A 144,179-nucleotide genomic window follows, 5' to 3' on the forward strand; every position below is an offset into this window, starting at 1 on the left:
GCATATCCATATGCATAAAATATATTTTTTTACGCGCAACTCAAGCCTTAAAGAGATAAAAATGATGATCATAACTACTCTAACTAGTAGATGGATTACCATGGTGGTTGTAGAATGAAAACTACACTTATTAGGCATTGAGAACACCAAAAGGTGGTTGTAGCTGATCAAAGGATTTGTTCACCACCAAAGAGTTGCTTGATAGTGTTCACAACAATGTAGGTCAGCTATGTCATCATTCAATAGGATTTAATAGTCAATCTCACCATGTGGCCTCACATCTTTGAAGCACTCTACCATGTCATATATCTTTTCTAACTGCCATGTCAAGCCTATGCTTGTTCTAATTTTTTGCTTCTTCTTGCTCTTGTTCTTCACTTCACAACTTTAGTCCATTGACTGCATAGCCTCGTGAAACTACGACCTCCTTAATACGAGCCTTATCACTACTTAACAATTGTCTATCACTTTAGTTCACTAATCGCTACAACTTGATGATGACCATTAAACTGACTGTTCACACCCTTGCAACAATCTAGAACCTAGCATTTTCCTTACCTTTGATGTTGTGATGCCTTTATCTTTACCTTTTTCACCCCTTTGCTATGGCCAAATACAAAACATGCTTTAATCATACGATGTTGCGAACACTATCCTGGCTGACTGACATCATTGTTTCACGGCTTCGCAACCAATAACTTTAACTATAGATGAAACCTTGCAAAGATGCGATTAGCCTTTAACTAAACGGTTTCATCTCTTTGTTCACATTCTCGTAGTCTCAAAGTGTTTCGCCACTTTGCAGCCTTGATCACAGGTTAGCCCTAACTCGTAGTGAAGCTCTTATCAACACATACTTTAATTGTCCTGATTACTCTTTTGCATATTCACAACATAAGTTTTACTTCAATAAAAAAACCCTTGTGACGATGTGACTATTATTTCTTTTAACTGCTAGATGCTTTTTGTAGTTTCACAACTTAAAATCATTTTTCCTAACTTAACCGTGTGATGTTGTGATGACCATCATCCTAACTATTTTCTCATTTTTTGTAGCCTCGCAACCTTGAAAATATTCAATACCTTTTTACCTATGACATTACGACAACCATTTAAAGTTAACTATTTCCCTTCATTGCAACCTGATAGATTGAATTTAACTCATAGTCAAACGTTGCGAACATGTGAGCTAAGCATTTGGCCACTTCATTGTCCTAACCTTGGGTTACCTTTAAACACCTATGAAGCTGCAATGGTCCAAACATTGACTGCATGGTGAATAGGACATGTGTCACCTTGTTTCTTTCTCAGTTTGTCTATCCTTCATGTAACTTTAGAAAGTGAGAATACAACAAGCATTGATCATCTTCCAGATCAATGAAAATGATTGATCGTGGGCCTTTGAAGCTTTTCTTCTTTTGATCCATCAAGAATTTCTAGAATTTTGAAACCTATTAAATGCTACATCACCACCACCGAGCCCCATTGAAAATAGACTTAGGAAAAATAGAAAGGTAGACACATGATATAATTTAAAAGAAAGGGGCACAGGACAACACTTAAAGTGAACAGACCAAGCAAGGGGAGGCCCAACTTAAGTTGTGCATGGGTAACTCAACCCATCAAAAACGTAATACAAAATTATATCATTGAAGGGGATAACTGGGGTTTTAGTTAGGTTTTAGCCACATTCCTTGCACACTATGCAACCTTGACACCATGAATAGATATCTCTAATTAGATTTTAATGATGGTGACAAGGGAAAAAGGTGGGGGGGGGGGGGGGGGGGGGGCGCTAAAATGACTAACAATCATCAAATAGCTCCTAGATTAATACAAAACAAAAGACAACAAGTTCTTAACTTATAAAGAACTAGTTGACACCCTAAATCAACACTTCATTAAATGTCATCTCACACAAGTACCAAGGTTGCAAAATAAAGCTACAGATGTAATGGCCACTATCGACTCACTCTTGGAAATCCCTCGGGAAGTTACACAATATGATTTCTTAGTCAAGAAACTATATGGGCCAACATATGAGAATGATCACTCAACATGAGTATGTGTCATGGTTGGTCTGCAATCTCCATGGTACCATGAAATTCATGCTTACCTTAAAGATGGTATCATATTCCCCACCTCACACAAAGCCAATTCCAAAACCTTATTCATAGACCATCGTGCTACACTACTGTAGCCAATACCCTATATTGTCAAGGCCATCATGATACTCTCTCTAGGTGTCTAGACCAAAGTGAGGTCACAATGACATTAAAAGAGGTACATTCTAGACTTGGTGGTGTTCACACGAGTGATATATTCCTAGCATGAAAGATCCTGAGTACTATTGAACATGATTCTTGTGACTTTTTCAAAAGGTGTCTACCTTGTTAGCAACATGCAAACTTGATACAGGCCCAAGCTGAAGATCTCCAATCCATTGCACCACCATGGTCATTTGCATGTTGTAGATTTGACATTGTTGGGGTTATTACACCACTATCTTTAGAAGATCACAAATGGATCATCATGACCACATATTGCTTCACTAAGTGGGTTGAGGTAGTCCCACTTACTAATGCCATGGGAGTTCAAGTGTCCAAATTCATTCTCTATCACATTGTCTATCACTTTGGTATCCCTGCCACCATTTTTACAAACTATAGAGGTAACTTTAAAAAACTAAACATGGAAGAGTTGTGCACCTCCCTCCACATTCACCATCGCTTCTCCAACCCATATTTTCTACAAGGTAATTGTCAAGATGAGCTAACTAATAAAACCCTACTCAAAATCCTCAAGAAAGTTGTCAATGATTCCAGCCGTGATTGGCATCTACAATCAACCCATCTCTCTAGGCTTCTCGTACTTCATTCCATACATCCAAAAGCAAAAATTTACACTTCCGTGTCTATGGTGCCAAAGTGGTCCTAGCTATTGAGGTTGAACACCCATCCTTGCACATATCATTGTGAGGACAAGTATTAGATGAAGACCACGAAAATGCTAAATTCATGCAGTTGGATTTACTAGATGAAAAGAGGCAACATGCCTATGACAACCTTACAGTCTATCAAAACTAACTCAAATGCAATTTCATCAAAAAGGTTCACTCATGGTAATTTCAAGTAGGTGACATGGTCCTCCAAGGAAACATGAAAGTTCAAGCAAACTGTGACAAGAAGGGAAAGTTTGAGCCCACATGGCTTGGTCCATATGTGGTTACAACATCTTTTGGCTCAGGAGAATATCAAATATCAACACTAGAGGGTGAACCTCTTAATGATCCCATCAAAATCATTCACCTCAAGAAGTTCTATGCTTGAGCTCCTTAGTGTATCCTGCTAATCTTGAAAAAAGAAAAATCATTCTAAAAATATCCTAAAAAAATCTTCATCATGGTGAAAACCTCGCAATTCTAACACTTGATGATGACAAAAATAAATAAATAAAGATTCAAAAAAGAAAAAAATAGTAAAGAAAAATAAGCGTCCAATGGTGAAAGCTTGGTAATTCAAGAACCTTGAATAGGTATCTTGATGAAAACCTAGCAACAGGCACCATGTGCACTTGGTCACCCTATTATCTATCAGCGATCCACACCCTCCCATCCTCTCACTACATCCAATCATCCATCCCCCATGTTCCCATTGTGTTCTAGCATCATATAGTAGAATTATATGTATCATATCACTATCCCAATTATTGAGCTTGGAAACATAATAGAAGTTGTGTACTATATCATGGCAATCCCACATGTATCATATCCTATGTGTATCATATCAATGTATCCTCTCACATATATCATATATATGTACCATATCCATGTATCATATCCATAGATCATATTTCATGTATCATATCACATGTATCATATCTATCTATCATATGTGTGTATCATACCCCTATATTATAATAAATGTACTATAGCTTGCCACTGTTATCACCTCATCCTAAGCATTATCCTAGTTGTATTATACTCAAATCAGGCAAAGTGTTGTCCTAAATTTTTTGATTTCCTATCTCATCATAGTCCTAGATACTATTGATAGGTCTTTTATATCATGGTGTGCTATGAATAAGGCAGTTTGAGCACAGGGTCTTGATTAGGTCTTTCATCATTCACTTTCTTGCTTGTGAGTCAGTCAGATGTGACCCTTGCATATTCAAAACATGTGATCACTTGTGGTTGCATGGTGAACTTGGGATATATTGTTTGCATGTGCATTACCCAATGTCATTTTCACTTTGATTCCTCTGGGATTCATGTTTGATGCTGGGGCAATCCTTGCATGTTTCTTTTGTCTTATTCCTATGCAAAGTTGGTGACAAGGCCTTGATGTTATTCATAACCTTGGCACATCCCCAACATCCTTATATCAAACTAAGTGCTCAACTACATGGCAATACACTATCTCAAGGTACCCCTTGCTCAAGCTTCAATGGATTCCACTCACCTCCCCCCCTCCCCCCAATTCATTCCATGGAAACACAAGCCATTTCTCACATCCTACAAGAATCAATTGATCCAAGTAATCCTATCCAACATTAGAAATCAAATCAATCCTATAATCTTGATATTGAAAATCCTATTGTCCCAAAGTAGCCAAAGTTTCCAACACACCATTCATCCCATAATCACTATCCTGGGGGTTCATTTTAAAAATCCAACCTCCCCCCCAACAAAACCTGACTTCTTAACCCATTTTTAAAATTGTACAAATGGTTCCTCCTTTGTCTCGTACTCTCACAGTACACCTATGATTAGTTTTTAGTTGCCTCTTAGCCAACCTAAATCTTCTAGCTTGACCCAATTTTTCATATTTTTCAAGAAGTTGTTGGACTTCATCTTCTCTCCCTACTATCTTCTTGAGGGGGAATCATATATTCCAATCTCTCCTCTTTCTTTTCAAGATTGGGGCAACCTTGATGCTTTACAAATCTTTTTTACGTCATCTATCTTCAAACTTCTTCAGAATAGTGTTGTCTTAACACTATGTCAAAGAGGGGCAAAATGTAGACACCTAAATCTGATTACATTATTTAAGTAATTATATTTAGTCATCTCCTAAGGCATCACTGATTAAGTATTTAATATTTAATTAATTTAATGTCATCCCCTAGTTAATTGTTTCATTTAATTGACTATAGTCCAATTGATAAATTTAAATAACAACCAAATGTCAAATCATCAATTAAATGCCTATTCTTCTATTAAATAAATGCATAATATCTATTTAATTTAATCCCAAATTCCTCTTTGATTAAATCATTCTTTTTAATCAAATTCTCAACCCCTAAGTAACCCTTAACCCAATCCTAAATCCGTAGTTCTAACTCAACCCAATACATTCACCCATAAAAATTCATTTAATTAAGTAATTAAACCTATTTAATTACCCAATCCACTTGTATTCCTCTAACATGGAATTTTCTTCTTAACCTTAATTTGAATCCTCATCCTAATCATGTGCACAACTTTAATTATGGATTAAGAATGCCTAAGATAAACCAAAGTCAAGTCCCCTCTTACACTCCCATCCACATGCATTAGATGCTCTTATAGATACTTAATGGCTCCTTATACATCCCTTTCACTCCATTACATTCCTCTTACACACTCCATCCCCCTAATAACTTCTTTGTGCCCCCATTTTCCCTCCATTTTTCTCATCCTCTAACATCCTTGCTCCTTAACACTTGTGATAGTTGTCATAAGGCTACAAATTTTAGAAAGAACAATCCATGTGCTTCCCTCTCCTTGCAACCTAGCCCTCCCTCATCCTTCCTCAATATTTGCATCTTGACCCTCCATCTTCATCTCTCTTGGCCTATAAATGAATCCCTCTCCCTTCACAATCCATATCCTTTCTTTATACTAATGCTATAATGCTCTTATAAAGAACAAAACATCTAATACACCCTTACCATGCTCAAATTTACACCCATCTCACACTTCCATCTCCCATCCATTGAGGGCTTGAGGCACACTTGAGCACACAATTCCATCACTTGGACAAACCCTCTTCAACTTGGAGCTACTTGGAGTGAGGTTTGCACTCTTTTTATTTGTTCTTGGTTTCATGTTGAAGATCTTCTCATAGGTGTTAACCTTATTATTTTGTTGAATTCTTTGTCTAATCTTGGTATTTTGTTGGCAATAACAATCATAGGTGATACAACCATAACACAAGCAATAGTCCCAACCATCATACAAACCCTAACTATAACCATAATTTCAATATCAACCTTAAATGCTAACCATAATTATACTCTAATTTTACACATAAAGAAAACTCTAATCCAAACCATCAACATTATGTAAACCCTAACATTGACCATAATTCTAACCCTAACCAAAGCTATAATCCTAAAACTAATCCTAAAACCATAACCTAAGCCCTAATTCTTACACTTATGTTAAACGTAATCCTAGAATTAACTATTACTCTAACCTAAGAGCAATGCTAAACTTGACTATATCACTAACCCAAAAACTAACATAAACCCTAACTATGGTATAAACTATGACCTTAAACCTAAACCCTTACCCTAATTCTAAGTCCCAATCAATCCTCAATGATTATATAAACCCTATATTTAACCATAATCTCAATCTTAACCCATATCCTAACTATGATGTGAACCATGACCTCAACACTAAACCCTAATCCTAACTCGCACCATGGGAATACCCCAAACTCTAGCCCTATCCATTATGTAAAGTTTAGCTATAACAATAATTTTGACCCTACCTAGGTAAACCCTAAACACAATCCCATTATTAGCTAAAAAATCCAAAGACTAATGCTAAGACTAAATATTAAACTCTACTAGCTACTATAATTCTCATGATGACCAAAACCCTAACCCAAAAATTTATGTAAACCTTAACATTGACCATAATTTAAACCACAATTCTAAACCATAACCCTAACTATAATCCTAACTATAACTCTAACCATAACCGTTATCTAAATCCTAATCCTAACAATAATCCTAATTGTTTTTGTAACCTATGAGTGATGCTAGACCGAACTATACCACTAACCTAAAACCTGAGTCAAACCCTAACCATGACCTTGATGCAAAATCTTAAACCTAATCCTAAGCTTGGACCTAGCCATACTACAAACCCAAGCCTTAACCATCATATAAACCCTAAATACAAAACTAATTTAAATCTTAACCCAAACCCTAAAAATTATGTAAATCATTACCCTAACCCTAAATCCTAACCCTAATCTTAATCATAAGACTTACCATAGGCATACACAAAACCCTAGATCTAACCATTATACACAAATAATAAGTATATCTATAATGGGTAAGTGCACAAAGATGGTGTGCAAAAGTGGTAGTATAAGTAGCCACTTTATTTCTAAAATTAGGTAGACCTAAACTTGAAAGAGAAATTCAAGGGTCTTGCACTTAAAATTAGAAGATGTATAAAGAAAAATAATTGTATTACTAAGAATCTACTTTTAAAACTAATAATAATTATTTTTTAAATGATAATATTAAGAGGGTCAAGCCCTCCATGTACAAAAAAATGTTTTTGATTTTTAAGAAAAATATAACATAGCTATTTTTGTGAGCTCAACAAAAGATATAGTTATATTTAGTATTTTGAAAAACTATTTAATAGATTTGTAGATTAGAGTAAGATCTAGAAGTTGTGTAATTTTTTATATTTTTTTTGTTGAGTACTTTTTAAAATGATTTTTTAAAGTGACCATATCCAAAAAATTTGGTACTTTTTATTGCATTGGGCATAACTTGTATCAAAATAATCGAAAATGCAATCTTGTTAAATAGTGTATCGATTCAAGTGTAGAATAGCGATATGTAATTTTTTTTTGTAATTGGTCAAGTAGATCAAAATTTATTAAACAAATGTTAGACATATGTGTATGAGGCATGTCAAGTCATTGGTAGAGAAAATTAAATTTTAATATGCTAATGTTGTTCAAAAATTGAAAAAACTATATGGTTAAAAAGATGAGAAGATGTGATATTATGGTGGTATTTTAGAGATACACACTTTATCATTTGTAAATTTGACTGGGTAGAAGTTGTCAAACCTGTTTTGAAGAAAAAAATACATGAAAAAGGAGAGAAATGAGGTAAATTGTTAGAATTCTTTAGAATAACTGTGAGCGGGGAGGGGGGGAATTAGTTATCCAAGGTCCAGATGTACAAATAAAACTTTTCAACACTTAGTAGAACCATATCCATAAAACCTTATCATGCATGCGTCCATTAGATCATACAATACATAAAATTTGTAGGTTACTGTTCTAGGTCAAAATAACTTTGCAGAAATGTAAACATGAAGCATAACAGATTCAATAACGCATTTGACACCAGGATTTGATGTGGAAAACCAATTTGGGAAAAACCACCAGTAACATGCTACTAATTCTCACTCTTTTGAAGTGATGCCTTGTGAAAGGCCAACCTTGTTAAAGGTTATAATACACACTTTTAAATGTAGCCTGGTTAAAGGATTTCAATCACCCTATTAGGAGTGAGCCTTGTTATAGAAGTTTAGACCATTCCATTAGAATGCCATCCATTTAATGAATTTATAAATGACTGTTAGATCAACCTTAATCCAAAGGATTTACCATAGATTGATACAATGATTAGAAATTAATAGTAAGGATTGATCTGATAACAAATAACAACTCACTTGCAAATTATAGATCTCTATTTGAATCCTCCATTCTACTTGGCATTTACACACTTCAACTGAATCAACTTTGATAGCTTGTTCACCCTTCAAGCATTCATACTCTTAAGCCTTCTTGCTTTGCATGCCAACTACAATCACTTCTGTTCGGCCACTAAATGAAGCAATGCCCTAGACTCCTTGACTTCCTTATGTTAGAGTACATGATAATGTTTTCTTGTAACTACCTATCTCTATAAATAGAGGATTAAGATCTTTTTTTGCTTAACTAAAATTGTCCATTTTAGGGTTAGGTTGGATTAGGTAGGAGACAATAAATCTACCCACTTTTCCATTTGGTTCCTCTAGAAACTTCTTCTACAATCTTCCTTGAATTCACCTCAAAATGGTTTACCTTGAATTCTATACCACCAGTTGATCATAGTTATCTTCCACATGCTTCACACAATTAAAGAAAACAAAATAGTCAGCTCAGATTTGTCAAATCTTTGATTTAACACATTTACTAGCACTCGACATCTATATTGTTGTATCACTCGACAAACACTAAAGTTTACTGATGCTTGGCACTAACTAAACTTTACTTGGCATATGCTAACAATCATCTTTGCTCGACATCTCTTGATATTCACTTGGCTTCCACTGATTTCTACTTGGCTTCCATTGACTTCCCAGCAAAACTTGGTAGACACTTTTCATACTTGATGTTCTTCCAGTCTGAACTTGAGTAATCTTTCATTTCAAAATTTAAGTAGATAAACAATACACTATAGTATCAATGTCTTACTTGGTCTTAATGCTTCTTTTACAAACCAAATAACTCAACCTTTCTCTAGGTGTTATTTTTATCTCCTCTTCTCAAATCATCTTCATCAATCAATTAAATTATAGCTGTCATACCAAAAAGAAATTGTCTCACCAACTGGTAGTAGGTTTGATATCATTGAAAAAATAATGATTTTTCCATTATAGGTTCTTCATTTCAAAAAAATCTTATATCAACAATCTCCTTCTTTGGCATTGATGGCCAAACAATACCAACAACAATACCTAAAAGAAAATAAATCTTTGAAATTTCTCCCTCTATCAGTGTAGTATATGGTCTTCCTCTATGTAGGGTAATGCGAGCTTTGTCAAGTTCTTTTACTACTTCTTCTCCCTTCCCTCTTTTGTCTATCTTTTTCTTCTATGTTCTTATATCTCCCCCAATACTTTCTCCCTTTTACTAGGTAGATATATATTTATTTTCCCTTAGGCTTATATCTCCCTCTTTGACAATAATGCCAAAGACTTGTCATTTCTATATGCAGTTATAATCAATTCCATATTCTCCCTCTATCACCTTTCATGTGACTATAAATTTTGTAGTTCAGCTCCTTCATTACTTTAGGCAACTCCTAAAGTAATATCCACTGCATCAAGTTGTAAGATTAAATATTCAACTAAGTTGATGCAGGGCACTACTCATGCTTCTTAAGTAGCTTTGGATAGGGGTATCACCCCTAGTTTACCTCTTAGATATTCATGAGCATCCTTAGGTAGAGATTTTGTGAAGATATCAACTATTTGTTTTTTTGTATTCACATATTCCATCCTCACTTCTTTGTCTTGAACTAACTCTCTCAAGTAATGATACTTGATTGCAATGTGCTTAGTCTTTGTGTGCATCATAGGGTTCTTTGATATATTTATAGCAATTGTATTATCACAATAAAGTACCATAAGTTCAGTGATTTCCTCCTTCATACCTTTGAGTAGTTGTTTGTTTCATACCACATTTGTACAATGTAATGCAGTTATTTAGCTTCATCAATAGATTGAGATATGCAATTTTGTTTCTTGTTGGTCCAAGTGACCAAGTTCTTTCCTAAGAAAATTGTTCCACTACTTGTGCTCTTTCTGTCATCGATGTTGCCAGCCCAATCAACATTTGTGTAGGTCCTCAACTCCATTTTAAAATTTTTTTCTTGTAGTATAGACCATAGTGTTGTGTTCCAGATATCTCATAATTCTCTTAACAACCATCAAATGATTCTCCTTAGGAGTTGCAGAGAATCTTGTGACAATCCCAACATATAATATGTCAGGTATATTATGCACTACATATTGAAATTTTCCAATCATAGACTAGTACAATGTTTGATTCACATTAGCTGAATCATCATTCTTTGACAACTTGTGTCCTATAACCATAGGTGTGCTAACTGGTTTTGAATTTTCTAATCTAAAAGTTTTCAATATTACCTTTGTATGCTTAGATTGAGTGATGTATATATCATACTTCATCTGATATACTTGTAAAATAGAAAATAACTTGATCTCTCCAAACATAGACATCTCAATTTTCTCTTCATTTCATTTGAAAATATTTTACATAATGTATCTTGACCTAACTATGGTGTCATCCACAAAAAATTCAGCTAGTAAAATACCTTTACCTTCTGTCTTCAACTGTAAATTGTTGTTATCATCAGTCCTTTTAAATCTAGTCTTCACAAGATAATCATGAAGCCTTTCATACAATGCTCTTGTGGCTTGCTTTAAACCATATAAACCTTTTTGTAGACTACATACCATGTTCTTGTTGTTCGAATCAACAAATCCTTCTGGTTGTTCTATACAAAGCTCTTCTTCTAATATGTCATTCATAAATACTAACTTCACATCCATTTGATAAATTTTGAAACCTTTGTATGTAGAGTAAGCAAGCAAAGTTGTTACTCCTTCCAATCTTGCAACAAGGGAAAATGTTTCTCAATAGTCTATTTCTTCTTCATGTGCATACCGTTTTTAACTAATCTTGCCTTATTCCTTGTGACTTCACCATTTTCATCTGACTTGTTTCTGTACACCCACTTGGTTCCAATCACATTCTTTCCTCTAGTCTAGGAACAAGAGTCCATGTCTTGTTCTTCTCAATCTCTTCTTTCATGGCTTTACTCTAGTCCTCATTTTCTAAGGCATATTTCTCTATCTTAGGCTCATGCATGTTCAACAAACACGTATTACTTCTTAGCTCATTTCTTGTCATTGGTCTAGCATCTTTATCTCCAATAATTTGTGTAGTAGGGTGATGTCTTTTGACATACTTTGACAATCTTTGTTTTGTTGTTCTTTTTTATATAGGTCTATCAACTTTAGAATCACTATGTACTTCTCTAACAAGTAATTTTAACATCTCTTTTATGTACACTTATCTCAGAATCAGAATGTGTCTCAGCCTTTGTCTGCAACTTGGTTCCTAATTGTAACTCAGTTCTTGAATGTAACTCAGTTTCTAAATGCAACTTGACATTCATTATATGTGACTTGATAGTCACTAAAACTCATTATTGATTTGTAGCTTGATTTATAACTTCTTCATCAGCAAGCATACCTTCAAAAAAGTATACAAATGATTTGTACTGTTCAAGTTCCTTCATAGGTTCAGCTTCATGTACCTCTGTATATTCATTAAACTTCACATTTGCACTTTCCACAACTTTGTTAGTCTTAGTATTTAAACACATATAATCTTTACTTCTTGTGGAATAGCCAAGGAATATACCTTCTTCACTTTTAGCATCTAACTTACCATTCCTAAAATCCTTAAGAATGTAGCACTTTCTTCCAAATTCCTTAAAATATATTACATTAGGTGAGTATCCATACTATAGCTCAAAAGGTGTTGAATGAGTACCTTTCTTGAATTGCACATGGTTCAAGGTATAGACAATTGTACTTACAACCTCTCTCCAATATTTCAAAGCAACATTCTTCTCCATCATGAGTGTCCTAGCACAGTCTATTACAGATCTGTTCCTCCTTTCAACAATCCCATTTTGTGGAGGGATCCTAGGTGCAATTGTATGTCTTTTGATTCCTCTATCATTACAAAACATACCAAACTCATTTGACGTAAATTCTCCATGTCTATCAAATCTCAAACATTTCAAGCTTTTGCATGTCTCCTTTTCAAATCTAGCTAAGTACCACTTAAACACTTGGAAAGCATCATATTTTTGTTTCAGAAACATAACTATCATCATCCTAGAATAATCATCAACATTTATAGGATAATGTACTTGTCACCTTTGTAGCTTTTCACATTAATTGGTCCACAAAAGTCAATATGAACAATCTCTAGAATTTCTTTAGAGGTGTGAGTCTTACTCTTAAAACTAGATTTTGTCATTTTTCCTAACTAATGTTATTTGCAAATTATATTGTTAGGTTTCTTCAATTTAGGCAAACCTCTAACTCTTTTCATGTTACTAATATTGACTAAGTTATCAAAGTTAACATGACATAACATTTTGTGTCATAACCACACATCATCAAATTCTACAATAAGACGAGTAGCACTATTCATATCTAGATAAAATTGATTAACTCTAGTCCAATCACCTTTCCCAATTAGTTTCTCATTAGTGTCATGGATCTTTGCTATCTTGTTCTCAAACTCAACTTTGCAACCTAAACTATTCAGTTGTGACACACTCAACGAATTAAAGTTAAGTCCTTCAACATAATAAGCATTGTTACACATGATCTTTTTTATGAGTTTGATAGATCCTTTACCTTTTATCAAACTGGGTGCATCATTAACAAACCTTACAAAATTTTCATTATAATAATTTAAGGTAATGAACTTACTTTTATCTCCAATTACATGATGTGAACACCCATTATCAATGATCCATTTTCCATTCTTGTCCACATAAAACACTAGTGCATTTGCCTCGTCCTCATTGAAATCATCCTTCATTGCAACATACACTACTTCATCATCATGGTTGTCAGATCCATCTTTGGTTTCCTCTTGTGTGATGTAGCAAGACTTCTTGCCTTTATCTTTGTAATCATTAGCGTCCTCATCTCTTTTGATTCTATATTTGTCTCCACTTCTATTGTTCTTCCTTTTTGGACATCTAGCAACAATATGACCAACCTCATTGCAATTAAAACACATGATAGGTAGCTTACATTTGAATTTGCCTTTGCCTCTATGAAATCTCCTTGATAGCAATGCTTCAAGTTGTTCTACATCATCCTCATCCATATCACTTTCACTAGAAATATATTTTACCTTTTTCTTCTTATTTTTAGGTTCCTTTAATGATGGTTTAGCTTTGAAAGCAGATTCAACATTCTTAGATTTGAATTTATCATAATTAGAGAGTTCAAAGATAGTGATCTTACCTACTAAAACTTCAAGAGATAGATTAGAACCTGGTATACATCTTATTTCTTGTATGGCAAAAAATCTAATAGCACAGATGGGCATCAATGTTCTCAATACTTTTCTTAGTATAGTATCATCATCACTAATACCATTAGCTCCTCTTATAGCATTAACATCTTTTATTCTAGAGAAATATTGAACAATGTTCTCACCTCCTTCCATCCTCATGTCATTGAACTTATCTCTAAGACTTTTATATTAGGCTCTTAAGAGATTTGTGTCTCCTATAAATAGTGTTAAGAGCATGCGACATCTTCTTTTCACTGACACAACCCTTGATGTCGTCAAAATCAAAATAAATTAGGGCAGAGGCAATCTCCAACATTGTTTGATTATGTTCTTTCTTCTTTTTTAGATCATCAGGAGTTAGGGCTCCAATAGGGTTACTATGGTCAGTGGTGATGGTAGATTGTGTGTGGTCTCCAAGATTTCCTAGGTGTAGCTTCATCAAACTTTTCCATGTAGGGAAGTTCTCCTTGTTGAGCTTCAATACCTCTCTTTTGGACATCTTGATCTTTATCTTCTAGTACCTTCAAACTAGTCCTCTTAAGCACTATGGTGCTCTAATAGTGATTGTTAGAATTTTTTAGAATAACTGGGAGGGGGGGGGGGGGGAAGTGAATCAATTATCCAAGGTCCAGATGTACAAATAAAACTTTTCAAATGCTTAGTAGATCCATAACCATAAAACCTTATCATGCATGCATCCATCGTATCATAGAATACATAAACTTTGTAGGTTATTGTCCTAGGTCAAAACAACTTTGTAAAAATGTAAACATGAAGTATAATAGATTCAATAACACATTTGGCACAAGGATTTTATGCTTAAACCCAATTTGAGAAAAACTACCAGTAACATGTTACTAATTCTCACTCTTCTAAAGTGGTACCCTGTGAAAGGCTAACCCTGTTAAAGGTTGCAATACACACTATTAAATGTGACCTGGTTAAAGGATTTCAATCACCCTATTAGAAGTGAGCTTTGTTAGAGGACTTTAGATCATTTCATTAGAATGTCACTCGATTAAAGGATTTACAAATGGTTGTTAGGTCAACCTTAATCCAAATGATTTACCCTAGATTGATACAATTATTAGAATGTAATAGTAAGGCTTGATCTGATAAAAAATTACAACTCACTTGAAAATTATAGATCTTTGTTTCAATCCTCCATTCTGCTTGGCATTCACATACTTTAGCTTTAATAGCTTGTTCACCCTTCAAGCATTCATACTCTTAAGCCTTCTTGCTTTGCATGCCGACTATAGTCACTTATGTTCAACCACTAAATGAAGCAATACCTTAGACTCCTTGTCTTCCTTAGGTTCTCACACGTTACAACCTTTGCTTCTGACCAACTAGTTCTATAAATAAAGAATAAAGATATTTTTTTTCTTAACCACAATCATCCATTTTAGGGTTAGGTAGGATTAGGTAGGATACAATGTATCTACCAACTTTTCCATTTGGTTCCTCTAGAAATTTTTTCTACAATCTTCCTTGAATTTTGTGTCATCATCTCATCATAGTTATCTTCCACATGCTTCACACAATTTGAGAAAACAAAATAGTTAGCTTAGATTTATCAAATCTTCAATTAACACATTTACTGGTACTCGACATCAATATGTTGTCACTCAGCATCTATACTACTCTATTACTCAGCCAACACTAGTTCACTTGACAAACACTAAAGTTTACTGATGCTCGACACCAACTAAACTTTACTTGGCATATACTAACAATCATCTTTGCTCGGCATCTCTTGATTTTCACTTGGTTTCCACTAATTTTTACTCAGCTTGCATTGACTTCTCAGCAAGACTTGGCAGTTTCATACTTGATCTTCTTCCAGTCTTAACTTGAGTAATCTTTCATTTCAAACTTTAAGTAGATAAACAATACACTATAGTATCAATGTCTTACTTGGTCTTAATGCATCTTTTACATACCAAATAACTCAAACTTTCTCTAGGTGTTATTGTTATCTCCTCTTCATCAATCAACTAAATGATAACTTTCAGCCCAAAAAGCAATTGTCTCACCAGCAAGTAGCAAGTTTGACATCATTGACAAAATAATGATTGTTCCATTATAGTTTCTTCACTTCAAAAAAATCTTATCTCAACAAATGAAACTGCCAAGCCTCAACCTTGTTATTAAATCCTATTAACTATCCTTGTACTTGGTTTATCCATTTTAAAACTTAATTCTAATTGGTGTATCTTAATTTAAAGTATGTCAATCATGTAGGGGTATTTTTCTATGTTTTAGGTGAGTGGTCATTCTTTTGCACACCGTCTTGGTGCACTTACTCTAATCTTGAGTCAGACCCTAAACCCTAACTATAATCCTAACCAAAACTATAACCTTAACCCTAGTTTTAAAGAAAACCCTAATCTAAACACTAACCCTAGGCCTAAACAACATGTAAACACTAAAAATGACCATAATTCAAACCATAACTCTAAACCATAACCCTAGCCATTATTGTAACCCTAATCGTAATCCTTAAAACTACCCATGACCCAAACATTATCCCTAAATATTATGTAAACTGTAATTGTAACCATATTATCAATCCTAACTAAAACCCTAACCACAAATGATGTAAATAGTAAACTCAACCCTAAACCATAATTCTAATCCTAGCCCTTATCCCATATGTAACCAAAAATTTATCTCTAACCATTATGTTGTAACCATTTTTCAATCATATTAATTATAAACCCTAGTCATTATATAATCCAAGATTGTAGCCCCGACCCTTACCTAAACTCAAACCCTAACACAAGATCTAAACATTATGTAAACACTATCATTCACCTTTATTCAGATAACTATAATCTTAAACCATATCCCTTTCCTTTATTCTAACCCTGTCCCTCACAACTAGTCATATCCCAAACCCTTGGCCCAACTGTTATGTATGTTCTAATTATAATCATAATCCAAATTATCCTAACCATAATCCTAATTGTAATTAAAACCCGAATCCTAACCCAATCCATAACACTACACATTTTGTAAACCCTAACATTGACCATAATCCTAACCAAGACTCTAAAATATAACCCTAACTCTAACACTAACTCTAACTCTAACCCTAACCCTAACTATTTATGTAACCTAAGAACAATATTATACCTAGCTACATTAAAATCTCAAACCCTAACCATGATGTAAATTATAACGTTGACCCTAAGCACTAATCCTCACTTGGTGTATATGTTATATAATTGTATATTCAATGTCTTACATATGTTACAATAGCTACTACCATAGTTGAGGTGTATTGAGACATTAAATTTTTTATCCTTCAAATATATATATATATATATATATACATTTGTCTGTGTGCGTGCGTGTGTACACACAAACTCACGAGTGAATATGTTTTGTTTTGAGGGGATAATTTCATGTGCAAAAGAAGCGTGGGAGATAAATGAAAATTTTGTGCATCAGAACATGCAAGAGATCATTAGGTAAATGGGTTGTAGAGATCAGGTATCTAAGAAAGGGTTTCATGATTTGGCTTCTACTTCTAGTTTGAAGGACTTGCATGTAAGGTCAATCAAAAAGAGCATTATAGAAATATATAGGGTGAGGTAAACTTCTTAGAACTAGGTTGTCAATGATTTTTTTATAACCCCATAAATGGACTTTGTTTCAATTTAGAGTGATTGGGGGCTAAGGTGTTGTATAAGCATGAATTGAGACACCTAAATTTTGGATTTTATAGTTGGATTGGAGGATACCATTTGTTAGGCAATGAGCACAACCTAAAGTAGATATAGAGTTTTCAATTGACTAATAGATAACCTTCTTATGATGCTACTACTAAAATTTAACTGGATAGTTTTTTATGCAAACTTATTGACCCATAGTTCAAAAGTAGCCATTTACACAAATTCAGCTCTTATCATAATGAATGAATAGTACATTTGACACTCATTGCTTATATATACTCTTCATTTTCATATTAGATTAAACATCTTGAAATATGCATGCTCCATTCAAATTTCATTTGAGACACCTAAATTTGGGTTTTATAATTGGATTGGAGGATACAATTTGGAAGGTGGTGAGCACAACCTAAAGTAAATAGAGTTTCTCAGTATAGCAGCACTGGATTAAACATTGTGAAATATGCATGCTATATTCAAATTTCTATCACCAATGATATAAAACACGGAGTACATTTTTGACTGAAATGAAGGCTTTTTTTGGGTGTATAATTGTCAAACCCGCCTCTATTTCACTGAACCAAAAATGCCTCACCGCTTCTTCTGACAAGAAACAAAATGTACCAATGGGTATTCTTCAGAGCCCTAGTTATCCAACATGTTAGGCAGTCAAATACCCAACATATCCTCTATTTCCCATCCCCTCATATTAAAGACAATAGTGGGTATAATCTAGAAATAAGCATGGCACAAGTTTGGGACTAGATAGACGAATACGTTGCATGTACCACGAAAGGAAAATGACCTAGAATACAGGCGACGTTAACTGATAACGGGCATGTGCTTTTTGCAGAGACTCAGTGACAGACTTACACACCATTTAATTTCACAGAAGGCTGTTGCAGTCAATCAGTTACTGACTTTTCCAAGTTCATCTGCATTGAAGGCTCTTGCAAGTTCACGTAGACAATGTGTAGAAACAGCCACAAAGCAAGAAAACAAAACAAGGCAGAGAAAATGGGACACTTTTATTAAGAGAGTGGTGAAGGAGCAAGGTAATTAAGTTTGTAAGGACGGGAAAGAGTCATGGCAGGCGTAGGAGGGTACAATCTATGTACGTCAGGTGGACTTCAATGAGAAAAGAGAGAGTTTGCATGTGATGCTCTGTCCGTCCATTTGGGCAGCCCTTCCAACGGCAAGCCGCCAAGCTCAGACTTCACTTCTCTGCTCAGATCTGTTACTTGTAATAAATGGTGGCAGGTGTTCATTCCCAATGTAGTCACACATTCATTGTCTCTGCTGCCATGAGACTAGCCGTCTCTCTTGGGGGGTTTTTCTTGCTTTAGTTTATGTTTCTATCCTTTTCATAGCCCTAACTTAGGTCAGGACATTAGATCAAAACAAATAAATCAGGGTCAGCACATTAGATGAAAACAAATAATAGATGGGAATGGCCATTTAAGATAATTGAAAAGCACCACTTAAATAGTTGAAAATTGTATGGGGTGTCTAATGTGACTGCTATGCCAATTCTTTTTGGGATGCGAGAAGTTCATGTGCTTCATATTTGTGAGCATCACTAGATTCAATGAGTGTTAAGCGTTCCATTTATTCTCATAGAAATGGATTTCACTAAATCACTACTTATAGACGAGAGAGAGGCAACAAAAATTAAAGAAATTTGATGAGGAGTGCAGATTGTGAATGAGGAGTTCGAATCCCACTGAATACAACTTACAATTGTAATAGCTTTTTAAGGCACAGACTGTTGGACAATGTTGTGGGTCGCAATCACAAAACCACTGCTAGGGTTTTTGTTGTTGTTTGGGGTTGCATTTTCCTTTCCTCTGGGAAATGATAAAAACAAAGCTCGGGGAGGCGGCCATGCAAACGATGGGGATGCCTCAGTTGCTGTTGGTGTTGATTCCATGAGCTGCGGGGTTGTTGTTGATAAATCTGGATGTGTCAAGCCTAACGAATTTCAGTGTCATTGATGATTGCTAGCTTCCTAAGGTCCCATGAGAACATAGTGACAAAGAGCCTTCCTAAACTGAGGATCTTTCTGGTGTTGATCCAGGTAAAACCCTCAAGTTTTTCCTTCCAGATGATGTTATCGATAGCATTATTGATTGCCAGGATAGATTTGTTATTTTATTTTTCTTAAGGGGGGTTCCATCTGACGCTGACTTCTGTAAATGGGCCAAAATGAATTGGGAGAACAAGGGATGGGAGATTGAAGCTTTGAGGGGCTTGGGTAAGGGTTACGTCTCTTGTAAATTCAAACACACAGAACATGCTCAAGTCATTTTGCAATATGGGACATGGGTTATATGTGGACAAGTATGTTATTTGCAAGCCTGGACTTTGTACTTTCATCTAGAAGGGCCCTCTAGGTCACATTATCCAATGTGGGTGGAGCTTCCTTTCTTAAATCTTGCCTTCAAACCTTTCTTAAACAAAATTGTTGCCTAGCTTGGTAGGGTCATCTGGTGTAAGAATAGTATTGATAAATTTGCTAGCTTAAGGGTGCACCCAAAAGTATGCATTGAAATGGACTTAACTAATCCTTTGTCGAAGAACATTAAGCTCATTGGCCCAAGCTTTGAGTTTCTACAACCATTAGTTTACTTGAACAAGCCTAATGCATGCTTTTATTGCTATCAAGAAAGGCATCTAATCAGGGATTGTCCTACCAGAAGGCTTCGAATGAGCCATACCCAAGTTTCATCATAGCCTAGACAACCTCAAGTTATGAACCAATCATATGTTTCTTCCTTGCCTAAAGATACCAACCAAGATCAAGAACATACTAGAGATTCTTCTGTCACTGACATAGAGGAAGATGATTTTCTTACAATGTCCCCTTATAAAGATGTTATTATGGCAGATGGCTAAACAACAATTCAGAAAAGGAAAGAGCGGTTTGAACCTTCTAGTAGGAAGACAAGTCATCCCACACAAGGGGCTTAAAAATCCCATCATACCTCTAGTTCATATGTTCGCCCTTCTCTTGGTTCCCCTTCTCATAGGGAAAGATCTAAATCTCCTACTCCTAAGGACTCAATCATTCCTTTAGTGGGTCCTTTGGAGAGGCCTAGATCTAGGTCCCTGCCTAATGTCACAAGAAAATGTTCCTTCCATTGTAGCTTTAGCTAATTAGTTTGAGGCCTTGCCACAAGAAGATGTTCCTCCATTTTGTCATTGGCATGAATTTTTAAAAATAATCATGGTATGTCATAGTGATTTCACTCCCTCACTGCAAATATGGTGTCAAAGATGCTATAGTAACATGGAAACTAGAGATTTTTTTTCTCCAAGAGGTTAAAATTAGTAGTCCCTGTCTCTCTTCTTCCTTTTCTAATGTTTGGAGAGGTGCTTTCTTTTTTCAAACTTCTCACTATGAAGGTAGGGGTGGTGTTGTTATTGGTTTGGCTCCTTGGATCCATAAGTTTGTCATTAACCATGGTGAGGATCCTTCTCATAGTTATATGTGGGTTCTTACCTTCATTAATGGTCAGCCTATTGGGTTCTACTCTGTTTATGCTCCAAATTTCTCCAAAGATAGAGGTCAATTGTGGGACTAGATGGCTAGGAACCTCCCCCAGGCTGATTGGGTAATAGGCAGGGACTTTAACATGGTAGAATTCCAAAACTATCATAGTTGGCCCAGCCATTCTAAACTTAGTATTGAGGAATTTGATAAGTGGCTTCTATGTTGTAATTCCATTAGGGTGATAGATCCTATCCATGGCAAAAGTTCTACCCATGACAATAATTGGTTCACTTGGTCGAGTTGAAGATTCGGTGATGAGAGAAAACTCAGAAAGCTTGACTGATTTTATATTTCTTCCAATCTTCATATTATTTAGGATGGTGTTGGTCTATCAATTATAGTAGACTACACTCGCACTCTCTCCAATCATTTTCCCATTATTTTTCCTATCTTAGGTATTGCTATGGATATTGAGACTTCCAAGTTGCCTTACAAACTCAATATCTCTCACCTAAAGAATCCTTCCTGTGTTGCTGCTCTTATTGGATTATGGAAGACCATCCCTAAAGACAACAAGCAAGTTTCTCAACAAGATTGGTGGAATCAGGCTATTCTCAAGTGTGTTGAATTTCTTTGTGTTTTTGGTAGAAAGATGGCATGGCAACGCAAACACAAAGAAAAATCTCTGAAAGGAAAACTTGAACATGATAGAAAATTATTGAATGGTAGACCTAGTGACATAAACTTACAAAATTCTATAGCTGCATTAGAAGCCCAAATTCATAAAATGGACAATTATAGGGGCCAAGGTGCTAAAATCAGGGCAAGATTACATTGGGCCAAGGAGGGGAATAAGGGTTCTAAATACTTGTTTAATTTTCTTAAATATAAACATAGAAAGGAACACATTGGTGCTATTCGAGATGATAATGGCACTCTCCATTCGAGGCCTGAGGAGATTAAAAATCTGTTTCAACATTATTATGAGGCTCTTTTTAAAGATGATAATAATTAGCTAGATGTCCAACCAATATTAGAAGACAACATTAAAGATCACATTCCTATGAAAGTGGATAAGGACTATAGCCAATATTTGGATCGAAACCTTACCATAGAGGAATTGGAACATGTTGTCTTTTCTATGCTAGGCAATAAAAGACCAGGAGTTGATGGCCTCCCAATAGAATTCTACCAAACAATGTGGGAATATATCAAGGATGATTTTTATCATCTTTATTTAGACGTTGTGGAAGTTGTCTCATTAGGAGCTGATATCAATAAAGGCATTATTAAACTCATTCCTAAAGGGAAAAATGAGGATACTATATCCGAGTGGCGACCTATTTCCTTATTAAACATTTCTTATAAAATTATTGCCAAAGCCTTGGCTACTAGGATCAAACCAATGGCTCAAAACATTGTTAGACCAAAACAAACAGGCTTCCTTGGTGGGAGGTTTATTCTTCACAATCTAATTCTAGCATGGGAAACAATAGACTGGGCTCAACACTCAGGCCAAAATACTATCCTTGTGAAGTTGGATTTTGACAAAGCTTATGATAGAATGCGTTGGAGGTTTATTCTTAAAATGTTATAGTGGTTGGGGTTCGGTCCTAAGCTGTGCAAGCATGTTGAAATGCTCTTTACTGATGCCAATGCTCAAGTGATAATAAATAAGGAATTACTTAATCCCTTTCCTTTGCAGCACTTTATTAGACAAGGTTGTCCAAATAAAACATGGCCAAATCTCTCGTTATTTCGGTATTCCCTTTGGACCAAGCGTCCCTTTGTCTGATATGTGGAATTGGTTTCTTAACAAATTCAAATCCAAATTGTATTTGTGGGAAAATAAGTACTTATCTCTAGCTGGCAAGATTCAAGTGGTGAATCGTATTTTTTTGGCTTCTCATGTCTATTATTCCTCATGATGGATGCCATCTAAAAAATGTTATAATGATCTTACTAAACTTGTTTGATACTTTTTATGGTCCAAATGGAGTGGCAATGCTGGTTATACATATACTTTATGGTTGCATTGTATTCAACCTAAATCTAAGGGTGGCTTGGGCTTATTGGACCCCCAAACTCAAGGGGTTTGCTTAGCTACCAAGTGGATAATTAGAATTATTGATGGGGAGGAACCTTGGAAGAAGTTGGTTTGGTTCTGTATTTCTCATGCATCCTCTTATAAAAGATGGCAATCAGTTAGATGAGTGGGTAAAAAAATTATTGGCCCCTTCCTTTCAAATTAAAGCTTCCTTCCCTTTGTAGTCTATCTCAGAAAGCTTGGTAGTCAGTTTGGAAGTTTTTGAATTGGAGAAATCCTTCCTTGCAGCATGGTTTCAGTTTCAACGATTCTTCTATTTGGTGGAACAAATTGGTTCAATATCATGAACAACCTCTTGCTGTAGCTTTTCAAAAACATGCTCATTATCTTTTTTTAAAAGGAGTTCGTCAGTTCAAAGATTTGTGGGACTTTAATTATCTAGATTGGGTGTCTTGGACAACCATTAAACACAATTTTCTTTTGCATAGCAAGTTCAAGGATTTTATTATATTTTTTAAATCATTGGTCCCTATCGAGCTTGCTACAAAAATTTGCACTCTGTTGGAATGCAACTTTTCAAAGGACTAGTGTTGGTTGCCTACTCATTAATTTGGCCACTTCCCCTCAAAAAAATCTATTTAAATCTTGTGCCGCCAATGCCTCTAAATCCAATACTTAATAATAAATGGAATTGCAAATTCAATGAAAGCACTTGGTGTAATTTGAGTACCCAAATATGGCTTTCTAAAGTTGAGGCTAATGATCAACTTCTGGCTTGGAAATTTTTAAATCTCAAATTGCCAATAGGCACTAGGCTGAGATGTTTGCTGATCCAACCTGTTAAATGCCCAGTTTGTCTACGAGAGGAAGATCTTAAACATCTCTTTTGGGATTGTATATGGGCTAAGAAAAAGTGGACTGTTGTCTTCACTTTTCTTCCAGCTATCTTTGAACACTCTTTAAGTTGGAAGGAAGCTATTTTAGGAGTTAATCTTAAAAGTAATATTGTAGCTGATTCTTTATGGCAAATCATATTACTTAACATTTGGAAATGTAGATGCAAGGGTGTATTTTCTAATTCTAAGATGCATCTTGAAGGAGAAAGTTTTCAGTTTTACTCTGACATCATTTTCCAAACAATCTTTTTGTGTAACCTTTTGCAGGGAGGACCCAAGGCCCAGTTGAAGATTAGTAACCAACTTGATAGAATTAAATACTAGCTGCTACAGCTTTTCAAAAGAGATGTATTTTGCTCAAAGGAATTGCAACAAATGTTAAAATTCAGTCTGTAATGTTCTTTGTTTGGTTGTAGCTCTTTGGAGCCAGTTAGTTGTTGATCTTATTGTTCACTGTATGATCTTTTGGAGCAATTGATTGACTTTTTTGTATATTATTCTTTTCGCTTTATTCAATAAAAATAAATCACTACTTATGAAACATGGGTCAATGAATTGACTCAACTATTAGCAATATCCTGATATATATAAAATATTTATCACTCATCACTTACTCATGTTTTTTTTTTTATCAGTAAGAGGCTGAAGCCAAAGTTAATTATTATTATTTATTTTGATTAATTATTTCAATTAGTTGTTAAGCTTGAGTAGATTCGAACTAAAGACCTCCCAATTAAGAGGCTCACAATTTACCATTGTGTTGTAGGCTTTTGCCTTCATCACTTACTGATGTTACTATATATTTAATTAATATTTTGAAAATTAGTTTTCTAAAATAACACATTTACTTCTTAACCAAACTTAACTTAATTTTTATTAAAATATTAAGAATTCTTAAATTATTAATAAATATTTTGTAAATTTATAATTATATCATTGAAAAGTATATGAATATAAATATTAAAATATATTTTATAAATTTATTTGTCCATATATAATAATGTATATAAATTTATTTTTTTAATTATATATTCTTATGAAAAATCAAATCAATGATAATTTTTTTTTTTGTAAAAGTAAATTTTAAAATTAATTTCATTCTTTTTTATTTTATAATATTGTTTAACTATTTAAACATCTAAATTTTGCTAAAAAATTATTGGTTGAATGATGATTTATATTTAAGTAACATTTAAAAATCATTTAAATAATTTAATTATTTATATTATTTTAATTATATAAAAATCTATTTTAAAAGAATAAAATAAATTGATTGATGATTTATGTAACAGTAATCTTTAAAATTAATTTAAATATTTTAGCATTTTTAATATTATTTTAATTATGTTTTAGGCAAGAGCCTACAACACAATGGTAAATTGTGACCCTCTTATCTCGGAGTTGTTGGGTTCAAATATACTTTAATTAAATAGATAAATAATATAATTAATTGAAATACATAATACTTAATCTTGGCTCCAGCCTCTTGTCGATTAAAAAAAAATCTCCTTTATCTTAGCTTCAACCTCTTATGAATCAAAAAAATGTTTTATTTATTTTAAAAATCTAAATTTTATTACAAATTTATTCAACATTTATATTTTAAATATATTATAATAATTTTAAATAATAAATGTCCAATGATTCTAGTTATTTTAAATATATATTTTAATACATTTATATTATCTTCTCAAAATTCTTAGAAAAAAATCTAAAATAATTATAATTAAACTTAAACTTACAATAAAACAAATTTTTGAAAATCTTACAAATGTATAAATTTAAACAACCACAAATTCATATACAACTAGATCAAAGTAATAGATATTTAAATATTATAAAGATTAAAATTATTTTCATATTAAAAATTTGTATATATTTGTTGTTTTGATTTCTAATATTCTAAATAAAATATTAAAAATTAACTTCTCATGGATTTATATACACTAAACAACAAAACTGTATATTCTTATAAAACATCATAATTAAATAATTAAATAATAAATGTTAATTTATAATGCTTTAGATTAATTTAATTGTTTTAACTTTTTGTAATATTATTTTAACTAATTTTAAACATACTTGAAATAGGTATGAGTGACTTTGAAGGTTTTGCAAACTGGGTAGCAAGTTGAGTGAGCTTAGTCTTTGGGAAAACTTTTTGGTTAAGTGCACTTGAGTACGAGTAGTACAAAGAGAAGGTCTAATGCTTCACCTCTATGAGCATCACCTAAAGATGCAATAAGTGCCAAGTGTACTGATTTTTCCCTAATAAATGGGTTCTTTTGAAAAACTCACTACTAATAAAATATGAGTCATTGAGCTTGACTTAAAAACTACATGGTCATGTATCTTGATAGCAATATAAAGTTGATTCATATTAACAATATCCTAATTTGAATTGATGTATACATATCTTCTACTTATGAAATTTTGCATTTAAAAAAAGGTTTTATGTCTTTAGTTTTGTGAATAATGATTTAGATACATTTGATGTTATGTAGATTGTATTTACTTACTATTCAAGTTAGGCAATCACAATATTTAGAATTTTATGTAAAATCATAAAAAAAATTGGATCAATTTTGTAGGTCTAGATAAATATCATATTATGGATTTAATCTGTAATACACGTTCATCTTACATAGTGCATGATTTTAATTTTTTGATCAATTATATTATTTTTTGCTTGCTATTATTAAGGACCATTCATTTTTTAAATCATTTTTGTGAGATTATTAAAATGCAAAGTTCAAATCCTCCTAGGTCAACCCCTTGAAAAATCAACTTTATCGTCATGAAATAAAAAATATATTATACAAGTGTACAAGTAATGTAGATTATACAAGTGTACAAGTAATGTAGATGTTGATTTTGATATAAAATTTTGATTATATACTTAAAATCTCTAAATCAAAATGTTTCTAAATGCTATTTATACATGCAAGTTGTTATTCTATTATTAATAATGCTTAAGTTAAAGTTAATAAATTCAAGGATATAATATGGCTCACTTAGCACGTCACTATTTACCTTGATTGATTCAAACTATGAGTGCTTATTCACTACAATATGCTTTGTTTAATTATAAAATGATAAAAAATTAATAATTCAAAGTCTTAGAACACATAGATCAAGCCACTTTATAATATCAAATTTAATTCATAACGTACTCACAACACAATACACATTGCAATTAACCATTCCAAACACACACAAATCACACAACACTTCATTATGAACAACAAATTCAAACATGAATATATAAATATTGATGTAGGAGCATCTTGGGTGTCTTTGGCAATCTTGCATCAACCAAAAATATTTCATTTTAGTTATTTGAGTCTGTTGTTTGGAGGATGACACTTATTGTTCATGTTTTCTCTTTCTGCACAATTGACTACTTAGTGTGAACCTATCATGTATCCTTTATCTATGCATAAAGAAGTTAATTTTTTCATTTGGTTGAGTAATCCTTTTCTTTTTTTGAGGCATTCTTGTTTCTTGATAGCTCAACTAATGTGCAAGTTTTGTTTGACATCAAGGATTTCTACAACCTTGGGTATCTCTCGTTTGATTATGTGTGGACCTATCTTCGTCTCCACGAAAGTTATTTTTCTTAATTCTAAGGTCTTTGATTCTCCCTTTGGTCCAAGATCTATATTTTGTAATAATATGCCTGACAAGTCAACTTGTGGTCTTGCTGGCTATATATTTTGTAATCTTGAGCTAGGATAGGTAGAATGAAGTTAGATAGAAGGAAATTATAAATATTTGGCACTTCAAGCCTGAGCTCCTATGCTCGTAGATTGTATTTTAATTTCTTGTGACTGTAACCAAGTAAGGCTTATGCTTGCATATTAAGGGAAGATTCTCTCAACATCCCTAAATTGGATTCTCTATAATTTCATGTGGTTTCTCCTTTACATTGGCTTTCATGTGTAATTCTTAGCAAGGGTACCTTGGGAGTGGGTTTTATGCCCTCCTTCCTTGTGTGAAGTGCTTTGAGCATGATGTCTTTCCTATGAACTTTTGAATCATGGAGAACCTTGATGTGGATTGGTTTTAGGTGTAAGATTTAGTCTCTTACCTATAACTTGTAGTACATTATGATTATTTCAAAAACTATTTCCAAACTGGTTTGAGGTAGAGGAAATGCAGATAATGCTATGATGGATATGTTGAGATAGATTGCATCTAGACTTGAAGTTGTTGAACAACCCAAAGAACAAGAGTACATCTTGAAGATTTTTGTGGTGAAGAAGAAGCAATAGCCCCTAATCCTAAACTTGAGGTGGAACAAGATGAAGAGAGACTTATGAGAGTTCTGGTAGGATGAATTCAAGACTTATTTTTGAAATTTCTACTTACGGTGGAAAATTGAAGATGATACCTTATTGGACTGGATCTTAGAGATTGAGAAGTACTTTGATTATTAAATCACTTTTGATGAAAATAAGGTGGTGATAACAACTTCAAAGTTTAAAGGACATTCCTCTCTTTGGTGGGAACATTTGCAAGTTGATAGACAAAGAAGAGGAAAAGAAAATATCAAGACTTGGATGAAGATGGTTGGTAACTTGAAAAATAAATTCCTTCCTGTTGATTATCAAGTTAATTTATTGAGAAGTATGCAAAATTTGAGACAAAAAGATATGACTATGAAAGGTTATACTAAGGATTTCTATAAGTTGGATATTAGATCTCAACATGTCAATGATGAAGTTGAAAGGGTTGTTAGATACTTGAATGGGTTAAGTGTTTCTATAAAAGATGAAATAAGTTTTATAACAATGGAAAGTGTTGAAGAAGGATACTTATATGCCTGTAAGGCTGAAGAAAAATTGTCAAAGAGAAAAGAACATAGACAAAGAGCAAGGGGTGAAAGATTTTATAGGATCAAAGATAGATCTTATGGTGAAAGTAGTAGATATGACAATTTACCTAGTGAAAATGGAAAATCATAATGCAAAGAAGACAATGGGAGTGGAGGAAGAGGTAACTACACTAGAGGTAATTATTTTGGTTATTCTAGAAATAATTTAGTATTGGTAAAAGAGAAGATAGATGTTGGTTTAAAGGTATTTGTTTTAAGTTTGGTGAAGGACTTAGAGATTTTTAATGTAGCTTTCATGGTAACAAGACTTGAAGTAGCAGCAGGAATGCTTTGATTTAGGAAAAAGCTATTGATGCACCTAATGAACTTGAGAAGGGGAAAAATTTGATGATGAGAAAAACCTTGTGGAATGTGAAGTTGGATAATGAAGCTATTTTTAGGAAAAAGTCTTTTTGAGACCATATATAAGGTAGAATGAAAATGTCACAAAGTGATTATTGATCATGGTATTTTTGATAATTTGGCATCTAAGGAGTTGGTATCTAAGTTGCAGTTGTAGATATTGAATCACCCTAATCCTTGTCACATTTCTTGGATAAAAAATGAACATTAATTACTAATGTGTGAGAAATGCCTTGTGAAATTCAAAATTGGAAATTATTTTGATTAAGTTTTGTGTGATATTATGCCTATGGATTGTTGCCATATGCTTTTTGGAAGACTTTGGCAGTATAATAGAAAGGCTTTACATGATGGTAGATAAAATTAGTATACTATTTAGGTTAATAGAAAAAAGGAAGTATTGTTTCCTTTTATTGAGAAACCTGAGGAGAATCATTGTACTAATGTGAGAGTCTATTTGGTTGAATGAAATGAGTTTGTGAAAGATATGATGAGACAAAATGTTTGTTTTTCTTTGATTCCTAGAAAGACTAAGAAACAAGATGAACTTGAGCATGCACTAGAGGTAAGATCTTTGTTGGATGAATTTCAAAATATTGTTTTTGATAATGTACCTGATGGATTACCTCCTATGATAAGTAGAAGCCATTGTATGGATTTGATACCTAAAGCTAGTTTTTCTTAACAAAGAAGCACATAAAATTACACCTATAGAGAATGAAGAATTGAATAGACAAGTGAAAGAATTTCTTGAGAAAGGTTTGACTAGATAAATATTGAGTCCTTTTCTAGTGCCTATTGTATTGGCACCTAAGAAGAATGGGGAGTGAAGAATGTGCACTTATTCAAAAACTATAAACAAAATAATAGTGAAGTAGATGTTTGCTTTGCGCATAATGGATGACATTATGGATATAGATTGAATGGAGAAAAATATTTTACAAAGATTGATTTTAAAAGTAGATATCATCAAATTAGGATTGGAGAAGGAGATGAATGGAAAACTACTTTCAAGACTAATGAAGGTTTATATGAGTGGTTGATTATGCCTTTTGGTTTGACTAATGCACCTAGTACTTTTAAGAGATTGATAAATGAGGTTTTGAAGAGGTTATTGGATATGTTTATGATTTTATATCTTGATGATATACTTATCTATAATAAGACTAAGGAGGAATGCCTTGAACATATCATACAAGTACTGGATAGGTTGAAAGAGGAGAAGTTGTTGATATATTTGAAGAAATGTTCTTTTATGAAGGAAGGGATTGTGTACCTTGGTTTTGTGATTTCTGTTGATGGATTGGAAATGGATTTTAAAAAGGTAAAAGCTATTCTTGATTGGGATACATCGGAGAATGTTGGAGAAGTTAGATCATTTCATGGATTGGCAATTTCCTAGAGGAAGTTTATTAGAAAATTAAATTTCAAAAAGTTTATAACTTAGACTATGAAAGGTGATAAAAAGGAATTCAAATGGATATGTGGAGAAAATAAAATATTTGAAACATTGAAGGAGGAGGTGACAAAATTACCTATGCTTGCTTTACATGATTTTAGCAAGGTTTTTCAAGTTGATTGTGCTAGTGGGAGTGCCATTGGCATTTCTTTTAGTCAAGAATGTAAGCCTATAGCTTTTTACAGTGAGAAGTTGAATGGTGCTACAAGGAAATATTTAGTCTATGATCAAGAATTTCATGCAATTATTCAAGCCTTGAAGAAGTAGAGATATCATTTTATGCCTAGAGAAATTGTTTTGTACACTCATCATTAAGCCTTACACTATTTGGGAAGTCAAAGCAAGTTGAAAAAAAGATGTATGAAATGGGTTGAATACATACACAAATTTTATTTTGTGTTAAAACATAAGAATGGACAATAAAATAAGGTAGTAGATGTATGGAGAAGAAGAAGAAGTTTGTTGACAGAGATAAGAGTTGAACTTCTTGGATTTGAAGATTTGAATAACTTGTATGAGACTGCCCTTGATTTTGAAGAACCTTGGAAAGTTTGTAGGAACCTTATGACTGATGAGAAAGATAAATGAGTTCTTTTGTGTATACCTAGAGGATATATGAGGGAGAATATCATTAAAGAGAAAAATAGTGGCAGACTTGCAAGATATTTAGGGATTGATAAACAACAAAGTTAATTTATGAGAGATACTTTTGGCCATAGATATATAAGGATGTTCGAAAGATGGTAAAATATTACAGAATATGTCAACTTGCTAAAGGGTCTAGTTAGAATGTTGAATTATATAAACCTTTTCCTATTCCTTGAAAACCTTGGGAAGATATTAGTATGGATTATTTTCCAGGATTACCTAGAACTGAGAACTCAGAGAGGTAATGATTTTATCCTTGTAGTGATGGAAAATTCTTTTTAAATGACACATTTCATACCTTGCAAGAAAAGATCAGATGCAGTACACATACAAGACTTAGTTTTTAGGACTATTGTGAGATTACATGGATTGCTAAAGATTATTATTTCATATAGAGATACTACATTTACTAGTTACTTTTGGAAAACCCTTTGGATGAATTTGAATATTGAGCTTAAGTTTATTTCTACATTTCATCCACAATTGGTAGAAAAACTAAAGTTGTAAACAAAAGTTTGGGTAAACCTTTTGAGATGTTTGATTAGAGATAAACCTTCTAATTTAGACTTGATTTTGGCACAAACATAAGTTACATATAACAATTTATTGAACAAAATTACTAAGAAGACTTCTTTTAAGATTGTAAATGGCGTGAGTCCTAGAGGAAGTATTGAATTAATGAAGTTGGATAATGAAGTAAAGAACATTGTTGAACCTGAAGAATTTGTGGACTTTATGAAGAATTTGCATGAGGAAGTAAAGAATAATCTACATGAAAGTAATCAAGGATATAAATATAGGGCATATAAGAAAAGAAGACATAAGAGTTTTGAGGTTGGAGATGAGGTAATTATACACTTGAAGAAGAACAAAATTTTAATTGGTGCATACAGTTAGTTAACAATCAAGAAGTTTGGGCCTTGTAGAATGTTGAAGAAACATGACAGTTGTAATGCCTTTGAAGTTGACTTGCATGAGGATATGGATATTTCACATGTGTTCAATATTTTAGACATCTTTGAATGCTATGAATTTGATGAAGCAATGATTGATAGACAACAAGGGAGATTGAAATGATGAAGAGTGGAGTCAAGAAGATGACAAAGAAACTAGTAAGCATTTCCAATTCAACTTGTTAATGATGTGTAGTAGTATGACCTTGGTCTACCTCATGCAAAAAAAAAAAAAATCTTGAAAGAAATGAAAGAGGGGAACTATAATGAAATCTTCAAGTTCAAGTTCCTTACTAAAGATTGGAGCTACGTACTCTACTAGCCTCTAGATGGCCTTATTGCTTGTGGTTTATTTGTTGGAGTTTACAAGTTAATATTGTTAAGACATATATGTGTTCTTAGGTTTATGTTGTTAAAAAAATTAATAGCTTCAACTTAGTATTGTTGAACTATGTTTCTATTTCTTTATTTTTTATTTTTTAATTTAATTTCTTATTGTTGTTAGTCTGTTACTAATCATGTGCTCATAATGAGTAATTTTCTTTTTGAATATTTATTTTAAAGGAACACCACCCTTGCTTTGTTATTGATAATATCAAAAAAAAAAAAAAAAATTCCTATAAATATATTTAATTAACAACATTATTAAATATAAATGAAATGAAATAGATATTTTGAAAATAATTTATTTTTTGTAATTTTAACAATTTTTAAAATCTAAACATACTAATTAACTAATTATTTTATACAAAGATAAGTACAATAAAAAAAACATTTTAAAATTAATGTTATTTACATCTTCAAGAAATTTTTCTACAAATAAGCATCCTAATTATTTAATATTTTATATATAAATAGTTGAAAAATTTAATATAAATCATTTAATTGTGAAGATTTATTATATAATGTATTTAATTATTGTTTCAACAATATAAACATCAAAATGTATTTTAATAATATGAGAATAAGACAACTAATCTGTTAAAAGATTCAATTGAACTTTATCCTTCTTAATTATTCTTCTAAAAAATAAGTTTAATATGAGTATAATGAAAGAAATGTTTTTGAAATACTTGTGTTGGAGGCTTTGAAGATATCTTTTTAGAGTTAAATATGATTTTATATTTTTCATATATAAATAATTGTCAATTTTCATATAGATAGTATATGTTTCTTGTAGTTTCATGAATAGATAAGTTTTTGGATGAAATTGTATGTAATTTTCAAAAAACATTTTCAATCACTCTTATAACCCATCTTTATAAATGACACAAAAATGAGTAAACAAAATGGAAAATTGACTTATATAGTATATTATTATATAAAATTTATCATATTAAATTATTATGTAGATTCGTTAAACAACTCTCATAGTTTCTAGCATATATGCTAGCCATTAAAAATTTATTAAATTCTACAAATAAGACAAAGAATCCATGGATATATTGGATTTACATAGATGATCTAAGTTTTATATAATTTCATGAATATAAATATAAATTTTTGAACGAAAATGTTTGTAGTTTTATAATAAATAGTTTCAATCACTCTTATAACTCATCTTCACAAAGAAACGAAAATGATTGAAAAATATATAAAATTGACTTAGTAGAATAATATGAAAATTTACATTATATATATTCATCATATAAAATTGTTATACATCATTGATTAATAACTTTTATAATTTATATTAGGATATATTAAAAATATACTGAACTCTAGAAATAAGAGAATGTATACATCAAATAGATTTAATTGAACTTTGTCTTCTTAACATGACATTTTAATATATTAAACCTTGAGAGTTGGAATGCAAGATGAGTATATTGAAGTCCTTTTCTTTTTTATAGCATTCCATGATTCTTATAGTTTCATAAATATTAGATAAGCTTTGGGATGAAACTTTTTAATTTTTAATAGACATTTTTTTTATTGGTAACATTTCTCTTTAGACCGTAGCTATGAAACATTGAAGCCACAAATATGGGGGACCTCATCCTTGAATACAACAACCAAGACTTGCGAGCATAGAAGCTCAACAACGCTAGCAAGCCCGAGGGACACAACTAGCACACATGATGTGGGTCTGACATAGGGTCCACGAGCACTCCTATCCTAGTGATGATCTTGAGAGTTGACTATCATTCTCTTCATATCCATTGGTAATCAGCCTCAACACCATGATCTCCATTATGAGTATATCATTTGAATACATTTATCCATCACCACACATGACAAAAAAGGTGGACCTATTGAGTATTAACACTATTTTGAGCCAAGCAAAAATTTGAACCTTGCTTGCACTAGTAATAGTATGACCAAGTCATTACTACACCACAAGTTGATCCTAATTTTCAATAGGCATTTTCCATCATTCTTAAAATCCATCTAAAAAAAGACACAAAAATTATTGAAAAATATGAACAATAGACTTTCTAAAATAATATTATATAGATCAATCATACAAAATTATTATATATAATTGTTTAATAGTTTTTAGGATATATACTAGACATTAAAAATATATTGAACTCTAGAAATAAGAAAATGAATCTATTGAATAGATTTAATTTAACTCTGTCCCTCTTAACATAATACTATATACTAAACCTTGGGAGTTGGGATGCAGGATGAGTAATTTACCCCAATTGAAGTCCTTTTCTTTTGCTATAATTCCTTGTTTCTTATAGTTTTATGAACATTTAATAAGATTTTGGATGAAACTCTATAGTGTTCAATACATATTTTCAATCACTCTTAAACTACATCTTTAAAAAGACATAAAAATGAGCGAGAAATTTACAAAATTGACTTTATAAAATAATGTTAAAAGTTATCACAGGTTAATTGGGAAGGGTAATGGTGCAAACCTAGTAAGGATAAATGGGCCAATTTAAGTGCATCCTTGGGTTTATGTAGAAATGGACTTAACTCAGTTGCTCTTGAAATCCATAAAACTCTTGGGCCTTGGTTTTCAATGCACACAATGACTTGTGTATCTCATTAATTTGAATTTATGTTTCTATTGTAGAAAGGAAGATCACCTCATTCATGATTGTCCCCACTACAAACCCTCTCAACCTCAAGGTTCCTCTGTTGGCCACACTAATATATTTATAATCTCCCACCCCTTCATCAACCCTCCCATCTCATATCCTTACCAAAACTTGAAGCCTCTTCCTTATCCTCCCTTTTAAAAAAAGGAATCAATGCCCCCTTCCCCACTTAATACCCAATCCTCAATCCTCCCCCCTCACAAACCCTTTTCTTAACAACCTCCTAACCCTCTCCTCTTAAATCAATAGCTCCTCAAGACCACTTTCTTCCAACCCATTAGAAATGTGTTCATGATCATCTTCTAGAGAAAGGCCTCCAACTAATTACGCTCTTGATCTCCAAGATCTATTTGCATCTAACCAATTTTGTACTCTCCTTATGGATGAGGAGATTCTTGATTCTTAATGTATTGTTGCATTAATTCATGGAATGTGAGGGGTCTAACCATCCCCTCTCATAAGTTTTGGGTTCAACAGTCTATTTAGAAAAACTACACTAATGTCCTAGTGCTTCAAGAAGATAAAGTTAGTCAAACTCATCTAGATGCAACCATTGCTACTATATGGAAAGAGGCTAATTTTTTTTATACCAACCACTGTGAAGGAAGTGGAGGAGTTTTTTTGGTCTCACCTCTTGGCTTGTGAAGTGAATTGTTGATTCTGGGACAAATCCTAATAACTTTTGTTTTTGGGCTATCAATTTTTTTGAAGATTCTCTTCTTGGTTTCTAGTCTTAATTGTTCTTCCCAAAGATCTACTCTATGTGATTGTCTTGACTCCCACTTACTTGTTTTGAATTAGATTCTTAGGGGTGACTTCAAAAAGGTGGAACATGATGTAGGAACATCTTGGTTCAATGAGAAATCTTGCATCATCCGGAATCATTTTTTATTTTCCATACTGCTTTGCTATTCGGGAAGTAGTCATTTTTTCTTGGAGTTTTAAGTTGTGCATGGGCATCATATTGTTGTGGACCTATTTCATATCCTTATCCTATGACCACACAATTTCATGTGTTGTGTGTTTTGAGTTATGGATTTTTTTTCAATTGTTTTTTCCTGTGAATTCATCTAGATCACCATATTGTTTCTTTTGGCATAGTTTCCTATACAAACTTGGCATCTTGCACAGTTGGGAGCTAACTCCTTGATCTTGTTTGGACCTACCTTAAAGAGTATGTAAACAATTGATACCCATTGCTTAAGTTATAGTTTACACCTCCATGACAAGACCTATATTGTAATTAAATGCCTCACTAGTCAACTTGTGGTCTAGCTAGTTATGTAAGAACTTGGTTTTTTTGTAGGAAGGTACTAGAGGGAAAGATAAATGATAGATAGTAAAAGGTCTAAGGATTGGGATTTTAAAACTCAGAAGGCCTTCCACTTAGGCCTATTGTTCATTGATGGTATATTTTATCATCAGTAAATTAATGAAGTTTTATTATCTCTTTTTTGTAACTTTGTGCTTCCGTGTGTACTCTTGGCTAGATGGTAGGTGATTGGTTTTGATATCTGATTGCCTCATTTCCCTACCAACCTTGTGTCAGGTGGTATTAGAGCCTATTTTTCTTTCCTTGCGAGTTTGGGATTGAGGAGAACCTTAATTAGATTGGTTGTAGGGTGGTAGATCTGAAATATGACATATAACTTGTAGAAGGTTACTATCTTCCAAGAACTATTGTCAAGATGGTTCAAGGCAGAGGAAATGCATATAATTATATAATGCATATGTTGAGGTAGATTGCAACGAGACTTAAACATATTGATACAACCTAGGGAAGAGGTATACATCTTGAAGATTTTAGTGATGATGAAGAAGCAACACCTAATCCTAATCCTAAACTTGAAGTGGAACAAGATGACGAAAGGCTTGTAAGAGTTTTTTCTAGAGATAAATCCAAACCTCTTATTGAATTTTCTTGCTATGATGGAAGACTTGAGACTAATGTAGTACTAGAATGGATCACTAGGATGGATAAGTACTTTGAGTATGAAAGAAATCCTAATAATAAGATGATTAAGATAACATTCAACAAGTTGAAGGGTCATGCTTCACTCTAGTGGGATCATTTGGATATTGAAAGACATAAAAGAGGAAAAAAATAGAGCATGACATGGGCAAAGATGATTGACAAGATGAAGAAGAAGTTCCTTCCTGTAGATTACCAAGCTAGTCTATTGAGAAGAATGCAAAATTTGAGACAAAAGGACATGAGTGGGAAGGAACACTGAGAAATTTTATAGATTGGACATTAGATATGGACATGTGGATGATGAAGGTGAGAAGGTGGCTAGATACCTAAATGGTTTGATGACATCAATTCAAGATTAGATTAGCTGAGTTAAGATGAAGTGTGGAAGAAGCATATCAGTATGCCTTGAAGGTTGAAGAAACGTTGGAAAGGAAAAATGATCAAAGACAAAAAGGAAGAGGTGGAAGATTTCAAAGAAGTAGAAGTAGAACCTACGGAGAAAGTAGCAGATCTAAAAATACAATACAGGATAAAGGGAAGATCGAATGGAAAGAAGAACCTGTTGGAAAAAGAGGTAATTACACTAGAGGTAGCTTTATTGGTTACTCTAGGAATAATAGTGGTGGTAAAAGAGAAGAAGGTTTTAGTTTAAAGGAAAAAATTTCAAGTGTGGAGAAGAAGGACATAGGGCCTTTGAATGTAGTAATTCTAGTAAGAAGATTGGAGGTAGCAACATAAATACTCTGGCTTGTGAAGAAGTTTTAGAATCACGTAATGAACCAAAGAACAATGAGAATTTAATGTTAAGAAGAATTTTGTAGAATGAGGAAATGAATCAAGAACATATTATAAGAAGAATTTTATTTAAGACTAAGTGTAAGATCACTAGAAAATGTTTCAAAGTAATCACTGACATTAGGAATTCAGATAACTTGGCATTAGAGGAGCTGGTTAACAAGTTGTAGTTACAAAGATTGAGACTTTTTAAGGCTTGTCATGTTGCTTGGATCTAGAAGGAGCATAACTTACTTGTAATTGAGAAATTCCTTGTTAAATTAAAAATTAAAAATTATTATGATGAAGTCTTGTGTGATATTATGCGTATGGATTATTTTCATATTCTTTTGGGTAGACCTTGGTAGTATAATAGACAAGATTTGCATGGTGGTAGATTGAATCAATATACTATTTGGATTGATGGGAAGAAGAAAGTTTTGTTGTCTTTGATATAAAATCCTAATGAGAATCATTATACAACAATAAGAGTATGTCTACTTGAAGGAAAACAATTTGTTAAAGATGTAAAGGACCAGAATGTTTGTTTTGCTTTAATTCCTAGAAAGATTGAGAAACAAGATGAACTTGAACATGTACCTGTGATTGAATCTTTTTTGGCTAAGTTTCATGATATTATTTATGATAATGTACTCAATGGTTTACTTCCTTTGAAAAGTACTAGTAATTGTATAGATTTGATACATAGAGCTAGCTTACCTAATAAAGCACCACATAGGCTTACACTTGTTGAACATGTTGAATTGAATAGACAAGTATAATAACTACTAGAAAAGGGTCTGTTTAGAGAAAATTTCAGTCCTTATTTTGTAGTTGTTGTATTGGTGCCTAAGAAGAATGGAGAATGGAGAATGTGCACTAATTCTAGAGCTATAAATAAGATATTAATGAAGTATAGGTTTATTTTGCCTAGGATGGATGACATAAAAGATTGTTTGAGTAGAGAAAAGTATTTTACAAAGATTGATTTGAAAAATGTCTATCATCATATTAGAATTAGGGAAGTGGGTGAAAGGAAAATACTTTTAAGACTAATGAAGGTTTATATGAAAGGTTGGTTATGCCTTTTGGTTTAACTAGTGCACCTAGTACTTTCATGAGGGTGATGAATGAGGTTTTGAATAAATATTTGGGTAATGTTCTTATTGTATATCTTGATGACTTTTGATATTCAATAAGACTAAATAAGAACACCTTGAGCATATTATAAAAGTATTGTAGAGATTAAGGGAAGAAAATTTGTTGATTAATTTGAAGAAATATTCATTCTTGAAGGAAGAAATTATGTATATGGGTTTTGTGATCTCAGATGATGGTTTGAAGATGGATCATGGAAAGGTGAAAGTTATTCTTAATTGGCCTACACTTGAGAATGTTGGGGAAGTTAGATCATGTCATGGATTGTCAAGTTTCTATAGGAATTTCATAAAAAAATTCAGCCTAGTATGTAATGCTATGACAAAAAGCATGAGAGGAGATATAAGGGATTGCAAGTGGACACGTGGAATGCAAAGAATTTTTGGAACATTAAAACAAAAGGTAGCCACATTTCCTACACTTGCCTTGCCTAATTTCAATAAGGTTTTTCAAGTTAATTGTGATGCTAGTGGAAGTTCCATCGGAGCTATTTTGAGTCAAGAAGGAAGGTTGATAGCTTTCTTTAGTGAGAAGTTAAATGATTCTAATAAAAGGTATTCAATTTATGGTCAAGAATTCTATGCTATTGTTCAAGCTTTGAATAAGTGGATACATTATTTGATGCCTAAACATTTTGTGTTGTACACTAACCATAAAGTATTGTAGTATTTGGAAGTCAAAATAAATTGAATTAGAGACATATGAAGTGGGTAGAGTATTTGCTAAATTTCTCCTTTGTGTTGAAACATAAGAGTGGACAGTCAAACAAGGTTGTTGATGCTTTTAGCAAAAGATGAAATTTGCTGGCAGAAATGAGGGTAGAATTACTTGGTTTTGATGATTTGAAACATTTCTATGAATTTGATCCTAATTTTTTGAAATCTTCGAAACAATGTAAGAATCAATTGATAAAAGAAAAAGAAAATTGAACTAATTAGTTCATTCAAGAAGGCATGTTGTTCAAAGGAATTCAATTGTGCATACCTAAATGATCTATGAGAGACATCATGAAGGAGAAACATATTGGAGGACTTGCTAAAAACTTTGGAATTGAAAAATTAGTAAGGTTAATTTATGATAGATATTATTGGCCTTAGATTTACAAGGATGTACAGAATATGGTTGAGAGTTGCAAAATTTGTAAACAACAAAAGGAATTAATCAAAACATGGGATTGTATTCACCATTGGCTATACCAAAGAAACCTTGGGAAAATATTAGTATGGATTTTGTTCTTGGTTTTCCTACAACTCATAGAGGTAATGATTCTATTCTAGTAGTGGTTTACAAATTTTCCAAAATGGCCCATTTCATATGTTGTAAGAAGACATCTGATGTAATACATGTGAATGAATTATTCTTTAAGGAAGTAGTAAGATTGCATGGGTTACCTAGGACTATCATTTCAGACAAAGATGCTAAGTTTACTAGTTATTTATGGAGAATAGTTTGGAATATATTGGATAGAGAGATGAAGTTTAGTTATACATTTCATCTATAGACAAATAGATAAATTGAAGTTGTGAATAGAAGTTTGGGTAACTTGTTGAGATGTTTGGTTGGGGATAAGCATGCTAATTGGGATTTCATTTTAGCACAAGCAAAGTTCACATATAACAATTCTGTGAATAGAAGTACCAAGAAGACACCTTAAGAGATTGTTAATATTTTGAATCCTAAAGGGACTACTGAATTAAGAGATTTGAATGGTGAGCTAAAGATAAGTGTTGAAGTAGAAGAATTTACATATTTTATGAAGACTCTACATGAAGAAGTAAAGAAGAATCGGTAGGATAATAACCTTGAGTATAGATAGAGAGTAGATAAAGGGAGAAGACATAAATATTTTGAGGTTGAGATGAAGTTATGATTAATTTGAAGAAGAAAATAATCCAATTGGTACCTATAATAAGACAAAGATGAATAAGTTTGGTACTTGTGATATCTTAAGAAAGTTTTACTATGGAAATGCTTTTGAAGTTAAATTACCAAAAGACATGGATATTTTCACCAATATTAAAATTGTAGACATCTTTTAGTATTTTGAATCAAATAAGGAATTAAAAGATAACCTAGATTATCCCAAGAAGAAGACTGACAACATTGAGAAGATTTTGGATAGCAGAGTAAGTAAGAGTTCATGGGGAAAAGACTACATGGAATACCTTGTCTAGTGGAAGGATAAAATGGTTGAAGATAGTTCACGAATACCACAAGCTCAGTTGGATCTTTGTGATTTAGGTCAAAGTATCAGAGTTTCCTGATGTGGACATTAATTCTTTACTTACTATAGGTTTATGATGAAGAAGCATCTTAATTGAATGAGAAATCTTGGATCATCCAAAAACATTTCTTATTTTCCATGCCAACATGCTTCTCATGAAGTAGTTTTTGTTTCTTGGAGTTTTAAGTTGTGAATGGTCAACATCTTCTTGTGGACCTATTTTAGATCCTTATCCTATGACCACATAAGTTCATGTGTTGTGTGCTTTGAGTCATGGACCTTTTTCTCTAGTATTTGTTTCCTATGAATTCATCCATCTTGGCATATTGTTTCTTTTCATGTAGTTTCCTATGTTGACTTTGCATCTTGCATGGTTGGGAGTTGATTCCTTGATTGTGTTTGGACCTACCTTTAAGAGTGCATGAAAAATTGGTGCTCATTACTTTAGTTATAGTTTACACCTCCCAGGTAGTACCTATATTGTAATTAAATTCTTGTCTGGCTAACTTGTGATCGAGCTAGCTATATAAGAACTTGTGTAGGAAGGTAATAGAGGGAAAGATAAAAGATAGATAGAAGATCTTAAGATTGGGAGTTTTAAACTCTATTGTTGTAATGCCATTGTATGGCCACAACTCAGTAGGCTTTATAGCATGTTGTTAGTTGATGATATATTTTATCATCAATAAATCTTTGAATTTATATTATCTCTTTGCTATGATTATATGTTTTCTTATGTGTGTACTCTTGGCTAGCTTCTAGGTGATTGGTTCTGATCTCCGATTGGCTCCTTTCCCTACCAACCTTGCATTAGAACATCATACTAATCATAGCTAAGATATCAAATCCCAACTTCCTCAACATAAATTTGAGGATTAGACCCTGGCTCAAAATTCCCTAGGCATGTATGATCCTATTATGGGAAAAATGAACTCATAGAGACCTCATTAGTTAACCTAGAGCAATTATTGTGAAGGATTTCTATGTAAAATGGGAAGGTTGGATAGATTCTACTTGTCCCCTAACCTCCTTATTCTCCCATTATCTTCAAGACACTTGGTTCACTTGGATTTTTCAATAACTATTTCAGATCACTTTCCCATTATTATTACCTTGTCATTATTCAAAGGTCTAGCTCTGCCTAATGATCTCTCTTACACATTGAATGTTTCTCATCTTTAAAATCAAGACTGTATTGATGGCCTCTTAGCCATTTGTAATTATGAACCTAATCCACATGATGATGAATAGATAAGTTGGTGGAAAAGAACTATACCTCACTGCACTCTCTTCCTTCGAGACTATGGCAGGAGAGTTGTGACCAAACGTAGAAGAATTGATAAATCCCTTAAATGAAAACTTATTTATTGTAGAAGAAACTTGAACAACAATCCTCATAACATCTTCCTTCAACAATTTGTTTCTCATATTGAAAATTTTCTACATCAAATGGAGGAGTACAAGGGTAGAGGGTCTCAGTTGAGGCCCCATTTACAATGGTTAAAAGAAGGGGGTAAAAATACTAGGTTTTTTTTCCAATTCCTTCCACATAAACATAAAAAAGAACATATTACACTCATTAAGTCCATTGATGGTACACCATAGACCAGCCAAGATGTATACTTAAAATATTTTATGAACATTACAAATAATTATTTATTGATTAGTCAATTAGTGATCCCTTTCTTCCTATCTTGGAAGATAACCTATCTAGTATTATTCCTCTAAAAATTCAACAAGACTACAACATATTTCTAAATCATTACCTTTCAATGGATGAGATAGAGGAGGCCATTTTTAGTTTGGCTCTAGAAAAGATTTTGGGAGTAGATGAATTTCTTGTTGAATTCTATCGTGCTCTTTTGTTGGAATTACAATAGGAAAGGTAAACTTCTGAGGTGGGGGTGGTGGGGGTAGGGGTGAATTAGTAGTTTAAAATTTGACCCATAAAAACTTTCACCACACATCCATCTCATGCATTCAATGAGTAAACTGAAATAACATGTAAAGCATGTACATCTAAAACATGTAAGCAAGTAAACATTCACACATTTATGACACCATAGATGATTACCTAGAAACCCTCTAAAGAGAAAGTAAAACTGGGGTGGGGATGGCACCCACAAATCTTCACTACTGAAATAATATATCGTATCCAATTAATGTTACAATGTTTGGGTCTACCCTATTAAAGGCTTACAAAGACTATTAGGTCTCACCCTATCAAAGAATTTTGACACCCTATTAGAAGTGTGTCTTGCTAAAGGACTTTAACTCACAATTAAGTAAGCACCCTGTTAAAGGATTTCAATGTAGCTTGTTAGGACTACTCTATTAAGAGATTTGACTGATTCACCTACTAGAATGATTCAACAATGATCTTGCAGTTAGCACTTGATTTCCTAAAGATAGATCATGTCTAAACTAATGTATTCTCAATCCTTCTTGATCAAATATTTCTTTTTGGTATGCTCTTCCCCTCCTTTGTTCTCCTTTAACTAATTCTGTAATACAATTTCAGATCATAACTCCTTAGCCACCATGAATGCTCTACTTGCATATGCAAATTTCTCTCTTCACTCCTTCATACACCTTCTTCACACTCTTGAGATTTTAGGGTTTGTCCTCCTTAAGAAGACTTAGGTGACTTAGGGTTAGGTATGAATCAATAGATGTGATTCGTCCATTTTGCTACTTAAACCTTCCCTTTTTTTGATTGTCTGCATGTAATTGCATTGGGAATCCAAATTAAGATTCATCCTTATCTCCAAAATATTATAATTCAATCTTTAGTCGGCTCAAAAAATGGTTTATATAGTAGTTTGTGCCATTACAAAAAACTATGTCAAAACTGTGTCACTCAGCATCTAAAGTCTTTGATGCTTGACATATATTGAATTCTTCACTAAGACTTGACATCCACTACTTGCTCGGCTCTTGAATCACTCAACATACACTATCTACTTGGCACTTGAGTGACTTGGCATATGAGTGGCTCGACAATCATTGTGGACTTGGCATGCTCTATTATACACATGTTTTGCTCGGCATGTATTACTTGTTTGGCATGAACTAAGTAAATGACATAAGTGTGTAGACACTTGCTTGTCAAAACCAATCTGAGATAAACAATCTCCCCCTTTGACATGAGTGTCAAAAACACTTAGTCATGCATTAATATTCTTATCCTTATGAGCATAACATATCTCTTGTATCTCTTATTTAGCTTATGCACAAAACTTCAAAATTTCAAAATTTTGTAACAACTTAGATATCTCAAATTTTGATAACTCCCTCTGAGTTGATAGGTCTAATATGTATCCAAAAATTTTGCACTCATATTGAGTAAATATGCCTCAAATAATACTCTTTGGCTTCATGTTGTTTCTCCGCTTGCTCCCCATTAGCTTATTTTGTCTTTTTCTCTATCCCTTTTCTTACTCTCCCCCATTCTTCTCTATCTCCTCAAATTCTATATCTCCTTTTTTTGCACATAACTCCCCCCTTTACACTCTTTCTATATCTCCCCCTTTTTGATACTTATGTCAATGGGCTATACACTAATAGCGTGTTTTTTTAGAAAAGATTTATGGACATCTAGTATTATCTTGAGAGTTGCATCCCAATTTTCACATGCTACATCCAAAGACTTGACTTGGATAGCTAGCTTTGTAGAAAGATGGACTAGGCCATCTAATGTTGAAAGATTTGGGTCTTTCTTCATAAGTGTTTCAGTGTAGCCTAACTCCTTGTGCAAAATTTCCATGTGTGGGGTGAGTGTTGTTTGGATGCTAATAAGTTTTGCCCTTATATTGGCTTCATCTATTGACAATGTAGCTGATTGACTCTGGGTTTGTAGTAAAGTTCTAGAGTGCTTCTCACTTTGAGTTAGTGTCATAGGAAATTTTGCACCTAATGCATTAATTTGGCTTTCAAGACTCAAGATGTGACTTCTAGTCTCTTGTGTGAAGAGTGTTGGGTTGCACAATTTAGTGTACAATGAGAAAATGTTCTCAAATACCTTCTTCACATCCTCAACCTTAGTTTGCAATGCAACTTGTGTGAGTGATATGTCACTTGGTATTTTCTCATTTACTTTATTCTAAAACTTCTTTTCAGACCATTCTAATAATTTTGCATTTGTGTCAAGATCTACGTCACTAACTTTTTCCACTATAGTTGCTAGTTGTTCAGTGAGTGTCCTAGTCTCATCCAAAGTAGGTAGACTAACTACATCTAAAAAGATGTCTTTAATGTCCAGCAATGCTTGCTTTTTCCTATGCTCCCTTCTGAGTAGTTTCTGATGCTTCTTTTTTTCTAGGGCTTTGGTAAAATACCCATCTGCTCTATAGTCATTGTGTCATAATCATATTTTAGTAACACAATCTCTGCATCAAGGCTTACATCTCCATATTGTATGACTTCTTTTGTCTATGATGTACTTGGACTTGGCATTGAGATATGCAACAGTGTTGCATCTATACTTGGCTTCAAAAGAGTATGAATTGAAGGTGTGCCAGATTCTAGTAAAGTTAATAGGGCTTGAATTGTAACTTGCTCCTTCACCTTTGGTGTCAACTCGGTCTCTTCAAGCTTGTCCTGTTCTGCCACAATGTTTTCACTTTCACATTGTGCTTGTTTTGTACATGTAGATACGATTATCTAGCCTGTTTGACTTTGTGCATTAGTAGTGGTTTGGGTTTCCACTGTATTATTCTCAACTATATCAACCTTTTTTAATGTAGCTTTAGGTACTTTATCCAAAGGTTGTACATGAGTGACTTGAGGGGTGATGGTAGGTGGTTCTTGTGTATTCACCTTTTCCCTTGTTTCAATCACTTATTTTTGAATTCATCTACACTCACCAATACAAGATTATCACATAGTTTTTCCTGTAGGGTAGACTGAACAAGTATTTTCTTAAGATCTTCCTCTATAAGGGGATTGATGTTATAAGCTGTGACATTAGAAACATCCTTAACTGTTACTATTTTAGTATTTACACTTCTTACATGTTGAGGGCTGACATTAAGCAATTGTGTATATGGTACACTTTGTTCTTCTTATTGCTCTGCCTCAACTATTGCCTTGTCATCTACTTTCATTTCTGTCCCTCCCTCAATAGTATCTTCATTGATATCATCTTCTTCATCATCTTTAACCTCTATGGGTTCCTATTCACCTTCTTTTACTGTAGCAAGCCCATATGTTACTTTCCACATTTGTGTGGACTTCTTAACAATATCTTCAATACTATTTTGCAAAATGCTAAAGGCTTTGTATTTAGGTACAAACCTAACTGCATATTTCTTCATAGCCTTAGAAATTTGTGTCTTGTTGATTTTAGGCATCACTTGTGCAAGTGAAGTCTCCCTTATTTGTCTTTCCAATTTCAAACAATAATGCCATTTCTGCTCAACTCTCTCATATAAGCTTGTAGGCATTGATTTGGAAATTTCTAGTGGAGATTTCTTAAAGTTTGCCATCATGGCATATATAGCTTCCTCCACTTGATTTTTCTCAACTTTACCAAGGTTATCAAAATTAACATGTGAAAATCCTAACAAATCTACATTATTCTTAACATTTTCACATAGATTCTCTAGGTCTAACAAAGGATTGTGACTCACCACTTTGAATTGGGTATTGTCATTTGATTTATTTTTCTCCTCATCAGATTTGACTTGTACAATGTATTTCCTCCTTGGCTTTTTCTGCACTCCTTCTTGCTTGGCTGGTTTGGCTTTCTCTTTTTCCTTTTGAGCAGTTACACATGCACTAGTCCTTGTAGTAGGTGTTGTAGGCTTGGCTTGGCTTGGTTTGATAGTTTTCTTAGTCCTTGTCATAGGTTGTGCCTTGGCCTTCCTCTTCTTTTGATTAGTGGGGGTAGGTGCTTCCTTAGCTTCTTCTCCCTCGGCACCTTCAACAACTTTTGTCTCCTCCTCTTCTTGATCTTCACCTTGACCTTGTGTTAAAGCTAGTGGTACTTGTGCCTGGATATCTTCTTCATCTTCATCCTCTTCTTCTTCCTACTTGGCACCTTCACCAAATTTAGCTTTTAATTTCTTCACCAACCTATCCTTCTTCTTTATTATAGAGCTTGTCTTAAATTCCATGGTAATATTGGATTTAGCCATTTCATAATTACCAAATGTACTAGCATCTTTTTCTACCTCTTCTATGTTGTGATAGCTGCAGAGGCCTCATCTACATTGATATCATGTCCTAAAGGTCTCAACCATCTTACCCTTGGTGTAGTAGCTTGAACAAAAGTATAATTAGCATCCACTAGGAAATAGATGTCATCATAATGCTTTTCTAGTAGTGATACTAGAATTCTCAATATTTTCTTCATTGAATGCTTGAAGTCTTCAAAATAGCTAGTCATTACAGACTCAAAATTCTCTCCTAATTGTTTAATGAACTCACCAATTTGCATTGCCACTAACTTGTTTATTTTCCAACCAATTGTGCCAAATGTAGGAAAAGTGTCTTGAACATAAAAGAATATACATATTAGGATGGAACCAAATTTACATTGAGCACTCTTAGTCTTTCTTATTGCTCCTAGGTTCTCAACTAGTTGTTGTAATTGTAGCTCTACAAGATCATATGTGTGATCTTTCTTTGCAATCTTATAACCAACATCTAAGGGTGATCCCACAATAATGGGTTCCACTTTTTGGCCAATTTTGACACTAAAATCAATATTTTTGCAACAAACCTCACGTTCGAGTGACTATATCTCTAAAACTATAAATAATTTCAAGATGACATAAACTAGTGATTTTTAGTACTCTATTCCTACTTTGTGACCATATTTTTTAATCTAATTTTTTATTTATTTATGTCAATTATTTCATCTCCTCCGAAAAGTGGTACATAATAAAATTCAATATTTTTAAAGAGTGACAGTCTATTTGATACACAACTTTTTTTTAGAAATGATAATGAAGTAATTCTTTCGGCATTAGATTTGTAACATCAATATCTAGAGGATGCATTTGGTTTGATTAATTTTGGTTGAATATCGTATAGTTTATAAAGTTTTGAAGTGACACCAATCGTAATTTACACATACGTTCATTTTGACACAGATAATTTGAAGTCAATTTATCATAAACCTTTTTTTTTTAATAGAAAGCTATCTCAATAAATATTTTTCAAAGAAAATTTGACCTAATTTACTAATTTTCCTAAAGTTTTGAAGTCGATTGATGTTCAATCAGTAATGAACCTATGATGAGTTAAATTCATATTTGAAAGTCTTAATGATTAAAATATGTATTACAATTATAGTCATTGGAAAGCTTGCTCTGAGCAGCACATTTTGACATTTTTTTTATTTTACAGTAGGAGATCATTCTTGTGCAATTATGGGTGTCAAAAGAGAAAAAAAAAATTATGAAAAAGGGGGCAAAATATTCTTAGTTTTGGGCGTTCACTACGAACATACCGTTCGTTGTGAACATATTTTACATGTTCAATGGGAACATATGTTTGTAGCAAACATACGGGATATAATTTCCCGGCCACCAAAAATTTAACATGATATGTTCATGTGAACAGATGTAGTTTATTATGTTTGCGCGAACATATAAAAAACAAAAAACTTGACGTCAACTTTTGACAAGCAGTTTAAAAGTAGTCACAATAACAAGAAAAATCATACAACAAAATTTTGGATATCATTATTGCACGAAATTTATGTTGAGACAAGGGGTAAATTTTATTTTTTAAAAAAATTTTGTAATGGGAAACAAGAAAGGAAGGCAAAGCAAATATGCAAGAAAGAGATCTGATGAAGCAGAACAAAGTAATCTTCAAAAGACTACGACATGGTATCATCGAATTAAACAAGGTGAAGGAAGTGTTTAAGAAGGCTCAATATAAGTAGAAGAATTGCATATGGGAGAGAGGTCAAGAACACTCCCTATGGAATCTCAAACAATGAATGTTGAAGAAGGCTCAAGATCACTCCCTACAGAGGTTCAAATAACAGAAGTCAGAGAAGGGCTAGAATCTTTCCCTGTAGAATCTCAAACAATGGTTGTTGGAGAAGGCTCAAGATCACTCCTTGTAGAGATTCCAATAATAGAAGTCAAAGAAGGGTCAAGATCAGGTGCAGGAAGTGGTATGGATGAACTCCTAAATATTTCCCAATCTGTAAAGAATGCTATTTCTCCAAAAAGTTTAGATCATTTACTTAAAATGGATGTGGATAAATTGAGAAGACTTGCAGCTACTATTAAACTATTAAATTTTTCTAAGAAAAGGTCAATGAAAAAGAAGATAAAAGAAATTATGAATCAATTTGATAACACTAAAACACTTGAGCAAGCTTAGTTACTTTCACTTTTGTTTACACAAAAGAAGTTGCAAGAGGCATTGAAATTGTTAGGTGTAGACATAACATCAAAGAAGAGAAGATTTTCTAGCATGCAAACTAATTTGATTGAAAATGTTAAACAAGGTTTGAGAAACATAGGAAAATAATCTCGAACTAAAGATAAGTCTATGGCAAGAAAGGTGATGTTGATGTCTGTTGTAAATAAGAATATGACCCAAAATAGAAAAATATCTTTAATTTCGTTTGAAATGAGTTTTCGTAGGAAAACAATGAAAAAATATGTTAAGAGAAGATTAATTGTGGATGATAGTACTATGGAGGGAAATTGGGAAATCATGTGTAGAGCACCTCGTTCTGATAGGATTGAAGAGTCATTAAAAAATGTAGTCATATCATTTTGGATTGATAGCACTCATCCTTCATCAAATAGAAAAGATGTTATTAGGCATAGGATTGCATCTGGTCAATATGAACATCACACAAAGCATTGGTTGGACACAACACAACATGAGTTATATGTGTCATTTTGTAGTGAACATCCTAATGTAAAAGTTGGGCAAACATTGTTTGAAAAATTGAAGCCATACTTTGTGAGGTCAAACAAAGTGTTTGAAACATGTTGTTTTCGTCATCATATTGAGTTTGATCTCCACTATTAGGTATTTCAAAAGTTTTTAGAAGACACATATGGTTTTCATGCTGCTCCTAGTAGGAGAAGTGAGTTTATATCATCCATTCTATGTGACAAAATAGATGATCTAGCTGGTCGAGTAAATTGCATCAAAGGATTATGTGAAACATGTGGTGAATTGGCTCTATTTCCTTTGAAAATTGAAAATATTGATGCAACAAAAGATTTGAATTGCAAAAGTTACAAGTATGTCAAGAATGAAACAAAATTGGGAAAAGAGACAAAAAGGTTGGAATATGTTGAAGAGGAGTTACCTGTTCTAACATTTATGAACTAATTTAATAATTTGATTCGACCCTATATTCGTCACACATTTTTTGCAAAGTGGCAAGCACAACAGTTTCAAACTTTGAGAGATAATTTCCCACTTGGAACGATTGTATCCATTGTTGATTTTGCAAAGAACTCTTACTTTTTTCATTAGAAAGCAATTAAATTAGGTTATTACTTTTCTAAGAAAGTCACAATTATGGTACATGTTTGTTATAGACATGCACAGTTAGATTTTGATGGTGTTCAGAGTACAATTCAAGCACGAGTAATTAAAAAGGAATATCATTTCTATATAAGTGATGATAAACAACATGACATTCACTATGTCGAACATTGCTTCAATATCTTCTTTTCTTATTTGGAAGAAAGAAACATAAATGTTGATAAACATTATGTTTGATCTAATGGATGTGCCACACAATTCAAATCATATAGACCATTTTATGCATTATGTAGATATCATCACAACTAGAATATAAAACACAAATGGAATTTCTCTAAGAGTGGTCATGGAAAAGGTGAATATGACGTGGTGTTGGAGCTTTCATCAAACATGCTCTATGAAAGTATCAAATGAATTATTAGGGAGTTCGTGTAAATGATGCACATGATGTTATTGAATGTGTAAGACACATTTTGAATTAGATGAGGTCAAGACATCAACAACAACGAGTCGACAGGTACCATATAGAGTCTTTTGGGAGATAACATGTATGGATGTGTACATCTGTTTAATTTTTATTCAATTAAGCTATAAAATTTTATTGTTAAGTTTTATTTTTCAATTCGTTGAAGTTTAAATTTAATTTGTCCATATTTTCAATTTAATGAACTTTCAGGTGTTAATAGAAAAAACATGCATGGTTGCAAGAGGATAGAAAACACACGTTCCTTACATTCAATCATGAACATAGATAATTGCAATTGGACATTGAAGACAAGAGAATATTCATGTTTTTGTGACAGTTGCATTGATGAAGATTATGAAGAATGCATTAGTCAAACACGTGGATATATAGGTGCATGGATTTCGGTACCACTTGATGTTACTGATACATTTGATAAAGATGATGAAATTTTTGATGATATTCCATTGATTTCTGATGATTATGATAATATGTCTAGATTGGTAAAAGTGGGTAAGTATCATAAAAATTAATTTGAACAAGTGTTATTTAATTATCAATTTGAATTGTCTTATATATGTACTATACACATACACATGTATACTTGTTATGCAGGAGATATCTTTGCAGTGATTGCTAAGCCTGGAAATTATGAAGGTGTTAGTTATTATTTATTGTGATGTATTGCAGAGTGGACAAAGTTATATGACCTTGAAGAAAGTGATGAAATGTTGTTCCCCATAGGTATCTTATATATATATATATATATATATATATATATATATATATAGGTAACTTTATATTTATCAAATTTTAAAATACTTAAATTTGTGGTGCAGGTTCTGTTGTGATAGAGGGAACATATTTGAAGCAAGACAAAATAGTCCAACATGGAATACACTTTTTTGATTATCAACCTAACAACAAGGTTTTACAAAACAGCTACCTGATCGTTGCTACCAGGCTTTGCCTACATCCAATCAAAGTTAAGCGTGCATGTCGCAAGTGGAGACTAGACAGTGAAGATCATGAGAAGTTATTACATGTTATAAGTGTACATCATGGTTGAACTGACATTTGAGATTTATTTTATAATAGTTTGAATATCAACTTCTTTTCAAACTATTGAATTTCATCTTGAATTAATTGTGTTTTTAATTGTACGATCATAGTCTTAGTTATCATTAGTTTATTAAAAAACTATATAAATTAATAATATTAATCGTACCATGGATGAATTTAATAATTTAACAACATGATATTTAAATAGGCTAAGTTAGTTCGAACTTACACAATTATTATCTATAGATATGTATCAAAAATAATTTAATATGTTACAATTCTTAAATATCAATTTCTTTCAAAACTATTGAATTTCATCTTGAATTAAATGTGTTTTTAATTGTATGATCATAAGTTCTTAATAATCATTAGTTTATTAAAAAACTATATAATTTAATAATAAATTAATTGTACCATGGATGAATTTAATAATTTAAATTCATTTATGAACTTTTTTTCAAACTATTGAATTTCATAAGTGAATTAAATGTGTTTTTAAAATTGTAAGATTATAAGTTCATAGTTATCAAATGTTATTTTATTAAAAAACTATATATTTTAATGTTACAACTTTATTACATCTATGGTCATACTCTTAAAGTTTAGATTAGTTTAAATTAATATGCTTTTAAATATTACATTTTGTAAAAGTTTTCTAAAATAATGTATTGGCTTGCCTAATAAACATATTTTTATTCACATAAAGCTAATATTTATCTTTAGTGGGTTAGAAGAAATATGTATCTTTCTAACTTCCTACTAATTGATATAACAAATTTGCATCTTTATTCAGGTACTAATTGATTTACCAAATTTATGTATCTTTAGTCCTTCTAATTGTTTATTTCATATAATGATTACAATTCAAAAATATAATGAACATTTAAATTTATAATCTAAATCATTTCCAGGTTAATTTAGTAGCTTTAAGCACCTATATTAATTCAATTCAATCAGCCTATTTAAATTATTATTCTTTTTCAAAATTTTCAATTAGGTTCGTAGATCAATTTGGAACTTCTTTGAATATTTAACTATTGAAGTACCTATATTTACAGAAGTTAATTTGATTAGTTTATAATAATGACAAAAAAATCTAAAGTTTAAAAGCTATAATCTTATTGATGAAGAATGTTCTACTATAAGTACTGTAAAAAAAATAACACACATGTATATATGTAACATGTACACATCTCAAGATCATGTTTTATAACTATAATACAAAAAAAATACACATATAGATGTCTCAAGAATAAACATCTACAAATCTAGAATACATCTCTACAACTGAAATGCATACATATGCAAATTGTAAATCTCAAATAAATACATGTATGTAGCAAAATTTAAAAAGTCATATATACATGTGACCATCTAACTACTGAAGTACTCAATAATCAAATAAATAGTGAAACATATGTATACATGTATGTCATCAAGGTACTAAAATGTACACGTGTATGTAAACTATCTCCAATATATAAATGCATCAAAAAATATATAAAGATCTACTACTAGAGGGACCCCTCAAGACACATACAAACAAAATGACCCTTTGATTGAGTCTCCTATATATCTTCTCGTTGAGGTGCATCAACCGAGCTCTGCAAATATATATATATATATATATATATATATATATATATATATATATATATATATATATATATATATATATATATATATATATATATATATATATATATATATATATATATATATATATATATATATATATATATATATATATATATACATGTATACATTAGAGTTCTATCTAAACATATATATACATATGTGTACATGTACATTCAAATTAAATACGAACTTGCATATATATATATATATATATATATATATATATATATATATATATATATATATATATATATATATATATATATATATATATATATATATATATATATCACTACTACATTTGACATCATTTTTCTACCAAAATTTTTGACCATCAACTAAAAAAGTTTAGTTTGGTCGGAATATAGAAGGCAAAATTTTTTTTTTTTTTAAACTAAGCCCTGTGTTAGTCGAAATGGGGGGCTTAGATGTAAAAAATAAAAACATTTTATGTTTGTTGTTTTTTGCGTGCATGGGATTTTTTTTGGAGTTGGATACTTGATGTGCCATCACCAGACAAAAAACTAGATGCCTTGGTTCTGCCCTAGCTTGCTCACAGTTGGAGTTGGAAACTTGATATTTTGAAAAGGATGTGATCGGTCTTTTGGAAGTTTAGATTTGGAAACAGTAAGGCCAAATGCATAAGATAGAGTTTCAATTGTTTTCTCTTTAGATTCATTGCCTTTACATCTGCCAAAAGGGATTTCTTATTCTTTCATCTCTTCATTATCATTTGTTCCATGATTGTATTCAATGCAGTTGTATAACTTCTACATGGCTGCTTCTTTTCAATCCAAGGAATCATTGCGTCCAATTCTTTTCCATCGGTTTGATGGGCATTTTTTCCTTGTTCTTTCTTTGATGGGCATTTTTTTCCCTTGTTCTTTCTTATCTTTTGAACTTGGTAGCAAGTGCAAGGGACCCATTCTTCACTTTCCTCATATGGTATTGCTTGGCTGGTGATGCCCTCTCCTCAACGAATTCTATGATATTTCATGTTTGAGAATATGCCTCCCTCTGAACAATCCTTAATGGACTTTGCATGACATGGAACAATGTTCTCTTCTATGCTAGTTTCCCAATGTCAAAAGTTAAAATTAATCTCTTTTATATATCAGGTTTGGACTTCATTCCTAGAAGCATCAAGTCTAATTTTTGGCAGTTTTGTAGAACATCTTTTGTGGACATAATTTATTCCTTACCTACATTGCAAACAACAAAGAAGGAAACAACTGTTTTGTTGGTTTTTCTATCTTAAAACTATTTTAATCCTTTTAAAGCCTTCATATTAGATCTATACATTTCTTGATCAGATAGCTACATACATCATCGTGAAATATGAAAAAACTATATATATATATATATATATATATATATATATATATATATATATATATATATATATATAGATAATAATTATAGACTACAAAAAGCCATATTTTGGGCATAAAATGGGCATTGACATTTGACACAGATTAAGCCTTCTTAGCTAGCCATGCCATTTGCAAAACCTTCAACAAGTTATGTACCCTATGAACCATTGATCATAGATTTGCTCAGTTCCTTCATAACAACTAGGTGGTATTTTTCATCACATCAAATTATGTGATGTTTAATTAGTACCGATCTTGAAACAATTGCAAGAGTAGTGGTTTACAAGAGTTTATCTCTTGTGATTACAAATAGTCCACCTAACACTCATTGTATCCATGTGATCCTTATACATTCAAAGCATTTGAGATTTATTTGGTGTTGTTGTTGCAAGACTAGTACAAATTTGTTTGCATCTGCAGAAAAGAAAGCATGGAGAGTGTGAAGGCGAAAATGTTGTAGGTCTAGGAGCTCAAAATGTTGTTAATAAAAAAATTCTAGGTGCCCATTGTTTAATATTTTATGGAAGGTTCTCCGAGGCTTAACAACCATGTTTGAATGCTTCAAGTGGGCTAGAGTTTGGTAGGACAGACCCGAAGGAGAGGAATTTGTCAATGAGTTGACAGCAATAGCATTGGATGTTTTGGATAATCTACACTCCCCATTGGACAGCCAATGACATGTGTGTAATATGTGCAACCCAAAATCATGTTATATAACAAATTTATATATAAATCAGTAAACTGATTAATTAATATAATATTCTTGTAATCCTATAAAGATATATGGGAGGGATGTGAAATATATATATATCTTCCTATTAGTTTATTCATTATTGTATTTACATATATATATATATATAGGAATATCATTATCTTCCTATAAATATATATAGGAATATCAAATTATATATTATATTGTATAGCGAACCCAACCAGACTGATTTTGGGATTGTTTTGCCATATTGGCAAAACCAATTTTTGTAAACTAGCAAATCACCACAGAGCAGCTAGATGTTTTGTGAGAAAAACCTAGAAAATATAGTTGCATTTATATAGGATGAAGGTTTATTAAAATTTAAAGAGGGAAATATGTAATGGATATAACAGTCCAAGAGATTTGACCAGCTAGAGATGAATACAATAAAGAACTGGAGGATAGTAGATTAGATAATCTAATAACATTACAACATAGTGCACATGAGTAAGAAAGGAAATTAAGAAACTAATGGAATTCTCATCATTCTAGCTTCATCATCACCTTTACCATATATTTTCCTTAAGAATATTCCCAAATGAAAACACTAAAAAAATTCCAATTTCTTGTGGCTTGTATCATATCAGAATGTCAACATCACAGTGAGAAAATGTGGTTATCTAGATATAGGAAGAAAATTAGGATAAGATTATAAGAGTACGATGGCACACTGGGCTGCCTCTATGTTTGATCTTTTTGATTCTCAGATGGTTCATGGTGATTTTGTTGACATTTTTGCAATGATCACTACTACATTTAACCTTATTTTTCTACTACAACTGTGTTTCTTTTTCTCTTGTTCATTTTACTAAACATTCCCTATCAACAAAATATTGATTGTGTTTCAATATTAAAATGTATGAGGGTATGTGAAGACTTTTCTTGTTATCCACAGAAATTGATTGAGAAGCACATGAAGTTTTGACAACTCATGCACCCTTGTGATGCAGAGCATAGGGTGATGGACCCAAGTAAAAACCCAAAATGAGCAAGATTGTAGGGGTCTTCCTAGTGACCCTTCTAGGTCTTGATAGGCAAGTTCCACAACCAGTAAACTCTAGGATGTTTTAGGGTCTCAATAGCATTATTAATCTAACATGTTCCCATCAACACCTTTCAGTTTCCATACCCTAAAAGCCAAAATGCATAACTCACCTAAATGTTGTCAATGCAAAATTGTAACTTCTATAACAACAACAAGACAAAATGGTGGATATCTTTTGGTTTTCACAAATGACACAGTTTCAAACACCCTTTATCTTCATTCAAAACATATGTAAAGCTTGGATGGGCTTCCTTTGGCAAGTATTAAAGATTCTTCACAATGACCCTGTTTCAACAATGAAGCAACAGTGCATTTACAAAGCAACTTATAGAAGTACTCAATGTCTGGACTTCAAAACTTGCATATGTTTCTAAAATGTCTTTAATTAGAAAAATCCACACTCAATTCCACTCTATGGGTTTCCTAACCCCAAAACCCCCAATTCATCTATTCAAAACCGTTGTTTCTAGGGTATCACCAATCTCCCACGTGCCAAGGTTTCTTGGACTAATTCAAACTGCAGACATCTATGTTTTATCACCATAAACATGAATCAACTCTCAAACCTATTGGAATATTCTAATGGGAAGAATTTTTCTAGGGGGGGGGTTGAATCAGAAGTATTACACTTTATCCATTAAAACTTTTAACTAAAAGTAAATTGCATGCATGTAAATATATGAAATAAACATGAAGTAAACACATGCATCAATAACACATAACACTAGATTTTGGTAACCCAAAAACCATCCAGGAATAAGAAGGTAAAACTGGGGTGGGGATGATACCCACAAAATCACTGCAGCAATAATTGTTTTGACCACTTCTGATGGTCTGCCCTGTGAAAGGCCTACCCTATTAAAGGCTTTGCACTGTATCAATAGTGACATTGTTAAAGGATTTACAAACACTTTTCATTAAGTGTCACCCTGTTAAAGGATATAATCACCTCTTCAAAGGATCTACAACCTAGCTGTTAAGCTAACCTATCAACATAGGATTTCCTTTCTAATACAATTACTAGAGAGTATTAGGTATAATAAACTTGATAGCATACAATCCTTGATTGTTGAATTTAGGCACTTGATCTGCTCTCTCTGATCTTGATTCTCTGAAATCTGATATCTGTTTGTATCCCTTGCTTTGTTTTGATCAATTGAATATCTAATTGCTACTCTCTTCCACTAAGTCTTTTCACTCTTCACTCTAAATTTTACTATAGTTTCCTCATACACTTCTTTTTTCTCTCAATTACAATGAGATTTCATCTTCCTTATAAATACTTTCGAAGACTTGAGGTTAGGTATGGATCTATGATCCATATTGAATCTTTATTTCCCACTCTTTCCTTGCACTTTTATTATTGGTTGCATGCCTTCTCCATTTTTCTTATTGGCTGCATGTAGATTGCATAGGAAGTACAAAAGATTTGATCTTATCACTTAGATCCTTCGAGATTCATCATACGATGGCCATTAAAAATGGTTTAGATCTGAGTTTGTGCCTTCTCAAACTCATATGTGCATTCTGTGTTACTCGACACTTTCTAATTCCTGATGCTCGGCACATATAAGAAAACTAGCTCACTTAGCTTCTATAGTGATTCTATCCTTCTTGGCATCATTTGTGACTCGACACCTATATATTACTCGGCACTTGTATCATGCTCGCCACCTAAAGTCACTTGGCAATTGATCTTCACTTGACACCTAAAGATTGCTTGGCACCTTAAGATCACTCAGCACCTATTGGAATTCTGACTCGGCATACATAGTATACTCAGCTTTAATGTAGAAAATGGTTAAGTGTGTTGGCACTCAAATGTCAACACCATTCTGAGACTAACAATCTCCTGCCCTCCTTAAGGAAAATCTATCTCCATATGACACTCCCCTCCAAATAACCCTTATTTTCACCCTTTTTGTGTATGGTGGCCACCAAATACTTAATTTAGTAGTTCATTACAAAGTTAGAAGCATTCATACAAGTTAGAAACCTGCCATTCCATGAAGAATTAGACATCATTTCATGGAATGACCTTGATTGTTTGAAAAAAACTTCAAAATTGTTAACAAACTGCCTGCTACAGCCAAAAATCTATGAATTTGAACAAACGACTTACAAATTTGGATTCAAATCTTGGTTTCAAACATCAAGAAATGTTTGAGAATATAACACAATGCATTCCAATTCAAAATATGTGCAAGAAACTCGAAAATCCTTCAACCTGCTCTTAAAACCAAGCACTTTTATTCAATTTTTTTTCTGAGACAGTCTGTACAATCATATATTTATAGTTTCAGGAGATAGTTAACAACCCCTTTCATAGACTCCAACCCCTTTCACTTCCTATTCCTTAATGGACCAATTGATACCCTGAGATTCTCCATGTCCTCTGTGATGACCTGGACCCTCAAGGTACCTATGATGAGCATATGATGCCCCTGCATCACCCTGCCTCCTCAACTAGTTTTATTTTTAGGTAACAGGTAACAAAATTTCTCTCATTAATTTTCTTATATGTTTCAACTTAACTTGTTTAATGTTCTTAGGGTTATTTTGTGTTAAATCTTATTGATACATAATCATTTGGATTGGAATGCTTAGGACTTTGGTTGCAATTCTAAAGATGAATTATTGGAGCTTTCTTTCCTACCTTGAAACCATTCCACCTTTAGCTCTCGACATTGATACAGAGACCTAGGTGGACTTTCAGTTATTCACAATAAGAGGGACTTTCCTAGTGTTCTCATTACACAATCATCTTCATAAGATCACTCTCCTTGATCCAATCAAATCCAAACCTTATCAAAGTGCACATACCATTCTCTTGTGTCACCATAGGATGTACATCTTAGAAATCATCCCATGTCCCTCAAATGGATTCACCAAGAAATCTTGTTCAACAACCATCAAATGCCCACAAAGCCTCAATAGGCTCCAATCTTGACTTCACTTCAAGTAGGTGTTTTTGTCACCTTCACACATCTCAAACAACTTCAACTAACCTATTTCAAAGGTTACCAAATGCTCATCTTATTATCTGATACCAAAAACCCACTACAAGCCCTTCAATAGGCCTATTTCCCAATTAGCTCCGCTTAATCAATTTTTCACACTTTTGTTTCACTTTTCCCAAAGTTCTCAAAAAACTAAGACCATATCTAGATACTATTTTGGATTCTACACAACATACTTCAAATTCTTATGCTACTCCCTTGGACCAAATGCCCAAACCAACACTACTGCCCCACAATTAACCCTCTTTTAGCCCTTCTGTCACAAAGCAACCACTAACATATCTCATCTCACAAACCATCTAACCTCAAATAGAGTTTTCTTGTCATCCAAAAAAAAGGATTTTCAAATTCATAGGAGATTCCATCAAGTTTTACACACCCAACCAACAAACCCTCCTTCCTAGGTGCCTAAACCAAGGGTTTTACCAAACTCACCTTTCCAAACATTTCTCGATCCTTCCAATGGATCCAACACCTTCATATAGCCCTAACATGACCTTCCTTGTCATAAAATATAATCCTCCTTCAGATGGAACCTCCATACCTATGACTATCCCAACACCTAGTAACACCTCCAGACCTATGATTCCCACAAAATATTTATCAACACTTACCTTGTTGCTTGTAACAAAATGATGCATTTCTAAACTTAGATCTACAAGCATTTGAACCCTCCAAATATAATATTCCTTTATAAACTCTAAGTTAAACACTAAATCCATTTGAGTTTAGATATCTTGATCTCTAATTTCTTTTCCAAAATCATCCTCCAAGGTGGAACTCACCAATCTACTCTTCTTATATGCTTATGGAATTGTTTTGGACGTTCCAAATAATTTCAACATCCAACCTTTATAGACATTTGAGTCCTAAATTCATGTCCCTTGATGTTAGGCCCAAATGGTCTAAGGATTAAGTTTTTTAAAATTGTACAACCACCATGAGGCCAAACTTGCATTAGCTAATTGATTTCTAATTAAGTGAAATCTGATTTCTTCTTTTGACCCTTAGGCCAACCCACTTAGGTCTATTTTTCAACAAATTTCAATTGCAATTATTTCATGGCTGAAATTGTAATGATCTTAGGCTCACGAGTTTTTGAGATTTACCCATCTTTTGAGCTCACATGTTCTTGATTGAAGATTGCATTAATATGTTTCAATCTTTTATTCATCTTTATTAGTTGATGCATTAATCACATTAGTTATTGCTATCAGGATTAGTGGCATGCTGTTGTTAGAACCTAAGTAACTTTCACCTTGTGACATCTCTTTGAGGCATTTTGCAAATAACTAAGATACATTGTCTATAAATTCACATTTTGCAAGCATCTAGGCCTTCTAGAAATTATAGGATCATTTTAGTTACATTTGAAAACATTAATCAACAATTTCCATATGTGTAGATATAAACATTAACTGCAACATGTCAATTTTATTAGCAGGTATATTTTCCTGTGAAGAAAGACCACGCCTGACAATATGAACCCAGAACAAAATAATGAGACAATGGCTGCATTGTGGGCTCAATTATGAAGAAAACCTAATAAATGTTATTATGCTTGCAAAAAGTGTAAGGGCTTAAAGAATCAAAGAATTCTAATCACAATAGCCTAGAGTCATTGTAGGTAATATGGTCATGTTGAAGGCGGCCACGATTTTTGTCCATTGTTGAATGTGGATTTCCTATTGGAGGAACATGGAGGTGTGAATATCCAAGCTGAGGATAACACTCCGATGGAAGAAGATAATAATGTGCCAAAGGACACGATTGAAGAAGATGGTATTGGGGTAGGTGATGAAAAGGCTCACAATGATGGTACTAGCGAATCTAATAATGATGATGAAGATGGTCTTGATATACCTTTACTTGAGAAGGCATACGAGCCTTTATACATAGGCCCTCAAACAACTCTACTCTTGGCTATAGTGTTGTTGGTGAACTTAAAGGTTATGAATGGTATATCCAATGTAGCAATGTAATGTATGCTAAGGTATGTCATTTTTTTCATCTTCAGTGTTAGCATACAATTACTATTCATTATATTAATAATGCATATTTGTTGTTGTAGGTTGATTAGTGATTTTTTTTTACCGCCATCAAATATTTTTCCTCATTCGTACTGAGAATTATCTAACATTATGGATTAGATTGGAATGAAGTATCAAACAATACATGCATGTCCCAATGATCACATTCTATATCATAAACAACATGAATTTGCAACAGAATGCCCTGATTGTCATGCTAGTAGATATCGGTAAGATCAGATAACAAAAGAAGTGCCTCACAAGGTTCTTCGGTACATTCTCATTATTCCACATCTTCAACGGTTATTCAGGTGCGCTAGCTTGGCACAATTTATGGATTACCATGCACACAATAGAAGTCGGGATGGCACTATGTGAATGTCTACCGATGGATCTATATTTTAAGAGATAGAAGAAACATTGTCACACTTTAAAGAAGAACCTCGTAATCTAAAGCTTTCATTGGTGGTGGACGGTGTCAATCCATATGGAGATATGACATCTATTTACTTAGTGTGGCCTATTTTTGTTATTAAAAATAACATTCCTCCTTGGATGTCCATAAAGAGGGAGCACATAATGTTGTCAATGATTGTGCCAGGTATTTTTTATATTTTATAGTTATCTAAATTAATTTATAAATAGTGCATGAAAATGGTTATAATAATTACGTAATGTTTATGTTCATTCAATTGCTAGGTAAATACCAAGTTAAAGATATGAATATGCATATTGAGCCCCTAATTGACGAGTTGTTGAAGTTATGGAATGGCATCACTATGTATGACATCTCTAGACCGATAGGACATCAACAATTTTAGTTCCATGCAATGCTTGTATGGACAAAACATGATGGCGCTGGGCTAACTCATTTTTGTGGTATGTTATATTGTTAAGATCACATATTTTTGGTTTGTTATAGTGCTTACACATTACTATTGAATGCTTAAGTTGCACATGATAATTGTACATGATCCAATTATACATGATCTTTTAGGTCTTCAGACAAAGGAAAAATTTGCATGTCCATTTTTTGGTCCAAAGATGAAATGTTGTCATTCGAGAAGTTTAGGAAAGCAGGTGTTTAATGAGTTTAGACACTTTCTCCACAATAATCACAGGTATCGAATTGCTGAAAAAAATCTTTTCAATGGGAAAAAAGAGACATCATCAAGGCCACAAAGAATGAAACCTCATTTATGGAAGTTGGAATATGATCAACTAAATCGTCGAGGTAATGTCCAATTTGTCATCCAAAGTTTAAAATTTGTATTTTGATATTGTCTTATATTTACTAATGTTATAATTGATGCTTGTGAAGGTCATCAAAGCATCAATGACCAACTTCCCAGAGGAATGAAAAGTTATCCTACTCAATTTAGTATGTTACCATACTAAAAGGATCTCTCAATCGTGCATTTGTTTGATGCTATGCATATTGGAAAGAATTTAACAGAGACACTATGGAAAATGTTGGATGGAAGGCGTGATAGAGAACAAATTGCCAAAATTTGTACTAACATTCATGAATCCAATCATGCACTAAAAATTTTCATTGAATCAAATAGAAATGGAGATCGCATAAATACAAGTTCCCTTCCTCGGTTATTAAGAGAGCAACAAAGTGATGCATTAAAAGAAGTCATAAAAAAAAAAGCAAAGTTTTCAATAGGATTTGCCGCAAATATAACCACTCTTCTATCAAAGAAAGGTGATTTTGGGCCAAGGTTGAAAACAGATGATTGGCATACCTTCCTCAAGGTAAGTCATGTTCTATATTTACAGTATATTTGTAAGATTGAATGTAGTACCAATTGCATTATTTAATAATATATTGAAATGATCATTTTTTAATGATTGCAGTTCATCCTACCTCTATCCCTTCCACAACAGTTTGACAACTGTATTAAACAAGTTATATATGATTTTAGAAAATACATGAGGTTAGAAGTGTTTTTTCTTAGATTTGTAGCTTTTTATTTGAAATCTATTGTATAATTTTATTTGAAATCTCCTTTATATGTTTTTGCATGCTGAATCTCTTTTAGGTGGTTATCATCTAGAGAAATTGATAAAAAAGATATTAAATATTGGAAGAGAACATTTCCATAGCTTATGTGTGAAATGCAAAAGTGTTTACCTCTAATGTTTTTGAATGCTCAAGAACACTACCTCATACATCAAGTTGAGGAGATTGAATTGTGTGGACTTGTACAAGCTAGGTCAATATGGATGGTTGAGAGGCACTTGAAATTTATGAAGGGCTTGGTTCGAAAAAGAGTATGTCCTAAGGGTTCTATGATAGAGGGATATATGATATACTAGACCATGGTGTATATTAGTGAATATCTTCCAAAGTTTGCAGCAGATACCATGTAGATCGCATTTGGGATCCCAACTGTAATGACAAATTTGAAGGGGAGTACCTAACGAGGAAAGGTAGATTGAGGAGGGTGAGAGGTAATTATAAGTTTTTTTTTGTAATTTAATAATTCTTATCCATCATCAATATATATAATTTGTTTCTAACTAGTGTAATTGTCTTCTTTATAGTTGGTCGTGAGTGGGATGCACTACACTTGTATATTGCAAACAATCTTAATTGGATGACAGTATGGATTGAATAGTCTCAATAAAATTGTCCCTCATTAACATGGGATGGTGTTACATCATTGGTTAAAGAAGCTCATCGTAATGGAGATCCCAATGTTACACCAATGGGACTTTATCTAATATATGGCTTAAGAGATACAAAGGTATGCATAAGATCACTAATCATGAGACATAAGTTTAATATCAACTCATAGATCAATGAGAAGACTCTTGACATGGTTGAATAATTGCAAGTCAAACACCACAAATCTATGTACTACCATGGCTATAAATTCTACACAAAAAAGTTAGATAAAATGAAGAAAACGTGTGATTTTGGGATAAGTGTTGTCTTCGCGGTCACCAGTATTTCATCTAGAACTGATATACATCCTCAACAATCTAAAAATTGATACTATGGAATTTTGGATGATATACTTGAGTGCAACTTTAATTCATTCAAAATAGTTCTATTTGTTGTGAAATGGTTCGGGTAATGATTGAATCAAAATGATCCCGATAGGACTGTTATTGAACACAATAGTGGATTTACTATGATTAATACAAGGTCATTTGAGCTAGTTGGAGATGGGCCCTATGTTCTTCCAAGCCAATGCGAGCAAGTGTTTTACTTTGGTGTTCCACACAAACTAGGTTGGTCATTTGTTGTTAGACATGACCCAAGAGGAAGGCCAGTAAAGTATAATGTGATCAGAGAAGAAGATATTGAAGAAGCAGAAGAGGAAGTAAATGATTATCAAGAATGACAGTTACCTAGTGATGAAGAAGAAGAAGATGGTGATGATTTTGGTCATGCTAACGATAATGGTGATAATGATGATGATGATGCTAATGGTGATCATAATCATGGTGATAAAGATGGTGATGATCATGGCGATGATGTTTATGATGATGATAGTGATCAAGATGATGATGATGGTGATGAAGATGGTGGTGGTGATGACGACGATCAAAGTGACAAGTACGATGATGATGATGATGATGACATGGATGAAGATCATGATGATTAATGAAATGTCTAGGTAGGATCAATGTCGACTATGATGGGGTCTTGTATGACCAAATTTTTCTTTCCAAATCATATGTGCATATATAAACATTAAGTAGAACATGTCAAATATTTTTTTAGCTATAAACATTAGTTACCCTAAATTTTTAACTTAAGACAAATGATTTACATATAAAATCTACTTTATTATTAATATTTTTTTTGCTTAGTCTATTACTTTAATTTCGCTGCTGATTTCTAAGGGTTACTAATTTTTTTCACAAGGCAATATGGATGCACCATCTCAGACACCTTCAATAGAGGTAAACATTAATTATTGTAAACTTTAATGTTAATATAGAAAAAAATGTCATATTTTTATGTTCTTTTCTTTATGTGCAATCTGAATTACGAGTATCATATCTACATGACATTGCCCTTAGTATTGACCCTATATTCATCACTGAGAAAATTAAGCAAAGATACACTAATGAACTTGTTAACATTATCATCGAGGGTGATAGAAGTGAGGAGAAAGAGGTACTGAGAATAGAATTGGATCGTAGAATCCAATCTTTGAAGCTAAGTAGTAATTCGACTAAAGCAGTAATAGAAGTTCAATAGATATTAATATTTTATAGAATCTTATGGATCATGATCTCTAATTTTATGTGTTCTTGTATAGACATATGTGCCAGTTGCGACATCACATGGTGAACATGGTGAGGGTTGTTGCGCACAACCTTCGTGTAAGTAACACTTTGTTTGTTTTGATCAACATTATAACACTTACCTTTTTTTTGTGGATGTTTCTCACTAGTATCCCATTTGATCTTTATCCATTGCAAATGTCTTTGCTAACAATATTCTATTCTTCAGCTCATGATGAAGTGCGGACTCCTCCTTCGGTTGGCAATCTAGTATTGTCTGGTGTATTGTCGACAACAAGAACCATGCAAACATCTTCGTCTATGCCCACTAGAATTGGTAAAACCTTATTTTGCTATATTTTATAATTTTTTATGTGTAATGTATTTCTACAAGTTCATGAACAATGAAGTAGCATATCAGTGCTTAAATGATGTCTACAGAAGCTTGCATACACGCAAAAACATGCATACACACACCACGCATACATGCATACATATATATATACATACATACATACATACATACATACATACATATATATACCCACACATAGAGAGACATGGAGATAGGCAGGGAGGTAGACCAACAGAGAGTAGTACTACTGAAGCTGATCCATTTCCTGGAGTAGTTTGTGTGATTAGTATTGGTTCATATTAAGGGACATTATTGTTGAATAAGAAAACTATGTTTATGTTAAAAGAATGAAAGCTTCCAAGTGTTTTAAAATTGTTATTATTTAAAGTGTAAAATTTAGTTTACTTTTACATTACACATTTTGGACTGATAAATCCTTTATGTTTTTGTAGGTAATAATGCTTTCTTTGAACATCTTTTTCATATGACATTGAGACTATTTGGACCCACCATATGTAAAAGGTATATAGTTTCATATCATTGCTACATAATTTTTCTTTTCTTCCATTTATTGTAATATATTAAAGTTATTGATATAATAATCTATATGTTTTTAAAAAAGTGGAATGCGCAAGCTGTGGAATTAAAAAATTAGCTGATTGCATCTTTTGAGGAGAAATTTGGGAAAAATATTTTTGACACTAGCCTACTTCTGGAAAGAGAAACAAAGCATATAAAGACTGTGAGGGATCAATATAGAAGGGCTCTTAAGGATAACCCAAAGTACGACCATCCTCCTATGATTCCACTGATGGAGTGGAATGAAATAATAGAAGATGCAAAGGAGAAAAGGCTATGTGAAGATAGAGATAATGAAGCATCATAGGGAAAAAAGAGGTATGTAATTATAGTATTGAGTACATTGTAGTCATGCACTAATTATTGATATTTGTAAATATATAATCTAAGATGTTTGAAAAGCGAGAGTAGAAAAGGTTGGCCAACACAAACTTGGCTTTGGTGGCTATATGAATCTCTAGTCTCAACTTGTAAGTAGAGCAATGAAATTTCATTTTTTTTTAATATAATGTTGCAAACAGTTTTGTTTAATGAAACCATACATGGAAAACTAACGTTATCAAGCAAAAAAATAGGGCACAGAATTCAATGTGGAGGTCACAGATGAAGATAAAAAAATTGCCTTGAAGGAAGGCTATAAAGTTGTGGTTGCACACCTATGCAAAGAATATGTAAGCCTTGCCCAAGAATCCAGTGCACCAAATGATATCTCATAGGTAAATTGGTCAGATGAACTGTAAATGAAATTGAATAGTTGAGAAGATTCTTTTTTGGTATTAGTTTTAAACGTAAATTGACTACATAACAATGTGCATAACATTTTACTGCAGCCTTCATATCCTACCATAGAACTTGCTCATGATGAAGGCCATGATGTGCATTATAGTGGTGGAGGTATGAATTTTCTATTGGAAATTAATTATGCAATTATGAATACAATTTAACATCTTCAATTGCAATTTGACGTGTATCCTTTTTTTTGAATATTTCAGAGCATGTTGAACATCATGTTGAAGGAGTGGACCATGTTCCAAGTGTTCAACATGTTAATGCAGTGGCAGATCAAAATGTCAATGTACATGATGTGGCATTTTTAGGAAAGAAAAATGCATGTTATGTTGCATTTGTACTTAATTACAGACTTGTAATAGTTAGAAAAAGAAAAAGAGTATGCCAATTTGTCCCATTCACTTGTTCTTGCAATAGAGCCCCCTTTAGTGCAACAGCCTCCTACTCCTCCAAAGAGAAGGAGCCATCATAATTTGACATTACACATGCCAGAAGAGGAGGAGAATGATGCACATATGGATGCTACTATGAGCACTTTTCTTAAGAGAGCTCAGAAAAGCAAAAAAAAAGAAATGATGTTTTAAAAATCTTCTTTGATAAACCTTGTTGGATAATGAAAAAAATTTGTTTTAAGTAATTATGTATGAATGATGTATATTAATACATATTTTTATTTTATGTTAATGAATATTGTTATGTGTTAATGAAGTCTTGATTAGTATTGTGTATTAATGAATTTTATATCGTATTAATGAATGTTATGTGATTGTATTGATTGAATGTTATAGTTCATAAATGGATGAATGAATGAATGAAATATGTAATTAGATGATAATGGGTACTTTAGATTGATGTTAGGGGGAGGGGGGTGAGGCCAGATGAGCTTCCACCTTCACGTGGTTGGCTTTGTTAAGTAGAGAATATTATAGTATTCTTGAAACCAAGTGAAGCTCAAACTAAGGACCCTTTTCATTTTAGTCTAAAAAGTAAGTGTATTCTGTTACAACAAGATGTATCTTTATTTTCCTATCATATTGATGTCCTTACCAGAATCCAAGGAACTTTAGGAAGTTTATACATTAACAAATTCCATGTCTCTGGCCCATCAAGAATCCAAGGAACTTTAGGAAGTTTATAGGTTAACAAATTCCACATCTCTAGCCCATCAAGAATCCAAGGAACTTTAGGAAGGCTAGAGGCTAATTGACTCCTCTCCTCTATCCATTCTCTATAATAGCCATTACCAAAATGGCAAAATATAAAGAACATATCCCAAATTTAAGCATTAGAAAATTGAACCCTTCTCTAGCCCTGGAATCTCACTTATATAATGTGAGATGCAACAAGCTATAGGATAAGAGAAATTGACAGGTGTCCTTTTTAGGAGATAATTACATACACCTATCACAAAATGACAAAAATATCGATAATAGAAGATGCCTAGATCAAACATTCCTTGTAGTGGGTCCACTTCTGTTACATTCTCTATTATTGTTGATTTGGTAGCTATTTTGATCCCTCTTTGTATGCAACTTCCAAGCTAACTAATGATGAAGTTTTCTCTGATGATTGCAAGTTAGTCTCCACCTATGGGCTTTCACCATCTTTATCTTGCACGATGGGAATAACTTCTACTTTTCCCTCTTCTTTGGTTGTATCAGTGTCTTGTGTGCCTGGCTCTGCAATTGAAAATGATTGATCATTCTTGTCTTCTTCTCCCTATTGGCCTTGTGTAGTGATGGTGTTAATGATTTGGATCTCATCACCTTGCACCTCATCACTATCAATTTCTATTTCCTCAAACTATTCACCAGGAGCTATTTCTTCCATCCACTTGTCAAACAGTGTGTCATCTAGCCAATTGAATTGCAAAATATCACTCTGCCTCTTGAGCACATACTTAGCCTCATTATCAATGGTAACAAAATTCTATTTCAAAGAATCAAAGAATATTTGGGCTTTCACTATTTCTTTAGTTGTTGTGGCCCACCATGCATGCCCTATTTCATTGACAACTTAATTTATTCTTAAACAAAATAAATCATTAAGCTCCTTAGCACATTCATCTTTGCTTTTCAAATTATTTTTCTTATCTAGGGAACAAGGAAACTAACTATACTTTTGGCTCTTGTACTTATCTAAGTAGCCAACTATTATTCTTTGCAAATGAATTCTCTTATTGTCAAAGTCAATAAGATCAGAAACAATATCAAAAGTTTTCTTGATTTGATCACAAGAAAATTTTATAATAGAATAACACAAAAATGTCACCTCTTTCCTCCTTCTTACCCACTTATTTACAATAGGCTTCAAAGCCTCATCACTTGCTTTCATTTTGTCCCAGATACTGGTCACCCTAGCCAACTAATCATAAACTAGTGGCCATTCAATTTTATCCCCCAAATATGTAAGAGCCTTTCTTAATCTTTCTTCATATTTGACATTCAATTCCACATGCAAAGCCCATAGTTTATTCTTTTCTTCTTCAAAGTCCTCAACAGTTTAATATTCTGGCCTTTAGGGTGTATCTGGTACCTCTATGAAGGGAGTGGGTTTAAAAGGTTCAACTAGGGGGTGAGGGTATGTTATTCTTGGTCTTGTGGGCCTCCCTATTAGCTTATTCTCAAGCTCAATTATCCTCTTTACCTCTTTATTGTAGGCATCCACAACTACCTCATACTTTCTCTATAACTCAATCTTTTACTTTTCCTCCCTCTCTGCAGTAGCCAAGGCAAATTGAGAGTAATCTACATTCATGTGAGCTGCCTAGATATGTGAGGTATTGGCAACTCTCCTCACAATGATACTCCCTGTTAGTCCTGAATCATCAGGCTGTGATGGAGCAGCCCTGGATCCTCTTCTCAATGACCACATGACAAGAGTATCTTGGTCATTACTAATGTAGTTCCCAAAAATTCTTTTTTATTTGGATCTTGCAATCCCAAATTATTTGACACAGAATTGAAAATCAAGGCATCAGCAATGTCCCAATTGGGCAATAATAAAATATTTACATCCTTTGCCATATGTCTCCCTTCTTTAGGTGTTATATTCTAGAACTCTTGAATCATTTGTTCCTTTATTCAATTTTGAATGGAGGCTTCATCCATTTCTGGACGCTCTATTTTCATATTCTTACATCTTTCCTCAAAATTGTGCATGTTTTCCCTCCAAGCAAACTGATGGAAAGCCCTAGACTTTACAAAATTGTCATTAGACAAAAATTGTTGACTGGCTTGTTCCAAAATAGGATCCAATTCCCTTCCCTTGAAATCTTCTATAGTCAACTCAAAACTTGGCATAGGAGGCTCCTGGGAGTTCCCTTCATCAATCTCTACTTGGGTAACAAAAACTCCCCCTTGTGATCCAATTTGTTCAATATGCTCATTAGTGAGCCGCTCCTCCTCAATTCTCATAAGGGTTTGGGAAGGTGAGTAACCATCATCTTGAGATTCCTCTTCCCTCATTATCCTTCTCCTCTTAGGAGAAGGTTCAGGAGGCCTTTCCTCAAAAACAACACCAGTAGATGCAACTATCTGTTTTACTTTTTCCACCATGGGCCTTTGATTATGAATGATTGTATATTATAGTTTCCTTTGAACAATTAATGGACCTATCCCTATATTAGGAGTGAAGCCCAATCTCCTCATTATTTCCTTTTCTTTATCTGGAAAAGAATTAATGAAATATTGTTTTTTTCTAATTCATTACCTCCATTATTTCAAGGAATGTATTCATAAGCTTATTAACTTTATCTATAGTAGTTACAACATTACTAAGAGGACTGTAATCTTCATCAAAACAATTAATAAAATTCAAAATTTTTGAGTAGACTCTCCATTTTTCTTTCTTTGTCTCTTGCTCCTGCAGAGAGTACTCTTTCCTTATTACATCTTCAGGGAAATAAAACTCATGCTCAACTAGACGAAGCTTGATCCTATGCCTAAGAGCTAGATTAAAGAAACCCTCTGCATCACAAAAATGAGGATGAGATATAGCCATCTTATACTGGTCCAAAAATTTGTAAAGAGAAACCCATCCTTCCTTGGTTATCAAAAGCTGGTGGGCTACTGTGCAAGTGGGAAAAATTGATCCCGTCCCTCTTTTGTGCAAAAAAGCTTCTTCTACTCCTCCCAACTGCCACGAGAATTCAGCTACTCCTACCTTTAGGGGAACCTGGTAAGGTAGTACATGGGGGTGTCCCTTTGAATCCATAAATTCTGATAATAGTTGAAACTGAATATGGGATGACATCTCCCCAATTATGTGAAACCTTCAAATTATGGGGTTTATCCATAGGCTTAACAAGGTGCATTAGTGGCTTAGGGATCATGGGATTGTCACTCAATACGAGGCACCTCAGTTTGGAGGTGAAGTACCTATCAAATCTAAGAAAAATAGCATTTTTTTGCTTCCCCAGTCATATCCGCACTCCATAATTGAACTGGCAATGCTTCTCCTTCTTGTTCTCTATTTAACACCATTTCTTTACCAAAGTACGTAACCCCCTTAAACAAAAACATGTGCATCAACAAAGAGTAATGGCCCCAAGCCTTTTCCACCTTGCCCTTATCAATCCCAACCAATCCATTGTGAATCTCATTGACCAAGTAAGAAGTAAAATCAAAAATTATTTCCACGCCGAAAGAGGAGATTTGAGTTATCATATACATGAAACTCACATGGATAAATCTTCTTCACCCTCTCCAAAAACTTTGCACAGGATCCTATATATCTCTACTTCCTTGGTATTGAAGCATGTTTTCTTGAAAGGTTCTTTAGAGGATGATGTTATTGCTGGTAGGGTTCCAATGCTACCAATGTGGGCCTTTAGTGCACCTTGTCTAACTATATCCTTCTTAGACATATACTCTTTTTCTAAATCTATGAAATTAATGGGCACATGATACTTAGTGAGAGGTCACAAATGACAAACTTCCCTAATCTATTATGGATTAATGGTGATTAGAATTTCACCATCTACTCTTCTCACTACCCTAGTGGCTTGATCATAATTCTTTGCTATAGCCTCAAGGAGATCATAATCCATAAAAACATTGGGGACCACTAGCTTTCCTAGGTCAAAATTTCATATGTTGGCATGTGGAGCAAACAATTTTCTCTCTGCAAACCATTTCTTAAACAAATTTAAACTAGTTTGCGAGGTATGAGCATCCCGGACCCAATTACCCTTATCGAACAATCCATCTACTATCCTCAACTTAGGGTTTAATGAGGTCAACTTCTTAATTTGTATTGTTTCAATAGTAGACTCAGGAAGTAACTCAAGTAGATCATCATGTACATTTCCATCCAAATAATTTTCCTAACTTGAAAATCCCTTCTTCAGAGGCATCTTGGATTATGCTTTGTAGTACTGAAAAAACTTATAGAGATGACAGTGTAAGTACTTACTTGAATTCAGCTCTCGTTCTCTCTGTATTTCTGCAATTTTTACGTGAACTAGGTGTTTCACAATCTTGCCAATTTCAGCACGATCTTCTTAGTTATTACTTCTGCTCAGAAAGGCTTGAAATCTTTGTTGACATAAGGTGGAAATGATAAAATCTTCTATATTATACTCTATTTTTCCTCACACTCAAAGGTTTCATGTCTAATTAATACACAGAGTGCCACCACCTTCTGCATTTAAATCTGTGACATCGATCTTTGAAAATCCTACGATCAAGGGATGCAGAAAAAGACAACTTGGCATTCCAGTTGACAAGTTGGCTAGTCAATCCAATGAAAATTGACCACGTTACATAGCTCTGACCTTGATGGAATTTTTTTCCAGACCCACTGGCGATTGAGGACACGTGTCGACAGATCACTACTTCACTATACATAAAGAACGAGCACCTTGCCATAGTGAAGCAACAACAGTCATTGAGTTGATCTTGATCTTGTGGATGACATATTACTGCATTGCTTTGATGAACAACGGTGGGCCCTTATCCACTACCTCACTATACATATACTTCAAGCTATTCTTCATGGTGAGATAGTGATGACCGTTGATCTGAGACCAGATCAAAGGTAGAGAAACTACATAAAGTACCCTAAAGAGTGGTGGGTCCCATACTTGCTATGTCACATAGAGTAAACAACTTGCAACTTTCCATAGCTAGATAGCAAGGATTGTTGATTCTAGATTGATCTGACAATCAGAATCCCTTATATGCTTTATGAATGGGGCGTGGGTCTGGGGCACTAGTGACGTAGGAAAATCTGCACTGCTGGCAACAAGCCAAACCTTTCTTAAATCTTAGTCACCTTTCCACATTTCTTGAGGTCCCACCATGTGTTCATTTCATAGCATCTTGATATGTTGCTAACGACGAGATGCCAAAAAATTTTGATAGTGAGGTAGCGAGCTCCGATGGTTTCAACAAAACTTGACGTCGGAAGAATAAAAACCAATCAAATCACCGTCACCTTATTTAACTACTTCTGAAAATAGCAATTATTACTCATCATCGACTTGGACAAAGTACAGTTATCGAGAAACTTGAAGTTCACTGTGCTCTTTAATTTCACAACTACTCACTACTTCACTAATGGTGGAATGCTTATTTTTTTCGATAGCAAGGTAGCAAGGCATCAGAAAACTTTTGTTCCAGCGCCATTTTCTGGCTATCTTTGACTGGGTCCCTTTTCCTGCCTGATAGTACTAACACCGTGCATGTGACTAAATTTTTGGCTACAACACAAATCCCAAACCTCCATCCCTTTATTTTGCGGTCCCGTTCTTTTAGAATTTTTGGTACTCGCTACTTCATTATGCATAAAAAGTGCACATCTTTTTATAGCAAGATAGCGATAACTGTGGATCTTTCCAAATTGGACGGTGGGGAACATGAGAGAAAAGGCTACCCGGGGGGCATGGAATAAAAGGAAAACAAAATATTCACCCAAGTTCCCTTTTCAAAAGATTTCACGCCCAAAATTTTTAAAAGGACTGAGACATAGGTTTTTAACAAAAAATTTCAAAGGCTAACAAATGGATGATTAAATCAAAAACCCTAGTCACCACTAATGGATTCCAACCTAGTTTTTATACTTGGACAAAGGAAATTTTGTCATGCGAAAAACCATACCAACACAAGTATAATGTTATTTTGTTTCTAGGCACACAACATGCCCTTTTCCTTAAAGAGACTCATCCTCAAAGCTAGTAAAAGTCAAAATAATAAGTAACACTTTTAATATACAACTTCACAAATGTATAAAATGGGGTTTCTTTCTTAAAATACTAGCTCACATGAATGTTTTTCCACAATTTTTGAAGTCTTGGAAAATACTTCATAATTGAGTACTAGATCATCTATTGCAATCGCTTTTACTTCACCTTCCAAAATTAGATTGTTATCTTTAGCATCAGTTTTGCCTCTTCGGTAGCAATCCTTCTAGGTTTTAATATTACTATGCATTATACATTTGTTACTTGGATTTTCTTCTAATTTACTTTGTTCCAACCTCTTGCAAACTTGCCTAGGAAGACACCACAAATCCTTTGTACTACCCCACCAAGGAACACTCAGAACATAGGGTCAAACATGCATGAAAATGTATTTTATTTTATTTTAAATGAGAGATTTTTTTTTGTCTTTAATTAGGTTTTTTGTTTGGAGATTGTAGTGTGGAAGAGTGTGCTAGTTACTTGGAGACAATCAAAATATACGACAACAAACCAACTGACAGTATTCTGGTGCATACTGACAATGACTATCTATCATGAGTATTCTTCATACCTCTATTGAATAAAAGTTGTGCACTATTCATGTAGATTCAAAACTTAGAGATATTCATTTCTTTTAGCTAGGAATAAAAAAGATAAAATTAGTGAAAGAAGAAATAGATTTTGAAGAACCTCTTTAAATGAATATAAGACATTTGTGTTAAATTGTTTTGTGTTTTGAATAATTTGTATTGTATTTTTGAATGATCAATGGAAAAGCTTTCTTATATATGCATCCTTGAGTGAGGAGTGCCATTGTATGGGACATGTCTCATGTCCCTTCATTTCCTTTGCTAAGAGCACCTTTCCATTACAAGTCTTCTAAAAATAAGATCAGTTAGCATAACATTTTTTAATAATGAAGATTGTATCCCTTCATGATCATTTCTAGATGCACCTTTTCCTTGTTAGATTGCCATCCTTTCATTCAATAATTAATTAGCCTTTAGCTATTGATTATAATATTCTCCTTATTGAATGCCAATAGTAATAATCTCACTAGTCAGTGTGCATGAGCTAGTATAATAATATGGTTCATTGGTTCAATAAATCTCAAAGTTTGTCATTTTTTCACTTAATCATTATCATAACATATTGTTGTTCCTCCATATCGGTATTAGTTATGAGTGTTGTATGCTTATTATTGATCAATCATTTATTGATTGATGTCCTCTCGATTATTTATGTTTATTGCTACAGCTTCTCCTGATTTGTGTATCATCCTGTTACATAATAATCACAGACCATGATTGGATATACATATGATCATTGATCAATTATCACTTGGTTTTTGGTCTTCATAGTAGCTATCATACTTATCAACACTTGGGAACTGGAATACCCATTACAGATTCCTCATTTGCTATTCTCTATCACTCCATATTGATTTAGTAATCAGTTCATTAACTAAATCACTTCTTCTCATGATGTTGATGTGTATTGACTACTCTTCAACTTCTTCCATGTATGATGCAAATTGATATCTTAGCTACTAGAGAAAATTGTTCTAAATGATGATTTATCCATAGTTGTGATTCTCTAATATGATGATTTATCCATAGTTGTGATTTATCCTGATGGTATCTATAGACCATTCAATTGAACTCTGTATTTGTTGTAGCCTTCCTCCAGGAGGAGGATTCAATTGAACTATTCATCTAGGATTCCAAAATTTTGCATGCATGTCTACCAAGGCAGTTGCAACATAAACAAATATATTCTCTCAATATATCTATTTTGTGCATATCCAGCAACCATGGCTTTTGATGACCACATTACATTCAGGCATCCTGTCAAATAGTTCACATGACTTATCTATGCTTCCATTTTGCAAGCATGTCTCCCAAGGCAAATGCTACTACTTCATCTACACCATCTGACAAAATCCTTTATGCTTTGATGGATGCCTATAGCTTATACCAAAGCTCTCATTCAACAATTATGAGATGATCAATCAAGAGGAAATAGTTCAGAGCTTAGAGTGACACAATTTTTAGATGATCATATGAAATGAAATGGGTGTGCGAGTAGAAAGAAACTAGAAAGACATTGTATATAGATGAAGGCATGAAATGTGTTGGCTTGATTTTTTACATATTAATTTTTCTTAGAATCATGGTGAAAAAAATTAGATGTGAGTTCTTTTGTTAGGTCCTAGGTTTTAGGTTTTGGTCTTATATTTTGATATCTTTTAAAATCTATATAAAACCCTAGGTCTTGCCTTTTAAATCTTATTTTGGCGTGAAAGTCTTAACAGTAGCTAAATATTCTTTCCCACCTATGTCGAGGTCATTGTTGAGTCCTTTTGAAATATCTTATCTTGTCATTGGATCTTGTTAGAATCAATGGATGTCGTGTACTCGCTATAAAAATTTGTGAGGTTGTTTCATATAGTGATGTAGCGACCATCAGAGAACTATGTCCTGTTGCTAAAAGTGAAGTTTAAGACTGATAAAACTGTATTAAATATGAAGGCATTATGGTCACATGCTATCTCCTAGGATTGTCAGCGTCAGAAAGGACGCACAAGGAGTAAATCACAATGGTGTCACTGAAATTGAAGTTTCTCCAGTGACTCGCTAAGTCACTATCAAAAAATCTATGCGACCTGTCAGTAGTGACATAGTAAGTGCCCTGATTTTAAAGGAAGCGACAATTTTTTTTAATACTAATGTGATTGTGGAAATTTCTATGCAAGTTCATAAATATGTGTGACCACCTTCTCTGAAACTAGTATTAATTGAGGAATTTTCAATCAATGTGTTTTTGTTCTCTGTCACCAGAGTTTTGACTCCACCGAAAGTCGCTATCTCGCTAGCCGGGAAGTTGGTGTTTTCACGATAGTGAGGTAGCAACTAGTTAGAGGGTTGTGATGTAGTGGAAATTTTAAAAGAGATGGGCCCTGAACAAGTGATTCATCAGAAATGAATTGTGTAGATTAAATGACACGGTGGCATCCTACTTAGCATTTATAGGCTGAAAGTTTTGACTCTGTCGGAACTCACTATATCGCTACTAGGAAGTTTGTGTTTTTTGTTGGTAGCAAGGTAGCGACATGCCTAAAAATGACAAACACGACAAAGTCAAGGAAAAATGATGTCATTAGAAATAAAATAATATATATGTGTGCCAACATGTTAAGCCAGCTCAACGACAACAATATCTTGGACCCACTCCCCATGCATAAAACATCTAAATGATTCTAAATCTTCAGATCAAGCATAAATTGATGATACTCGCTAACTCGCTATGGAAAGATGTGTGAAAGTTATGTATAGCGAAGTAGCGAGTTGATGACACGTGTCTTTAGTCATCTGTGGGCCCAGTTTTAAATGCCAGCATTAGAGGAAAGGTACAAATGGAGTTATTTTATTGGGTTGACTGCCAGCATGTTAAGAGGAAATGTGAGTCAGCCTAGTTTTCATTCTGTGATCGTAGGAGTTTTCAAAGATCGATGGCGCAAATTTAAAAGGAAGTATGGTGCCACTCTGTTTCTCTATTTTGTGCATTTATGATGAATGAAAGCTTCACATGTGAGAAAAATAGAGTATAATACAAGAGATTTCATCACTTCCAGTCTTACTCAAACAAAGATTTTGCATTTTCTGAGCACAAGAGCCTGTTGATTGTATTGTGTTAAGCCTGGTAAAGACATGAAGTGATTCCTCATTTGTTCAAGAGCAATTGCAGAAGTTCAGAGACTAATAAGTCTGGCAAGTCGAGTATTCACATACAACCTCTATAGCATTCTAGTTCCTATTATTACGATCAAGATGCCTCCTAAGAAAGCATTTTCTAGGAAAATTAATTATATGGATAGGAATGTCCATGATGATTTGCTAGAATTATTCCAAGATTCCACCACCAAGCCAGCACAAGTCAAAAGGTTAATTTCCTTAAACCCTAGGCTTAAGATTTTCGATGGCCTATATGACAAGGGGAACTGGGTTAGGGACGCAACAACTATGCAAACTAGTCTTGTCTTGTTTAAAAAGTGGTTTTTAGAGAGGAATTTGTTTGCCCCACATGCTAATGTTTGGAATTTTGATTTGGGAAAGCTAGTAGTCCAAACTATTTTCATGGATTATGATTTTCTTGAAGCCATTGCCAAGAATTATGACCAAGTTGTTAGGGTGGTAAGAAGAAATGATGGTGTGCCTCTGATCTTGATTAGTCCTGAAGAAATTAGAGAGGTTTTTCATCTAGAACCATTGTCAGATTACCATGTGCCAATAAATCTGCCAGAGCTAGAAAATGAATACAAAGAAAAGAAGGATGTGATCAGGGGAGGTGCATATAGGGCACACATTGGTACAATAAGAACTCTGTCAGTAATTACCACAACCTCTAGGGAACCTTTTAAGAAGAATATTTTCACTTCCCAAGCTGTAGAAATATACAAAACCCTGTGGCATGTTTTTGGTGAGGATGAGTAGGATTTCATGCCCATTGGCCTTATGTATATGATGGTTCAGATTGCTTCTTTTGGTGTAGATGTTATCTTTGATTTTGCCTCCTTTTCGGCTGAGGAAATTTATACTAGTTTAGTTGGAATTGTGAAGGGCAAAGTGGAGAAAACTTTTGGCCACTATTCTCTATTGATGCATATGTTCTTGTTCAAGGGGGTGACATATTTTGGTAATGAGATGGAATTGAATAGAGAAGAGAATGGGGAAGCATTTCCAGTCCAGTTGTGGAGTGCAGATATGACTTGAGATGCAAATAATGCTAGTTTTGTCAAATTTGATAGGTATTTTGCTTCTAAATTGAGATACCTCATATTAAGAGACAATCCCTGAATCCCTAAGGTATTAATGGAACTCCTCAAACATATGGACAAACCCCATAACTTGAAAGTTTCACATAATTGGGGAGATATCATTCCTTACCTTGTTTCTACAGTTTTTAGAATCTATGGTTTTAAAGGGAGTCCTCATGTCTTGCCTTACCAAGTACCTTTCAAGGTAGGAATGGCTAAAGTTTTGTGGCAATTAGGAGGAGTAGAAGAAATGTTTCTATTGAAAAGGCAACTAGGGTCAATTTTCCCTACCTGTACAATGGCCCATCAGTTTGTGATTACCAAAGGGGGTTGGATCTTTTTGCATAAGATTTTGGATCAGTATATGATGGCTATCTCTCATCCCCAATTTTGTGATTTTGAGGGATTTTTTAATCAAACTTTGAGGCATAGAATTAAGCTAGGACAGGTCAAACATGATTCATATTATCTAGAGGACATTATAAGGAATGAATTCTCATTGCAGGAGCAGGAAACTAAAAAGGAAAAATGGAAAGTTTATTCCCGAGTCTTAGAATTCATTCATTTTTTTGATCAGAAATATAGTCCTTTAGATAATGTTAATACAAAGGCTAACAGAATAAATAAGCTCATGAATAACTTCCCTGAAATAATGGAAGCTATGAATGAGAAGAAATATTTTTTAATTGATTCTTATCCTAATAAGGCCAGAGAGGTCATGAGGAGGTTGGCTTTCACTCCTAATTTAGGAGCTGGTCAGATAATTGTACAAAAGAAGCCCTGTTATACTATCATTCAAAATAAAAGGGCTCCTATAGATAAGGGCAAGCAAATAATGGGATCCACTAGTGCAGCCCAAGAGGAGAGACCTGATGAACCTAGTTCCAAGAGGAAGAAGGTAATGAAAGAAGAGAGACCTCAAGTTGTGGAATATTCACCCACTCAATCCCCTTTGAGGATTAGAGAAGAACAGCTCACTGGCGAGCAGATTGAATAGATGGGATCAGAGGGAGGTATCTTTATTACTCAAGTGGAATTAGATGAGGGCAACTCTCCAGAACCTCCCCTACCAAGTTTGGATCTAACAATAGAAGACTATAGAGGTAGGGAGTTGGACCCTGTGTTAGAACAGGCAAGTCATCAATTTTTGGCTAATGATAGCTTTGTGACATCTAGGGCTTTCCAACAGTTTGCACAGAGGGAAAACATGGATATTTTTGAAGAGAGATGCAAAAGCTTGAAAATAGAGCATCTAGAAATGGATGAAACTTCCATCCAGAAGCAAATAAAAGAGGAAATGATGAAAGAATTTCAGAATATAAGCTGTGGGGAGGGGAGGCAAATGGTAACGGCCTCTAACATTTTATTGTTACCAAATTGGATATTGTTGATGCTTTAGTTTTCAGTTCTGTTTCAAATAAATTGAATTTGCAAGACCACAATAAAAAGGATTTCAGGGGCACTACATTTGTTGAGGATCAAGCTGCATTGGTCAATTGGTCATTAACAAGAGGATCTAGAGCCACACCATCAAATTCAAATGAGTCTGGATTGATGGGAAACATAATTTTAAGAAGGGTTGTTGATACCTCACATGTGCAGGCAGCATACTGGAATGTGGATTCATCCAAATTTCTTTTGGCCACTGCTAGGAAGGAAGAACAAGCTATGTTTGAGTTGCAGAATAAATATGAGACAATTCTTGAGGCCTATAATAAAGAGGTAAAAAGGAGAATTGAGCTTGAAGACAAGCTAATGGAGAATTCCACCAAGCCAAGAATAACATACCCTTGTCCTCCAGTGGAACCTTTTAAATCCACCCCCCTTGTAGAAATACCAGACACACCTCAAAGGCCAAAATATTACACTGCTGAGGATTTTGAAGAAGAGAAAAGCAAGCTATGGGCCTTACATATAGAGCTAAATATGCAATATGAGGATAAGCTTAGAAAGGATCTAATGTATTTAGTAGATAAAATTGAATGGCCCTTGTTTTATGATCAATTGGCAAGAGTGACAAGTGTATGGGAGGAACTGAAAACCCATGATGAAGCCCTCAAGCCTATTGTTAATAAGTGGGGAAAGAGGGAGAAAGAAATCACCCTTTTATGTTATTCAGTTATAAGGTCTTCCCATGACCATATTGAAAAAGTGTATGATGTTGCTAATGACTTGTCAGATTTTGATAATAGGAGAATTGCTTTGCAACTGAAAATTGTTTCTTATTTAAGAAAGTATAAGAATCAGAAATTTGATTTATTTCCTTGTGCCTTGGATAGAAAGAATAAATTGAAAAATAAGGATGAATAGAGAAAAGAATTAGATGACCTGTTCTACATAAGGATAAATAAAGTTGTAATAAAAAAGGGGCATGCTTGGTGGGCCATCACGATAGAGGAATTGGTTAAAGTTCAGTTATTTTTTAATTCTTTGACACAACAGTTTGTTGGTTTTGAAAATGAGGCTAACTATATATTAAAGAAGCAAGATGATATCTTGCAATTCAGCTGGCCTGATGATGCACAATTTAACACCTGGATGGCAGATATTGCTTCTGATGAGCATTTAAAAGAAGGCGGTACAAATGATGATGAAGAACTGAAAGGTGAGGTGTAGATCATTGACACATCAGCACTAGATCTAATAGAAGAAGAAGGTGAAAAAGTAATATTGCATGTTCAAGGTGAAAGCAATGAAAATCCACAGAAAAAAATTGATTTGGAGGCACCATAGGATAACGCTTCATTGGCTAGTTTGGTAGCCACATATTCTGAAGATCTGGAATAGTAGGGGACAAATCAAAAGTTGATGATTTGCAGCAGTAATAGAAACAGGCCTACCCAAAGAGTTTCTAATGCACTTGGCATTCTGTTATGCTCATTTTTGTCTCTTGTTATGATGTTTTGTTTCTTGTTTGGAAGGACACTTGCCAATCACAATTGCCCTTTGCTTGTTGCAACTCATGTCTATATAAATGAGTTTTCAAGGCAATGTGATGGTTCGAAAACTTGTATAATTTTTGTGTTTCTCAAGAAAAGTATAGACAGTTGGTCCAATAGTATGTAGTTGTTTTGAGTTTGCTTCCACTTGTACTCTCTAGTGATATTGAAATGATAGAATCAACAAGATGTTCTAGGCTTTTCTTTGAATTCTATTGGTTATTGTATTAGTCATTCAAAAGGATAATACAAAGGGGTATTAACACTATATTTGTGTCACCAATTTCTATCTCCATTTTATGATTTTGTTTACTTTGAAGTCACTTAAATAAGGTTTAATTGGCTGAATGCAATCTGGATGGGTTGTATGCTGGTTTTATTGTTGGTTATAATTCAAGGAATTATGGAAATGCTTCAGTGAATCAGTAGGGTTTGTGAGCTTATAAAAGGGATATTTTATAAGAAGGGAAATGGGTGATTACAATTGATTTATTCATTTGCAAGTTATTTGAATTAGATCTCTGGCCAATAGTCAATTTTCTACCCAATGGATAAGGCACTGGTCACATGAGTTAGAAATGGGCAAGGGTGAATTCTACTGCTACATATCAAATCATTTAAAAAAAATCAAAATTATTTCATTCCATTTTGTTTGAAGTTACAAATGCTGGTTACCACTCGTTTGCATATAGTTTTCTGAGTCTTAGATAACCACTAATTCCAGGAATACTTGTAAACTAATAGGAGATTTATAACCAGATCTTCTTATAGGGGATGCATATAGATTTGAGAAGCTTTTAGAGAAAATTGATAAACTGTGTATGTGCCTGAGGGTAAAAGATGAGAATCAGAATGAAACTAAGATAATTTCATACCACATTTTGCATTAGAATCATCCCTAGGTATACCTGCCTTGGTTTAGCAGAGCCTAAAGAGTAGAAAACCATTTTTGGTTTTGTTGAAGTTGGGTCAAAGTGGTTTATTCATGTAATTGCTACTAGGAATTGGCTAATCCTTAGATTGTGTGAGTAATTTCACTGTGATATTGAGCATTTTGTTGCTAAGTAGTTTCAAACACCAACAAAATGGATGGTTTCGGAGAACTCACAGTACATCATCATTCGAGATCAAATGGGTGTGTGGGATTATACGCATAGTGAATAATAAAGGAGGGAATTGAACCCTCCCTGAGGCTCACACTTGTGGAGGTCCACTTTAGCAATGGCCCTTCCTGTGAAATTTCTTTCTAAAACCTTTCTAATGAGATAATGTGTTATGAGCTCTTCATCAATGGGATGGAACGTGAATCTAGGAGGCAGTTGTGCATCACCCATATCATGACTATAACTAAAGTTAAGAGCCTCTATTATTGAATTCTCTTCCTTATTTCCCATAGCAAAGGAAATGAATATAGGTGAGAGGGAAGAGAATTCAATAATAGAGGCTCTTAACTTTAGTTACAGTCATGAGATGGGTGATGTTTTAACTGCCTCCTAGATTCACGTTCCATCCCACTGATGAAGAGCTCATAACACATTATCTCATTAGAAAGGTTTTAGACAACAATTTCACATGAAGGGTCATTGCCAAAGTGGACCTCAACAAGTGTGAGCCTAAAAAAAAATTTGACAAAGCATTGGTCAAAATTTTGACCAATGCTTGGATGTTCTCGACCAAACATTGGTCAAAATTTTGACCAATACTTGGAGTTTTCGACCAAGTATTGGTCGAGAACATCCAAGCATTAGTCAAAATTTTGACCAATGTTTGCCAAAATTTGGACCAACATGTTTGACAGTTCTCGACCAATGTTTGGTCGAGAACTACCAAGCATTGGTCAAAATTTTGACCAATGTTTAGTAAAGAATTACCAAGTGTTGGTTGAAATTTCGACCAATGTTTGGTTGAGAACTACCAAGAATTGGTCAAAATTTTGACTAATGCTTGTTAGAAGTTGGGCCAACATGTTTGATAGTTTTTGACCAACTAGTAGGTTGGTCAAAATTTCAATGAGAAAAACTTCAACCAATGGGTTAGTCAAATTTGGTCAAACTTTGGTAGAAAATTGGGTCAAAATTTTGACCAATTTTGGTCGAAAAATAGCCTCAAATGTACTCATGTGTGTGTGTGTGTGTGTGTGTGTGTGTGTGTGTGTGTGTGTGTGTATCTAGAACTTGAAACATTTAAGTAACTTTAAACAAACTATTTAAAACTCAAGTACCTAAGCACTACTAGGTGCCTCAACAGAATCATCTCTCTCATGTACATGATGCCCTAAACCAGCACAACATGTAACCATGTGCTCAACGACCTGTGCCTGCATGATTTATCATAGTTATTTAGATTAAATTAAATATCTAGATATATATATCTGAACTGAATTTTTTAATAAATTCATATTTTTTAATTTCATATATATTTAAAATTAAAATTAAATTATATATGTACCTAGGTCTCCAAAGGTGGAGGATGATTAGCAAACTCCATCATATCATCTACCAATGCACCTAAGCCTGAAACTCTGGCACCTACTAAACCACCCTCAACACCATGTCCAATTGCTAGTAAATCTGAGTGAAGTAGACTGTGTAACTGGCTAGGTAATAGTGTAGAATCAGTGTTGCTAGGTCGTCTGAACAATAGGTCCATGTACGATAAAATACCCAAGGTCAAACTAGTATCAATCTCAGACAGGCCTTGCAACTGCTCACCAAAATCATCAAGACCCTTAGCTATGATTTGGACATCTCGAACTCATATGCTCGAGTCATCTGTAGAGTGTCGTGAGCCTGGTGCCGAATGTTGTGAGCTATGCACAGGTGTATTGTCTATCATAGGTGTGGTGTCTTGTGTCTTTGGAACTACGCTAGGGCTCTAATGATGTCTAACAACAACCATCACTAAGTGAACTAGAATCCCTTATGTATCAAAAATATAACTAATAATGTGGAACGTATCCTCCAAAAAATACAGTGCCAAATCCTATGTCGATGTCCTGAAAAACCATGAACATCAATTGGTAGTGGTAGCCCAACAACTCTATATGCATCATTAGAGGTGCTTGAAGTGCTACTAGATGCCTCTGAAGATGGTTGACTAGGTGGATGAGGACGTTGACTATGAATATAATGACCAATAGAATTAGATGTAATACTAGTAGCCGTAGATGCAATGTGTCCAATAGTGTCAATTGCTCCCCTCTGGGAAGCAATAAAAACTTTATCTACAATAGGTGCATGTGTTGGAGTCACGAGAGGCAGTCTCTATCCAACAATCTATTTGACATCTTGAGGTGGCAGACGATGTGCACTGTGATACTGGTCATGTCTGTGATCCGACCACACCCCTGTTTACAATAATCAGGAATATCCAAGTAGTTGACATTGAGCTCCATGTGGAACTCAACATACAACTATTGTGCAAAATAAAGAGGTATCTGGTCGTTATTAGGATAATGACCATGTGTAGCTAAGAATTGAGGATAGATCATGCTAGCAATAATAGAATCTATGCATTGTGTCACTCAGTAGCCTCTCACCCTACCCTATGCTCCCTCATATCCTAGAAAGAGTTGTCTTTTGATGACGTCTTTGAGGGCCACCCTCTTGATGTCATCAAAAGATGCATCTCCTAAAATCTCAGCCCTAAGCTCCCTAGATATGGAAGCTAATATGTTAGGAGTAAATGAATGGTGAGCTCTAAATCTAGCTATCAGATCCTGTAAACTCCTACATATCATAGCACAGATGTCTCTATAAAGACCATCATCAGAGGATGATATAGACTACTATAGTCTAGCAACCTCCTGCTCTGAAAATGCAAATAAAGCATCAATATTGATGCATGGAGGTGGTGTAGCAAGACCTCTAGTAGGAGCTGCAAGTGCAACCTTACCAAGAACAAGAGCCGCACCAGGAGCCATGGCAGGACCTACACCAGCAGGAGCCACACTAGGAGCCAAAACATGAGCCACACAACAAGCCCTACCTTGAGGTACACCATGAGCTACAACATGAGCCCCACCACAAGCACCACGACGAGCTGCACGAGGAGCTAGAACAGGAACTGCATCAAGCACTGCAATAGGAACGACATCAACTTGTGTCGCCACAGCAAGAACTGCATTAGGTGCCGCACTAGGAGCCACAACAAGCTAATCGTGTGAAGCTATATCTAGATGTAGAAATGTATCAAGAGCTAAACTATCTACTATACACACAATTTTTTATTTTTAATTAAAAATTATACATGTAATTGAACGTACATCACACATGTGTCTAGATAATCTGTAACATGTACATATATGATCTGATAAAATTTAAATATATATGATTTAATGCATATACATGTACATACATGAGAACTTTAGAGTTAGAACAGATTTTCTATATATTTCATTTAACAATAATTTATTCAAAATAAAATTTCAAACATGAAAATGTGTTAAATTAACTATATATATTTACTTATTATTAATCAAAAATTAGCTAAGTCTATTGTACACTTAAAATACATTAATTATATATTATGACATTGCAAGTTATTTCTATAAGGAAAATATAGTTCAAATCTAGCTAATTTAACACATTTTTAATTAATAATAAGTAAATAATATAAGTAAACTTAGATTTTCTATATTTCATTTAATAATAATTAAATATCCAAAGTAATCTTTCAATCATATAATAAGAAAGTTCAATAATATATTTACTTATTATTAATTAAAAATATGTTAAATTAATTAGCTAGAATTTCTATATTTTCCTTAAATAGAAATAACACAATGTCCTAATATATAACAATGTATTTTAATGTGTACATTGTTTTCAAATAAGTGAAAATTTAGTATCATTTGATTAAAGATGTTGTAAATTATTATAATTTAGATTTATGAAATAAAAAATGCATGTGCACTCAATTTTTTATCATACTAATTTTTTAACCATGTATCTCCAAATTTTCATATAGATGTTCAAGTTTAGGTTATCTCGAAGAAAAAAAAGGTCAACTTTTGACACCTTTTTTAATCCCTTATTTTCAAGCTTTTATCCAAACTAGTGTTTAAATCATTTACAAGAATCTCAATTGATCTTTTATCATGAGATATGTTGTCCAAGGTCTAACATGATGACTAAATATTTTTTTATTAATGTTTCTACTAAGGTTCAAACAACCTCTGGGCTTTTATCATTTTGGTCCTTATGATTCAAATTGAGCTTTTGTTAGGATTCAAATTAGGTTATGGTTATCATGAATGTTAGGGTTGGGTTAACTTAGGTTATGGTTATAGTTTAGATTATATTATAGTTAGGGTTAAAATAGGGATACATTAGTTTAATTAATGTTATGATTTAAGGAAAATTAAGGTTAGAGTTAAAGTTAGCAAGTAGGATAAGGTGCAAATTAGTGGGAAAGTCTTTGATTTATAGTTAGGGTTGAAGATAATTTTAAAGTTGAGAGTTTGGTTATGGTTCTAGAGTTAATTTATTGTTAGGATTTTATTATACTTTGGGGGTTATTATTAGAGTTCAATTAGGGTAATAAATTATTTATATTAAATTCTTAAAGGATAATGTTGAGGTTTAGGTTTCAAGTTGGGTTACATAGATAATTTAAAACAAGAGTCATACTTCATGTACATGTACATGTGTTTATGTATGGCATGTAACTCTTGAATGTAATATTATAATTTAGGATTAGGGTCAACTTGTTTTAATTTTATGTAAGTTCTAGGCCTCAATTAGGTTTTGAAATAGGGCTTTAGTGTAAGGGTTATAATTAGGCTCAATTTTAGGGTAAGATTTAGGACAGGTTATGACATTGTTAGGGTTTATACGAGTATAATTTAGCATTATTTAGGGGTTAATAAATGAAGGTCCACATATGGTTAAGAATTTAGGATAAGGGTTTAGCATACATGAAGTTTATGATTTGGTTCAAGATTATGATTTAAGGTAAATTATTATTTATAATATAAGGGTTTTGAAATTAAATTTTAAGATCTTGAGGTTAGGGTTAGGGTTTGGATAATAGTTAGGGTTAGGGTTTCGTTAGGTTAGGGTTTTGATAATGGTTAGGGTTAGGGTTTGGATAATTAAATTTTAGTTAAGGTTTAGGGTTAGACTTAGGATTATGGTTAGGGCTATGATTTAGGATTGAGACCACAATTAGGGTTAGGATCATGGTCGAAGACCTTAGGAGTACAAATTATAGTCTATCAATTAGGGTCAGTAAATTAGACTTTAGCATTTAGGATTTAGGGTTATAGTTATGATTAGGGTTAGGGTACATTGGGTTTACATTTCTAGTAGTATTAATTATAGGGTTACGATATGGGCTGACATTGGTATTAGTATTATTTTTAGGGTTAAATGGTTTGTACATTAGGGTTTAAATTTATGAATCTAGGATTATGATTAGGGCTTATAATTTTGGATAAGGGCTTGGGCTTATCATCTAGTATAAAGGTTTTCCATAATTTACGATCAAGGTTAGAATTATGGTTTAGTGCTTAAAATTGGTTTATATAGCCAGCTTTTAGAATTAGAGTTTAGCATTTAAATTTAACATTTTAGGATCTTAGTGTACACATACAACTTGATTAGGGTTTAGTATTTAGGGTCATGGTTTAACATTTATGATTTATGATTATAATTAGGGTTCTAGGTTATAGGTTTACATCATTGTTAGAAGTATGGTTAGAGGGTTAAGGTATGGGTTTACATCATGTTGTTAGAAGTATGGTTCTGAGGGTTAGGATTTGTATTAGGGATAAGATTTTGAATTATGGTTTTAACACACAGTTTTAATATTTATAATTAAAGTTAGGATCAAGTATTAATATGATTTACTATTTAATGTTGGGGTTTATCATTTAGACCTCTATGGTTCAAATTGAGATTTAGGACTTATGGTTTCAAGTGTGCATCTAAGATTAGGGGTTATAATTTATGATTAGGGTTTTGTGGTTAGGATTATGACTAGGTTTAGTATTTAGGACTATTGTTTAACATTAAGGTTCAAGAGTTAAAATTTAAGTTAAATATATTTAATCTTTACATGAACATTAGATTATATGATGTGCATTCTTTATGTTTGTATATTATAATCAAGTTATGTTCTTATAATTAACTTTTATTAATTAAACATTGTAACACATGTATTCTTTAGGTCATACACATTCTAAGTTATATGTTCTTATGTATGTATGTATGTTATATTCTTACCTAGATGCAAATTAATCTACATTCTTATATATGTATAATTTAGGATCTCTCCAAGTTAAGACATGTCATTGAATTATATAGTTAATTATATACTTAGATTAAAAGGCATTAAAAATAATAATATATATACATAAACATGAATATTGAAAACATACATGTGTCTATATTTAACATGAACATATTTACATGTACATTTATGAAATAAAATATACATTAATATACATTCTTATGTATAATTTAGGATCTCCCCTTAAGACATGTCATTAAATATAGTTAATTACACTTAGTTATAAGACAAATTAAGATCAATAGTTAACATATGTGCATATAAAAATGTGAATTTATTGAAAACATGTACATGGACCTACTTTTAACCATGAACAAATATACATACATCTATGTTCAAAATAAAAAAATACATTTTAATCTACATTCTTACATGTATAATTTAGGATCTGAACCCTTAAGACGTGTCATTTTAATTACACTTCTAAGATTAATTTGACATATACATTTATAAACATGAATATTGAAAACATACATACATCTGTACATTTAACATTAACATATATACATATATCTATGAAATAAAATATGTATATTTTAATCTACATTCTTATGTATAATTTAGGATCTCCCCTTAACGTGTATGCTATTAAATATAGTTAATTACATAGTTTAGATTAAGGTGCATAAAGATGAATAACAAACACATAAACATGAATAAGGCATTAAGATGAATAACATATACAGAAACATGAATAAAACATATACGTAGACATAAAAGATTAAGATGTATTAAAAAATCAATAACATGTACATTAACATTAATAAATTTATATGAATATTGAAAATATTTTTCTAAATTTTATTTTCTACACTATTGTTTTTTTAATATTTTAAAATATTTTTCTAATGTTTTTAAAAATATTTTCTAATTTTTTTTCTAATATTTTTCTAATGTTTAAATCCTGATTTATTTTCTCATTGTTTTCTAAGATAAAATTCTAAATTGTTATTTTTAAAATATATTTTCTAATGTTTTTCTAATATTTAAATGTAATATTTTTTCTAATATTTTTCTAAATTTATTTTCTAATATATTATATTATTAAAAATTTTCTAATGTTTTTCTAATATTTTTTCTAATGTTTTTCTAAATTTTTTTTCTAAATTAAATTATATTATTAGAAAGTTTCTAATGTTTTTCTATTTTTTTTTCTAATTTTTTTTCTAATATTTTTCTAAATTTTTTTTCTAAAATTTATATTATTATAAATTTTCTAATGTTTTTCTAATTTTTTTCTAAATTTGATATTATCATAAATTTTCTAATATTTTTTCTAATGTTTTTTCTAATGTTTTTCTAAAAATTTTTTATAAAATTTATATTATTATAAATTTTCTAATTTTTTCTCATATTTTTTGTAATATTTTCTGATTTTGTTTTAAATTAATATTTTTTATAAATGTTTTCTAAATTTATTTTTTGAGGTTTTTTATATAATATTTTTCTAATGTTTTCTAAATTAATATAATTAAGTTTAACATAAATAAACAATAAAAATATGCTTTGAAAATATTAAAAACATAAAGAACATTAAAATATACTTTAAAAACATTTTAAAATGCTTTGAAAACATTTAAAACATTTAAAAAACATTAAAATATGTTTTAAAAACATTTTAAAATGCTTTGAAAACATTAAAAAATGCTTTAAAAACATTAAAAATGTTATATATATATATATATATATATATATATATATATATATATATATATATATATATATATATAGATATATATATATATATATATATATATATATAGATATATATATATATATATATATATATATATATATATATATATATATATATATATATATATATATATATATATATATATATATATATATATATATACTTGGAGAGGAGAATCTGAAGGAAAATGACAGGATGACGCTGATGAAGACCACACATTCGCTCCAACCCATGAATAGTAAACGTCATAAAATGACAAAAAAAGGGGTTAAAATGACATTTTTAAATGCCAAAAATCGACTTTTGAATGTTTGCTACGAACATGTTAATTACACATGTTTGCGCAAACACACATTATTACATAATAATATGTTCACAGCGAACACTTTATAAATTTATGTTCACAACGAACATATTTAGTATGTTCGCGACGAACATATGTTACACCTGATTTCGCCTTTGCCAATAACTTCTTTTGAGTCACTTCTTAGAGTCTTAGGCCGATCTAGGGTTGGATACCCTATAACCCTATGGATTATTCTCTTAGTTATCTTGATAGGTCCATTGTCCAGCCATAGTGAACTATCATGTATTCTGCTTAATACTATCCTAATCCATTCTGTTTTAAACACATTCGAGAAATCTAGGGCTCGTGTTAACCCTTTCTTCTCTACAATTTTGTATTCTTCCTCAACACACCATTCTCACAAAGTCTATCATATGCTTACCTTATCTCCATATCACCAATGCTTCCAATTTTGCAGTTATAACATTTTCTAACATCTTGCACCATTAAAACATTTGGTGGTATCATGGATAATGCACCAGAGGAGTCTTGTTTGTAAGAAATGTCAGGTATGGCCTTGACTATAGGTTGCTTAGCTTCATTACTAACCATTTGAACATTCAAAACCTCCTTACCCTCTACATTCTTTGAACTAGATGCCATTGCTTGAAACTAGTGTTTACGAAAATATAAACAGCGTCACTCAACACTTGATAAATACCTTGCAAGATTTGATGAAATGGTGTTGAATCATTGCTAAAATCTTCTTCAATCGCTTTGATAAGTTTTTTGATCACCGCTTGCTCTCCTTGCTCTTTCTTGATTTTAAAATGATGGAAAATGAGTTAAAATCAATCAAATACCCTTTTAAAACCTTACAATTAATGCTAAGTGCTTACACAGTTGTAAGCTCAGCATCAACCAATTTCAAACTCACTCGACATCCATTAACATTCCATTTGCTCTGCAACCATTACGAGCTTGACATCAACTAGCTAGTTTGTTAGCTCAACATTCTCTTGCATTTCACTCGACACATACATGAAACTTTTCACGCTCGACAGTAACATGAAAAACTTAATGAATTTGCTTGGATTCCTAATAACATCTTGCATCTTTTATTCATGCTAATGTAAACATTTCAATACTAAATCCTTTGGAACTGATGTATGATATAACCTTTAAATATCAGTCCCATATACCTCTTGATTGCTTAGTTTGATGAGGTGTGATCACTTGAACCATTGGGTGAAGTGATGCCTTCTCCATTTGATGTACTACAATCACCCTTTTTCTTCCATGTCTTTGCTCATTTCACTTTAACATTTTTAACATCTGCCTTGCCTTTGCCTTTATCAAACTCACAATTTGGTGCCTTTAACTTTGTAGGACAATATTGATTGATGTGACTAGTCTTCAAATAGCTAAAACATGTGGTTTGACTCAACTACCTTTTGTAGTCACCTCTGAAGTGTGTCCTAATACAATTCTTAGGAACATGTCCATATTCTTGACAATAATGACAGTTATATCTTGTATTATAATCCTAGTTGTCAGAGTTGTCATTGTTCCTTACCTTTGTTTGCCTGTTTGATGACCACATAGGTTTGGATCTGCACTCAAAAGCTTTATGTCCATACTTCTTATAGTTGTAACAATATCCTTCAAATTTTTGTATGTGCATGGTCTTGGTTTTGCTTTCATGTGCTTGATGACCTTGTTCATTGCACTTATGAAAATGAACCATGTTCTTATGCTTGACATTCTGATTTGTAGTTATGATATTGCACACATTAGCAGAATGTCCTTTCTTACCACAATTATGACAAGTAGGTTTGGAATTCTTACCTTTGTTGCTCCTTTCTTTAGCACAAGTTTTGGATGACTCTCCTTCTTCAGTACTTGTGTATCATAGTCCTGATGTGTCATTATTGGATCTAGGGGATCTCAATAATTGCTCAAAGTATTTGATGGCTTCATTAGGTTTATTGAAACTTTTAGCAAATTCCTTTTCCCTTTTTAGGTCACTTTGCAATTGCTCATTCTGCAAATTCAATTTTATTATCTCAATGACCTTGACATTAAACTCACAAAGTATTCAATTGCATGTTGGAAATCTTGGTAAGCTCTGATGATTTCTCCTCCAATCTATTGCTCAAAATTATTTTTTCTTCTTCAATCATGGCTTTGTCTTCCATAGCTTTCTTCTTCTGTTTAGTCACCTCACATTGAAGTATGGCTTGTGATTCTTTCTCTAACTAAGATTTCTGATTTCCTTAGATTAGGCTCTATTCTTTTCCATTAGATCTGCAATTTCTGCATCAAATTCATTAGAGTCTCCATTAGCAAATAGCTTAGTAGTGTTTATCTCTTTGTATTGTGTATCATTCTCCTCAATAGCAGTTTCCTTCCTTCTCTTCAAGGATCTCTTTAGTTCTTCTCTTACTTCATTTAGTTGATGTAGAATGAGATGTATTTCAATTTCCTGATTCTCAATAATCTTTCCCAACTTGTAGACTTCCATTTCAAGATCTTTCCTCAAAGCTGCAAAGCTTCTCTTTCAAAGAATAAGGCTCTAATACCAATTGTTGGAATTACAATAGGAAAGGTAAACTTTTGAGAGGCAAGGGCGTGGTGAATCAATAGTTTAAAATTTGACCTATAAAAACTTTCACCACTCATCCATCTCATGCATTCAATGAGTAAATTGAAATCACATGTAAAGCATGTACATCTAAAACATGTAAGCAAGTAAACATTCACACATGTATGACACTAGATATGATTACCCAGAAACCCTCCAATGAGAAGGTAAAAATGGGGTGGGGATGAGACCCATAAATCTTCACTACTACAGTAATAAAGTGTATCCAATCAAAGTTACAATGTTTGACCATGAGACGTGATCTACCTTGTAAAAGGTTTTCTCTGTTAAAGGCTTATAGAAACTGTTAGGTCTCACCTCGTTGAAGGATTTCAAGACCCTGTTAGAAGTGTGCCTTGCTATAGAACTCTAACTCACACTTAAGTAAGCACTCTATTAAAGGATTTCAATATAGCTTGTGAGGACTACTTTGTTAAGAGATTTGACTAATTCACCTACTAAAATGATTCAACAATGATCTTGCTGTTAGCACTTGATTTCCCGATGACAGATCACCTCTAAGCTGATGTATTCTTGATCCTTCTTGATCAGATGTCTCTTTGCTATATGCTCTTCCCTTCCTTTGTTCTCCTTTAGCTAATTCTACAATACAATTTCATATCATAACTCCTTAGCCACCATGAATGCTCTATTTGTGCATGCAAACTTCTCTCTTCACTCCTTTATACACCTTCTTCACACTCTTGAGAGTTTAGGGTTTGTCCTCCTTAAGAAGACTTAGGTGACTTAGGGTTAGGTATGAATCAATGGCTGTGATTCATCCATTTTGCCACTTAAACGTTCCCTTTTTCTAATTGGCTATATGTACTTACATTGGGAGTCCAGCTTAAGATTCGTCCTTATCTACAAAATATCATAATTCAATCTTTAGTCACTCAAAAAATGGTTTACATAGTAGTTTGTGCCATTACAAACAACTATGTCAAAACTGTGTCACTTGGCATCTGAAGTCTCTGATGCTTGGAATATACTAAATTCTTCACTGAGAATTGGCATCTGTATAACTCAGTATGCACTACTTGTTCGACACCTAAATCACTAAGCATACATTGTCTACTCAGCACATGAGTGGCTCGGCACTCATTGTGGATTTGACATGCTCTATTCTACACATGTTGTGCTTGGCATATATTACTTGTTTGACATGAACTAAGTAAATGACATAAGTGTGTAGACACTCACTTGTTAAAACCAATCTAAGATCAACATCTTTGGCTACATATCAAAGATGAGTACTATAATGTTTATCTTGAGGGCATTGAAACTAGGCCTCTAGGTGCTAACATCAATCAAGGACTCGTTAAACTTATTCCCAAAGGGAAACAAGAAGACATTGTAAATGAATGACACCATATAACCTTATTTAATATTTCCTACAAGATTATTTCTAAGGCCTTTTCCAAAAGAATAAAAACCATACCCCAAGAGATATTTCGGCCTGAGAAAATTGTTTTTTCTTGAGGGTGGATTTATTTTAGATAATTGTGTGCTTTCTTAGGAATCCATAGAATGGGCTCAAAAAATAACACAAGATTCTTCGGTCCTCAAATTAGATTTTGGCAATGCATATGACCATATAAGATGTTTATGTTAGGAATAAACCACAGATAGAAATAACAATTACATTCAAATATAAACAATATCAGAAAATAATAGATCACATAGAAAAGAACACCAAGACATCAAGATTTAATGTGGTTCACCCAATCCCTGGGCTACGTCCACCAAACAACAAGTCTGATATTATTATGATCCAGTGATTACAACCTGCTTACAATCCGTAATCCCTTACAACTCAATATCGTTGCAAGAACCAATTTTCACATCACAACTATAAAACAATCCCTAATGTTAAGCTTTTTCATACAAGTATTTTTACCGCTTTAGGGTTATAATTAATAATTACATGTCGGCCCAAAATCCAGATAAAATAGGGCCCAAATACTTTTTTTCGAGCCAATGCCTTGAGCCCCAAAGAATTTATGAAGTATGTATAATACTTTTCTGATCAATCACCACAATCTAACAGTTCATTCATCCTAAAAATACTCCAATGGATTTGTTTTGGCCCCAAGTTGCTTGTTCATGTTTGAATGATTTTTATAGATGCTAATGCAAGACTAGAAATTAATGGAGTCCTCTTACCTCTATTCCCACTCCAAAAATCTATTCAGCAAGGATTTCCTCTTCATCCTTTCCTCTATGTCCTCACAGCTGATTCCCTTGGATACCACTTACATCATGCTCAATCAAACCATCTCATCCATGTCATTTCTTTTTTCAGACAATTCTACTACTCTTAGCTCTCACTATGCTAATGATGACACTATTTTCATTCAAAACATTGTCAATGATGTTACCAATTTGTTGGATACCCTTGAATTGTTCTACATTATCTCAGGCTCCAAACTTTCCATGCATAAAACTGAATTTTGGATGACACGCCCTAGTCCTCTTTCCTCTTGGATTCCTAATGGGTGGAAGGAAATTAACCATGGCACCATCACTAGATACATCGACATTTCATTTGGAATAGGAGTTGCATTGAAAGAAATATGGAGGTGGTTCTTTAATAAGTTCAAAGAAAAGATTTTATCATAGACAAATCATTTCTTATCTATTGCTGGGTGTACTTAGGTTTCCAATAAAGTTCTTTTTGCTAGCCAAATCAATAATCTCTCCTTGTTGGCTTCCATCTAAAGGTTGTTACGACCAATTAACACAACTCATACGAAGTTTCATCTAGTCCAAGTTTGGAAATAAAAAAACATATGCCAACTACTTCTTGGTCTCACTGCATTCTTCCAAAGGAGAAGGGTGGATTGGGCATCATAGATCCTTAAATGCAAGGGGTCTCCCTCTTAGCGAGATCAACAAAGCTTTCAAAGGAATATTACCTTGGAAAATTTTGGTTCAACATCTTATCAAAATAACTACTTCAGGTAAATCACATGGAGTTATTCCATGGTGTGATAAGCTCCTTCTAGCTCCCTTCTTCAAGACTCATGGCTTAGCCTTTTTAGTCGTATATGGAAAGCTTGACAACTTGTCTCCTACAAGCTATCTTGGTTTGACCAAATATTTGGGCACAAAACTAGCTTTGCATCATCTTCAATTTGGTGGTATCATTTGATTGAAAAGGACAATATTCCACTTGCTTTGATTCCTAAGTTCAAATCTAAACGACTCTACAAGAAAGGAATTCAAGTCCTCAAAGATCTTTGGGATCCTTCAAGTTTCACATTGAAGTCATGGAGACAACTCAAATCATGCTTCAATTTAAACAATAGTGATAAAACTATTGTAATGGAAATTCATTAAATTGTGCCTCCCAACTTTCTTAACCTCATCTGTACTAATTTTCATGCATGCTTCCTTAAGGATTGGAGGTGACCTAATAGTTATAGCCTTAGATCCTTACCTCTCAAGGTCCTCTATAGGAATCTTTTGCCTAATATACATATCTCTAATCACCTTAACTTATTATGGAAATGCGAATTCAAATGTTCTACTCAGAATAAACTCAACCTTCAAATTTGGAAGGTAAAAGATAATGCCCAATCCCAACTAACTGCTTGGAAACTCCTACATGCTAAATTACCTGTGGGTTTTCGTCTTAAATTCTTCAACCTGCCCCCTTTAGGTCCTTTTTGTGGCAAAAATGAAACCTTTAAGCATTGTTTTTGGGCTTGTTGATATGTTAGAGTGTATAGGTTAAGCTTTTGCTTCATTGCTCTCTCTTATCCATTTCCCTTGGCCATGAAAAGTTGCCCTTCTAGGATATCCTTCAGTTCACAATGCTATCCTCAATTCTTGTCATCTTATCATCATCAAATGTATTTGGAAGTTTAGATGTTTGGTTGCCTTGTCACATTCGTTTTGACCTTGTGAGCTTGAATACCATACCATATGATCTTGCCTTCTAACCCAAGTGACCTTAGCATCCTCTCTAAATGGTTGGAATGTTGCTACAATGTTATCAAAGCATAGGCTATATATATATTTTCTTAGCTCAAGGGTATTATTGCTTATGGAGACACTCAATGCAACCCAATGCAATGGTGTAACATGATATACACGATCTCTATTGTAAATAGTAGTTTTCCACATTCCATTAAAATTGTTTGTTGTACTTTTTGGAAAAATTGTGTTCCAATTTTTGCATCAACATTTCAGATCACACTCTGTGATCACACTTTATGATCTCTATTAATAATAACTAATGTATGACGCCGCACATAGTGGTCTCTCATGTTGAATAAGTGTTATTTGATTTTTCAAAAATAGTTGTAAGATGTAGCATTTTCTTTTTGTTATGCAATTTTCCCTTTTAAGTGTTGCTATGTACATTTCAATAAGTTTTTTTTCATATTTGTTTCATGTATTATATCATGTAATCTATGAATTCGTCTTACAATTAATTTTTTTATTATACGATAATAAAAATAAATTGAACTCTAGAAATATGACAATGAATCCAATCCACAGATTTAATTACTTTATCCCTCCTGAACACTATACTTTAATAATAATAATAACATACTAAACCTTGAAAGTTGCGAGCGAAGGACGAGTAATACATGTCCGTATTGCAGTCCTTTTTATTTTGTTGGCGTTCCCTGACATGACTTTTCTTTTCAGTGTACCATATACAATGAAATATTAAAATGCTCAAAATCTGCTTTTGGCCCTCCAACAAATAAATAATAATAATCAAAGAGGCAATGCTTCGTCATATTCAACCCTTGCCACATCGATTTGACCTTGTAGGCCCCACGGTAAACTAAAAGAGTGGTTAAGAAACAATAGAAAGTTGAATTAACCTGAGTCATAAAAATAGCCAAAGAAAAATACTCAATGACGGCGACTTTAACGGCTACAAAGCTCGCAGCATTCCGCCCACAAATATTGAATAGTGAACGAACAGTAACACCATTCATTTCAATAAACAAATCCGATGAGTATGAATTGAATGCGGTACAACGTAGGTATATTCCCCACTGCTTTACACAGGATAAAACCGAAAGATATGCTCCGCCTTTGACTGGTCCGTACGAGACCGCTTTTGAGGGCCTATCGCCCTTCATATTTCTGCGCGGTCGGTCCCGTGGTCGCTATCCTGTTTTCAGCTTTTCCTTTTCCTTCAATACGCTTGGCATTCAAGTCGTCCCCACTAGATTTCTCTTCGGTGCTCAAATCATTGAGAATGAATCCTATGTTGAATTTGACGGCAGGTATGTCCTTTCTAGTACAATAATTTTCTTTCAATGGTTTTACTTTTCATTATGGCAATTTTGGGATAATACAATATCTCAAGTGGTTGAGAATGAATCTTATGTTAGATTTTCTATGCTTTTAACTTTTTATTATTGTGTGGCTAACGAGCTACATGTTAGATTTACTATGCTTAACTTTTTATTATTGTGTGGCTATCGAGCTACTATAACAACATTTCAAAAAACAATCTGAATTCCCCTTTGTATGGTTGACATTTCTCGTGCGGCTGCCGTATTACTATATTTTCTCTATTCAGTTTGTATTTCTTTGACCTTTAGGTTCTCAACATAAAAATCTATTGTTTAAATGACATACTTCTTTAAAAATTTGTATACCCAATTTGTCCCTTGATTGATTTTCAGTCTTTATTCCTTATTGGTTATCACCTATCTTTTTATGTAATATTTCTTGCCCTAGACCAAAATCACATAGGTTGTATTAACCCCAAAAATTTCTAAATTCAAATTCAAAAGAAGACCCACATTGAATAAAAATTAGTCACCACTTGTCCAATAAAGTTCAAAATAGAAAACCATTAAACTAGGGTGTTATATAAAAGGATAATCCCTAATTCATTTTTAGATTGTTGACTTTTAATTACTTGAGCAAGAGAAATATATTATAATCTAAGATCCCAAGGATATATATATATATATATATATATATATATATATAAAAGCATTTTGTGCTTATTTGTCATGTCTTGTAACTTATACCAAAGCATTGAATCAATATGAGTATTTGACTTACGGAAGAGGCGAGTAAGTCTCCATCCTCTTGAATAGTGTTAAGTTCTATTAAAATTTATAAATGTTACTATTTTCAAATAGCATAACGGAACAAAATTATAAAGATCAAAAGTGAAAAAAAGAAGGCTATAACCATATAAAAAAGGGTGAAACATGTAGATGCACATATTAGAACCATAAAAATTATTTTAAAACTAAAAGAAGAATGATACATTTATATTATCGGTGAATAGTTTTATCATTATCTCAAATCTAATATTGGAGGCTAGTGTTAGACTATAGCAATATGTTATAATACATTAATCATCTTGAACATTTAAAGCTATGTACCTTTATCCTCTTTGTAAATTTGGTTTAAATTAATTTGTAATGATTCTAGGTGAACAATTAAAGAAGGGTGATCAAACTGTCATTAATATTTGCATTTATTTTGGTGATTAGAAAATTTATTTCTTTTAATTTTGACAAACTTGCTTAATCCTATACCCCTCGTTGTTCGTCATTTAGGGTTAATATTTTATATAAGATTTATATGTGTTGGGTATTCTAATTTTAATAGTAGATGTGAACCTCCTTTGACCAGTGTGTTCTTTTAAGTGAAATTTTTAATTCTTTTTATATGTCAAGATATCATCATTTGTATTTCTCAATATATTGACATCTTATATTTAATTTCACCATAAAACCTACAAATTTAGTAAACAAGTTTGTGTTAAGGGTTTAAATACTACTCGTTACTTTGTAGAGGATAAGTAATGAAGATGATGATTTCCATGCTTAGATAATAGGCTGTAACAAGATATAGCTTTAACTAGAGACATATGACTTCCTTGGATCATTTAAATTTGGGTAGTGATGGCGAGCCTTATACTTTGATTGATAACTTCTACACTATATTAATTGGTGTAATGGGATACTTGAAGGTATAGATGGAATGCCTCATTAATAAATTGTAGTTGTATGTCTCATCCTACCTTCGAAGTATTTTATTTCATCATCCTCATAAGTCTCCTCTCAACTTTTTGGTATGTTCTATATTCCCCATTTCACAACCTCACTCCAAATTTACTCCCTTTATTATTATTATTTTCTCCACCCAATTCATTTTCCCCTCCTCTGCCCACTAGTTTTATGCTAGTATTAGTTACTTCTTTTCTTATCAAAAAACTTGATGTGTATAATTCTTAGCCACAAGATGTCCTTGAGGAGGAGAAGGCACACCCATCATTGGTTGAAAGATAGTGGAAGAAATAAAATACTTTCATTGTAAAGGGTTTGGTAATTCTAATGATCAAGATACTCTACTAATTTTAGCTTATAGTGATTCTTAATAATTATTTTGTTTTGTTTAATGATTCTATAGTTGAAAATGTGAAATAGATGACTATTTCCTTTTTAGGATGAGGGTTGATTTATATGCTTCCTTTTTAGGACCACTTGTCTAATATTTTGTTTTATATTAAATTAGTTTGGTTTTGGAATATAATTTCATGTCACCTACTATTTTGCAATTTCATATATGTTTGTCAATTTATTTTAATATATAGATCAAATTTATCAAATAATGCAAATTAAAAAAATAAATATAAAGAAATATTAGAATTGGTGTAGTTGACCATCAAATTTAGTATCTAGATTCTCATATTGACCCGACATGGTTAGATCAACTTCAGAAACAAAGTGGGTTGTAGACATTTTAAAACCTTGTGTTCCTATTGTATAATGTAATTAAAATTTAAAATATGAAAGAGCCAATTTTTAATATGTTATTTTAACCATTACAATTATATTTATATCTATATTTTATATTGGTTCATATTTTTTACCGATGCCAAAACAGGGATCTCATCCTTGACATGAGCACATAACGATATAGGCTCACTAGCATGGTAATACAAGAGAAAAACAAAAAAAACTCTTACCAAATGAGGGCCTAACATAACTAGAGTTGTCATCCAGGTCATTGAGGACAACGTTCCCCCCTATGGAGAATCCTTTTGGCCAGGGGAGAAGAACCAAGTTAGCTACAAAAATCAAGCATCTTCTGTGGCATCTGAGGTCAAAGAGCTAAAGATGGCAATAGAGGCTATGAATAAGCTGGAGGAAGAAACAGTTGAGCTTCTCAAGAGTCTTGGGTAGCAGTTTCTTTGAGCCCTTTTCTATGTGTGTATCTAGTGTTGCCTTTTGTTGTGCGGAGCTTGCCCCTTTTGTTGTTGTCCTTTTCTCATGCTAGCTTTTTATTGTCTGCTATCCTTGTTGTTTTTGGTTATGATGATCTAAGGTTTGTGTTGTAATTCTGTCCATCTTTTGTTGGCTTTTGTAATAGGCTTTCAAGGTCCCTTCAAAACTTGTTTTCCATAATAAAAAACATATATAGACCTACCAGTGTGAAAGTTGAGAAAGGGTCACTACTCGTGAGCACAAAAGTTGAGCAAAAACCAGTATCTACGAGTACTCCAAATAGTATCTAATTTATAAAATATATATATTTTCCAATAAAAAATAGAAACATTTTTAAAACAAAAATAACATAAATTATTGACATAATATTTTAACTAAATTTTATACTAAAAACGAATACAAAGATTAAAAAGGAAAACTAAATTTCTATAAAAAAAACATACAAGCGATGAGCATTCCCTCAAATTAGAGTCATTTTCCAATGTTAATATAAAAACTCACAAATATAACCTAATCCAAAAGCAATATCCGAAAACAAATGATGGATTGTGAAAATCATACATCATTGAAAAAACCTTCGACGTAATAGTTTATCCCTCTGAAACGACAGGAAACGTTCGGTTAAAAGGTAAAAGCATTATTCTACCAAAGCACATGGGAGACGATGAGCATGCCCGTCACATCTCGGCCTTGTTCCAACGTAACATAAACTCCTTTAAATCCCAGAAATTTCCCATTCACATTCCAAAGAGAGCTGTTGCACAGCCCGTTGAGTGATCTCCAACGTACATTTTCGTGTTCTTGAGTGATTGTTCATCTATTTCTGCTCAATTTTGTTTGCCCTCCAAGCCATTCTGCGCCTGAGAGAAATTCTTGAGCTGAAATTTGAGGATGAAGAAGCTCAATCGAATCGGTCAGATTGTGAAGCTGAGACAATTGGTGAAAAAATGGAAGGCTCGAGCTCAGGATACCTCCATCCATGGCGGCAGTACGACCGGCTGCAGCCTGTCGCCCCGGTCAAAACCCTCATTTCCTTTTTCATACGATTCCGACGAAGAATGTTGCAGGCGCCCGGCTTCTCCTCCGCCTGATGTTCCCGAGGGTTATTTGGGGGTTTATGTCGGTCGGACGGGAGAAGATCGGACTCGATTCATCATTCCCACCGCTTATCTCACTCATCCCTTCTTTCGGGCTTTGCTTGACAAGGCAGAGGAGGAGTTCGGGTTCGATCACCAGGGTGGACTTACTATACCTTGTGAGGTGAGTCTTTTCAATCAGCTTCTGCGTGTTTTGGGAGGCGCTGATCCAGCCAGCGAAACCCTAAGGCTTCATGATCTTTCCGAGTTTTTCTGCAATGAAAGAGACTGCGGCTCTCAGGCTAAAGCCTTGGATTCCTGTCCTTTGTACAGTTTTGGATTCAAAAATTTGATGTTGTGAATTTTAGGTCTCGATCTTTGCTGTAAAGCTGTAACTCTTTACCTTTCTCTTTCTATTCTGGGGTGCTTTATAGGAGATGGCTTTTGTAAGCATTTTCTTGGATGATTCGATCGGAAAAGGGTTTATTTTCGGGGGTTGGGGGGAGATTTTTGTATAGATCGGTGAATTAGGGTCGGGCTAATTGTTTCTGTGACCGATTTGTGTTGGTTCGGCATTTGGCCGCGGAGATTCTGCAAATATGTCTTTTTAGGGTTAATTGTTCGTCTGACAACACTGCAGCAAAGGAAAATGAGATTACTGTGAAAAGTTTTCCGATCATCAAAGGAAAATGAGAATATTGTGCAAAAAATTCAGATTATCGAAGGAAAATGAAAATACTGTGAAAAATCTTTGATCAATCAAAGGAAAATGAGAATATCCTTTGCTGAATACTGTGAAAAAAAAATCCTCATTGTATTATCTGTAAATTGTATAGATAATATGTATACAATCTAATTTTGTAATCCTTGTCTTAACAATTTTGTTGTTTCTTCTATATGAAGAGATTGCCTGGTTCTATCTTTTTATTTGATCCAAGCTCTTCTCAGGTTTCAACAATTCTATTGGCAAATGGAGAAACATATAACTACGAGATATACTTGAGTTAAATTTGGCAGGACTGAAAAAAAAAACTCTTTTTTCTGCTCAGAAGGATTCATATTCAGACTCTGGAATTAGTTAATAAATCATACGTCTCGATGCTGTTAATCGAATAGAAGTAAATTTTCAAAGCAAAACGGCGACTATTCAAGCTTTGAGAGCGCATGCTTCTTGTAGCCTTTCGTCGTTAAGAGGTGGCGCATATCGTTAAGAGTCGATTATAACGACGTTACATGAAAGGTATCGACATTTTTCAAATTCAAATTCCACCGATTCATGGCGGACGACGACAGTGGGGTCATGTCTTCGAATCCGAGGAGCCTCCCATGGGTAACGTAAATGCTCTCAATTACGCCAGCATCTATTCAGCGTGTGGCTATTCCCTTATTTAAGGCTTTAACTAATCTCCACACAAAATGGAAGACAAAAATATAATGATATTTCTGCAAATTTTATGTTGTTTTCTATTACAATATATCGATGAAAATCTTGACAAAATTTATTGTGTTTTCTCTTATTTAAAAATTTGGTTAATCGTGTATTTTGTGTATCATATATTTAGAAGAGTATATAAAGTACTTCTCCAAAAAAACAAAATGTCTATTAGACAAAAGAGTAATCTTAGTTTATTTTTTCCTATTTTTAGTTGTTAGGTTACTGTTGTTTTTTGTCTAGTTGGTTTTTTCTTGTTCTGGCTTTTGGCTGTAAGTTGAACTGGCCCTTTGGTTAGCCTTTGTTTTCGGTTGGGCTTTCATGCTTATTATCAACCTTGTGACTCGTTTAATTTTGGCTGGGCTTTAAATGCTTATTATCAGCCTTGGTTATGTTTTAACTTTTGGGTTTCAGGGTCCCTATAAAACTTGTTTATCTTATCAAAAACATTATGTTTGTATAGCTACTATTGATTTAGCTATCCAAAACATAAATCTTATCAAGAATGGTAGAATTTATGTTTATGATGAGTATATATGTGGCAATATGACAATTGTCATTGGTTCTAGCCTTGGGAATGACAACACTCTTACGGATTCTGAAAAGTAAGACCTTGCAAATACAAAACATGATGCTCATTGGGGACAACTATAGATAGTTTGAACAATAATTATTTCTTGAGCACTCACAAACTGAGGAAAGCACTGCCATTTTGTTGCTTGACTTGGTTGTAGATCGTATTGTTATCTCGATGAACAATACCTTAGTGGGGAGGTTTCTCCTTCAGAGTGAGGATTGATATGGTGAGGAAATTGACATAATAGAAATGAAGGCTTAAAGGGAGTTTCAATCAATGTTATATTGGGTGTGTTATTTCCCTTTAAATTTAGTAGGGAAGATGACTTGATTGTAGTCCTTTCGGGATCCTTGGCCTATAGAAAGCATTATCTCTCCCTTTGCAAATAGAAGTCGGGTTTTGATCTTGTGACAAAATTAAGTAGGATTGTGTTAGTGTGGGTTCATATGTCGGTGCTCCCACTAGAATTTTGAGATGAGCAAATCTTACAACTAATTGACACAACTTTTGGCCACCATGTCTTTTATTGATGATGTAATCAAGGCAAAACCAAAGTTAGTTTTTGTCCACATTTGTGTTAATGTTGCTATTAAAAAGACTCTAATTTCATTGCACTGCAATCCAAGTTGGGTAAATGGACTCAAGCTTTGGTTTATGACAATGTCATAATATTTGTCAGAAATGTTCAAAATTGAGTCATGCGATTTCTGATTGTAAAGCTCTTGCTCAACCACCCCTTAAATACAAGAGTAGATTTGCACTCCCATATGATAGATACAACTCTTAATCTTGATAGGGAAGTTTCATAGGTTGGGAGTGATGAATACTCATTCATTGATATTGAAGATGTTGGAAACCCCTAAGAAAATAATGCAAGTTGAGAAACCCTTTAAAACTCCATAAAAGACAATTCTACTAGAGGAAGGGGAAATACCTCGTCCTAATACCTTGAACACAAATAAGTTATCAAGGGAGGTCTCCCTACCCACCATGCTTGGTTTTTGTAAGAGTTGGGGTGTTGGTCTAGCCAAACCCTCCCTTGTGAATTTCGTTGCCCTTTCTCTATCCGTAAAGAAAAAAAAATCCTCATCGAGAGCTTCAACAAGTGAGTGTCCTCAAATCGTCGAGGAAGGTTGGGCAACCTAGAAAATAAAGAGTAGAATTAAGAAGATAGATCTAGGACCAAAGCCTAAAATGGGATGCCCATCTCAACAACTTATAAGACATAAGGAGATTGTAAAGGAAATCCCCAATGGAAGGTAGAGGACCTTGGCTTCAACAACTAAAGCTAAGAAATTAGCTTCCTTTCATGGAACATGAGGGGCTTAAATGACCCCTAAAAATAATATGATTGAGTTAAGAAATTTTATTTATGAAAATATGATTGATATTTTACTACAAAAAGTCTAGTTGATAGAATCTATTTCCACAATATACACTTGTTGACAATGTTTGCATTCCATTGGTTCCAAAGAAAGAATAAGGATCCGCATTGATCCCATAATAAATATTATATATCAAATCATTCTTCTACATATCAAAAACCATTTTCCAAGCATAGTCGTTACTTTTACTCAAATTGCAAATTGACCAAAAAACTAGTCATAGAGGCAATCCACCTAAAAACTAGTATGATTTCAAACTCAATTAATAGAAAATTCATGAAACCCCATTAGGTCCCATACCTAAAATATTATAAAAGATTAATTAAAAAAGACACTCATCCAATATTGAATGGGTAGCATAATAGTAAGAAAGCCCTCGTTTTCCCAACCCAAATTAGGTAATATTCAATACTCAACCAAAATCATTTCTACAAAATGGAAACATATCAAATTTAATTCCATAAACCATTTGCAACTCACAAGAAACCACTTAATTGAAGCATAAGAGAATAATGAAGAAATCATTACCTTAAATTAAGCAAATACCCAAATTTGTAGAAATTGCCAATTGCTCCATAAGATGTAGAAATTGCCAATTGCTCCTTAAGATGAAATAAAAATTCAAACACAAGTAGAATTTAGCATGATCAACCCAAAGAACATATACTACACTTACAAATTTTCTCTAATAAAATCTTTCAATTTGTGAAAAAATCTAAATCCTTAAGGAGAGGGTTTGAGAGCTCCAAGCAAATTAGTAATAACATTATTTGAAAATTAATTTTATTCTCACAATTAAAGGACTCTTTTAAAAATATTATAAAACCACCTAAGCCAAGATTATTAAATAAAATTTGAAAATCTAAAACTAATCAAATTGAATTGAATTAAATTAAATACTCGTACATATTTATTGTAAATTATAATAAATTGTAAGACAAAATACTTTATTAAATTTATACATTATTTTATTTTAAATACTTAACTGCAACAACTACAAACATTGACAATATGCAAACATACATTACTAGAATATCACAATATGTAAGTAGTAACCAAACATCACCACATGGTAATTGTTATCTCCCAAAATTGCACCCTACTAAGTTATAAACATTAACAGTTTAGAGAAATATGAGAACTTTCCAGGGAAAAAGTTCTAGAGAAAGTCGACTTCCTCAGTACTTTACCTAAACTAATTTTTTGTAAAAGAAAAGTGGAAGGAAAAAATATGCAAATGAAACTCTAACCCTAACAAGTGATACACCAAAAATTTACTAAAACATACATGACAAAATCCCTCACAATCTAGCTCTAAATCCAACTATCACAAGCACAACTCAAGTGTATGTGCTTTGCATCAACAATTCATAAGAAGATAAAAGAAAAGAAAAAACCTTTGAAGGAAAAACTAAGGTTTTCTTCATAACTTTAAATCTTGTTCCTCATTAATACTATTGATAATTTGTAACTAAAAATTCAACTTTATTTCAAAGGTGTTCTCAAATCCCACATGACATCAAGGAAACAAAATGAGTTTTCACAAAATATCTTGCACAAATTATCAACACACAATAAATTAGATGCATTAGAAGGCTCCAACAATTTTATTGATCTCAAAAATATTAAACTATTTCATATATCTCAACAAAAAACTCACAAAACCATTGCCCAAAACTTTACAAAATTACAAGGACATGATGTAGAAATGGCAAGAACTCCTTTACAAAGGAAAATCTCTGAATTATGTATGCTCAACATCATTTTTCATATTTACCAAAAAAAACCTGGAAAATTGACCAAAAAATCCTTCCAATCCATAAGGGAAAGAAAGCATACTTGCTATCCAAGCAAGTTAATCTAAAAAATACCTCAAAATCAAACTTCATTTGTCAAAAAGACTTTCTAAAATCTCCAAAATATTAAAAAAAACCCTCACCAAGTCGTATGTCCTAATCTTATTTTATTTTTGTATTTAATATTTCCTATATATAGTTTAGAAAACACTAATACATTAATTACATTTTTGTTATGCAAAAAATATATATTTATTATTTAATTCATTTCAAATAATATATTTTGAAATAACATGGTCTTTTGTTTTATTTATTAAACATTATTAATCATTTAAATCATATCACATTACATATATTACATAATATATTCAATGAATACAATAATGTTATATTTAATTAAATACTTTATATAATACATGCAATAAATATGAAGACCACTATAATATTAAGAAGACATCAAACTCTTGATTCGATAGACTTCAAATAAAACTCTAAAAGAAAATGTAGTTCACACATTTTCACCTTCATTTTGACTTCATACATTTAGCTTGTGTACTGTCGTGGAGATCTAGAGTTGGGGTTTAGATCTTTCTTTGTGTAGATTCATTGCTTCTACAAGTAATGCAGGAGTAGCCTTGGGTTGTTGGCAATCTTGCATCATTCAAAAATAGTTTGCTTTATTTCTTGTTTTCTAGTTCTAGTCTGTGTGTTTGAAGTGGTGATCATTGGATCAAACATTATGGTTTATGCAAACTTGGTTTATTATCAAGGACCTATCTTGGATCATCTTCCTAAGCTCTCATGTCTTTATGTTCCGTATGCATGGAAATACATTCATTACTCTTGGGTGGTGTGTTCTTGGTTGGCTCTTGAGGAGATGTATGGTAATTTTCATATGCAATGTATGTATTTTCTTGTGAGGTTTCATGGCTTTTTATGTGGGTTCTTGGGTCATGTTTGGACCTACATCTAAGGTCACTATTTCTCTTATGCTTAACTATGTATCTACTCATTTATTCTTAAGGGGTCAATCCTATATTGTATAATACATTTCCTAATTCTAGAAATTGTGATTTTTTGAGTTACTTATGTGTCTTGGTAGTTATTTATGTAATGTAAGATGTATCTTGAATAGAAACAAGGGGTTAGAAAAATAAAGAAGATGACAAGCATTAGGAAGAATCATGATGGTAGAGTTGGTATGTAATATGGATTATTTGTATTGGTTGTAACTTGGAAGGCCTTACAACCTAACATGTTTGATGTTCATTTGATGTAATTGGATCTTTTATTAATAAAAAGTTGTTTTTAGTTGTAGCTCTTGTTTTTTTCATTGTGTGACTCTTAGATAATGACTCTTAGATATGTTTGAAGTCTTATTGGGATGATAAGATACTAAGAGAGGGCAAGGGTGGGGGGGCGGGGGTTGAATAAGGATCTACAAAAACTTTTCACTTCTTCAAACCAATTGGAAATCAAATGTATTCACCTTTAATCCATCTCAAATCTTAGGTCATGAATCATATAACTATGAACTATAATGTTATAAATAGATCTAACTATTTATTACATCCATGGACATAAAGTAAATGTAAACACATAACACAAGAATTGGTTATCCAAAAACCCTCCAAGGTGAAGGTAAAATTGGGGTGGGGATGACACCCACAAATCTTCACTGCCGCAACAATAAAGTGTGCTTGTTAAGGCTACAATGTTTGATCACTTCTGGTGATCTACCCTATGAGGGGTCTTCCCTGCTAAGAGCTTACAAGACTTACCCAATCTATCTTGATTGAAGGTGATGAAGGGTGCTCCCCTTATTACCATAAACACATAACATAAACAAAAAAACAACATCAAATGCGAGAACAAAATATGGACTTCTTATTATCGCTGCAATTGCAGAATTATAGAATTCACAAATACAATATGTTAACCCACATGGGTACCTTTATTACAATAATCTACAAGACTAAGTTGTGAACTACCACCCAGAGTTGTTTTAGACAATGTTTAGGCCTTTCTTAAATAGGCAATTTTATGCCACCCTGGAAGGTTCTAGACATTGAAACTTAATACCTAGGGCCAAAAAACCCAAACAATACATATAGAGTCGATCAAATACATCTGTGACAATTAATTTAGAAATTTTGGGTAGCCCAACTTTGGAAGGCCATAACTCTCAAACCATTGCTCTGATTAGTATTATAACCACTTTTTGGAAACACTAGCTCTTGATCTACAGACTTAGAATGACACAATCACCCTTCTATCAAGTCCTTGGACCTCATCCTAGCACTTGAAGGCTTCCAACGGTGAGCCTAAAGATTTTTCTACTAAATTTTCCAATGTAAATCCACAATAACTTCTCTGATACTTAATTTGGAGCAATGATAATTTTATGGTAGGCCTATAACTCTAAAATGAACCTTCATATAAAAAATGAGAACATTTTGAGCTCATACGACAAACTTACTAAAAATAGCAAGTTCCTAGAAATAGCAACCCCCCTGTCTACTAGTCCTTATTAAAATAGAAAAGACTAAAAACAAAAATATTTTTTGATGATGCAAGATTGATCTCACACCCAAGATGCTCCTACATTAGACACCTAGGATAATTTTAGAAGTGACTCTATCATGTCTCAGGTGTTCAGAGGAAAACCAAGATGGTTAAGCTCCTCCTTTGCTAGCCATGATGAATCCTCTATTGGCCTCCCTTTCCATTTGACCAAGTATTCCTCATAAGCTCTATTCCTTGTACTTTTGCTAACATGACTTTCCAGTATCTCCTCAATCTCCTTTGTAGCCGAACTAGCTGCTAGAATACCCCACTATGCTTCTGCAACTTCATCTCCATCACCTTCTTCATAATACTCTATCAAACCTAAAATGTTAAACACTAGTGAAATATTCAATTCAGTAGGAAACTCCGCTTCATAAGCATTTTCAGAATCATGCCTTTTCACTATCTTGCATGGTCCAAACTTCTTCATTTTCAACGTATTAAATGTACCCACCGAAAAGTGCTCCTTTCTCAAATGAACCATGACTTCATCTCCAATCTGAAACTCCTTATACCTCCTTTTCACATCTGCCTTAGCCTTGTAATGTGCGTTCATTTTTATGATGTATTTCCTCACCTCCTCATGGATATTCTTTAAATGTTCAACAAATTCTTCTGATTCAACACTACTTTTCTCTCCTTTATCCAACCGTCGCAATTCATAAGCATTTCTGGGACTACTCCCATATACAATCTAGAATGGTGATTTACTAGTACTCCTATTGATAGAATTATTATATGCAAATTCTGCCTATGATAAAAGTAGATCCCATCCTTTTGGTTTGTCTCTAACCAAACATCTCAGTAAATTTTTGAAACTACGATTCACAACTTTTGTCTATCCATTAGTCTGTCAATGATGTGATGAATTGAACTTCAAATCTCTTTTCAATTTCTTCCACAATGTACACCATAAATACCCAACAAATTTGGTATATCAATCTGAAACTATACTCTCTGATAGACCATGTAGTCTCACCACTTCTTTAAAAAATAACTCTTCCACATGAACAATATCACTAGTCTTCTTATAAGGAATAAAATGTGCCATCTTTGAAAACTTGTCAACCACCACAAAAATAGAATCATGCCCACATTGTGTCCTTAGTAATCCAAGAAGATAATCCATGTTGACATCTTCCCATGGCTTCTCTGGTATAGGTAATGGCTGATACAACCCTGTATTTTGCTTTACTCCTTTTGCTATCTGACATACTCTACAACTCTATACAAACTTCTTCACATCTTTCTACAATTGTGTCCAATAATAATTCTCAGCAAACAAAGATATGGTTTTATCTCTGCCAAAATGTCCAATCAATCCTCCACTATGCTTCTCTTTGATGAGATTCTCTCTCGTTGAACTTCTGGGAATGGGAATGCACAATTGACTTCCTTTGAACAACATACTATCTTGGATCATGAAATCCAACCATTTTATCCTGTCAAGTGTAACAGGTTTTGTACAAGCCTTCCACGCTTCACCAAAATTAAGATCATTTGGATACAAAGTACTAAGTTTTGTGAACCCAACCACCTCTATCTGCATTTTTTTTTAGAGAAAGTTGCCTTCTACTAAGAGCATCTACAACTTTGTTAGACTTCCCTCTCCTGTGTCTCAAAATAAATGTATAACTCTACAAAAACTCAAACCACTTCAAATGCCTTTGGTTTAATTTTCCTTGACCATTCAAATATTGCAAAGCTTGATGACCAGTATATAAAAAAAAAACTCCTTAGAAAGAAGAAACTGTCTCCACTTCTTCAATTCTTGAACTATAGAATAAAATTCTTGATCATAAACAAAATATTTTCTTTTTGCATCATTCAACTTCTCACTAAAATAAGCAACCTGGTATGTGGAAGATCATGGTGTGCCAAAAAGTGGTGATGTGAAAAAAGTGGAGTTTGAAAATGTTTAAAAGTGTTTCAAAATCCGCTCTGACTTTTTTCCACCCATCTTGATACCAAGGCTAAAATTTTTGGGCCAAGCCTTTTTGGGTATCCGATCTGTAATTGGGTATCCAATTTCATATTAGATACTTGATATGATATCGGGTATCCGATATGAAATTGAATACCTAAAACCTATGACATAGAGTTAAAAAAAAAATTCGAGAGCTATTTTGCATTGCATTTTTTTGAGTTTTATTGTTGTGCTCCATTCGGGTATCAGATAAAAGTAAGGTTTTTTTGTATTTTTTATGATTTGAACGAATATTATTATAAATTAGTTATTTTAAATAGAATTTGTTAAAAATTAGGTTTTTAAAAATAGAAATTGTTGAAATTTATATTATTTTTAATAGAAATTATGTTTTGTAAATTAATAGGCATGGTTGACCCAAATGATGATACTCAACTAGGAAACAATGTTCCTCGTAACCCTCTACCAAATGATCTAGTATCCCCTCAAAACCATCCACCAAATGATCCCCTACCCCCTCAAAACCCTCCTCAAAATGTAGATTTAATAATTGAAAATCTCGTTGAACTGAGAGTTTTGCGAACCACATATAACAATATACTTGCATTGGCTCCCATGTTATCCACTTTAAACACCATAGTGGATAATATTGAAACACTTACTAGTGAACACAATGCTTCTCTTCACTGGTGTGAGGAAATAAATGCCATGTTTGATGATGGATTGGACTATGATGAGGTTGCGGCCCTAAATATAACTACAGATGATGTAGTTAACCTTTTTGCGGACCCAAAAATTGGTAAAAAAGTAAAAGGCGCAAAGCCGAAATTATCAATTAAATGGTGCACAAATGAGGCTATGCATGCAAACTTTTGGGATCATTGGTGGATGGTTTTTGACATCCCTTCACATAGCAATTTAGAGGTACCATTCTATTTCATTAAAAAATTATATGCCAAATTTGTGTTGCACCTCAAAGTGAATTATTGGAGCATGAGGCCCAACATGGGTCTAGGAGGAGGAGCTCTTGAGAATAGACCCTTTGCCCAGTGGAAGAAAGCTGGCACTTTGTCCCCCCTATTGATGTATCCCCCCTCCTCCAATGCAACATCCTAATATCATTGCAGAGGCTAGCTCCCAAACTATTAGAGCCATCTGTAGATTGAGTAGCCTATTGATATCCTAAGCTAGGTCAGTGTTGCCTCCCCATGTTGATGATGCTGGCATGAGTTCATCATCTACAAGTGCATCACATGTTTGTGAGGCCCATACTTACATAACATGCAAGAATATTTATCTGGGTCTCATAGGTGATCTTTCTGAGTATTAGTTTGTATTTGAGGAGGATACACCAGACACATGTACAGAGTCTTTTGTGTTGGTATGTGCATGCATTTTTTTGTTATGACATATGTGATTTAAAGTTAATCTTTATAATTGAGTAGTTTTAACCCATATTGACTTATACATGTATGCGATCTTCATTCATGTTTGGTTGATGACTGAGGAGGAGCTTAGATAGGTTGATAATGCCACACTTTCAGCTATTTCATTTGGCCTTGAGACATCTATGATACATTATGTTACATTCTCATTGTTTTTCTATTTGATATTGGAGCATATATGGTTTCTAATCTTTCTTTTCCCTTGCAGGTATCACCTATCAGTGGGGGGAAGAGTGTGCGGGGTGAGACACAACCCATTGACAAGGGAAAGGTAATTAGGTGCTTTTAAAGTGATTAAATATCAATGCATTCTTGTAAAATGTTTGTGGTAATGAAATCTAATTACATTCTTTATTGTACATGGCGTGGCTACTAGTGATGAGTCTAGGCAGATTCAACATTGTAAACCCTCTAGTGTTTCCATTCGCAGTGAGAGCCACATAGTATGTATAAGTATAATTTATTTGTTATTTTCCTTATTTTCATAAATAAATTAAAAACTGATTTCCATGATATTAACAACTAGTATTTTGTATCTCATAGGAAATACCTAGTGCATAGGAGGATGGACTCTAGAGTTTTGTATCTTTGAAACACATCCATTGTATCCAAAGGAGTTGACAGAAATAAGTTGTAGTTTGAATTCTTGATTATATGTTATAAATTTAGTATGTTATGAATTATAATATTATAGTTTAAGTTGTAGATTCATCTAACAAACATACTTGAACATATACAAGCCAAAATTAATGAGGTTCAAGAATTGTTGAGGACATATGAGAGGACTCCTGACTAGCGCAAGAGGTTGATGAGAGAGGTATTTATGATGAAACCTTAATACTATAAATATTCATTTAAAAAAGGATCATTATGCATTTGATTAATTCAATCTTTTTTATTAGATAAATAGGTTTTATAGGGATCCTGAAACCCAAGTTAAAACAAAACAAAAGGCTGAAAATATGCACTTAAAGCCCAGCCAAAGGACAACAACCAAACAAAAGGTGACCATTGTGGCATCTCAATAGCCACCAATACAGGTTTTGACTAGGCTCCTGAAACCCAAAGAAGAATAGGGAAAAATGTCCCCAACCATTATACACAACAAAGAAAAACAGGCCAAAAGCTAGGGGACAAAACAAAGAACAATATGCCAAAAAAACCAGTCAGGCTTTGCCTTTAGATCCCTTCTTTTGAGAATGTAATGGCATATCAAAAGAGGTAGTGGAGGACTTGATCTTTTTTCCTTTTACTATGGTCCATCCATCCTCCACCAAACTAGCAGCCTTCTACCACTGTAAATAAACAACACCAGAGCCAATCCTAGAAATCTCCAAGACTAGGGAAGAGACCGCAACAGGAACATCTGCAACCTAAGAAGAAGCCATAGGAAGGTCTGTCCTTGATAAATTAGAAGTGGAGGGCATGACCATATTTCCTTTTATTGAGGTCCTTCCAACCCCCATTAAACCAACAACCTTTTGGCTCTATGAATCAACAAAGCCACAAGTAGACCTTGAAAACCTTGAAGGTAGGGAAAAAATTGCAACAGAGGAAGTTATAGCAGAAACAAGAGAAGGAACATCAACCTAAGAAGGAGCTAGAGAGGTGGCTACCCCCAAATCACTACAAGATAGACCAGCTGCATCCACAGAAGGAGCCAAAGGAGGATACTCCATCAAATCACTAGAAGACGGGACAACAAAATCCAAAGATCAATCTTTTGCAACCAAAGGAGCCAAAGGATGATCCTTTGTCAAAATGCCAAGAATAGCAGCTGAATCCTCCACCAAAATATCTTGTAGAGAGTCATCATCCCCTGTAGAGAGGACCTTGTGGACCATGTAGTGATCTTCTGAGACCCCCTTCCACCAAGAAGGGGGCATTTTTGGTCTAGATTTATCGGCAGAGCAGCCTTCAACTAGGTGACCAGCCATATGACACTTCCTATAGCGGAAGGGGATACCCTCATAGTCAAGAAGGATATTCCATGATCTTAAAGTAGAAGCCACCGAAATCATTTCTAGGAGTCCCTTAGAAACATCAATATCTACCAGAATGCGAGCATACATCATTCGAAGCACATTGATATAATTCTTATCTATCAAGCAGAATCCACCAAGGGATCTCCCCACCTCCTCCAAAATAGGATCTACCCAAAAGTGAATGGGGAGATTCAATAACCTAACCTAGACAAGGAACTTATTAAAAGATTCTATCAATGGGTTGAAATCATTATGCCAAGGTTTTTCCATCAAGGGAAACTTCGCTTCCCAATAGAAAATATGGTGAAGGATGGCATCTCTATCTATAACAAATTCAAATTTTACAATGAAAACCCCCCCTAGGCATAGGGTAAATATGGGCTATCTTCAAAATGATGGGGTCCCAAAAATGGGAAATCCATGCATGTAGGTCTGACAAAGAAGGCCAAAAATCGTTAATATAAAAGACAGCAGCATTGTTTGAGAAATCAGCCATATAGATTGAGATCTCATCAACAATATCATATTTTAAATCAATCTTTAATGGGTTACTTACCGCAAGCAGCACCCCCAAATGCATGATATCACGAAACCCTGACTTTTTATAAAGACCACCAATACCAGCCTCAAAGGCATCCACATTAGCATAGGAAATGGCCGAACCACCCACACCAGGTGAACAAACCCTAGAAGCCAAAGGGACCACCATAAAGCTGAACATAGGAAAAAAACTCAAATGAAAGCTAGATGCAGGATTTAGAACAAGACCCAGGCAGGAGTCAAAGCTGAAGCCAGGTGTAGAAGCCAAAGTTGAAGTCGAATCTAGGCATAGAGGCCGGATTCAATGTTAGACACATAGAATCATATAAATTTAGTAGTCTAACTTTGGGTTTTCCTTTTTTGTTTATGTAGAGGCATTTGATTCACCTAGTGTAGTGAAGAGGCTGCATTTTGATCATCCACCAACAACATAGGATAGTATAGTTGTCGTAGGATGCATTAGGAGACATTTTGAGATGGCATATGGCACATTGTATATAGAAACATTGATATTATACACATTCCAATGGCATGATCAACCACATTTTGTATATGGATCTATGTATTTTGATATATATTTGCATAATTTGTCTATGTATACATGAATGTTGATATATATATATATATATATATATATATATATATATATATATATATATATTTGTGTAATTTGTCTATGGATACATGTATTTTGATATATATTTTTGTCATTTATGTACACAATGATATACATATTAATTTAGTATATTATTATTCAATTTATAGTGGATCATGTGTATTGTTCACGTTTATGGAATATCATTCATTTTAATCATATTTTTTATACTCATTTCAAATGTAATAATTTGTGAATAACATTTTAACAATCTTTATTATCAATTTTTGATGCATTTTTAATTTGAAATGATCTTTGCAATCCCTTAAGATTTCACTATGGTTCACTTGCCCAAACACACTTAGAGCACCTTGGATACTCTTCGGTATGAGGTGGCCATGAACAATGGAAGCTCTCTGCAACTAGAAGAAGACTATCACTAGGTTTCACCTACCCATCCATAGCTAATGATTCTAACAATTAGATGGCAAGATCAGCAATTTCAAAATTACGTAGTGATGCACGTATGAACTGAGGTACACTACAAGTTTTTGTAATCGAGCGAGATCACTGTGTCAAATCTAAATTGAATGTGATCTCTTCAAAATGAGATAGGTACTTGTAGGTCTCAACATGACCATCCTATAACATTTGATGTTTCATCGATATCCCCCATGAGCACCGAGTTGTGACCCTTGAAAGATCGACCTCGAAATGCACTCTAAGCACCTCAGAGACTCTTTGGTACGGGGTGGCCACGAATGATGGAGACTATTAGAAGCTAGAAAAAGGGTGTCACTAGGGTTCAAAAAACCATCTATAGCTAATGGCACTGATGGTTCAATGCCAAGATTAGCAGTTTAAAATTTACACAATGATGCACCTATGAATTGGGAGTGAGATCATTGTGCTGAATCTACAATAGAATGTGATCTCTCAAAAATGAGATAGGTTATTATAGGCCTTGGCATGACCATCCTATAGCATTCAGTATTTCATTGATAGCCCCCATGTACTCAGAGTTATGACCCTCAAAAGATCGACCTCAAAACACACTTAGAGCACCTTGGAGACTCTTCAGTATGAGGTGGCCATGAATGATGGAGGCTCTTCATAGTCAGAAGAAGAGGGAACCCACCCATCTAGAGCTATTAATGCTAATGATTCAATGCCAAGATCAATAGTTTCAAAGTTAAGTAGTGATGCACCTATGAACTAAGGCACACTGCAAGTTTTGGCATCAAGCAAGATTGTTGTGCCAAATCCAAATGGAATGTGATCTCTCAAAAATGAGATAGGTTATTATAGTCCTTGACATGATTGTCCTATAGCATTTGATATTTCATTGATAGCCCACACGAGCTCTGAGTTACGACACTTAGAAGATTCACCTCGAAACACACTTAGAGCACCTTGGAGACTCTTCAGTATGGGGTGACCGCGAATGATGGATGCTTTCAGTGGATAAAAAAAGGGTGCTACTAGGGTTCACCTACCCATTTGGAGCTAGTGGCACTAATGATTCAATGTCAAGATCAGTAGTTTCAAAGTTACGTAGTGATACACCTATGAACTGAGGCACACTACAAGTTTTGGCATCGAGCGAGATTGCTATGCCAAATCCAAATGGAATGTGATCTCTAAAAAATGAGATAGGTTATTGTAGGCCTCAACATGACTATCCTATAGCATGTAAGGTTTCATCAATAACCCCTATGAGCTCCAAGTTATGACCCTCAAAAGATCAACCTCGAAACGTACTCAAAGAAACTTGGAGACTCTTCAGTACGAGGTGGCTGTGAACGATGGAGGCTCTTTACAGCTGAAAGAAGAGTTTCACTAGAGTTCACACACCCATTTAGAGCTAATGAAATTCAAAATTTGTTGCCAAGATCAGCGGTTTCAAAGTTATGCTGTGATACACCTATGAACTAAGGCATACTGCAAGTTTCGACATTGAGTGAGATTGCTGTGTCGAATCCAAACAGAATATGATCTCTCTAAAATAAGATAGGTTATTGTAGTCCTTGGCATGAACATCCTATAGCATTTGGCATTTCATCGATAGCCCCCATGAGCTTCAAGTTATGACCCTTAGAAGATCAACCTCAAAATGCACTAAGAGCACCTTGGAGACTCTTCGATACAGGGTGGCCGCGAATGATGGAGGCTCTCCGTGGCTAGAACAAAGGTGTCACTAGGGTTAGTATTAAGTAAAAACATTATTTTTTACCTCTCTCATGTTTTTGTCATTGGGCACAGTGCAAGTTTGGTGTTAGTATGTATTAAAATCATCAATTTTTAGGTCCCTCCACATAAATTACATTAAGCAAAATAATCTTTGTTTCTTACATTGAATCAACAAGTTTACATTTTCAATATCTCAAGTGCTTCATTGTTATAACATCAATACACAACTATCAAAAATCATAGTGTCAAAAATAGAATATATTTTTCTTCATTTTGCTCCTTATTTAGTTTTTTATCTTCATGCATGGCTACTCTTCATGATGTACCTACATTCCAATATCATAAAAAATATTAGTAACTTATTGTATTAAACAAGATAATCATCAGTTCACATAATCATTAGGAAAAAAAGAACATAAGAAGTAAAGATACCTAGTCGAGTGTTCCTATAAGGTCCTCTCTTTGTTTTAGGGTCTCCAATAGGGCTTCACGATCAACATTAGTAATAGTAAAAAGTTATTTTACTTTTGGTCTTCCTTGATGCTTCAACAACTTCACATTTCTTTCTATAATAACATGTGAATATATGAGAATTATTTTGTGTTTCTGATAGTCTTTGAATGTAGGAATTCCATTCCTTCTAAGCATCTATGTTTGCAGCCATGTTCCAACAACAACAACAGAACTAGTAGGATATGTGAATCCATCATCATCTATGATTGGTTGTGCAAGATTTGGTTTACCTCTTACAAAAATGCTAACCAATAATCTAATTTCTCATCATTCCCTTGTACTACAACCAATGCAAAGACATTCCCGGGCTGAAGAAGATCCGATAGATGGTTATGCTCAAGTGAACTTTCCATGTCATCATTTTTGATAGAGGGTATGATAGATAATAGAGTAAGATAATGTGAATCCCATGTGTCCACCCACTCACTCAACTCACAGTGATCCCAATCACATTGAAAAAAAGTAGGACAAAAGCAAGCTAGTTGTTGTGTCTAAATGGTCCATGTACTAGAATTAGATCTCCAAAATGAATGCATTTTTGATGAGTTTGTAACTGTAGCACAATACAATCTATCACCTATGGACCCTTTCTCAACCAGCCAAAATAACCTGCATACTACTAAATCAAGAGTCCCCTTATTATAATGCTGAACTACACCAATCAACAATGCTACGAGCATCAAGAAGCTCTGCTCTAAAATCTTCAATTTCTCCTTAACTAGAACCCTCTTCAAACATGCCCCTACTCCATCATGTTCCCCTTTCCCATGGATGAACTCAAAAAAAATTCAATTATGAGGCACCCCCCTCTCTGTGTGCATCCTACACAACCAATAAAAAATGTGAGCATTCTTGAATTGACCTGTGCAATTATTTGACCAAATGATATGTCTATCCATGGCAATTTCATGTTGGTGTAAAAACTCAAAATAATTCTTAAAAAGATGTTGCACAAACTTGTGAGAGTGAGATCTATCATCACTCATGTAAAAATGGTACTCTCTAATAATCTTCCTATTATCTTCCACACTATTAGGGGCATGTCTATATGTTATATGGAAAAAAACAGAAATATGAATGGAATTGTAATACTAAGAATGTGTCTCATTTTGAGGCTACAATGCGTAGTTCTTTGCAAAGTCAACAATTGATCTAATAGTGCCATTGGGAAAAGTCTCCTTACACATTCAAAATTTTTGATCCAATCATTAAGACCTGTGACTATGCCTTGCATACTTGTAGAAAACATTTGTCTTGAAATTTGAAATAAAACGAGCCACACTGATTTCTTTTGCAATCAATTCACATCTAGAGCCCTCACTCCCACTCTTCAATGTGTATTTTACCATTTCATATACTATTTTTTACTATTGTCCTCCTAAGATCTTGTTTGCACCCCTCATGGAAACATGTGTCAAACTTGGATAAGCCACCACATTCTGAATACTTCTAATTTAAGCAAGCATTTCTATAAAAGAAACAACCATCAACTCTACAACATAAAAATTGATTTAGCGAGTCTCTTGATGATTTTGGAAGCTCATTAGCACCACAATTCTCCAACATTTCTTTACTATGCAAAGTAGAACAAATGGAGCGTAATAGTTCATGGTGCATAGAAAACTTGACATGATATTTGCAACAACATGTATTTCAAATTTTAAGTGACAAATAATAAAATGGCTTCAAAGATTCCAAATCCCTTTGTGATATATGCAATCTTGGATGACTCTCACTAAATTCTTTGAACAACATAGTTTGACTTACCTCTAAATAATGTTTAGGATGTTGTGTGCGGTCTTTGATGCCAATTCTCAACTTAAACACGTCTTTAGCATTGGGTGATACTCTTGAGATAGAGTGCCAAACTTGTGTAATTTCTTCCTTCACATCATCAAACAACTTATCAAAATTTGGAAGTATCCCACCAAAAGCCCATGCTTGATTTTGAAGAGGATCATCAATTCTCTCTCGTCTACTAAGTTCTCTTCTCAAAGTACTATGATTTAGGTTCAAGTCAATACAAGTTTGTCTCATATATCTACCTTTCTCAAATGATGACTTACCAAAGAGGTTGTAATAACCCTTCAAGCAACTCTCTTATCCTTCTCGCTACTATTTTTCCTAATGCTATTGAGAGCACTGAAAATATTCTTCACAATAATGACATTTCTTTCCAATTTTTCATTGACACAAATCTTCATTTTGGAACGCTTAGGTCTCATCTTTTGCATGTTTAATAAGTGCATAAAAAGTTGACATTGCTCTACCATTGTCTTGTTTTCAAAAAAAATCTTATATAGTCTTGAAGCCCATAACCGAATGGTTCTTTGTGTTTTTTCCCTTCCAAATTGGTAATAATCGTTTCATCAATTACAATCATCCATTTAGGTGTTCTAGGACCTTCATGTCGATTATAATTAGGGGATATGTAATGTACCTATGCATTTTCATTTTCAAAATGGTTAATCATGCAATTTACATTATGAACTAGTAAATTTTCATTCTCTAAGTTTTCAATCCCGACATTATCATCATCTGATACATTTTCATTTCCCAACTATACATATTCATTATCTGAATCTATGATTTCACCTCCGATCAATACATTGTCAACTTGGTTCACATTTAACATACCTTGTCTCTTCTTTCGGTGTTTTACCTTGTCCCTTTCCTTATATGCTGTAGTGTCTTCATTCGATACCTTCCTTTTGTGTCTAGCCTTTTGATGACTACTGCTCCCCATTCAGATAACAATATCAGAAACCTAATCATACATTATAGCAACTTTTTCGATCGTATGGGCCATATGAATTTTTTTCTTCAAACTTGTGAAAATGGACCCCCAAAAATGTGATTGTCGGGTCTATAGTGATATAATATTTTGGAAAAAGTATGCCAGTATTTCGGGTACCTAATCTCATATTGGGTATCTGATCCAAGATCGGGTACCCGATATGGATGCCCAAATTTTGGAGGGAAGTCAAAATTTGGCAAGTGTGGGCAATTTGAAGAAAAATGTATATTATTATATATTAGCATTTTATTAAATATAATATAGTAAAATATATGCCTATTATTATTAAATATAATATAGTAATATATAATAATAATAATAATAATACTAAAATATAATATAGTAATCTATAATTATTATTATGATTAATATTAATATTAAATATTAAATTGTAGTATAATTATTATTATGATTATTATTATTAAATATAATATAGTAATATAATAATTATTATGATTATTATTATTATTTAATATAATATAGTAATATAATTATTATTATATTTAATAGTCATACATCATGATTAATATTCTATTTAATACATAGTCATATATTATAATTATGTCCCTAGGGGTCGTATGGACCTATTTGATTTAATCGAATGTGTTGAAAGGGGTTATAGGTTTCGACACATTTCATGACAACATATGTCCCTGAGGGTCTTAGGACCCCTAGAAACCTATTTGGTTTGATTAAATGTGTCGAAAGGATTCCATGACAACATATGTCCCAAGGGGTCCTAAGACCCCTAGGAACCTATTTGGTTTGTTCAAATGGGTTGAAAGACCCCTTTTGATGGATTGCATGACAACATATGTCTCTAGGACCCCTAGGGACCGATTCGGTTTGTTCAAATGGGTTGAAAAGGGTCATATGATAGCCTATGACCCCTTTCAATGCATTTCATGACAACATATGTCCCTAGGGGTCCTAGGACCTCTAGGGACCTATTTGGTGTGTTTGAATGGGTTGCATTTCATGACAACATATGTCCCTAGGGGTCCTGTGACCCATAGGAACCCTAAGACGCCTAGGGACCTATTTGGTTTGTTTGAATGGGTCAAAAGGGGTCATAGGATAACCAATGACCCCTTTCGATGCATTTCATGACAACATATGTCCCTAGGGGGACCCCTAGGGACCTATTTGGTTTGATCAAATGATTTGAAAGGGGTCAAAGGATAACCTATGACCCCTTTTGACATATTTCATGACAACATATATCCCTAGGGGTCCTAGGACCCTAGTGTAATGCCCCGCTCGGAGATCCTTGGAAATAGGATGAAATACAAGCCAAGATATTTTTTTTAAAACAAGTGTAAGTGCACAATACAACAACATACATGGATCACAAAGATCGTAATGGAAGTCTTAACCACCATCGTGGTAGCCAAAAGATCTCCTGACGCCACTACTCAAATTGACACAACACAAAATAGGAAAACTAAAGCCAAAATGACAACACAACACATAATATAAAATCTATCATAGCATGATAATTTAAGGCATCCCAAAGGGTACTAGAAAGTCTGAAAATTGATCCCCAAAATTGAGGGAAAAAACCCCTATTTTCTATGCGAGGCCAAAAGTTTGACAAATTGTCATGTGAGGAAGTACATTCTCATGTGAGGAAGTGTACCACTACACATGAGGAAGTGCACTCTTGCATGAGGAAATGCACCACTGCATGCGAGGATGCACTTGCCTCAGCCCCCAATACTGGTGGGGGATCTCGTGCGAGGATGTGCCCCAAGCCGTGTGAGAAACCCCAGAATACCGCGCAAGGATCCTACTTTCTTGCGTGAGAAAGTATGATTTTTCATGAGGAAACACAAGTTTGCACAAGGATTCGCATCAACATGCCAAAAAAAACAAGGATGAGAACTAAACAAATGAAATCCTCCACACTAGGGAGTACTAGATCCACACTTCGAGGCGTAATGCTTGAATAATAATACTGAAAGATGGAAAGTTAGAAATAACATCTAACCATCTAATTATACATCAAAGTAAAAGAATAGATGGAAACATCATAGAGTACTAAAAGCAAAATCACAAAAAATGGAGATAACATCGCAATGAGCAATAAAACAAACTAAATGCATAGTTCCTCCCAACTATCACTAGCATCATAAGACCATCGTGGGTCCTAACCATCCCCCTCATGTAACATCCCAAGCCATCGATCAGATCATTGGTACTATCATAATAGGGACATCACTACTAAAACATGCTAGAATCATAAGCATAAGGAAATCTAAGATGCTAGTAGAAAGCATAAGATAATCCTACAAAGTAGATACCATCACCTATCACATGCTAATCATCATTATAAGGAAATGTGTCAAATCAAACATCATCTAAAAATGATATACACACATTCCAATGAAAGCATAAATCACAAGAAAGCATACTCTGAAACTTGAAGTACCAAGTGAGAACATCCATCCATGGTCGCGCTAGAATAATAGACCATCTCTGTACACTGGTCCCTAGCAGTAGTGAAGGTAGCTATGCCTCCCAACCATGTGGCATGTGTAGATCCACACCCACTATGCTAATGGAGATAATGATCCAACCACAAACACATGCAAAACAAACATCCATGGTTAACACACATGCCAGATAGTATGATGACTGAAACCAAGTGAAAGATAATGCATAAACTATAGGTCCTGGTCAGACACTCAATGGGCTACTAAGTAGGTGCTGAGATCATGGAGAGTCGCTTGGCATTGAGAAGCCCAAGCTCAAAACATGAAGATTCAACTCCCTCAATGAAAAGGCTCTAGAACAAATTATTATCCTAAGTTTTATTAGCACATATTATTATCTTAAGTTTAATTATCATCTAGTTATTTATTTAGTTATCGCTTAATTAAAACTTCTTTTGCCAACCCTCTGGGCACAATGATCACTAGGCTACGAGATATATGCCCCCTCTATATGCTACCCTACCCTACCCATGGTCATCAAAAAATGAGTGCCCATAGGCATGTAAATTCCCAACCCAACCCTAATGATCATAACTTTTGGAAGTACCACGAAAGATCAAGCCTCACAAGTCAACTAAAAAATGTATGTGCACATACTTGTGTGTGGTAGACCACCATTACAAAGATCATAACACAAGGACTGGATGAGAACACAAGCAGAAAGTCACTCAACCAAAAATAGACTCGAGAGGATAGATTCAACACACATCTCAATGCAACATAAAAATGTAATAAAGGTCCAATCGACATCCAAATAGATCATCAAGGTCCACAACCAAACTCATGCCATGAAAACCTGAGAAAATAGGGTGGCATGCAAAATGAGGTAAATACCCCAAAACTAGAGAAATTATAGAATTAAAACCCATTTGGTTCTTAGGTACAAAAACCCCAAAAATCAAATAATATTTTAGTTCAGACACCATATGCAAAAATGGCCAGCATAACAGCTCAAAATTCCAAACCCCCGTCCTAGAAATAGGGAAAATGTTTGTACCTAACCAACTGGGTAGAACTATCAAACATAAACGGAGGGGAACACTACTTCTCAGCCTCCTAACATATTGCTACAAGAAACAAAAGCTAAAATGGAGCAAAAGCAATAAAATAGAAAGGCTTTACCTGACAGCAAAAGGGATAAATACTGAAAACAACTAGATAAAACAAATACCCTGCTTAATTCGCCAAAAGTGACAATAAAGCAAGGTCCTCCCAAGCCAGATCCAACAAGATTGATCTCATGAAAATCCCACGCTTGCAACTCCCAGAATGAACAAAAAATGAATCCTTCAGAAGAGGCTTTCCAAAAGAGCTCTCAAATTTCTATTTTTGAAAAGTGAGAAGTGCATAATAATATCACTTTTTAAATACTTATTCACTTTTTGAGTGAATAGTCAATTAGGGAAAATAGCCAATTAGAGTAGCTAGACTCTGAATCGACCCAAAAAAAAAAAGGTTATTCTTCATAAATGAAATTCACCTAAGGCAAAGTTGCTAGAAATTAAATCTGAAAAGATTTAAAGCCCAAAAACCCAAAATCACAAAAAATCACTTAACACTTTCGCGACAGAGTGAACCTCTAAATGCACAAACATGCTCATTGGTCTAATCACATAATGTAGACGAGTTTGAATTTAGTAATTACCAAAAGGTTTTAATTAAATTAATTAAAATAAGGTTATGTTAACCATACAGGAACGACATTGGTAAAATATGAATAGTTGAATCACTAACTCCATAAGCCATTGCTAGGGATATAAATCCTGCACACTAAAATACACGATCAAGTGCAATTGCATATAATATAATAGCCGAAGCAATTAATGAATTAAATAATGAATTAATCCATTTATACCACTCATGTTCGTAGAAAGTGTAAAGATACGTGAATGAAGTGAATCACCATAGCATAAAATCCATCACATAACATAATCAACAAATATGTCCAATAAACCAAAACACCAAATATCATCATAGATCTACTGGCATCTCAAAATAGCATCAACATGCAAATATGATAAATTGAACAACATAGTAGCATAGCATCTATGGTACTAAATCAAAGTATAACATCTGACCCTTAGGTCATCTCAAAGTACATAATAACAATAAGAGTAACAAGTATCTTTCGAATCGAAATAGACAAGGTACAAACTGCAAACACGAGAGACACTACACCTAGGGACCTATTTGGTTTGATTGAATGCATTGAAAGGGGTCATAGGATAACCTATGACCCCTTTTGATGCATTTCAAGACAACAAATGTACCTAGGGGTCCTAGGTTCCCTAGGGACCTTTTTGGTTTGATCGAATGGGTCAAAAGGGGTCATAGGATAACCTATGACCCCTTTTTATGCATTTCATGACAACATATGTCCCTAGGGGTCCTAGGAACCCTAAGGACTTATTTGGTTTGATCAAATGCATCAAAAGGGGTCATAGGATAACCAATGACCCCTTTTGATGCATTTCATGACAATATATATCTCTAGGGGTCCTAGGACCCCTAGGGACCTATTTGGTTTGATCGAATGGGTCAAAAGGGGTCATAGGATAATCTATGACCCCTTTCGACACATTTCATGACAACGTATGTCCTAAGGGGTCCTAAGACCCCTAGGGACATATTTAGTTTGATCAAATGCATCAAAATGGGTCATAGGTCCTTTAGACTCATTTCATGACAACATATGTCCCTAGGGGTCCTAGGACCCCTAAGTACCTATTTGGTTTGATCAAATGGGTCGAAAGGGGTCATAGGATAACCTATGACCCCTTTTGACATATTTCATGTCAAAATATGTCCCTAGGACCCCTAGGGACCTATTTGGTTTGATCAAATGCATTGAAAGGGGTCATAGGATAACCTATGACCACTTTTGACATATTTCATGACAAGATATGTGCCAAGGGGTACTAGGACCCCTAGGGGCCTATTTGGTTTGTTCAAATGAGTTGAAAGGGGTCATAGGATAAACTATGACCCCTTTTGACACATTTCATGTGACAACATATGTCCCTAGGGTTCCTAGGACTCCTAGGGACCTATTTGCTTTGAACGAATGGGTCGAAAGGGGTCACAGGATAACCTATGACCCCTTTCAACACATTACATGACAACTTATGTCCCTAGGGGTCCTAGGACCCTAGGGACCTATTTGGTTTGTTCAAATGGGTCGAAAGGGGTCATAGGATAACCCATGACCCCTTTCGACACATTCCATGATAATATTATATTTAATAATAATAATCATATAATATTACTATATATATTTAATAATAATAATTATTATCATATATATTATTATATTATATTTAATAATAATAGTTATATATATTTACTATATTATATTTAATAATAATAAGTATATATATTACTATATTATATTTAATAATAATAATCATATATAATAATCATGGTCAATAATAATAATGATGTCCACACTTCCCAAATTTTGGTTTAAATCCAAAATTTGGGCTATGTCCACACTTTCCAAATTTTGGTTTCCCTCCAAAATTTGGGCTAAAATTTTTGCCACCACTTTTTGGGTTCCCAATTAGGCTTGGTATTTACCAAACTTGTTTGGTAAACTCCAAAAAAGTGTTTGAGACAAGTTTCGGTGACATTCATACTTCGAGTAGCCATCTAATAATTTTTTTCATCAAAATTCAATGAAACAAAAAGGGTTTTATTATAACACTCAAGATTCCATCAATATAATTGTTGTTAAATTTTGAGTTTGATAAGTATTTATTAGTTAATTTTAATGAAGATGTTTGTAAACTACTGATTGACATACTGATTGAAAAATAGCTATAACTTTCAAATGGTATAATATTTTTGAAATCCAAAACTTGCGTCACATTCTATGCTTCGCCTATCATAAGATTTTTTTTTTTTGTAAAGTTTTCAATTAGTGAATAATTAGCTCCACTGAAATGTTCCATAATATCATGCATCCTTGGAAATGGAAATCTATACTTGATTGTGATCTTGTTGATAGCACAAGAATATGTGCACATCCTCCATTTTCCATTCTTCTTTGGTGCTAATATGGCTAGTACAATATGTAGACTCAGACTCTCTTGAATCAACCCCTTCTGCAACAACTCATGAACTTGCTTGTTCAACTCTTCACTTTCAGCTAGTGTCATTATGTACATTGCCTTGTTTGGAAAATTGGCTCCTTGAACAAAATCTATCTGGTGATTGATGTTCCTCACTGGGGGAAATCCATCAAGTACATTATTTGATACTATATCAAAAAACTTTCCCAACATATCTGCAAGTTATGCAGGTACCTCCTGTACTTCTTTTTTACTATCTCTTGGAATTATAGAAAAAAACATATGCTCATGCTTCAAACCTTTGAGAAACTCTTTTACATCAACAAAACATATTCTAGCTATATCACATAGCTTTTCTTCTTCATCCTTCAACAACTTCAACTTATGCTTCACTCAATCCTTAGTTAGAGTGTAGGTATTTGCTCACCTATTGTGTACAACATGCCTGCCAAACTACCACAACCTACCCAACAACATAAATGACATATGTCCATAGGTATTATATCACATAGTACCACATCTTGGTAGCTTCCAATCTTGAGCTTTACTAAACATTGCTCATTGACCATGACCTTGTGGTCATCTTGCACCCAAGCAATATGGTATGGATGTGGGTTTTCTACCTCTTTATCTTCAACTTTGTGACCATCATTTATGACACCATATTGTCAGTACTTCCACCATCAATGATCACATCAAAACACTTATCTTCACATCTGCAACTTGTGTGAAACAAGATCCTTCTTTGATTAGGTTCATTCTCACCACTCAAATAGACTCTTCTGTTAACTAGGACTTCTCTTTTAGCATCTTCAAAATGTGATGATCTAGCATCTTCATCAATATGTGCAACTCTGGCCTAGCCTTCTATTCTTTGGTTTGTCCTTCCTTGGCACTGGGAATATTCAAATGTTCTATTCTCCTCTTCTCTGCAGTGAAAACATTACCGATGGAAGCCTCCTCTTCCAGATCTTTGTCCTCTCCCTCTTCCTCTTTGATCTCTATTGTTCTAATCATGGAAATAATTGGAATTTTTTCCCCTCTAGTTCAGACTACTACTTCTAGCCTCATCCTTGTTCTTCTGATCATTATTATGACCTCCATAAGATCATCCACCAACTCATCCACCACAACCTCTTCCACTATTCTTGTTGTCAAACTTGTTGCTCAGTTTCTCCTCAACGCTGAGGGAAAAATGGTATGCCTCCTCAATATTTTTCATCCAAACCAAACTCAACTCATCTTGGATACTTGGCCTTAGCCCATTAAGATATGGGCCACTTTCTCCTTATCATCTTCTGCATGGAAAGTTCTAATGAGAACTCGGTAGAACTCTTCGGTATACTCTTGAACAGTTACTCCCACTTTCTTACCCCCTTAAATTTTCTTCAACAAATCAAGCTCATAATCCATGGGAATTAACTATCACTTTAGTTTAGCTATCATCTAATCCCATCTGGTGATTTTGTCCTTTCCCTTTCTATTTTACTCTAATTGGATCTCCTGCCACAAGATCTTTGCATGTCCCTTTAGTTTCACCTTCATAAGCTTGACCCTATCATGATCCTCAATATATTCATACTCAAAGTACTCCTCCAATTCATTGATCCAATCGGTCAGCTCCTCTAGTTTAAGATTTCTTGAAAATGTAGGAACCTCAAACTTAGGCCTTTTACTAATTTTGGAGAAGGTCTTTTACTAATCTTGGAAATGGCCTTAAAAATCCTCTCTTCCTTTGGGTTTAGAACTGCCTCTGCTTCGACATTTTCTTCTTCTTCATCCTCATCCTCACTTTCATCTCTTACAACAAGATTTATTCCTCTGTGCATTTGTTCTTCCAACGCTTAAATTTGTCTTTGGAGGGATCTAAAACCCTTAGGTGTAACACCTATAGCTCTTCCACCATGCTCTATTTGTGGAGGAATTTTTCATGCTTTCATAGAAACCCTAGTGCAACTACCTCACAATTGGTGACTTGTCTACACGTTCAGCCCAAACCATGGTCCTGGTGTGAACTACCTCATAGTTGGAAATTTGTCCACACACTCAAGAACTCTATCTCTTATACCACTTGATGAAGGGTTCTCCCCTTAATACCATAAAAACATAATAGAAAAAAAGAAACAACAACAAATGGGAGAACTAATAGATCTTTGACAATTATTTTAGAAATTTTGGGTAGCCCAACTTTGGAAGGCCACAACTCTCGAGCTATTGCTTTGATTGGCTATTATAACCACTTTTCAAAAATACTAGCTCTTGATCTATAGACTCAAAATGATCCAAGCACCTTTCCATTGGGTTTTCGGACCTCATTCATACTCTAAGGTCTCCAATGATGAGCTTGAATATTTTTCTCCTAAAATTTCCACTGAAAATCCGCAATAACTTCTTCAATTTTTATGGTAGGCTTATAACTCTAAAATGAACCTTCATGTAGAAAATGAGAATATTTTGAGCTTGTATGACAAACTTACTAAAAATAGCAAGTTCCTAGAAATAGAAACCCCCCTGCCTACTCGTCCTTTTTAAAATAGAAAATGTTGAAAATCAAAATATTTTTGGCTGATGCAAAATTGCTCTTACACCCAAGATGCTCCTACATCATATCATTGTGGCAAAGTAGGTCAAACAACACATATTTGCAAAAACAAGAATGGTATGCAAGACCCTAAACCTACGTTTACTAGGAACTATCTTAATTGTAAGAATCATGGACACCAAGAATATGAATGCATGTCAAGGATAAGTGATACACCTACTACACCTAGATTTGAAGGACATTATTGCATCTATCAGAAATAGAGCTCAATAATGTAGATCCAAAGAAAAATCCAACTGGACATCTAAAATTAAAGTTCATGCACCTAAGCAAGGTAACTTTTACAATTGAAACTACAACACATGGTATAAGTATAATTATTGTGAACAATGTGGACACATTCCAGAAAAGTTGCATTAAGACACATTTTAGAGGTAATTACAAGAAATTGTTGAATGAATATCTATTCTGTTTTAGTTATCTCAAGGTTAGGCATGTTAGTAAGAATCGCAGGACCTAAGCACCAACACCAAATAATGAAAATAACAAAGGAAAAAGAAAAGTTGAAATGAATCAATCATGGAAAAATATAGTAGAATCTAGAGGTAGTGGATCAAGTGGAGTTGAGATCAACGAATCTATTGGATCAAGTGATCACACCTTATCCAACTAAGAAAAAAGAGGTATGCAAGGGATTGTACACTTGAATAAAATATTATACACTAGTTCCTAACAAGAAATGTGATTAAAAGTCCATATCAACACATATCAAGATGCACCAGTCAAATTTGAGAGAAGAATTGGTCAATAGAATTAATTACACTATCAAGTACCAACCATCAATATTATTATTTGTATTGACCAAGAATTACAATATAGACTGAGAGCTTACATCAACTAAACTAATGAATTTGCTGAACTAAATGGTACTAACTGAGCTAAGTAATAGTGACCAAGTATTTGAATAATAGGAAGTGCAGACTCAATGTGAAGGCCAAGATAGTTGTTATGCACCTACCATAGTGCAATGCATCTATTTAAGACCTAAATGAATAGCTTGAAGGTATATATCAAAATTTTGAAGTTCATTTTTATTTACCAAGAAATTATAGTGCAATTATTTGATTCAAAGGTGATCAAGGTGAATTTAGCAAAAGAACAAGTGAATCACAATGTACCATTGGAAAAATTTGAAGAATATAGTAAGGTTTTAGTGTCGAGTTAGGTTGATTTTGAAGTTGGTAAAGTAAATTTGTCTAAACCCTATTTTCAAAATGGCATCCACTACATATGTATTTGAAAAGGAAATGTTGAAGGAGAGTAATGCACAAATTGCGAGGAATGACCAATGTCCTCCACCTAAATTCAAGGAATACCCTAACATTACGATGACTAGAGATACATCTAGCACCTTGTCGTCGATTCTACCAAGACCATTAATGGTTCATGATATTTGATCGTTTTACATGTGTAAGATTGTAGAAATTGGAGACCTATGATAAGTTGTGTGACAATGGAGTTCTGAGAAATTAAAATAAGATTATTGTCAAGAAAGGGCTTACTCGTGGCTTAACATTTCCAAAGGTATTCAAGGTAGAATGGATCAAGATTGTACTGAGCCAAGTACATGATATGAAAATATGGCTAGAAGGTGGACCGATAAAGATAAACACGGAAATCATTCACCAAGTTACTAGTTATCCTACCTTGGATAGACCAAAGACAACGAGGTGTGACACAAATGATATTGTTGAGAAACAAAGGCTAAGTCGAATGGTCATGGGATGTTAATTAATGAGATTAAAGATCTAGTTATTGAGTTTTTAGTGCATGTAATTTCACACAAATTCTAGCAGTCAAGTTGACTGAGCAATGTTCCTTGTGTGACAGTTAGCCTAGATTATAAGATAGTGAAGAAAGATAACAGATTGAGCTGCAATTGCAATAGCTATCAGAAAATATTGGAGCAATAAGGAAGACAAAGAAAACTTCTTGTAAGTTTAGATATTTATTTTTTTGTATATCTTTCTAAGTATAAAATTTATTCCGTACTTTTAAGTATAAAATTCATCCCTTACTATTGACACAGTTGCATGGGATAGGAATAGATCAACTACTAAACATATTAATGATCTTATTTAACAAGTGGGAGAAAATTTTGAGGCTATTATGGAAATTTTTTTTGATAAATTCAATGAAGAACAAGCTAAGTACCAAAATAAGTGGCATATCATTATTTTGATGATATATACTTTATGGTAGACACAAATTATACATATGCCGAAGATGTACTACCAAGGGTTGCATTGTAGAGGCCAATGCAATATGAAGTCAATGTAGGTGAAGTAAGCCAAGATTAAAATTCTAATGTAAATTGCCTAAGATAGATAGAAAATGAAAGAAGATAATTGAAGATCTTGAGTGAAAGCTTGGCATGGGACAACTCCAGATAACTAAGGAAAAAGGCAAGGATGAAGAAGACAGAGAGTCAAAAGTCAAAGATATAGTTGTTGCCAAGCCTAAGGTAACTAAAGAAAAGAAAGTAATCATTGTTAGTCCTAAGGTGAAGGAGGATCTAAAGAAAAATGTGAAGAAATTTGTCACACCTCTTGAACCTAAGCTAGAGAGGAGGATAATAAATAGATCCAAGGAAGCTTAATCGTCAACTGCAAAGATAAAGGGAAGCCCACAAAAAAAGGAAAAATACTAAAGGAACCAAGCAGAGTCTACTATTACCATTTTTTATCACTATGCAAAAATGGATAGAAATGTTGACCAATATTTATTCTAGGGTGGTAACCATATTTCATGTCATTATATTTGATTCATTAAATTCCAAGAAAATTAGAAGGGTATGCATATATTTTTACCCCTAAGTTTTTGGTCATACCACCTTGCTATATATTTTGCCTCTAACCTATCTTAAGTTGGGACTGAGCGATTGATGCATAGTGGTTTTCTTGGTTTCACAAGGAAGAAGAATGCAATTACATTTTATGTGGTGATGTTGTGATATAGCTAGTCAAGTAGCTAAGTCCTGGATCACCTAGTCATTGACAGTTAATGATAACTCAGAGTTAATGCAATGACGTAGCGAAAGTCATGTTTGCATGTTCACAAAGGGTTAAATATGATCATGGGTTTATGTGGAAAAGATTTGAAACCTTCTATTTCTCAATCATAAGGGAAATAGTTTGGTTAAGATTTCAAGTTGCGATGATGCACTAAGGATGAAGTAGTAAGTCTAATAGCCAATCACATGGTCGCAAGATTAAATGCTAAGGTCAAGATATAAGTTGCAAAGCATTGATTCCTATCTGATAGCAAGGTCACTTGAAGTTAATGAGGATTCATGGTTAAGGCTATGATCATGCAATTTATCTTTGTTTGCATGTCCATGAGGAGTTAAGACTAATCATGACTTAAGCCTATGAAGATGTGGAAAGGTCTTGTTCAAGCAGTCACATAGAGTTAAGCATTAACTAGAGCTCTAGCAGCGATAATGTGATTCTTTCATAGTCGAATGGTCATGAGGTCAAAAGCTTAATCTCAGGTTATGATTGCAAAAGTGTGAATAAGTGGCACGTAACATTGTGGACCCTATTTTGACTTTTGAGAGAAAGGATCATTCATCTTCCTAGTCATTTGATCAAAGATAGATCAGTGGTCATCTTTGTGTCGCTAACCAAAGAAGTAAGAAGGTTACCCAAGGAGACTTAGTGAGAGGCTGACACATGTACCAGTGGGCCTGTTAATTCACATAAGTTCATATGCCCTTGTCATAGGATTACAATGAGTTAATTGTAACCTGAGGTTAAGGTTTTGATACGACAATGCCTTTGTCACTTGGTGACAAGAGTTAATGGTTGAGTCAAGGTATAATTTGTGAACCTGTGATCTCATACCATATTAGTTAGTAGTCAACATTCAAACTTGGTGCAGTGTTATAGGTAGAGTCCAACAGTCACAAAATACATTGTGATGTTAAGATGCAGTTAGTGTTTCTACTAGTCATATGATTGTGGTAAAAAATAATGTCAAGGGTTTAACTATTGCAATAGAGCAACTAAGTTGTGATTGTAGTATTGTAGCATCGTGAGTCAACCTAGTCAAAATGAAAATATGGCTGCAAAAAATGTGAAGGGTAGTGAGTCCAACCTATCAAACAATGACACATAGACCCCGCTTGGCGGTCAGTTGAGATTTGATTTTGAGATGGTGGAAATTCTAATATAAAGAACGAAAGAGTAAATTGTAGGTTGGTACCGAATATAAAAATGGGTGGGTAGCTTGAGCAACATAGTTAATGGAGATCAAATTTTTAGCTAGAGTGAGGATATGATTGAAATTAGAATCGAATTAGTTGCATGGAAAAACCACCAAGAATGGGGTAGAATTTTAAAATGTAGTTGTAGTTATTAAGTTTAAAGATGAAAGCAGTTGAAAAGTTGATGATTAAAGGCAATAGGAGCAACAAAATCAGTTGAGGCATTCCTGTATCAAGCATCACCTAACATTTCATGATTATCTTCTTAGTTTTACTTGAATATAAAGAATGTAGAATATAAATGTAAATATAAAATTTTAAAATATCTCTAATTCTTCCAATAGTTTTTTGACATGTACCCCTCCCATTTGAAGCTAGTTGCGATGATTCTCTTTATAAGGATTTCCAAGATAAGGAACCAAACGGGTTGGCTGGAATTGTGATTTTTTATAAAATAATAACGCTAAGATTTCTTAAGAATCCTTCATGCTTTCTCTGCAACTTACTTTACTTTACAATCAATTCGGATGAATGTTGTGGAAGGACCTTTGAAATCTAAATAAAGGAACAGTTCAAGAGCCCTTCTTGTATTTTTCTTGTTGCTTAAATTATTGATTTGATATAGCTTTTGTGATTTAGCTTGAATCCCTAAGTTTTGTCTCAGTTTCAAGTACAAGGGAGTTCTAGAGTATTCATATAGGTTGCAAGTTATGATGTTCTACTTTATTTCAAGTTTTTGGAATTGTGAATGTTATCATTCCCTTTAGCATCTTATCTGAAGTTTATCCTTCTTGTGAAATATTCATGTATGAGTTTGTTGAAGTCAAGATTGTGCTTATTTTAGCTGTTCAGAAGTGTTTCATTGTGTCAGATCAACAATATTTTCATCATAATATTTGGTGTATCACCCCTTTCACTTTCAACATTTACTTTCAAGAAATCCTTCTATCCCTTTCCCTCTCAAGTTTAAATTTCTGTTTGAAGAAGTAAATTGGTGAAACATCATAAGGAACCATCCTATAACCTAGAGATTCACTCCTAACCTTGGTATACCCACTACCTAGGAGTGTTTCCATGTTACTCAAAGTTGACTGAGTTAGAATCTAGTCTAGGGGCAACTTCTAGAGATAACAATATCTGGCATGCCTAGTGGGATTGAGACCTATGGTTTCTAGTCTTTTCTTCATATTTCCTTGTTATTGTTGATGTGTACAATAATTAATAAATATGTTTGGAGGTAAAGTATATACACATCTAGAGACTCTAACTATGGAAAGAAAGACAAGTGCATATGATTTATGAGAAGAGTGTAGACAAGAAGTAGCTTTGCAAATTTTGAATATAAAGAGTTTTCCCCGCCTAGAAAGATAGGTAGAATAGCTAAAAGAATCTAGGATACCCTTATTCATATGAGAAGTGCTAGATCTACCTCTTGACTAGTAATCCATGTCATTGTTGTAGTTCCAAGGAGAATACATTTTTAAGCACCAATGTCAAGGTAATCCACTTTCATCTCTTTTAATCAAGGGAGTCCACTACTTTTCACTCAGCATCATGATATTCCTCTAGCTGCCCTGAGGATTTTACTAGATTTCACTAGAGAAGGCTAGATGATAACATTTGAGCATATCAGAGATGTTTCAATATTATGCAACATGCATCATGTCACTAAGGAAGATGTTTCTATGAAGCTCCTTGCAACCCCATTCAAAGGAAAAGCTCTACAATGGTTTCAAAGCCTTGTGATGGGTTCAATGAATTCTTGGGATGCATTGGGAGATGTCTTGAAAAGGAATTTTGAAGACAAGTTAGATTTTATGTCTCTTGTTGAACAACTCACAACCATCAACCATGCTCCTCATGAGTAGATGATGGATTTCAACTATAGATTTCAAAGAACATGGAGCAGAATACCAATTTAGGTAAGACCTTCAGAAGAGCATGCTTTTCTATATTATCTAAGAAGCCTAAATAGTGATATCTCTGACATGATACAATCTAGGGGTTACTCATTACCACAAGGTTATGACATTGCTATAAGATATGAGAATAGTCTTATTCAAGCGGGTAAGCTTGCCCCTAGGCCTCCAATGACCATATATCTAGATATCTAGCCTAATACATTCCTAGTTGTACCACCTTTTAATCCATTACTGACTATTCCAAGCCAAGAAATCATAGCTTCAAACCCTTCATAAGAGTTACAAGAGCTAAGAGATGGCCAAAAAAGGATGGAATACCTCACACAAAACTATACCAATGAGCTAGAAAATATTAAGAAGGGAGGTTATCAGGCTAGGCAGCCATCCCAACCTTAGATTTAGATTCCAAATCAACCCTTCCATCAACATTTCAAAACCAGTACACACCTAATAGGAAGAGTTATAATCCGAGACCTTTTAAGCCTTATAATCCTAATCCTTTGAATGTTGCTCCTCCTCCAAGTACTATTAGGGATATGGTCTATACTCAAAATAACCTAGCAACAAACTATGATTGGTGTTATCCTTGTAATCAACAACACAAATAGGCTACATGCTCTATTGGGATGATGAATAAAGCCTTAATGGTTCAAGGTACTTCTAGTGCACAAACTATATTTTATGTTGATGCTGAGAGATAGCCAAAAGTTCCTCTTGTAGATGCTACATTCGTGAACTGGCAAGAAGAGGAACATTTTGGTGTGAATAGAGATAGTACCACAAGTGGTGTCTACACTAGATCAAAGAAAAGGGCCCTAGGAAATGATTTAGAGACAAGTAGGGATATTTCAGTTGAAAAACCATCCTCACTCCAAGGATAGAAAGAACAATAATGAAACCGTCCTTTGTCACTCAAGAGTAGTCACATCAACAGGTACATCCTTCTATCCCTAAAATCCAAGCAAAGGAACATGCTACTTTGCCATTTAACATTGTTGAGAAGATGAAAATAATGAGTATCACCATGTCCATGTGGGATTCTATAGCTATTCCAGGACAAGTTGACTTGTTGAAAGAAGCCTTAGCAACAGATATTCCAAATCAATTTTTCAATGAGCCTAGCAGTGTTGTATTCACAAATCAGGGAGCTATTTCTTAGGCTAGCAACACAAAAGAAAATCAGATCTAAGGCAAGGATGTAAAACCTCCACCATCCTATGTTTTATTTATTATTGGAAATAATTTGGTGCATAATTGCATGGTAGATAGTGGGGCCACAAGATTTGTTATGCCCAAGAAGATAGAAAACCAACTAGGTTTAAAATATGAACCCTTAGAAAAGGGTGTAGTCCAACTAGATGGTTCATGTGTCAACACATTAGGTCTCATAAAGAATGAAATTCTAACACTCCATGCATGTCCTACTTTTTCTATTCCTCAAGATATCTTTGTGATAGATTTTCCCCCATATTTTGCCCTTTTCTTATCAAGAGAGTTCACAACCAAGATAGGAGGCTATTTATCAACAAAATGGTCTCATATGCTATTTAGGACCAGATATGGGACCAAACTAACAATTAAGTCCAAGTTGCTTTCCAAAGACCATATTAAACCTTACACACCTAGTGTGATAAATGCTAATTGTATTGCGCTTGATTAAGAAGAAGACCTTGTGGCCCAAGATACAAATGCTCAAGTTGATAGTATCCCTGATGTCTTGCTAGATGAGTGGGAAATAGAAAGTATCTCAAAAAAGGGGACCAATGATATTACCATTTAAGATATTATATATGTTGGTCAAGGGAATGATTTCTTCCAAGAGGCTAGGTTAGCAATGCTAAACCATATCAAGGACACAACTGATCATCTTGAGTAGCAAGATTAGGTTTGGGAGTTATACTTTGATGGCTCTAGGAGAAAGAATGGTTTAGGTGGGGGAGAAATGTTGATCTATCCTCAGGGAGATAAATATTATGCAACTTTTCATTTTAGTTTTGCATGCACAAGCATTTCAGTTTTGCATGCACAAGCAATACAACTAAATATGAGGGGCTAATTCAGGGATTGGAATGGACCAAAATGAGAGGTATCAAATGCATAAAATTATTTGGAGATAGTGAGTTAGTTGTCAACTAGGTGAGAGGGTTGCACATGACTAAGAATGACAAATTAAAAAGCTACAAGTAGAGAGTTTGGGATCTAATTGAAGACTTTGATGCTTTTAATGTAGTTGCTATTCCTAGAAGATTGAATTAGCATGCTGATAGATTGGCTATTGTAGGAGCACAATTTGATATAGTTGAAAACATTAACAAAGAAGATGTACAAAGGAATATCAAAGTTGCAGTCAGACCTCCCATATTTGACAAAGATGTTAACTGACAAGTTTTTGATAGTGATGAACAAATTTTGAATTTTCTTCTTGAAGTGGACATGCATTCAACTTTCAATCAATATAAAGTAAAGGGACAATATCATGATCAAATTATACAACTAAGTTCCAATAAACTACCCAAGGGGTTGGTTACTCTAGGGTCTATCTTTAATACTGATGACCAAGTCAAGAAGAATAAAACTAGCTTGGTGGTTCAACAACATCATTATGAAGATATTGAGATTGAAAAAGGAAAGAATTTAAAGTTTGATAAGGCGATTGCTAATGAATAAAGACAATCTTACATTCAACTTTTCCAAAAGTTCAATGATGTTTTTGCTTGGGGATATGAATACCTTAAGGGTTTTTATCCACGCCATGCCCAACATACTTTTGAGTTAGAATCCAATTCCAAACCCATAAGGCAGAAGCAGAGGTCAGTCAATCCAAAGTTAAAACCCTTAATGCAAAAGGAGGTCTTCAAGCTCATTAAGAGTAGAATAATATTTCCTATCAAACACACCAGCTAGGTGTCAAATTTGGTTCCTTTCAGGAAAAGAATGGGGAGTTGAGGTTATGTGATGACTTTAGAGACCTTAATAGAGTGTCATTGAAGGATTTCCACCCTTTTCCATCCATGGAACAAATGCTTCAATATGTTTCAAGTTCAGAGAGATTTTCACTTCTTGATGGGTACTTTGGCTATACCAAGTTCTAGTCAAAGAGGAAGACCAATTCAAAACTACATTCATGACAAAATGGGAAACCATGGCATATAGCAGGATCCCTTTTTGCTTGTCTAATATAGGGGCAAATTTTCAAAAGGCCATGGAATGACTTTCAGTAAGATGATATACAAATTTGTGTTGATCTATCTAGATGATATCACAATTTTGTCCAAGCATCCTGTAGACCACCTTGGATATTTGAGGAAAATCTTGGAAAGATGTAGAGAGTTTGGCATATCTCTAAATCCAAAGAAGTGTGTGTTTTCTTTCCATGAAGGAAATCTATTGGGATATGTTGTATCCAAGCAAGGAATCATCATTGATCCTGAAAGAGTTCCAACCATCCTAGAGCTATCTTTATAGCATCATAAAAAGGGATTGCAAAGTTTTATTGGGAGAATCAACTTTGTTAGATGTCTCATTCCAGAAATTGCTAACTTTTTGAAACCATTGACAACAATGGTCAAGAGAAACATTGTTTTTAGCTAGTCAAAAGAATCCAAACATAGTTTTGTAGCAAGAAAAGAACCATTATTAGTTGCTCCTACTTCGGTGAATCCCAATTTCTCACAAGAATTCACATTGTACACATATGGTAGTATGGATTTAATTTCTATAGTGTTCGTTCAACATAATGATTAAGGTTTAGAACAACCCATTTCTTTCTTCAGTAAGGGTTTAGAGGAATATGAGAAAAGATACAATTTCATTGAAAAACATGTGCTTGCTATGGTGAAAAGCCTAATAAAGTTCAAAAATCTAGTTTCTAATAACAAGATTCATCTTATGGTAGCTCACCCTAGTGTTAAACAATTCTTGTTGAGCAAGGATCTAAATGAAAATAGAGTTGGTTGGATAACTCAAGTCATGGAATATGATGTAGATATTCAAGTGACCAAGCTTGTTAGAGGGAAGGCCTTGTGTGAGCAATTAGCTAATTAGAAGACTTAGGTTACAGATGAAGAAGCATAAATTTTCCTAGCTAACCAAGATATTCCCCAACAAGATCAATGAGAAAGCTAGCTACAAAATATGGCTCATTTCTTACAAATTGGAGAATGTCCTCCATCCCTAGATAGAGCTAAACAAAGGTATTTCAGGTTGTAATCTGTACCTTACATTTTAGTTGATGGTCTTTTATTTAGGAAAGATATGAATGGAGTACTCCTCAAGTGTAATTACAATGACCATACCAGTAAGTTCTTGGAGCAATTCCATGATGCAGGAGATCACTTTTCTCCAAAGAAAACAACTTATAAGATCATGAGGGCTGGATATTATTGGCTAACCCTATTTAAAGATGCTTATGATTGGGCAAGAAAATTAAAACAATGTGCATTATTTTCTAGAAAAGAAAGGTTGGCTACCTTACCCCTGCATCCTATTCTAATTGACCAGCTATTCATGAAGTGGGGTATTGATTTTGTGGGCCTTATAAATCCAAATTCTAGTGCTGGCCACAAATGGATCCTAACTACCACAGATTATTTTACATACT

General features: G+C 33.6%; 1 pseudogene across 1 annotated transcript; it reads left to right on the forward strand.

Annotated features, from left to right (window-relative positions):
• The first annotated feature begins 104,011 nt into the window (after positions 1-104,011).
• LOC149572288 (protein SMALL AUXIN UP-REGULATED RNA 51 pseudogene) lies at positions 104,012-105,397 on the forward strand (annotated as a pseudogene). The gene has a single exon (XR_016359906.1). The product of XR_016359906.1 is annotated as a protein SMALL AUXIN UP-REGULATED RNA 51 pseudogene (transcript).
• Positions 105,398-144,179: the final 38,782 nt, after the last annotated feature.

This window comes from Cupressus sempervirens, chromosome 2, assembly GCF_028749045.1.
Source record: "Cupressus sempervirens isolate cs-2001-9-10 chromosome 2, ASM2874904v1, whole genome shotgun sequence".
In the NCBI taxonomy this organism is placed as follows: Eukaryota; Viridiplantae; Streptophyta; class Pinopsida; order Cupressales; family Cupressaceae; genus Cupressus; species Cupressus sempervirens.